Source organism: Notamacropus eugenii, chromosome 2, assembly GCF_028372415.1.
Source record: "Notamacropus eugenii isolate mMacEug1 chromosome 2, mMacEug1.pri_v2, whole genome shotgun sequence".
Classification (NCBI taxonomy): Eukaryota; Metazoa; Chordata; class Mammalia; order Diprotodontia; family Macropodidae; genus Notamacropus; species Notamacropus eugenii.
The window spans coordinates 295,529,184-295,661,773 of NC_092873.1; the positions used below are offsets into that span (position 1 = coordinate 295,529,184).

The window sequence follows — 132,590 nt, forward strand, 5'->3', positions numbered from 1 at the left end:
AGACACTAATAAAAAGATTTTTAAAATAATATAAACTAGGCAATTAGTTTGACTTATTGGGCTTACTTGTATTCTCCATCGGCTCCAGCTTCAAGCTCATTTGGGTGTTACTGTGCTTTTTTAGCTTAGGTGTTAAAGTGCTCTGTTCAACAGGAGTATATTGTATTTTTTTCAGGAAGTGCAGAGACTTTTAGCCAAAGGCTGTGGAAACCTCTTCAGTTCTGCTCCATTAAGACCTCATCTTTGAGACTTGCCACCTCACAGAAAAGGTGGGAGAGGTGTAGTTTTTCCTATTCAACGTTGTTATTTTTCTAGTTCAGAGCTGGATTTCCTCAATGAGTTTGGGAGCTGACTCTGGGAGGGATGTAGCCTTTCCTATTCAATAGTTCCTTCTAGTTCAGAGATGGATAATTCCCTATATTCCCTACGTTATTGTTGGGTTTTATGCAACTGAGTGTGTGTGTGTGTGTGTGTGTGTGTGTGTGTGTGTGTGTGTGTGTGTGTGTGTGTGTGTGTGGCGGGGGGAGGTGGTTTGTGCCTCCTGGGCAAATTCACAGTCTCTGCTGGTCTCTTCAGAAGCAACTGAGTTATCCAAAGTGTCAGAACCTCTTCAAAGGTGTAAAAATGCATCATTTACACCTGAAGGGGCCCCACTCTTGAGTTTTATCACTTATACTTTTGCCCCATATGACTTTCAACACAGGTTTTGCCATTCAACTGCTTGTCATAATCTAGGCAGTATACATTTTATCCACTTTTTAAAACCATGTGATTGTTAAAATGCTTTATTTTGAATGCCTCCGAATTTCTTTGAAGAGACAATATAATGTTCCAGGACTTGATGAAATCAGCATAATGCCATCTGCAAACAAAAGCATCTGGAGAACCTTACCATTGACACAAGAATCCTTTTTTACATTTGGAGTTGGTGCAAGACGTCATCTATGACAATAGTGAACATCTTTGGTGAGCATATGTCTCCCTATTTCATGCTTCGTTTGATATTGATAATCAGAGGATTATTGAACAAAATTATCTCTGTACTTATATTTATCAAGACATCTTGGATGATCTTACCATTTACAAGAAAGACATTTTACTGTATTTAGGTCTACTGAATAAAAAAAACTTATTACAATCAACAAATCTTGTGATCTCTACATATTTTGAATGTATTATTTCGACACAACAGGCATTTCCCAATGAATGCCCTCAGCAACTCTTCCTTTTCAAATAATATTCACCCCAAATAGTATAACAGGAATAATAGTTTAACAGTTAGCAAGAAAGAAGGCTATGCCTTCTAACTTTGATAGTATGATAGTAATGTTGACTATTGTATTTGACCAAAGTTTTATTGCCTCTAGGTGTTGACTTCCTTTACGTTTTCTTAATCAATGTTTATATTATTTTTTCACCTCTTCTTTCTCCATTTTACTTTACTTCCAAAAGTGTGAAGGTTCTGGTCTAAACCTAGGTAGGACCTACCGATTTCATTGACTTTATCTTCTTAACTTTCATTTTCCCTTCTCCCATAAGGCATTGTTCATGGGATCATAGGAACACAGATTTATTGTTAAAAATGGACCTGGAGGTCATTGAATCCAACCTCTTCATTTCACAGATGAAGAAACTGAGTCACTGAGTACTCCAGAGTTTAAGTTGAAACACAGTTGCTATGTTTCATCAGAGAAGCAATCTAGGAACCACTGTCTGCTATGTCCTTTCCTCCTCTCAGTTTCATCAATAAATGTTTTCACGATGACCTGGCTTAGCTGGGTCCTATGCCTAAACTTTCTACAAATGTATTCTCCTCCTCCTCTGCTTTTTACTATTTTGTGAGATGATATTCTTCACAAGCTTATCATTTTCCTCTATAATATTTTCCAAATGAATTTTTAGTCTATATAAATACTAACCTTGACTGCTCTGTCTTTAGTTTTTTGTGACTAAGACTGTTTCTGGGCTCTTGACTTTCTCATAATGATGAGTCCTTTACATCAATTAAATTTTTGTAAGAAATGATGATAATCTGTGACGATTAAAAAGTTCTGAGAGACCAAGTTTCTGGGTAAATTAAAATCAGTTTTATTGATTATAGCTAGAAAGCAACCAACAAAATAGGTTCATTGTCTCCTTGGTAGAAAAAAGAGTAGACCCCTTGAACCTTCAGTATTTGTAAAGTCTTTTGAAAAAGGTTTTCAGCGGAGGGTGAAAATCAGCTCTGATTCGTCAACATTATAATCAGATGTGGGCTATATATTAAAATAAGGGCCTTAGGGTACAGGACCTATATCACCCAAATCTTGATTAATAGGAATATCAATTTCCATATCACTTGTTAAGACAGAAAGAGTGAATCAACAAACGCTAAGAGCAAGCATGCACCCATTAGCCCAAACTTTAGAATTTCTTTTACTATCTGACTAGTTTTCTAAGAGAGATTTCCCACACTGGTTGATTTCTGGATGAGGAAGTGGGAAAGGGGGAAAATCTTGGTCTTAATACAATAATTAGTCATTAAATATCAGAGAGAAATATTTATTTCTCACAAATCAGAGTCAATGCCTTTGCTTTTATCCATGAGGTTGGAATTGTTATGAATGAATACCATATTATTTCATTTTTTCTTTTCTTCTCATTTCATACCTTTATTCTTTCCAGTTGATACTTTGATTGATTCTAAAAGGACTCTAACAATTATAAACAGTCATTTTGTGTCTAAGACACAGTCAGTTTACATCTTTTCTTAAATACTCAGTATTTTATGATTCTTTTTCTAGAAGAAATTATTCATTATATGCACGTTCTATACAGGTTTGAAGATTATAAAATTCAGAAGTGTTTGGATCCTTTCATTTCTCAAACTTGGACCATCTTTTCTAGTAATTTTTTCTCAGTCTTCCATTATTACTATCTTCATCATAATGTCACCCTTTAAGGCATGTTTTGACTTGGTTTAGAGGATCATATCCAATTCTTTGTAAAATTTCTCTACAATAATTGTGTTTATCATATATTTTTGCTATATATACTCCCCATGAGTACTGTTGGGCTAGATAACCATATATCTCATGAAATGATGTTTCTTGTTGCCTTTGGGAATATGATGCTTGCAAGTCTACCACCTCCTTCATTTGTTTTTCCAAGGAGAAACTGTGAGCTATCTTTCCATTTAGTTGCAACTTATTTATGTCCTCTAGTTTTATTTACAGAGAGTCAATATGAACATGGGTCAGGTCCTCTTAAACTTTGTCAGTTGGATGTTGGATGGTCTGAAACCTACCTTAGTCTTAGAGTTGTCTGCTTCCTTTCCCACTATTTTATTGTCTGTGGGGGAGGAAGGAGCAGAGTGACTCAGATGAAAGACCAATGAATTTGAAGACAGAAGATCTGAATTCAAATCCTGTTCTACCATGTGCCATCTGTGTGACTGTGGATGAGTCATTTATCTTCTCTATCACCTATAAAATGAAAGGGCTGTAAAACCAAATACAAGTCTGTTCTCAGTTCTTTTTAGAATTGTAAATGATTCTAATGTCATCATAACTATCACTTATTGGTGGAAGAAAGGTACATACTACTTGGGGCTATTTTGTAGCTTTATCAACTTCATGGCCAACAAATTAATCCTTTAATTGACCTCTCGGCCCCAGTTTAAATCAAAGAGTTTTATGATTCTTGCTTCATCATCCTCACCAAACCTACCACAACCATACATTGAAACAATTCTGGAGAGAAGTCTTGAGGACTTTCTTTGGTGGATAAGGGATAAGTGGAGTGAAGGGATGCAAGAGATATGAGGCAGAATCGACAAGCTTGGTAACTAAATACAAATGTAAGGGGGTGAAAGAGTAAGGAGTTGAGGATGATACCGATGTTTCAAACTCACCACAGCTACTTTTTCCACAAATGGGAGAAAAATCACTAGGAGAAGGAATTTGAAAAGAAAAAAATAGTTGGCTATATGCACATTACAAGCTGAAAATGACTCATCATTAGAAGCAGAGTCATTTAACAGCCAGACTATGAATACATCATTAACGATCTAGTCAGAAAATTATCATCCTCCATCATCATTTAAAATTAAAAAGTATCTCCTAAGGAATTGTTTACTGCTTTGTCTGCAAAAAGTACACCAAACAGTAAACCAGAGAGACAAAACATCCTTTTGTGGGTTGTTAGAGCACTTAGAAGGTGTAAATGGTAATTAGCCATATGCTAGGCTTGCATAGTCCAATAAGAAATAAGCTTGCAGCAGCACAAGAGCAGCAGTCCAATTTCTCAGGTCAGAAGCAGAATTATGGTACAAGCTGGAATAACTTGCTGAGAGAAACCCTGTGCCATACACACCATCATCAGGTTTCAAACAGAACCGAAAAGTGATCTTTCTTAGACTTGAGTTAATAATGGGCAATCATGTCCCCAAGTAATTATATACCTGATTAGTCCACCCTGGCATCTTGAGGAAACCATATGTGACCAAAAGGTGGAAAAAACAAACCCTATACCTCCAAACACTGTAGATCAGAAGATACATATGATCTGGTAGGACACTGAGGAATTAGATGTAATTAAGTTGTTAAAATAGTATTGACAGGCAGCATGGGTTCTTAGGGATTCTTAATTTGTGATCCATGATCTTAGGTTTTAAAAATATGTAAACAGAGAGAGATAGATATAGGGAGATTGATGGATAATTATATTCCAATATAATTGCCTTTCTTTGTAATCCCACATATTTCATGTTACACATTTCAAAACTATTCTAAAAAGAGTTATACTTTCAACAGACTGCTAATGGGGTACCTGACACAAAAAAGCTAAGAATCTCTGGTGCTAGGTTGTACATTGCAAATATTTTCAGACTTCTTCAATGTATTAATCATCATGTTGACTTTTTTCTTCCTTTCTTTACTCTTAAAAATACTATTTGTTATATGGGATAACTCTCTGGAAGGGAAAAAAATGAGGAAGAATACTGGGGGGAGTTATGGTGATTTTAAAAAGATATCAATAAAGTTTTTTTAAAAATAAAAAGTTTACCAAAGTTAAAAAAGTTAACAACCACCTTACATCATGGAATGAATAATGGATTTGAAGCAAAAGTTTCTGGGTTCAAATCCTATCATTTGACTACCAATGAAAATCACTAAACCTCTCTGTCTCAATTTTTCTGTTTTGTTTTATTTTGTTTTTTTGTTTTGTATTTTGTCAATTTTAGTTGTGTCTGACTCTTCATGACCCCATTTGGGGTTTTCTAGGGAAAGATACTGGAGTGTCTTGCCATTTCCTTCTCCAGTTCATTTTACAGATGAAGAAACTGAGGCAAACAGAATTAAATGACTTGCCCAGGGTCACACAGCATGAGAGCAGAGGCTTATTAGTGAACTTATTAGTGATTATTTATTAATGATTAAGAATCACTTATTAGTGATTACTTGAACACAGGAAGGTGAGTCTTGCTGAGTCCATGCCTGCCACTCTATCCACTACACCACCTAGGTAAGCCTCAGTTTGCTCCTCTGTAAAACAAGATGGTTTCTAAGGTCCTTTCCAGCTCTAAACTGATGAACCTATTATTTCTATGCTAAGTGGGAAAAGTGTTTCTGAGATGAAGGCCTGGAGTTGGTTCTTCTGAGTCTGAGGGTGATGATGACCCCTTCCAGGAATTTTAGAGTCCTAACTGATAGCATTAAGAGTGAGAGGTAAAACTGTAAGAGAAATTGAAGCTTTTTGAGAAACTGATTTCAGAAAGAAGCAGAGAACATAAGGAACCCCTACAATACGGGGGTTCCTTAAGAGACAGGAACAATCACACCAGTAACAAAGCAGTAAAAGAATAGCGACATGAGAGAAATAACAGGGGAGGAGCCAAGATAGCAGAGTAGAAAGATACACATATGCTTAGCTCTTACCCCACAGCCCATAAAATACCTGTAAAGAAGAACTCTCAACAAATTCTAGGGAAGCAGAAGCCACAGAACAACAGAGTGGAGGAGGTTTCTGTTCCAGAGAGACCTGAAAAACCAACAGGAAAGGTCTGTCATGCACCGGATGCAGAGCAGAGCCCAGCCCAGCCCTGCCTTGACCACGTGGCACTGAGGAGAGCAGATCCAAGCAGGCTTCAGAAACAGTGGCAGTGCAGATCCCTCAACCCACAGGTGCCAAAAGTCAGAGAGAGGGTCTTTTCCGCTGGCCGAGAGGGGAGCAGAGTGTCCCCATAACTCAGACCCCCTTAGGAGGCAGCAGCAGAGGTAGCAGCACACAAGGGCTCCCAAAGCAGACAGTGGCCCATGCCAATTATTGAAGGTCTCCTTTGAAACCCCCTGAGGGAACTGAACCCCATGTGGCAGCCCTGCCCCAACCTGAGCAGCTGAACTTAATCTCATACTGAATAGCAGCCCCACCCCCACCAAAAGCCCAGGAGGCTTGGGAACAGCATTTGAATCTCAGCCCCCAAGCACTGCCTGGGTAGAACTGGAGGTGAGGTGGTTGTGAAGAGGAAACTCAGAAGTCAAGTAACTGGCTGGGAAAATGCCCAGAAAAGGGAAAAAAAATAAGACATAGAAGATTACTTTCTTGGGGAACAGGTGTCTCCCCCCATCCTTTCAGATGAGGAAGAACAAGGCATACTACCAGAGGAAGTCAAGGCCTCTGCCCCCAAAGGGAACTTAAATTGGGCTCAGGCAATAGAAGATCTTAAAAAACAAGTTAGCAGCTTACTAAAGGATAACCAAAAAAATGCTGAGTAAAATAACAGCTTTAAAAAGAGGCTAACTCAATTGGAAAAAGAGGTCCAAAAAGCCAATGAGGAGAAGGAGGCTTTAAAAAGCAGAATTAGCCAAATGGGGGAGAAGGTTCAAAAGCTCACTGAACAAAATAATTCGTTGAAAGAGAGAATTGAGTCCAGGGAAATGAATGACTATGAGTTAAACCAAGAAGTTAGTAAACAAAACCAAAAATTTGAAAAAATGGAAGGTAAGGTGAACCAACTCATTGGAAAAACAACTGACCTGGAAAATAGATCCAGGAGAAATAATTTTAAAATTACTGGACTACCTGAAAGCCATGATCAAAAAAAGAGCCTAGACATTATCTTCCATGAAATTATCAAGGAAAACTGCCCTGATGTTATAGAATCAGAGGACAAAATGGATATTGAAAGAATTCATCTATCACCTCCAGAAAGAGACCTGAACAGAGAAACTCCTAGGAATAGTGTGGCCAAATTTCAGAGTTCCCAGATCAAGGAGGAAATACTGCAAGCAGCTAGAAAGAAACAATTTGAGTACGGTGGAAATACAATCAGGATAACACAGGATTTGGCAGCTTCAACATTAAGGGATTGAAGGGCTTGGAGTGGGATGTTTCAGAAGTCAAAGGAATTGGGACTGAAACCAAGAATCACCTACCCAGCAAATCCTAATATAATACTTCAAGGGAAAAAATAGTCATTCATTGATATAGTTGAATTTCAAGATTTCATGTTGAGGAAAAGACCAGATCTGTATTTAAAAATTTGACTTCCCAAGACAAGAATCAAGAGAAGTATGAAAAGGTAAACAGAAAAGAAAAATCATAAAAGACTTTCCAAAGCTGAACTGTTTACATTACTTCATGGAAAGAAAATATTTTTAACTCTTGAATCTTTCCTCCATATTTGGGTAGTTGGAAAGATTGTACATACACACACACACACATACACATAGATAGAGAGTACAGGGTGTGTTATATCAGAAGAGATGATACACACACACACACACACACACACATAAAATAATAAAATAAAATAAAAATTAAGGGGTAAAGGAGGAAAATTCCAGGAAGAGAAAGGGAGTAATGGAATGGGGCAGGCTATAACTCATAAAAGAAATAAGAAAAATCTTATTCAATGGAGGAGCTAAGGGAGAGGGAGAAAAATAAAGCTACTCTCCCCATGTGTGGCTGAAGGAGGGAATAACATGCTCACTAAATTTGATATGAAAATTTACATACACCACAGAAAAGTAGGAGAGGAGGTGACAAGTGGAGCAAGGGGAATGTTAGAAGGGAGGGCAAATGGGAGAAGGGAGTCACTAGAAATAAACACTTTCGAGAAGGGACAAGGTCAATTATAGGGGGAAAAATAAGAGGGGATAGGGTAGGTCAGAGGGCAATATAATTAGTATTATACAACATGATTACTATGGAAGTCTTTTGCCAAACAACACATATTTGGTCTGTATTGAATTGCTACCCTTCTCAGTAGGGCTGGGGAGGGAGGGAGGAGGGAGAGAAGTTGGAATTCAAAGTATTAGAAATGAATGTTGAGAATTTTCATTGCATATAATCGGGAAATAAGAACTACAGGGATAGGGGTATGGAAATTTATCTTGCCCTGCAAGAAATGAGAGAAGACAGGGATAGGAGAGGGGTGGGGTGTGATGGAGGGGAGGGTACATTGAGGGAAGGAAGGTATTCGGAAGTGGGGGGAGGGGAGTGATGGGGAGAAAAATTGGACATGTTACAAAATGAGGTAAAAGCAATTAGTAATAAAACAATAGACTGAATTAATTATTGAGAATAAATCAATAACATCTTTAGTTTGGAGAAAAGAATTTCAGACTAAATTTCCTAGAGGAAGGTAACCTCAGGTAAAATGTGGCATTGATGGAAAAGTCAAGGTTTTAATGGTAAATTTGATTTTATGATTGCTATTTAATCAGGAACTAGAACATGTATAGAAAGATATGTAAGCCACTTAAGACTTGCCTCAAAAGATGTTCCTTAACCAAAGTGAAACTATAATCATATTTGAAACCTGGTTATTAAAACTTGCCATTTTTAGATGCTATGGGACTATTAAGTGACTGTTCTTCTGAGTTTAACTCCAGATATGGGTGGTAAGAGAGGCGATCTGAGCCTCCAATACATGATGCCAGTAAGCTGATGAGATGCTGGTATGAACTGCCTAGGTGATCTCAAGGGAAGGGTGAGAGAGTGACTGTTCAGCATGGGCTGAGGTGGGATTCTCCTCACTCAATTTCCCCACTGACACCTCGCAGACTTTAAGCCTGAATGAATGCAAGTGGATAATCTAATCCTGCCTGGAATTGACATGAAGTTGGGGAGATATTGTATCCCTGCAACGTCCTTACTATTGGTGGCAATTTCCTATAGTCAAAAGGTTTGTAAATTTAATACCAGATCTATTCAATTATAGATTATGGGTAGGGGAACATCCAAGGTTGTCTAAAATTAAGCTATTAGGCATAGGACTTTAGACCAATAACAATAAGTTAGGGTCTTTTAATTCTTAGTAATACTGTGGAGACAATTAGGTCAAGAGCTTGTGAAGTTAGCAACATAAATATTATTTGTGTCTCAGTTGGTTAATGTTTAAAAAAAATATTTCTTTTGTGGTCCATATTGTAAATGCTTTAAAAAGAAGTCTCACCTGACCAAAAGTTGGAATTGCTTTATCTGTTATAAACTGTGTTAAAAATAAATAAGAGAGAGAGAGAGAGAGAGAGAGAGAGAGAGAGAGAGAGAGAGAGAGAGAGAGAGAGAAAGAGAGAGAGAGAGAGAGAGCGCAAAACTCAGAGTGAGAGATCCCAGGACTACAGACTTCATGGACATGGGCAGTCCAGCCCAGGTGATGTGAGGTAGCTAATGGGCAATCACTTTAGAGCATCTCTATAGACTATGAAATTCCACAGGCAAAACCAATCAATCACCAAAGAATTTACTAATAACCTCCCTTAGACTGGGTATTATGTGAGGCAATGAGGATACAAAGACCAAAAGGAAAGAGTCTCTGTTTTCAAAGAGCTCTTCTTTCTTGGGAGAGTTGATGGGCACATGTAAATAGATACAATGCAAACACAAGGAATTTTGATGGGGAAGAAGTTACTAGAGGCATCTTAGGTGATGTGAATTTGGAGTCAGGAAGATCCAAATACAAATCTAGGCTCAGACACTTGTTAGCTGTGTGACTCTGAGCAAGTCACTTGACTTCTGTTTACCTTACTCAACTGTAAAATGGGAATAATAATAGTGCCTACTTCACAGGGTTGATATGAGGATCAGGTGAGATAATATTTATAAAGTGCCTCCCCCCACCCTTTTTTCTCCTCCTATCTGTCTGAATGATTCCTTCAGTCTGTCTTGTTGAATCATCATTCATGTTTTCCCCTCTTCACTGAATATATACCAGGAATGTTCCAGAGCCTTCTTTTCTTCTATCTCTATACTCTCTCTTGTTGATCTCATCAGCTTCCATAGGTTTACTTATGATCTCTCTCTGCATAATATTCCCATGCTTATCTGTCCTCTGAGGACCAAGTCAACATTACCAATTGTCAGCTAGGTGACTATAGGCAATTCAATTTCAGTACATCCAAAATGGAAATCATTATCTTCACTCCAAAATCCATGTCTTCCTAGCATTCCTATTTCTGATGAGAATCCCCCACTATCCACCAAATTCACAATCTCAAAGTCATCCTTCTCTATCATCCCATCAATTTCCAAATCTTGTCAATTCTATCTACACAAATATTTCTTACATCTGTCCTTTTTCACTCACATAGCAACCACTCTACTTCAAGCTACTACCACCTCTTGCCTGGATTACTGACAGCATCCTAATTAATTAGCACTCTCCCCTCATTTCCCTCCTCTAGTCTCCTCTTCTGATTGATGAATTAGCCCCAAACCTCCATTTGAGGAACCATCTATGACTATCATGCTTGCTGAAAACCAGTCCACCACTCACTGGACCCCTCCACTTCCCTTCTATTTGCTATCTTCGCGGGTTAGAATGTAATCTCTTTGAGAGCAGGGAGTGTCTCCCATTGTATTCTCAGCTCTTTGCACAGTTCCAGGAACATTGTCACTGCTTAATAAATGCTCTATCTGTCTATCTATCAAGGTGGAACTAGTCAACACTGTCACATGCTGTAGAGAAGATGAATAGAATGAGGATTAGAAAAAAATAGTCATTGGATCTGGCAATAAGTGAGTGATTAGTGACTTTGAAAGAAAGTCTCAATCAGTGGTGAGAAGAGAAGCCAGACAACAGAGATTTGAGCAGGGTATGGATGGGAAGAACATGAAGAAAGCAAGAATGCGCTACTTTTTTCTAACAATTGGAATGAAGAGAAGAACAATAGGACAATAGATTAAAGAGAGAGCAAATCACAGGAAAATATTCTATTATTTTAAACCCGAGCATGTTTGTAGGCAGTGAGTTAACGATCAGGTGAAAGAAATGCATGTCTTTGTAGAGGAGATAATTGAAGATGCAAAATTAAAAAAGAGATGAAATGGCATAAGAACAAGGGCATAGCTTGGCAAAGAGCGAGTCCCTCTTCGGAAACAGAAGAGATGGAGGGGACAGTATGGGAAGACACAAAGCCTTGGAAGTGGGCAGCAAGAGATATGAAGGAATTCCTGTCCAGTCACCTGTATCTTGTCAGTAACACCAGAGGCAAAGGTTGCTGTGGTTTCTGAAGTGTGTGGTTGTGGGGGGGAGGGAGAGTGGTGTCAATAAAATATCAATTAAAAAATTGCTGTGTCATGGGGAGGGTCCAATTGAGGTTAGGTAACATGAATCTGTGACGGGCTCAGTCAGTAATTTTTTTTTTTATTTCCACCTTAAACACTTACCAGCTGAGTAATCCTGGACAAGTCATTTGACCTCTGATTGCTTAATTTTCTCAACTGATTATAGTAGCACCCATTTTATCAAGCTGTTATGAAAATTAAATGGAATAATTTTTTAAAGTGGTTAGCACAGTACCTGGCACATAGTAGGCACTATATAATGGCTTATTCTCTTCCCTTCTCTTAATTTCTTCTTTTATAACTTGGAATAGTACAGAGAAGACAATACATTTCACATAAAACTCAAGAAATCCTAAAATAAAAAAGTCACATGATTGAATTTTTTTTATTTGGGACTGACCCCTGTGATCAAGGAATCATGCCTATAGTTCTCCAATCATATGATTAGAGAGAGGAGTGAGGCCACTCATAGTCAACAGTCTCTTTTTCATCCCATTATCATCCCACCTCCCCTTACCCAGGGAAGCTAAGTAAAAGAACAAAGAGTACAAGCTGCCCCCTCACTCTTAATTGCCGACATCTTAGTAACAATTATATCTCTGTTCATAAGTGATTTGTTCCAAGCAGAGTCCAGACAGAGACTAGGAGATAATGGCAGAGCAGAAGGCTTTGGTGATAGAGGGGGTGGAGGTGGTGGTGGCTAACAGAGCTTCCTCAGGTTGGGGGCAGCAGCTGGGTGATTCTGTGATCCAGCCAGACGCAGGTGTTCTTCCAAAGGCACATATGGAAAGTGCTCAGAATGAGGCTCTTCTTTCTTCTACACAAAAAGGTACGCACAAAAAGAGGAAAAACAAGCTTAGTGAATGTTGATTAATGATAAAGTACAGCCCTATTATTAAACCAAGCAAGCCAAATCATGTCTGCATTTCCACCTTAAACTGAACATGTCCAAAACAACCCTTTATCATTTCTCCTAAATCCTCCCCACCTGCTACCTTCCCTGTTACTGTAGAGGGTAATATCATCCTCCCAGTCACTCAGGCTCAAGACCTAGGTGTCATCCTCAGCGCCTTACTGGTGCTTCCCTGCTTCTATCCAATCTCTTGCCAAGGCCTGCCAAATTTCCCCTTTACAGTATCTCTCAGATTTGCCCCCTTCAATCCTTTAACACTGCCAACACCCAGGTGCAGGTGCTCATCACCTCCCCAGAACTACTGAAATGGCCTGCTAATTGGCCTGCCTGCCACAAGTCTCTCCTCATTCCAGTCCACCCTCCAGTTAGCAGCCAAAGTGATTTTTCTAAAGCAAACATCTGACCATACCACCTCCCCCACTCAGTAAACTCCAGTGGCTCCCTATCTCCTCCAAGGTCGAACACAAATCCTCTATTTGACATTCAAAGCCCCTTTTAAGCATCCCTGCCCCATTTTTCCAGTCTTCTTACACCTCAGACTCACTATCATGTATTCTGTGATCCAGCAGCACTGCCTTTTTGCTATTTCTCGAGCAAGACACTCCATCTCTGCATTTCCTGCATTTTCTCAGTCTATCCCCATGCCTGGAATGCTCTCCTTCCTCATATTTCCCTCCTGACGACATCCCATCTTCTAAAGGGAGTCTTTCCCAATCCCCCTTAACTCTAGTGCCTTCCCTATGGTGATCATTTCCAATGTATCATAAATTTAGCTTTATACCTAGTAGTTTGCAAGTTGTCTCTCCCATTAGACTTTTTGAGGACAGGGATGGTTTTTTGCTTTTCTTTGTATCCCAGCACTTAGCACAGTGTCTGGCACATAATAATATGTGTAACATATTTAATAAATATTCATCAAATTGATTTGAATGTAGTCTTCGACAGAGCCAGAAATTTGAAGGCAGAACTTTTCCCAAGTGGACCTCACAGTTCTTGAATGTGTATAGCAAGTAACACTTATGCCTCTTGAGCTGGTATGGAATGAATGTCCTATCTCCTCCGTGTCTGATATACAGAGTGACAGAAACTTACTCTTCCCTACTGAATTGTAAGCTCCTTGAAGGCAGAATCAGCCTTATTCCTATTTACTTCCTACATGATACCTAGCATGTTTCCTTGCACACGGTAGATCCTTAATGAATATTCATTTAATTAGTCTAAATGAACTGGATGACACTTGATCTTTGCAATCTGTTCAGACTTCCCGTTCACCCTGTGAGCAATTCAAACCATTGCTTTTAATCCACATAGCCCAGCTTGGTTCTGGATACTATCATTATAGACATTATTACCTCCCCTTGTGCAGTAAGAAAACAATCAAAGTCATGCAGACTAGTTTAATCAAAGGTATTGAGATTTTTGTCTGGGGGACAAAGATTTTTCTTGGAGACGTTTGCTACTGGATGGGGGAATTTTTTCCTTGAAATTTCTTTCCCCATCCTGGCCAATTTGTTGACCTTTTGACTATACCGCATTCATCTTGACAACCTGTATTCCCTAGTTAGTTCAACTATCAAATGAGATGATATTTGTAAAGTGCTTGGTTCAGTACCTGGACCATAATGACGTTATATAAATGCTTATTCCTCCCCCTGTCCATTTTTTAAAAGACAGAAATAAAATAAAATCAAGAACAGACATCTGAGGGACTATCAAATACTCAATAAATGCTTGCTAGATTAATTGGATCATGATTTGCATATTGAAACAGTGCCCAGTGATTCCAAGGCCAATGCATGCCATGGAAACATAGCAAATACAGCTAAATCCTGCCCATCTAAACCCTGTCACGGCTACTCTGCTCATTCTGTCATCTCCTTATCTTCTCACACGACAGATTTCTACCTCATCCTCCTCCCCACTCCCCATCTTGTCCCAACTCAGCCTTCCCCTGCGCACTAGTTAAACTATGGATGTTACTCATTTTGATGTATACTCCAACTTAGAACAATGTGACCTCAGGTCCTCGTCTGTACAAACTCCCAAACTTTGTATTTTTTTTTTTTAACATTCAGGCACTATATATCATACACTATTCCCTGTTTTCTGAATTGACATCCCTCCCTACTAAGAGCAGATTGCACAAATAGGGAGGAGGGATGTCTTTAAGCAATGAACAGAAGTAAAACCTCAGAGGATACAGCTAAAAGGTAATAAAATGTCTAGGGAGCAAGATTTAAGCATCTGAGGAGGAGGTTAAAGAAACAGCTTATTCCTTCCTGTGAAAATTAAAACCCTTTCAGAGCAAGCTGCTCACCAGAAGCCTCTGTAACAATAACAACCGTTTTGAGAGGGTGGGGGTGGAAAAAGACACACATCCATCTCACTGCTAATTGCCATCTTCCGGGTTGCTCCTGCTTCTGTTTTTATCACCTACATTCCTGATAAATCTGCCTACTTTTCCCCTTAAAGACAACTAGGTGGCACAGAGGCTAAATCACTGGTAATCAGTAAGATTGGAATTCAAATTCAGTCTTAGACATTTACTATTTTGTGTCTCTGAGTCACTTAATCCTTGTCAACCTCAGTTTCCTCAACCATAAAATGGGGATAATAATAGCACCTACCTCCCAGTGTTGTCGTAAGGAAATAAAATAATATTTGTAAAGTGCTTAGAACAGTGATCAATAAATGCCTCTTTCCTTTTCTTCCTTCCTTCCCTCCTTTTTCCTTCTTCCTTTATTCTTTCCTTCCTTCTATCCATTCTTCCTTCTTTGTATCCTTTCTTCCTTCCTTCTTTCTTTCCTTTCTCCTTTCCTTCTATCCTTCCATACATTCTTCCTTCTTTATTTCCTTCCTTGCTTCCTCTTTTCCTTTCTTCCTTTCTCCTTTCCTTCCATTCTTCTTTCTATCCTTCCTTCTTTCCTTCCTACCTACCTTCCATCCTTCCTTCTATCATACCAACAGTATGATGAGAGCTGATTTCAGGAGCCAGGAAGACCTGGGTTCAAGTCCTGCCTCAGGGACCTCAATCAATCAAGTATTTATTAAATTCCTACATGGAGGCCACATCCAGTCATCCTGATCTATATCTCACCACTAGACCCAGATGGCTCTAGAGCAGAAAGTGAGGCTGGTGTTTTGCCCAGTCCTCACTCTCTTAAATCCAATTCACTTGCGAGTCATAGCATCACCTCCCTGATGTCATGGTCCACTTCAATATTGAAGGATAAACACCAACAAATGTCTACTACTTTTTGAGCACTGCTTCTAGGTGCTAAGAATACAAGTACAAAAGAACAAGAAGGAGAAGAAGAACAAGAAGAAGAAGAAATAGGAGGAGGAGGAGAAGAGAAGGAGCAGAAGAAGGAGAAGAAGAAGAAGAAAGAAAAATGACTCCTAATTACAATAAATTTATATTCTAATGGTGGAGACAAGTACATATAAAAATGTAGACAGCATAAATGTGTGTTTGTATATACAAAATCAATAGTTAAGTACATTAATTTGAGAGGAAGAGCACTAGTAGTTGATCAGGATGATCAGAAAAACATTCATTCAGAAGATGGGGCCTGAACTGCTTCTTAAAGAAAGAGAGGCACCCTATGAAGTGAAGGTAAGAAGGGAGTGTTCTCCAGTACAAAAGCTCAGAGATGGGAGATACAGCACCTTGAGAAAAGAACAGAGAGAAGGCCAGTTTGACTGGATCATAGGGTGCAGGTGGGGAAAGAGTATTCAGTGAGTCTGGAAGGAGCAGTTGGAGCCCTATTATTTAAGGATTCAAAAGCTAAACCGAGTTTATATTTTATTCTAGATATCACAGGAAGCCACTAGAAGTTGAGAGGGGATTTGAATGGTCGTATCTGCACTTAAAGATGATTACCTTAACAGAAGTGTGCATAATGGAGGTGAGAGACTTGAAATTGGGAGGATATTACAATAATTTAGGAGAAATGTCATGAGAGTTTGAACTAGGGTGGTAACCTTGGAAGTAGAGAAAAGGAGTCAGATGTGAGCAGTAGTATGCTGGAACCAGATGAAACCTGCCCTAGAGAAAGTCTATTGTTTCATTTTCAGTGTGAGGAATTACAAATTGGAAATCAGCAAATATTACAAATAAGAACCTGATTTGTTCTTTTGTTGATTATCAAGACTTAAGAAAGAGATGGTTTAGAATTCTTTGCATGTTGAATGGGATAGGAAATCAACTAGGGAGGAATAAACAGGTTTCCTTGCTTCAGTAAGGGCCTACTTGAGGTTATATAACATAAATTCATCCAGACAGCAAGGCTGTGGGATTTCCTCCAGCCTCATTTAGTTGCTATTAAGTAGGCATGGAGTAGGTAGCTGGCAGGAATAATCCAGGGCAGAGATTTGTCAAGAGAAGGACAGGGGTAGAGGAGAAGCAATTCCAGAGATCAGAGGGTAATATAGAGTTGAAATGGCTAACCACTGGGTTGAGGTTGGAGAGAGGGGTGGTGAATAAAATTAGAGGAGGGGTAGCAGCCTGAGAAACGAATAAATTGTAGAGAGAATGGAAGCCTCAATGAAGAATGAAGGACAGGCATAGAAAGAATGAAAGATAGGGAGAAATGAAACAATAAAAAGTTATGATCAGATAAGGCAAATGCGTCAGTTTCTAAGTGGGGAAGTGAACTACTTGTGGGTCACGGTAAGATCACCTGTGTGACCATCCCCATATATAGCTTAAGGTGAGTAAGGAAATGGGAGGTTAGGTAATTTGAAGGAACATCTGCATGAATATTCAAGTCCCCTAATGTAAAGGCAGGAGTTGGGGAGAGCAGGAAAATGGTGAGCTAGGTGCCGAACTACTTGAGAAAGGAGGGAGACTGACCTGATTGTGTGACCCTAAGTAAGTCAATTAACCTCTCAGGGTCCTAGGCAACTCTCTAAGACCCCTTGTTGGAGAGAAAGTTCAAATACGCATTGACAAAAGTAATTCTTCACTTGGAGTTCCTTTTATCAATGAAATTACAGGTCCAATTCCAATCCCTATCCAACAACCTCTCTACTAAATACACTCACCCTCCTGTCATCTCAGTCCATTATATATTTCACACACACACAACCATACACAACCACACACAATCGTCTCTTATGCCCACTACTCATTTGTATTACAGATAAATAAATCATTGAAATAAAACTTCTTAAAGTTGATATAAGTACCTTAGAGATTATTATCAACCTGTCTAAAACAGAACTCATTACCTTTCCTCCTAAACTCATTTCTCCTCCTAACCTGCCAGTGTCCATGAGGGAATCTCCATTATTCCAACTACTGAGTTTCTCAATCTAAGAGTCATCCATGCTGTTTCATTCTCATTCCGCATACACCCACCCCCATACACCCACTTAGTCACCACACATGATTGATTCCACCTTCACAACTCTCATTTTTGTTCCCTTGTCTTCACTCATACTGCAACCACTCTAATTTGGACTTTTATTACTTTTATACTGGACTATTGTAATAACTTTCTAACTGGGTACACCTGAACCCAGCCTCTTCTCTCTCTAATCCATCCTCCACCCAGCAGCCAAACTGATATTCCTGAAGCAGGTCTTATGATGCTGCTTTCCTATCCAATAAGTCTCAGGGGTTGGTTTCCCTTTGCTTTTAGAATAAATACAAATTCCTTTGATTGGTACTTAGTGCCCCTTCCAATTTGGCCACTGTCCATCTTTCCAGGATGATTACATATCATTCCTCTTGACACACTCTATGCTTCAGGCAAACTAGCCTTTTTGTTGCTCTGTACACTTGATAGTCCCTCTCCTATCTCCACTCCTTTGTACAAGTTGTCATCCATGCACAGAACACCCTCCCTCTTCACTCTTGCTTTTTGGAACACCTCACTCTTGTTCAGGTCAAGAGCCATGTCTTTCGAAAAACTTTTGCTGATTCCCCCAATTGTTAATACCCCTTTTCCCATCACCTTGTACTTATTATGTGTAGACTATATCAACATATCTGTGAACATTTCTCCACTACCCCACCTACCCACCCAATAGAATTTAAACTACTGAAAGAAGGAACTTTTTTGGTTTGTTTGCGTATAACCCCATTGCTTAACCTGGTGCCAGGCACAAAGTAGTCATTTCATAAATAGTTTTTGATTGATTATTGTATACATGTGATCTTCTACAACATGAAAGAATTCACCCTCCATCCTTTAGTCTGAATATATCCAGTGATAAGAAACACACTATGTACCAAGGCAGTCCATTTCGTTCTTGTACTTTTCTAATTGGTAAATTTCCCACTTGAATATGATCCCAAATGTCAACTTAATGATAGTGCATGACAGTATTCTGTATTTCCTTAATAACCTGTTAAGGAGCTCTCATCTATCATCTTTCTAAGCCCTTCTTGAAACAAGATCTCTTCTTATCCTTTACATGTTTACTTCCTGTGATATGTGGACACTTATCATGATATATGTAGCTTAATTTTATGATGAAAAAGAACTTCACAGACAGTTATTGCACTATTATCTAAAAACTGAAACAAACTAAAGGGATTACTATTCAACTCATGTCATTTGAGAAACAGATGACCCTTCTTTTGTCTATCCAATCACCAAGTTCACGCTCTACAAAAATTCTACTCTGAACACGCTTCCCACTTTTGACCCACTGCTTCTGAGAGAAAGGATACACACCCATCCTATGTAAAAAAGGAAGTTAAGTGTCCTTTATAACTACTGTGGAAAATCAGAGGGAGAAGATGAGAAAAGGGGTCAGATCGAAAGAACACTATATTTAAACGAAACTTTTCTAAGAACAGCTACAAATGTGATACTTTGAATCATAGCAGTACTACAGTGAATGCCTCAGGCCTTGGATTCATGCTAAAGGGTTCTTTGAGCAAACTATACATTGAGAGATGAAGCTAGCTCAGCGACCGTAGAGGTTAAGATGAAAGGCAAAAGATCTTCAAGATGCAAATGCCAGCAGCAGAGGACAGTTGAGGCCATTATCACCAAACAACTGCCTTTTGGGTCGTTCAATTCTACAAATATTTACTTAGCATTTACTGGCACTCTACTAGGCAAGTATGGGAGAGAGAAAATTTAACTTTGTATCTTCTGGCTGAGTCAGTGGCCTGGCATAAAGCAAATACTTTAAATTTGTCAATTTATTAATTGATAAGACACAGTTCTATCCACACAAGAATAACCCAGTCATCCTGATCTCTATCTTGCCACTGGACCCAGATGGCTCTGGAGGAGAAAGTGAGGCTGGTGATTTTGCCCAGCTCTCCCTCACTTAAATCCAAATCTATTTACAAGTTATGGTATGACCTTCCTGATGCTATGGCCTCCTTCCAGAATAAAGAACAAATAACAACAACAAGGTTTATAACGGGCTTTAAAATATTATCTCATTTGATCCTCACAACATCCCTGGGAGGTAAGTGCTCTTAGATAAGGAAACTGAGGCAAACATAAGTTAAATAACATGCTCAAGGTCACACAGCTAGTAAGTATATGAGAGCAGGGTTTAAATAAGATCTTCCAGACTCCAAGTCCAAAGCTCTCTCCAATGTACCACCTCACTTCACGGAATTTGTAGTCTAGTAAGAACATAAGGTAGCTAGGAGGCACAGTGGATAAAAACACTGGGCCTGGGGTCAGGAAGACTTGAGTTCAAATCCAGCCTTAGGTACTTACTAGCTGTGTGACCCTGAGCAAGTCCCTTAAACACTTTCTACCTCAGTTTCCTCATCTGTAAAATGGGAATGATAAAGACACCTACCTCCCAGGGCTGCTGTCAGGAACAAATGAGATAATAATTATTAAGTGCTTAATACAATGCCTGGCACACAGTAAGTGCTATATAAATGTTAGCTATTATTCTAACTCTGGGTAGATTTCAGAGGCTCTATGAATTTAGAGCGGAAAAAAAAAAACGTATCTTTATTTTCAATAAACTTCAAAATATCCTTTGATTCTGAATCTAGGTAACAAATGTGATTCTGGGGAGTCTGCAGTCATCATCAGACTCCCAAAGGAATTCATGACACAAAAAAGGTCAAGAATCACTGACCTAGAAGTAGGATGTGGTAAAAGGTAACACATTTTAAAGAAAAGTCAGTAAAGAGAGAAAAATGGAAAACCTACCATTTAACTAAGTGATTAGAAGGTCATAGATTACAGAGTCTCAGAAGTAGAAGGAAACCCAGAGGGCAAATGGTCCAATCTGCAACTGAACAACAATCCATCTTCAAGATCTCCTAAAGGAAAAAGCACCCACATGTACAAAAATATTTATAGCGACTCTTTTTGTGGTGGTCAGGAATTGGAAATTGAGAGGATGTCCATCATTTGGGGAATGGCTGAATAAGTTGTGGTATATGATTGTGATGGAATATCACAATATTGTGCTATAAGAAATGATGAGCGGGCAGATTTCAGAAAAACCTGGAAAGACTTACATGAACTGATGCTGACTGAAGTGAGCAGAACCAGGAGAACACTGTATACAGCAACAGCAACTATGAGAGATTTAACTCTTCTCAGCAATACAAGGATCCAAGACAGTTCCAAAAGACTTATGACGGAAAATGCTAAGCATATCCAGAGAAAGAACTATGAAGTCTGAATGCAGACTGAAGCATACATTTTCACTTATTTTTTACTTTCTCGTGGTGTTTCCCTTTTGTTCTGATTCTTCTTTCACAACATGACTAATGCGGAAGTATGCTTAACATAATTATACATGTATAACTCTACATCAGATTGTTTGCTGTCTTGGGGTAGATGGAGGGGAGGGAGGGGAAAAAAGTTTGGAACTCAAAGTTTTAGAAAAAATGAATGCTGAAAACTATCTTTACATTGTAGGAAAAAATAAAATGCTACTAAGGAAAAAAAGAAATTTAAAAAAAAAAAAGATCAACAAATATTCAGCCCCCCTCCTCCACTTGAAGATGTTCAAAAATGGTGAACTCCCTGTTTCTGGAAGTAGCCCATTCTATTTTCAAGCAGCTCTGTTAGGAAGTTTTTTGTTTTGTTTTGTTTTTTCTCAATATCAAGTTACAGTGCCTCTGTAATGCTCCGCCCTTTTGGGACCAAGAAAAGCAAGTACAATACCTCTTCCACTTTGAGCTTTTCAAATAGGCAGTTCTCTTAGGAAGAGAACAATTTCCTCTTCTCCAGTATAAACATCCCCAGTTTCTTTAACTGATCCCTTTATGCACACTTAATATATACTTAATAAATACTTATTGTCTTTGTACGATTTGGTTTTGAAGACCTCGCCCTTCTGATTATCTTTCTCTGGATGCCTTCCAGTTTATAAATATCCTTCCTAAAATGTGGTGCTCAGAAATGGGAAGGATCGGAGAACCATAGGTACAGAGATGGAAACGTCCTCAGAGACCATGAAGTCCAACCTTCTCATTTTACAGATAAGAGCGAGGCACAGGGAGGTTCAGTTACTTGCCCATGGTCACATAGTTTCTGAGGAAGAATCTGAACCCAGGTCTTCCTGACTCCAAGTCACCTATATGCTATATCACGATACCTCATTGATGGAGAACACTTGGGATCCTGGGATCAAGAGCCCCAGAAACAGCAGCAGCAGCACCTCCCCAAACTTAGACCACCAACTACTTCCAAATCAGCTTACCTGCAGTCATCATTAGGGACAACTCTCAGGGATTGGAAAAGGGTCCTTCCATCCCTGTCAGCACTCACATAACTGCCAACCAGTTGCTACTGATAAGGGCAAGCAAATCAGCCTTGCTGAAACAACCAAGGCACCCTGAAGGACAAATAGGGGGCAGTATATGTCTGGTAGGTCAAACCAGCAACACCACGGGCCCTCACACCTCAGGGGAGAAAACCCAGAATGCTTTGCTTAGAATCTCAGGCACTCCCAGACCACAAACCCTGCTTCCAACACTACTGATGGCATGTTCCAAGGGAATGATAGGATGAAGCCTATGGGAATATGACCTGGCAACTGAGTATACAGGTGTTACTATATTAGCAGCCACAGCTACTAAAAACACAGAAAACAATATTTTTGACAACCAAAGTCTTTAGTACTGTCAAATAATTTAATCTCAGAAATGGATGTGACTTTTTATCAATGAAAATGATGCTAAAGAAGATACATCAGTACTGTTTCCTTTGCTGCTGTACCACTGAGCCTTTCCATCTGACTTGCAGCCAAAAACTCCTAAATTCCTATAGTTGTCATCTGAACCTTTAGAATATAAGCTCCTTAAAAGCAGGGATTCCTTGTTTTTCCATTTTTATACCCAGTTCAGTTGTTTTCACAGTTCCCAACACTTAAATGCTTGTTGACTACCTGAAGAAGAGTGACTTTTTAGTGAATAATTCTAGTTTACTTAATCACAGTTTTCTAGGTATTTGGTAGACATTATAATTTTGCAACTTTTAGCTACACGTTGCACAGTTTTAATCACTTCCATGCAGAATTTGCTTGGATTAATAAAACCAGGTTTCTTAAGGATGAACTTTCTGTAGTTTTTAGTTGGAATGATTTGCTCCAGTATCACTATCCTTCCCCCCCGCAAAATTTCAAAATCCACATTTATTTGAGACTTTTTTGGTTGACATATTGTTAATTGAGTTCACGTGGAACATCTACTTCCCTTCTTGCATCTTAGCTGTTTTATAGGCTCCATCCAGTGGCAAACTGCTATCATGAATATTTGATAGGCCCAATGATGTCTGTCTCTTTAGAAAGCATTTCTGCAAATTATTATTTTTATTACCGCTAGTAGCAGTAACTGTTATCTTCCCGAAGTTGGAGAATGGTCAGAAAGTAGGCTGAAGAGATTTCTTTGATCTCTTTGGCAACAACAGTTGCCAAAGATACTGGAGTGGTTTGCCATTTCCTTCTATAGTTCATTTGACAGATGAGGAACTGAGGTTAACAGGGTTAACTGACTACCCACCTAAGTAGTGTCTGAGGTTGGATTTGAATTCAGGTCCTCCTGACCCCAACCCACAACCCAGTACTCTAATCACTTAGCCACTCAAATGTCGGGAGAGATCTCTATTTGTGTCAAATAGCTGTTGCCTAATTTCTTTCTGCCTCCCTCATTTTCATGCATTACTGAAGGCAATATACTATGCTTGGAATATTTATCAGCCTCATCTTTTCTTTGGTGAAGTCCCTTCCTTCCTTCAAAGCTCAGCTCAGGTGCCAACCTTTCATGAAGCTTTCCTTATATCCAGGCTGAAAGCACATCTCTCTCCCTTCTCAAATTGGCCTGGAGCAATTTCTCTGGAACTCTCCTTTGCCCCCATTATATTCTACCTTGTAGCACATTTACTTGTGAAGGAGGCTGTCAAGTTCCATAACAGTAAGGGCTGGATTCATAAGATCATGTGGAAGGTACCTTAGAAATAATCGAGTTCAACCCTCTTTTTACAGAGGGGGAAACTGAGGTTGTGAGAGATTAAGATCTTGGCCATTTTTGTTTCCCCATTACCTAGGGATAATGTGTTCTGCATATGTGTGTGTACGTTATATATGTATATGTTTATATACACACATATACATACACACACGTGTGTGTATATATCCCGAATATAGCAAGTAATGCTTGTTGGATTGTTGCATTCCCTAAAAATATGGAAAAAGTCTCCCTCACTGCTAGTACCTTCTCTCTGAGTCTGCCTTCCACTTACACTGTTTATATTTTGTGTGCAGTTACTTTTGTCGTTTCTCCCATTAGGATGTGAGCCTCTCGATGTCACGGACCGTGCTGAGCTCCTGCGCTGAGCTCGGAGCCCCGCGCTTAGTAAGCCCTTGCCGTTGGCGGTCGTACTTCCTAGTCCAGACTGTCACTGCCCATCCACCCTGCAGCCTTACTTGCCTTCTGATTTGACCCTACAAAGCTTCTCCAGATACCCACAGCAAGGAGGGTTGGATGGAAGAAAGCAGAAAGCCATTCACTTAGTCGCAAGAGCCTTGAAACTATTAAGCCCAGGATAAGCCTTCCCTAAGCACAAAACATCCGACATTTTTCGCGAGCCGAAAGGGAGTATCCCAGTGCCCTCCTCGCTCTCACTCTAAGTGCTGCAGGAAACGCCCTCGCCCCAGGCACTCGCGGGCCACACCCTTTGTGCCGGGCCCACCTCCTTCGTGCCCAGCCCACCCCCGGCCTCTCTGCCAGGCTCCCTCGGGTCCTCCCACCGACTCTGGCCCCGCCCCTGCGCACACTCCTTGCTCCGCTTTCCTCCAATGATGGTCAGCAGGCGGAACGCCGTCTGCAGCCGGGGCCCAGGTCTACGCTATCCCTCGGTCCCGGGTTCTCCGCCCCGCATAACGCAGACGCGGTGCGCCCCAGCTCTGCTGAGCCCCTTCCCGCCTCTCCCGCGTCCGCCTCTGAATGAGGGGAGCGCCGCGCTGGGGGTCGCGGGCCCGGGGACACTGGTACCACGGCCCGGGGGGCATCGCGGGCAAAGTTGTGTGTCCTTGAAGGCTGGGGTGCGGCCTGGGTCTGTGCCTCCAGGCCCCTGCTGGGGCCCGGGCTGAGCGCGCGGGAAGCTGGACCATGGAAGTGGAGGAAGCGTTCCAGGTTGTGGGGGAGATGGGCATCTACCAGATGTACCTGTGCTTCCTGCTGGCCGTGCTGCTGCAGGTGAGTGCCAGCTGCATCTCCTGACCTTCCTCTGCTGGGATGCAACTGGTTAGGGGCCAGGGGCTGGAGCTGCAGCCCGCGCGATCATCCTAACTATGTGTTTCCAGGAGGAGGGAAGCTGGGGTCCCTGAAGCCCCGGAGGTGGTTCGTCCCTCCCTCTTCTCCAGACAGGGTACGGTGCCGAAGGCTTAGACTCAGGCCTGATGCTAAGGTTCTGATGGCCCACAGCCTGGCAGCCCCACATCCATACATCGGTCTCACTGTTTGCCCTTGTCTTGCTTTCTACCAGTTACTCACACCCCTTCTCATTCATCGGAAGGGCAAGATGTGCCTGGCACTGGTGTCTGGGTGCAAGGGATGTTTTCTAGAAGCTGTACAGATAATATTTAACTCATCCATCCTAGCCTGAACCCAGGTTGGTTTGTCTGATCTAGGCTGGCCCTCCATGCATCAGAGCATACTTTGGGAGAATTTAAGGGTAGTTTTCTTTTTGATATTTCACTGCATTTTTGGAATGACTTATGTTCAGACTTAGAAAAGAAAAACCAAAACTCCAGTTAGCACCGAGAGGTAGAATAGACAGAAAGATACATCGGAGACCTCATTTTACCGCTGAGTCCGTTAAGTAACTATTGCTATTTATGCACGTAGTAAATGGGAGAACTAGAATTCAGAACCAGATATTCATCTTCTAGATCTAGTGTTCTTTCATCACGCTACATAAAGGGAAACTGAGGCCCAGAGACAGGCTGTGACCTGTCAGAGGTTGCACAACTTGTTGGCTGCTGTATTTGAACTGGAATCCTGCTAATTTAGGTGTTCTTTTCACGGGCTTTTTGAATTATCCTGCTTTGAGGAGCATCTTTTAGATTCTAACTTTTCCTACCATGACCTTTAAAATCTTATCAAAAATTAACTTTAAAGGTCTATTTATTGTGACCATAAACTGCCATGGTATTAAAATGTAGTCATTAATTTTCTTTTAAAGCTCAGAGAACTCTGGGAAATGAATGAATTTGGAAACAGGAACCTGAGAAACATGAGCTTCAAACTGTGTTGTAAAGGCCAACACTAATTCACTTTACTAGGTGGAAGGGAGTAGGAAGGAAGGCCCTTCTAACTTTAAAAATTATGTGATACAGTGGAAAAACAGTCATTCTCTTGCCTACTGATTTGGAAATAATTAGCAAAAATTTCAAGTCTGACCAAAGAAGAGATTAACGAATGTGTTGTAGACCTATGGGCATTCTTCAGCTTTCTAAAGTCCTATCCAATCCAATAGGCATTGTGGTATAACCACAAGATTGTTAGACTTGCATAAGAGAATGAGGCAGCAGGAAAGTTGGAAAAAGTAGGAGCTAGCCTCAATGATTCTCTTTTCTTTTCATGTGTTGTTTGATGTGTAGACTGTTCTAAGTATCCATCAGTAGAAAGGAAATTTGGTAAATTCCATTTTCTTTTCCCATATGTAAAATTCTCAATTTACTAATGAACTGGAATGAACTGCATTCCAGAAGTTAACCTGTAAATTGTTTGTTTGGATACTTTGTGCACACATCTTGCTCATTAACTAAATATTCATTACTGTATGGAAAAGCACTGTGTCCCAAGGCGCTGTACTTGGGAAGGAGGGGAGAAAGGATTGCAAGGAGGTTTTGCCTAAGATTGCCCTGTAAAAGCTTATAATGCATTCGGAAAATATCTTTTCATAATCTATGAAAACTGGTTCAGATACAGGTGCCCTCTTCATAAAAACAAGCAAAAAAAATCTATGAAAACTTATGCTACAAAAAGAGGAGAATGTGTTGTCTAGCAAAGTGTACTGAGTCTGGAGAAAGAGGACATTGGTTCAGATTCAGCTGCTTGTGTGACCCTGGGAAAGTCACTTCTTCCCTGAGACTCAGTTTCCTTATTGGTAAAATGGTATCATATTTTCATCACTTCATTATGGCATCAATATTTTGCCTAGTAAGTTAATTCCCAGAATATCAAAGTGCCACAAAACACATGCCACAGCCAGCTACCTTTCACTCCTGAATTTGGTGCCTTCATCAGGTCTAACTACCTAGTCGGAAGACTTTCCAATTTCTTATTGGTCAAATGACTTTTCTCTATATTTTAACATCACTATCACCTTCTTGTACATAAGTAAGCATAGCACCTGGTATTTATATAAACCATTAAGGTTAGCAAAGCACTTTAAATAGATTGTCTTGGGGTGGAGCCAAGAAGGCAGAGTAGAAAGATTCACCTACTCTAGCTCTTCCCCCACAGCCCATAAAATACCTGTAAAAACTGACTTTAAACAAATTCTAGAGTAACAGAAGCCACAAAACAACAGAGTGAAAGAGATTTCCAGCCTAAGGTAGCCTGGGAGGACTACAAGAAAGGTCTATCACATGGAGCATGAAGCAGAGCACAGCCCATGGAGCCCAGCCCAACCTTGGCAGCCCAGGACTGGCAGAAACAGGACCAGAACAGGCCTCGGGGGCAGAATCCCTGGAAGCAGCTACAGTTCTCAGATCCCTCAACCCACAAACGCCAAAGACAGCTTCAAAGGTCAGTGAGAAAGCTTTTTCACTTGGGTGAGAAGGGAGCAGGGCCCTTCCCTAGCCCTGGCCCCAGGCAGCAGCAGCAGCAGCCTCCATTTTTGGAGCCCTCAGTCTAAAGACCTTGGGGGAATTGAGCCATTGATCTGGGTCTCAGTCCTGAGTGGTGGCCCTGGAGTGAGAAAGAGTGCTGGCTGGCATGGTGGAGCTGGTGGAGGCTCTAGAAAGGGAATTCTACTTGCAGATCCTGGGCAGAAAAGCTCCCAGATGAGAACACAGTCCAGGAGAGGAGTAAACTCCTCTCCCTTGATTGTGCTACCTTGGAGGAACTGAGAACTTATAGGTTCCCAGAATATACCCTCCGCTTGACAAAGGACTCAAAAGTCAAGTAACTGTCTTGGAAAATGCCCAAAAAAGGGGAAAAATTAAGACTATAGAAGGTTACTTTCTTGATGAACAGATATTTTGTTCCATCCTTTCGGATGAGGAAGAACAATGCTTGCCATCAGAGGAAGACCTAAAAGTCAAGGCTTCTGCATCCAAAACCTGCAAAATAAATATGCAGTGGTCTCAGGCCATGGAAAAGCTCAAAATGGATTTTGAAAATCAAGTAAGAGAGGTCGAGGAAAAAATGGAAAGAGAAATAAGAGCTATGCAAGAAAATCACGAAAAGCAAGTCAACAACTTGCTGAGGAAGACCCCAAAAAATGCTGAAGAAAATAACACCTTTAAAAATAGGCTAACTCAATTGGCAAAAAGATCTAAAAAATCATGGAGGAGAAGAATACTTTAAAAGCAAAATTAGCCAAATGGAAAAATGAGATTCAAAAGCTCACTGAAGAAAATAGTTTTTAAAAATTAGAATGGAGCAGATGGAAGCTAATAACTTTATGAAAAACCAAAAAAATACAAAACAGAACCAAAAGAATGAAAAAATAGAAGATAATGTGAATATCTCATGGGAAAAACAAGTGACTTGGAAAATAGATCCAGGAGAGACAATTTAAAAATTATGGGACTACCTGAAATTCGTGATCAAAAAATAGCCTAGACATCATCTTTCATGAAATTATCAAGGAAAGCTGCCCTGATATTCTAGAACCAGAGGGCAAAATAAATATTGAAAGAATCCACCAATCACCTCCTGAAAGAGATCCAAAAAGAGAAACTCCTAGGAATATTGTAGCCAAATTCCAGAGTTCTCAGGTCAAGGAGAAAATATTGCAAGCAGCTAGAAAGAAACAATTCAAGTATTGTGGAAATACAATCAGCATAACACAAGACCTAGCAGCTTCTACGTTAAGGGATTGAAGAGCTTGGAATATGATATTCCAGAAGTCAAAGGAACTAGGATTAAAACCAAGAATCACCTCCTCAGCAAAACTGAGTATATAATACTATAGGGGGGAAAATGGTCATTCAATGAAATAGAGGACTTCCAAGCATTCTTGGTGAAAAGACCAGAGCTGAATAGAAAATTTGACTTTCAAATTCAAGAATCAAGAGAAGCATGAAAAAGTAAATAGGAAAGAGAAATAATAAGAGACTTACTAAAGTTGAACTGTTTACATTCCTACCTGGAAAGATACTATTTGTAACTCTTGAAACTTTCTCAGCATTTGGGTAGTTGGAGGGATTATACACACACACACACACACACACACACACGTGTATGTATGTGTGTGTGTATATATATATATATATATATATATATATATATATATATATATATATATATATATATATATATACATATAGACAGAGAGTACAGGATGAGTTGAATAGGAAGGGATGATATCTAAAAACATAAAATTAAGGGCTGAAAGAGGAATATTTGGGGGGAGAAAAGGAGAAATGGAATTGGGCAAATTATCTCTCATAAAAGAGGCAAGAAAAAACTTTTTTTAATGGGGGGAATGAGGGAGAGGTGAGAGGGAAAAAGTGAAGCTTACTCATATTTCACTTAAGGAAGGAATAACATGCACACTCAATTTGGTATGAAAATGTATCTTACACTACAAGAAAGTAAGGGAGAAGGGGATAAGTGGGGTGGGAAGGATGATGGAAGGAAGGGCAAATGGGAGGAGGGAACAATTAGAAGTAAACACTTTTGGGGAGAGACAAGGTCAAAAGAGAGAATAGAATAAATGGGGGGCAGGATAGGATGGAGGAAAATATAGCTAGTCTTACACAACATGACTATTATAGAAATCTTTTGCAAAACTACACATATATAACCTATATTGAATTGCTTGCCTTCTCAGTGGGGAGGGAAGAAAGGAGAGAAGTTGACACTCAAAGTTTTAGAAACAAATGTTGAGAATTGTTTTTGCATACAACTGGGAAATAAGAAATACAGGTAATGGGGTATAGAAATTTATCTTGCCCTACAAGAAAAGAGAGAAGATGGGGATAAGGGAAGAGAGGGGAGTGATAGAAGGGAGGGCAGATTGGGGGAAGGGGTAATCAGAATGCATGGCATTTTGGGGGAGGTGGAGGGGAGAGATGGGGAGAAAATTTGGAACTCAAAATTTTATGGAAATGAATGTTGAGAACTAAAAATAAATAAATAGACATTAAAAATGAAATTAAATTAAATAAATTGTCTCATTTTGGGGACCATAACCCTGAGACATAGGTACTGTTATTATTGCTCTTAAAGAAAACAGGCTCAGATTAGTTAAATGACTTGACAAGGGTCACATAATACATTTCTTAAGCACCTACCATGTGCTCAGTATTGTGCTAACTGCTGGCAATGCCAAGAAAGACAAAAGAGAGTGCCTACCCTTAGCTGTTTGTGACTTCAGGTTTAACCCTTCATCCATTTAGATCAAGCTGCCTTCTTTACCCACCCTTCCCCCCCCCCCCCACACACACACATGCATCGTGGTGGGTGCAGGTACATTGTTAAGAGTTTTGTTGTTCAGTCATATCTAACTTTTGGTGACCTCATGGACCATAGCACACAGGCTCTTCGATCCTCCACCCTCTCCAAGTCTGTTCATGTTCGTTGTTTCAGTTACACTAGCCATCTCATCCTCTGTCATCCCCTTTTCCTTTTGCCTTCAATTTTTCCCGACATCAGGGTCTTTTGCAATGAGTCCTATCTTCTCATTATGTGGCTAACATATTTAAGCTTCAGCTTCAGTATTTGACCTTCTAGTGAATAACCTGAATTAATTTCTTTAAATATTGGCTGAAGGGACACTCAAAACTTTTCTCCAGCACCATCATTCAAAAGTGTAGATTCTGCACATATCAGTCTTTCATAGAAGTCCAGCTCTCACAGCCATACATTGCTTCTGGAAAAACCATAGCTTTGACCATATGGACCTTAGCCAACAAGATGATGTCTCTGCTTTTTAGTGTGTTGTCCAGTTTTGCCATGACTTTCCTTTCAAGGAATGTGTCTTTTAATTTCATGGCTACAGTCACTGTCTGCAGTGATCTTTGAGCCAAAAATGTAAAATCTGATGCTGCTAATAACATCATATACTTTTAAAGAGTGTAAGCTACCACTTTGGACAGTACTGTATTTTTACATACAAATTGTTACTTTAAGAACTACATAGACCATGGTGTCAAATTGAGATAGAAAGCAGGATCAGTAAAGTATACTCAAAGATCTCTGCAGAGGAAGGGGACATAGCAGAGCATATTGACGTAAGACAAACCACATATTAATATTATTTATGTTCTATTGTATTTTATTTTTCTAGTTAAATATTTCTCAATTACATTTTAATCCATTTCCTGTGGTACTTCCGGTATGTTAGGGCTGGTAATGGTAGGTTTGACACCTCTAGTTGAGAGAATTTACCTTGATTTGACTAGAACTAACTTCTCTAGCCTCAGTTCTGTCATCTGTAATTGGTTGTACTTCTGAGGTCCATCCCTTCTAACTCTACATACATGATTCTATGACCTTTTCTAGCTCTCAGTCTATGATCTTATTCACATGCAAGTGGTCCCTTTTCTCTTTATATTCAATATTATATAGATATTGAATTTAAACAAAAACAAGCCATATGCCCAAAATGAAACTGTCTCAGTTTTGTTTATAGACAAAACTAATATTTGATTCAATTCAGGATACTTTTATTAGAGCTCTTTTGTATACAGAGCTTAGTGCTGAGTTTAGATGACAGAACCCCTTCACCCATGGATCTTACTAGGGAATATGACTGACATGCAAGAGATAAGATGGAAACAATACTATGGACTCAATGTATCATACAGGTACAAAGTGCTATGTAACATTTGTGGGGGAAAGTTATTAACTAGAGCAGAGATATTGGATTTGTTTGGCTGGATGGAGCAAAGGTTCAGAACTTCTCAGTGTGGCCTGACACAGATTAAAATGTAATTGGGAAATGTTGAACAAAGTAAATAAAAGTGTAACACAACACAGATGATGTTTATTTGTGATTTTTCAAGTCAGTATGGGGCTCACTGGGATCTACTTCTATTTAGATTTGACATCACTGAGGAATCAAGAAAGGTTTCTCAGAAAAGGTGACATGTACATTGGACTTTGAAGGCAGGAATTCAAGTAGAAAAAGGGGGTGAGAGGAGAGACATTCCAGGCATAGGAAACAGCATGAGGATATATGTGTGTACTTGTGTGTGGGTATACATATAGATATATGTGTGTGTATGTATACATGTATATGTATACACACAAATATACCCGCATATATGTATATACATATATATTTATGCATGTGTGTATATATGCTATACACGCACATCTACATGTGTGTAGTTATATATATGTATGTATGTTTATAGCAAGTTACAGGGCATGTTTGAGGACCAGAGTATAATGGAGTAAGGCTGCCTTTGGAGATAATGCCCAAGATAGGCATAGGGTACTTCTCTGAATGTCCTTAAAAAAAAAAAAAACCAGACAAACTTAACCATCTTATAATTATTGAACCAGATAAGAGATGATTACAATGTTTAACATATGAGTCATTGTACTCATTTTTGCCTCTATTTCCTGGTTGGGCGTGTGAGTTGGAATGCTAGTCAGTCAAATAGCATTTAATTAAGTGCCAACTGTGTGCCATGCACTGTTCACACACAAAGAGGCTGGAAAATATAAAGTAGTCTAGTTGAACTATCTACAACTTCTGTATTGTGAATGTGAAAGAAAATGGAAGGCAGTATACACTTCTTTATTTTAAATTCTATTAGGTAATGGAATATTACTGTGCCCTAAGAAATGACTGACTGTGAAGAATACAGACACATGAAAAGACTTATCTGAACTGATGCCAGATGTAGTCAGGCATAAGTAACATCAACAAACCGTGTTGAGTCATAGCCTTTTCATATGAAGAAGAGAGTGTTGGCAAAGGGTATGTGTGTGTGCTTTACAAACTTTTTCTGTCTCTGGGTTCCTCTGGCAGATTCACAGAACTCAGCAAACCACTTATCAGATACAATTTTACTGGCCTCTACAAAACCTCCACAATTAATGAGAAGAAACCCTGTTCTAGAAGAAAAACCAGCCGGGTCTAGAACTGAAATGGATGACTGATTCCCCAGGAGGTTAAATGACTTACATCAAACTTCCCTCCACACTGCTAGCTCATTCTCTAAACTTTCTTGCTTTTCTCCCACTTTGAGTCACTTAAATGCTTGTCAAATTGAAGTTAAGGAATAATACAAGGAAGTATGTGGTTAGCTGTTTGTGTGACACTGGCTTGTCATTCTTGGTATCTAATGTCTCGCAGGTAGTAAGTGTCAGGGATGGATTTGAACCCAGCTCCTCTGACTCAAGAGACATTGCTTCTGCTGTATCATCCTTCAACGATATCTGAGTTTTTATTTATTATATTTGTTTTCTTATGACTACCATCTAGGAAGAGAAGGCCCCATCATCAATGGCAAGTTGTTTTCTTTCTTTTGATGGGTTCTAAAGGAAGGGCAGACTATTATCAATCTGAAGAATACTGGACTTGAAGTGAGAACACCCAACGTCTGATTTTAGCTCTGCCACTTACTATTTTTGTGACTTTCACAGGTCACTTAACTTTCCTTGGACTCGGTTTGCCCAATTGTAAAATGAAAGGAGGGAGATTGGACTAGATGATCTTGAAAGTCCTAAATATGTGACACTATGGTAATCTTCTTCTAGAAGATCTATTTGTATGTGCCCAGCTGGTGGGGACAAAAGAGAGGAAGGCTTGAGGTTGAGATTTTGTGAAATTTTCACATCCAAAATCAGGAGCAAGGCTCCACCACCCCCTCCAGATTGGGAGTGGAGTCATAGTAACATTATGGTAATAGACATTGATAGGATTCAGAATTGAAAGGGATCTTAGAGATGATTATCTCCAATCTCATTTTACAGCTGAGAAAACTAACCTGTTAAGGTAGAACCATTTGCCCCTGCACACTCAGGTAGTAAGGCATTCAAATCACATTTCTATAGTGCTCAAGAGTTTACAAAATACTTTCCTCCTAACAAACCTGTGAGGCAGGTGAGATAGGTCTTATTTTCACTATTTTGTGAATAAAGGAAGTGGTACCCAGCCAGGGAAAATGCTTATTAACTGATTGAAATGACTTACTCATGTGGCTACTGAGTGTGTTGGAGGGGACCTTTTTCTCTTTTCACTCACAGCCCTATTACTCAACCCCAGAGATGGGGAGATGATGTAACCATCTCTTAACTCATGTAACCGTTCTTCCAGATCTCTGTAAATGTGGACCAAATTGAAGATAGAGACTATGGTTGAGTACTCATGCAGTGAATTCACCTTGCCCTAGCTAGGCCATTGTTTAAGCAAGATTCTTTAAAATGTTGGCCCTGCCGATTAATTTTGGGTCATGCTGTACTTGGTACCCTTCTTGAGTAATTTAGAAAATGTCATTAGCTGTTTTGGTAAAGAAAGTAAAAACTGATCGATAATGTACTCTACCAAGTTTGGAAAAAGAGAATAGCCATGTACATTAACATTGCCTTCTCCTTGCCTGTTGTATCCTATTACTTTTTATTTAATTTTCATGATCTTTAGGTGTGTCTGAAGACTGAGGATATAATCAGCAATAGTGGGTATTCCTTAACTAGGTATAAGTGGCAGTAATGAGTAAATATATTTTTAAAAAATAATTGTTAGTTATGTCTTTTGTTTTTATATTGCTAGAATTTCTCCCTACATCCCTTTCCCTCTTATATCCCAGATAATTGAACAAATGATTAATATGCTAAAGAAAATGTGACAATTTATGTAACATTTCACATCCACAGGAACCCCTCCCCCCCCCCACATATACATACACACCTCTGCAAAAGAATTGGGGGAAAGTGTCTTAGTTTTCTTCTTGTTTTTTTGTAATTTTGCAACATTAATTTTCAAGCCAGCAAGCATTTATTAAGCTTTCCAATGTTTTAGGGTAGTTATTCTATTTACATTATTATAATCATGTGCTTTCTTGATTCTATTTCCTTACTTTACATCAGTTCATCAGTAAATTTTTCCATGCTTCTCCAAATCCATCATATTTTTTGTTTCTTACAGCATGTTACAATTTCTTTCCAATCATTGAGGATCTGTTTGTTTCCACTTTTTTGCAGCCACAAAAATGGGTGCTATAAATATTTCTGTATGTATAGAACCATTCTTTTTATCAATGAACACCTGGGGAGATGCCTAGGCATCTTTGAAAGGGCATGAAAATTTTGGTAATTTTATTTATATAATTACAAAATTTCCAGAATGGTATACTAATTCACATCTCCTTGGGGTCATTTTGATTTGAATTCCTCCTATAATTTAGAGGATTATTTCATATATTTGTCAATAGTTTGCAGTTCTTCTCTTCAGAACCGCATATTCATATCCTTTGCACATTTATCTACTATGGACACTGGCTTTTGTATTATATATTGCTTAGCTCTCTCTATATCTTAGATATCTAACCTTTATCTGAGAAAGTTAATATGAAATTTTTCCCACATATAATTTTTAATGCATCTGTAAAACTAACATAGAAGATATCCTGGTAGCAGCAACATGCTGTATTTCCTCTTTTTTCTTGAACCAGCCAGATTTGTAATTACATTTGCATGGGGCAGAAATTCCCTTTGGCCATATGGATCATCACCTGTTCTGTGCCAATACAAATATGTATTTGCTTTTTAAAAAAATATTTATTTTCAGTTTTCAACATTCACTTCTGCAAAGTTTTGAATTTCAAATTTTCTCCCCATCTCCTCCCTCCTTCCTACCCCAGGACAGCATGTATTCTGATGACCCTTTCCTCCAATCCACTCTCCCTTCTATCACTCTCCCCACTCTTATCCCCTTCCCTTCTGTTTTCCTGTAGGGAAAGATAGATTTCTATACCCCATTGCCTATATATCTTATTTCCTAGTAGCATATAAAAACAATTTTTAACATTAATTATTAAAGCTTTTGAGTTCTACATTCTCTCTCTTCCCTCTCCCCATATACCATCACTGAGAAGGCAAGCAATTTGATATGTTATACATGTGTAGTCATGCAATGCACTTCCATAACACTCACATTGTGAAAGACTATATTTCCCTCGATCCTGTCCCACCCTCCATTTATTCTATTCTTTCCTTTGACCTGTCCCTCTACCAATGTGTTTGCTTCTGATTACCCCTTTCCCCAATTTTCCATCCCTTCTATTATCCCCTGTCTCTTATCCCCTTCCCCCCTACTTTCCTGTAGGGTAAGATAAACTTCCATACCCAATTACATATGTATGTTATTCCCTCCTGAAGCCAAATCCTTTGAAAGTAAGCCTCACTTATTCCCTCTCATCTTCCTCTTCTTCCCCTCCACTGTAAAAGCTCTTTCTTGCTTCTTTTATGTGAGATGATTTACTATATTATACCTCTCCCTTTCTCTTTCTCCTAGTACATTCCTCTCAACACTTGTCTATTTTAGATATCATCCCTTCATATTCAGTTCATCCTGTGCTCTCTGCTTCTCTCTCTCTCTCTCTCTCTCTCTCTCCATATATATATATGTATGTATATATGTGTGTATACATATATACACATATACATGCATATACAAACACACATATATACATATATACATACGTATATATATATATATATGGGAGGAGAGAGTAATACACTCAGTCTGTTATTTTGTGACTTCTGCTGCTTTAGAATTTGTTTTGGAATCATTTTTACAGGTTTTTTGAGGGCTTTGGGGGGAGAACTCTAGCAGGTCCCTGCTTCTACTCCATCATCTTGGCTCTGCCCTCCCCCACTCCCAATATACTCTTTTTAAAAAATTTTATTTATTTATTTTTAGTTTTCAATATTCATTTCCACAAGATTTTGAGTTCCAAATTTTCTGCCCATCTCTCCACTCCTTGCACCCCAAGACACCATGCATTCTGATTACTCCTTCCCCCAATCTGCCCTCTTCTATCACACCACTCCCTTCCCTTATCTGCATCTTGTCTCTTTTCTTGTAGGGCAAGATAGATTTCTAAACCTCATTACTGGCATTTCTTATTACCCAGTTGCATGCAAAAACAATTCTCAACATTCATTCCTAAAACTTTAAGTTCCAAGTTCTCTCCCTTCCTCCATCCTATTCCCACTGAGAAGGCAAGCAATTCAATATAGGCCATACATGTGTAGTCATGCAAAAGACTTCCATAATAGTCATGTTGTGAAAGACTAACTATATTTCCCTTCATCCTATCCTGCTGCCATTTACTCTATTCTCTCTTTTAACTTTGTCCCTCCCCAAAAGTGTTTACTTCTAATTACTCTTTCCTCCCATTTGTTTTCCCTTCTGTAATCCCCTCCACACCCCACTTGTCTTCTTCTCCCCTACTTTCCTGTAATGTAAGTTACATTTTCATACCAAATTGAGTGTGCATGTTATTTCCTCCTTAAACCAAATGTGATGAGAGTAAGCTTCACTTTTCCCTCTCACCTTGCCCCCTTTTCCCCTCCACTGAAAAAGCTGTTTCTTGCCTCTTTCATGAGATAATTTGCCCGATTCTATTTCTCCCTTTCTCTTCCCAATATATTCTTCTCTCACCCCTTAATTTTATTGTTTTAGCTATCATCCCTTCCTGTTCAACTTACTCTGTGCCCTCTGTGTGTGTGTGTATATATATATATATATATATATATATATATATATATATATGGATATGGATATATGTATGGATGTGGATATGGATATATATGTATGTATATATGTATATAATCCCTCCAACCACCCAAATACTGAGAAAAGTTTCAATAGCTACAAATATTATCTTTGCAAGTAGGAATGTAAACAGTTCAACTTTAGTAAGTCCCTTATGATTTCTCTTTCCTGTTTACCTTTTCATACTTCTCTTGATGCTTGTGCTTGAAAGTCAGATTTTCTATTCAGCTCTGATCTTTTCATCAAGAATGCTTGAAAGTCCTTTATTTCATTGAATGACCATTTTTTCCCCCTGAAGTATTATGCTCAGTTTTTCTGGGTAGGTGATTCTTGGTTTTAATCCTTTGACTTCTGGGATATCATATTCCAAGCCCTTCAATTCCTTAATGTAGAAGCTGCTAGATCTTGTGTTATCCTGATTGTTTTTCCATAGTACTTGAATTGTTTCTTTCTAGCTGCTTGGAATATTTTCTTCTTGACCTGAGAACTCTGGAATTTGGCTACAATCTTCCTAGGATTTTTCCTTTTGGGACCTCTTTCAGAAGGTTATCAGTGGATTCTTTCAATATTCATTTTACCATCTGGTACTAGAATATCAAGGCAGTTTTCCTTGATAATTTCATGAAAGATAATGTCTAGGCTCTTTTCTTTGATTATGGCTTTCAGATAGTCTCATAATTTTTAAATTGTCTCTCCTGAATCTATTTTACAGGTCAGTTGTTTTTCCAATGAGATATTTCACATTGTCTTCTATTTTTTTCATTCTTTTGTAATTTCTTGGTTTCTCGTAAAGTCATTAGCTTCCATCTGCTCCATTCTAATTTTTAAAAACTATTTTCTTCAGTGAGCATTTGAATCTCCTTTTCCATTTGGATAATTCTGCTTCTTAACGAATTCTTCTTTCTCACTGACTTTTTGGACCTCTTTTGCCATTTGGATTAGTCTATTTTTAAAGGTATTATTTTCTTCAGCATTTTTTTGGGTCTTTTTAGCAAGCTGTTGAATCACTTTCCATGACTTTTCTTGTATTGCTCTCATTTCTCTTCTTAATTTTTTTCCTCCACCTCCCTTACTTGATTTTCAAAATTCTTTTTGAGCTCTCCCTGGCTTAGACCATTGTATATTTATTTTGCAGGTTTTGGATGCAGATACCTTGACTTTTAGGTCTTCCTCTGATAGTGTGCATTGTTCTTCCTCATCCTAAAGGATGGAGGAAAATATCTGTTCACCAAGAAAGTAACCTCCTATAGTCTTATTTTTTCTCCCTTTTTGGGCATTTTCCCAGCCAGTTACTTGACTTTTGAGTCCTTGGTCAAGTGGAGGGTATACTCTAGGGACCTGTAAGTTCTTAGTTCCTCCAAGGTGGCACAATCAAGGGAGAGGTGTTTACTCTTCTCCTGGCCTGTGCTCTGGTCTGGGAGCTACAAAAGCTTTTCTGCCCAGGATTTGCAAGTAGAATTCCCTTTCCAGAGCCTCCACCAGTTCCACCATGCCAGCCAGCACTCTTTCTCACTCCAGGGCCACCTCTCAGGACTGAGACCCAGACCAGTGGCTCAATTCCCCCAAGGTCTTTAGACTGAGGGCTCCAAAAATGGAGGCTGCTGCTGCTGCTGCTGCCTGGGACCAGGGCTAGGGAAGGACCCTGCTCCCTCCTCACCCAGGTGAAAACTCTTTCTCACTGACTTTTGAAGCTGTCTTTGGCATTTGTGGGCTGAGAAATCCGGGAACCACAGTTGCTGCCTGTGATTCTGCCCTGATGCCTGCTCCAGTCCTTCCAGGCTGCCTTGGGCTAGACATCTCTTTCACTCTGTCATTTTGTGACTTCTGTTGTTCTGGAATTTGTTTAGAGTCATTTTTTTTACAGGTATTTTATGGGCTATGGGAATAGAGCTAGAGCAGGTCCATCCTTCTCCTCCACCATCTTGGCTCTGCCCTGCCCCCCCCCCCCAATATACTCTTAGTAGTGTTGCCTGGCGTACTGAAACATTAAGGGATTTGCCCAAGGTCACATAGCCATCATTGTCAGAGGCAAGACCTGAAGGTAGTAACTCCTGATTCTAAATTTTGCTCTCTAACCACTTCCCAATGTTGCTTTAATTTCTTAAAGAAGTTTTTTTTAAATTAATAAATAGGTTTAAATGATATATCATTTCGGTAACCTCATGAATAGAAATACCTGTTAGTACATAATATATGGATGATGTTCTTTTTTCCTTTTTATGTTTGAATTTGTTTTATGATGATTCACATACAATTATATAATTTTTTGTAATTCAGAAGAGAGGAGATGTCATTGAATCTAGCATCTTCATTTTCCAGGTTATTAAACTGAAGCCCAAAGAGATGAAGTGGCTTGATGAGAATCCCATAGCTCTTGAGGCAGAGCCTGGAACCAAGAACCAAACCTTCTAACCTCCAGTCTAGTATTTTCTTTATAATATTAGGCTGCCTCCTCTAGCAACTCTCTGTTATCCACAGCAAGTTTTTAATATGAGGCAATCTCCCCATCTCATATCTCTTACCTATTCAGTATATTTTGTCCAGGCTGCCATTTTGTCAGCACTGGGAAAGAGTCTAATATGTTTCATATTATCTTAAAACATAATTAGGAGATGCTATAGCAAAAAAAAAAAAAACAACAACAACAACACTATACAGTATTTTTTAGAGCCTGAGATTGGCCAAATTACTTACTATTTTTTGATTATCTGTTCTATTTCTTTTCCTTTCTCCATTACTTTTGATAATGAGTGAGTTGACTATGAAATGACATTTTAAATAGGGAGGAGGGATGGGGAACTTAGCTCTGTTTGTTATTTAGTCTTTGTTGATTTACCTTCTCCTGTGGTTGGCTGTCTAATGAAAATCAGAAGGGTCACATGTGGCCAAAATTCTGGTGCCAATGGGTACTTTGGCAGCCTTTGTGTGGCCTGACCTGTACCAATACCCCTCACTGTTATTGGTTTGATTTTAGGGCAGGGTTCAGGAACCTACTAAAGCCCATTGATACTAATTACTTCACTGCAGATGTCATAACTCTAGAATAATCATTCATTACTGGAATGACATCTCTCAAGTCTTTTGGGCTTATTCTTTGGGCTCTAGGTTCATCATATATAAAATGAGGAAATTGGGCTAGATGGCCCCTAAAGTCCCTTCATTCACTTTAAGTTCACTTTAAGCCACTTTAATTCTGGAGAAGATCATTGAAGTCTTAATGGGTTCCCATAATATGCTCAGGTTTGGATCTTTTCTTCCTCTGTCTTCTAACCCCTCACTGTCCTAAGACCTCCCTTTACCAGTGTGGTTTGGAAATATCTGGAGACACCTAAGCTTCACTAAGATTTAGGAATATAAATTGAGATAGAGAACAGTCAATTAAGACTAGGTGTGAATATTGGACTTCAGGATATTCCTTTTCCTGTGTCAAAAGGACAAACAGCTTTTTTTCCTATATAGTTGACACTACAGAGAAAAAGGGTAATAACTAAGTCATTCATTTCCTGGGAATGTGAAATTAGACTCTAAGTTCCTTGAGAACAGAGACTGACTTTTCTCTTTCTTTCTATCTTCAGTGTTTGTAATATAGTACCTGGCACATAGTAGGCTCCTAATAAATGTTAGTTGACTGACTAAAATTGATCCCCCACAGCTGTGAGGGAGAGAAAGAGGGAACTACTTAATAAAATACTCTTTTCTGGGCACCAAACCTTGTTTTCTCCTTTCAAAAGAACATAGGATCACGAATTTATAGTTTAAAAGAACCTCAGAGTCCATATGGTCCAACCCTTTTGGTTAGGTTGTTGTCTTTCATTCTTGAAGGGGACCAAAATGACATCACCATGTTGGAGTCAAGGTACAGTGTGTCTGACTGTAGCTGATAGGACCAATAGGAGCTCTAAAGGCTCTACCACAGGTTGGGCACAAATAGTCCATATGAACATTTGGAGTGGAGATGTCTCTAAATTTGTACATCTCACATTTCTTTTGAGCTACTGTAATGCTACTTCACTTGTAGAGCACAGGACCTTCTTTGATGCGGGCACACCATGCTGGGTGGTCCTGTGCCAAAGTCCCTCTTACCTCACAATCAATTCCAAAGTTCTTCAGAGAAATTTTGAGAGTGCCCTTACGTTGCTTCTTCTGACCACGATGTGAGTGCTTGCCATATGTGAGTTTTCCATAAAAGTCCCAGAGGTCAAAGTTGCCTGTTCTAGTTTCCCCTGTTATACCTCCTGAGAAAACCCCTTTCCCCAGCATACTCCTCACCAGAACATACTTGTCCTTGAGCCCCTTCCTTCTACTTTTTATTCCTTCCCTCTCCTTGCCTTCTGTTGACTTTCAGCAGATTAAGTTAAAGTTGGCAAACATTTAGATGGCATCTCCGATGTATGAGATTATAGTTAAGATTTGAATATGCTAAACATGTAGAAACTGCTTTGTAATTGCAGCTCTCCCTCAAATTATCAGTGACCTCTTAATGGTCAAATCCTCTAACCTTTTCTCATACCTCATCTTTTCTGAGGACTGCAACATTTGACACTACTGGGACCTCCCTCTTTCCTGGTTCTTTTCATAGCTGTCTGACCACCAGTCACCTTTGTTTTGGATCATCATTCATCTCCCTCTAACTGTGGCATCCCTCCTTCCCCCCATTCCCCAGCCTCTGCTCTGGATCTCTCTCTCTCTCTCTCTCTCTCTCTCTCTCTCTCTCTCTCTCTCTCTCTCTCTCTCTCTCGTCTGTCTGTCTCTCTCTGTCTCTTTTTTTCTCTCCCTTCTCCCTTTCTCTGTTCCTTCCCCTCTCCCTCTTTCTTTTTCTCTCTCACATATACATCACCATATGCCTTTGGACATCTCAAAATAGATTTCCCGTAGACATCTCAAACTCAACATGTCCAAAACAGAGCTCATTATCTTTTCCCTTACAGTACCCGCTTCTGGACTTCGCAGTTTCTGTCAAAAGTACCGCTCTTTTTCCAGTCCCCCAGGTTCACGACCTCAAAGTCGTTCATTCTCCCTCACCTTCTGCTCATTCTCAGTCAGTCACTAAGTCCTGTCAGTTCTGTTTCTATACATACAATATTCTCTCAGATCTCCTTCTTTTTCTCCATTTATAGCCTGCTAAAGTCATTATTTTAATATATCTTGCCTGGACTATTGCACTCACCTTTTAATTGGTGTCACTGCCTCACATTCCCTCTGTAATCTACACGTAAATGCCGGAGTGATATTCTCCCATTCAGTAAATTCCAGTAGCTTCCTCTTACCAATAGGATCAAATATAAATTCAGTTGTTAGATGTTTCCAATCCAGTCCAATCCAATAAACATTTTTTAACTACCTACTATGCTCCAGGTACTGTGCTAAGTGCTGGCAATACAATTAATAAAAGAGACAGTCCTTGCACTCAAGGAGCTTAAAATCTAAAGCCCTTTACATTTAGAGCCCTTTACATTGAGTTCCAACCTAGATTTTCAGTCTTATTAACATTGGTCTCTCCCCTTCATACACCCTTGGGCTCAGCCAAACTAGCTTTGCTCTTTGCTACAATATACAATATACAATATGCAATACCTCCTGTCTCCTTAACGTTTGCAACCACATATGTTTCCCCTTGCCTAGAATGCATTACTGCCTCATCTTGTCTTTCTAAAATCCGTGGTTTCCTTCAAAGCTTACCTCATGCCACCTCCTCCATAAGGTCTTTCCTGATTCCTCCAGCTAGTAATATTCTCCTGCCAAAAAATTACATTGCATTCACTTTGTATATGCTGATTTTGTCTACCTCTGTGTGTACGTATTTCCAGTGATAGGATGCAAGCTGCTCAAGAAGGCATTGTTTAATTTTTGTCTTTGAATCTTCAGTGCCTGACACATAGTAGTTATTTTATATTTATTGAGTCATTAATATATGTGATCTTGCTGTACTTGTAATTCCCGATTTTTGTACATTTCAGTGAAATGGCTCTTTCTGGTGTTGTAGTTTCTTATAAGTTCCTGCGTCAGGATGGAGGGAAGCCATTTTATTTTTCTTTTGTAATTAATTATCACCATAGAGTGACTTATATCAGTTTTTCATTCCTCTAGATTTCCTACTAATGTGAAAATACTACTTACCGTGGTTTACATTAGCCTTATGTTATTCTACTTATTATGTCATGACTTTTTCTCCTTTTCTCTCCAGGGCAGTTTCATTCTCTTAATATGACAAACAACTCTTCCTTTGCCATTAAAAAAAATCTTCTGCACTTAACAGTTGGATCATTGCCATGTAAAATAGACTTTTTATCCTTTAGATAGCAGAACACATGGTAAATTTCAGGCACAACCAGATTTTATCAAGTGGACCATCTGATCAGAAAATCATATTGTACAAGCTACATGAATTTCCATTTCATTAGCTTCATGAAAAAGAATGTCTTTTCTTAGAGCCAAATGAAGTCAAACATTATCCAGAGTTTGGCATTACTAGCCATGCATGCTGGATAAGCTTTAAAAAAAATGACTAAAAATAGCTGATATACCTGGTTTTTTGGAACGTGTTTAGAGCAATAGTCCTGAAGCCCATTTTTAAATCCTGGCCTTGCTGCTGGTATCACTTTTCTGTATCTCTCTTTTCAACAGTAAAATTGGGATACTATTTACTGTGCAGAAATTCCATTCTAATTCTTTATAAAGCAAGAATTCTTACTCTCGATAAGATTTCAGGGAGTGTGTGACCTTGGATGGGAAAAAAATCCCATCTTTATTTTCACTAAAAAACATTTCCTTCAATTATTAAAAAAAATATTCTGAAAAGGGGTCCTTAGTTTCATGAATCAATAAACTTTAATTAAGCACTTACTATGTGCCAGGCATACAAAAAATGGCAAAAACAAAACAAAACCCAACAACACCCTCACCTCAACAAGTTTACAGTCTACTGAGGGGAGACAATATGCAAACAAACACATACAAAACAAGCTAGATCCAGGATAAATAGGAAATATTAAAAGAGGGAAGATACTCAAATTAAGAGGGTTTGGGAAAGGCTCCCCGTGGAAAGTGGTATTTTACTAGGACTTAAAGGAAGCTAAGTAGATTGGTAGTTAGAACAAAGAAAGGCAGAGGGGACAGCCAGAGAAAAATGCCTGGAGCTGAGAATGGAGTGTTAAATTGACATCCAAAGGAGTCCATGATTCAATAAAAATCTTAACAACCTGCCACTGGTTTAAAACTTCCATAGGATCACAAAGACCTAAAAGATCACATAATCTAGCCCCTTCATTTTAAATATTAGAAAAATGAGGACCAGAGAGAACGTGACTTGGTTATGGTCACACATTACAATATGTAGCAGAGATACCATATTCTTTGACTCCAAATTAATTCTCTTCCACACTGTACTCCTAACTTTCCCTCTTTTCTCTGCCATATCCCAGAAACTTCTTCACCCTGCAAGTTCTCTCCACCTCTGGAATTCTCACACTGGAAGTACCTTCCCCTCCTGCAGTGTCTTCCTCAAGTGAGGTGATATTTGTAAAGCACTTAGCAAGTGCCTGATGTACAGTAGGTGCTTAATCAATACCTTTTCTTTCTCTCTTTCTCATCCTCTGATTGGCAAGTTCTATTCCATTTTAAGGAGGATGCCCAGTTCAGCCATGTCTTCATTCCTCTCTAGGTTTTACCTCCGGCTCTCCTTATTTTCTATACCATGTCCCTCTGAGTTTTCATCATCTTTTTATTTTTTGTCTTCCACCAATAGAATGTAGGCCCTTGAGGGCAGGACTGTCTTTCTGCTTGTATATGTATTTCCAAGGCTGCTCAGGGCCTGGCCTGTATAATAAATGGTTATTAACTTGTTACATCTCCTTTGTCTCGCAATGTCCAAATATGCTGTTGAAAAATGTTTGAAAGGGATAGGTTCTGTGAGCAGGGATGTGGCTCTATCCAAACAGGGAAGGCTCTTTGCAGCCTCAGCCTATGTGTGCTGAGAGTCCATGGATAAAACCATCGATGGCAGGAATACAATTAGATGTACACAAAGACTTGTGGATTGCTGCTCTGTATTTTCCTTCTCTGCGTCCCACAGGGAAGAGTATCAGTCAACAAGCATTTATTAAGTGCCTATGGTGTGCCGGGTACTTGGTGAGGGAAGCTAGGTGGCACAGAAAACAGAGTGCTGGGCCAGGAGTCAGGAAGACTTGAGTTCTAATCCTAAAACACCAGCTGTGTGACCTGGGTATGTCATTTAATCTCTGTCTATCTTAGTTTCCTCATCTGTAAAATGGGAATAATAATAGCACCAATAGCACCTACCTCTCAGGGTCATTGTGAGGATCAAATAGGATGGCAATGGTAAAGCACTTAGCCCAGTGCCTGGCACATGAGAAGTCCTAAATGAATGCCAGCTGTTACGGTGGTTGTTATTATCGTTAAGTGTCAGGGATACAAAGACAAGACCAATTCAATCTCTTCCTTAGGGAAATTCCTTGTAAACAGGGAGATAACTATACATGTGTAGGTGAACACACAATAGATACAGGCCAGTTTTTGGAGGGGGATATACTAACATGTGGAAGGATGAGCAAAATCTTCATATAGAAGATAGCATTGTAGTTGAGTGTTAAAAGAAGGGAAAGGAAAGGGAATAAGCAATTTTAGAGCACTTACTTTGTGCCTACTGAATGCTTTACAATTATTTTCTCATTTGATCCTTACAACAGCTCTGCAAATGTAGTTGCTGTTATTAACCCCATTTTACAGGTGAGGAAACTGAGGCAAACAGATTAATTGACTTGCCCAGAGTCACATAGCTAGTAAACGTCTGAGGTTGTATTTACATTCAGGTCTTTCTGACCGTCCACTGCTAGTTTATTGGTATAATAAACTCTTGGAATAGGAAACTCCTTCCACCGATTGAAAGTTGTCTAGGATGCTAAGACATCAAGTGACTTACCCAGGGTCAGTACAGGGCAGAGAGGCGGTATTTGAACCCACTTTTTCCTGCCTCAGAAGCCAGCCCTTTGTTGATTATGCCATCCTGTTTGTTTTAAAGGAAACTAGAGATCTGAAGATATGGTGGTGAGGTCAGAGTGTACCCCATGCATGAGGGGCATCCAAAGTAAAACTGTGAAGCTGGGAGATGCAGAGGAATCTTAAGATACAGTTAGAAGGCCCATGCCGTTGGACCATGGAGTTTGTGATGGGGAATGATGTGTAAAAAGGCAAGGAAGGTAAATTGGGGCCAGATTGTCAAGAGCAGATGGAGAGCTGAAAATGAGAAGGTCATACAAGATTTACTCCCCTAATAAAGAGGAAATAGGTTCCTTCTGCTATAATGAAGATGGAATTGGCAGCAGAAAAAAGGTAGGGGTGGAATTTGGCAAAGCTGACATAGGGTTGTAAGCTCTAGCAAGTCTGAGAGAATTCAGAAAAGATCTAAAAAGAAAAAAAAAGCAAAGCAAAGATCTAAGGTAAATTAAATCATCCTAAACCATGAGGGAAACAAGGAATAGATTAAGCAGTAATTGATAACAAACAGTTAAAGGTTAATGATCCAAGAACCTAGATTTACTTAGATATTTGAAGTTCTTTAAATCTTATTCTAAATATTGTATAGCATATTTTAATATAATAATGAATAAATCTAGTAAATGTTATGCTTAGCTGTATTTTACAAAGTTATAGGGTTTTTATTTTTTAAAATGAATAGAAAAGTGTTCTATTCTCTGGGACTTAAGTTAGCCGTTCATATGAGAAACATAACTGTTTGAACCTTGAGACGATAGCCCAGCTAAGAGTGGCCACCTAGTGGCATTGTATCTGAATTTGGGGCATCTTACTTTGAGGGCTTAGTATCTAAAAAGAAACAGCCTTGGAAGGGACAGCCTTGGAAGTTCAAACTTCTAAAGTGATGGCCAGTATTATACCCATCCTCCTCACCTTTCCAGCCCTCCATGAAGTTTAAATAAGACAATATTTCCAGGAATCTCTTTGAAAAAAACTATGAAATGAGAGACCCACGAGTTAGTGATGGTGTTGTATTATGCAGGATCACTCACTGCACTGGCCAGGAAGAAAAACATCCAAAGGAGGACTGTAAATTCATGAGAGTAAGATTTTTAAGGTGGATGGCAGATTTCTGTGGGATGTTTTAATTTTATGCCTTTATATTGCTAGCTTTATGTTGCCACGGAGGCAATCCTCATTGCACTGGTTGGAGCAACTCCTTCTTACCACTGGGACCTGGCAGAACTTTTGCCTAATCAAAGCCATAGCAACCAGTCAAGGACAGAAGACCAAGCCTTTGGGGAATGGTTCCTGACAGCCAATGGAAGCGAGATGCACAAGCATGTCCATTTCAGTGGCAGCTTCACCTCCATTGCCTCTGAGGTAAATGATTAGAAAATAAAGAAGAAACAAAGTAGATGGTGTCAACCTGAAAGAGTTTGTTCTAAGACAAACAAAATTAGGGTGTAGGTCAACTGCTTTGACTTCATTTTGTTTGACTGTAATTTGCTATTGTTTTTAGCTTTGATTAGGTCACTTAAAAACTGGCTTTTTTGTCCATAGTCACCTGCTCTTTGAATTTTACCTGTCTGAGTTTTAGGTCTGAGTCAAAGAACCATCCTAACCATCATCAAGAATAGTCATAATAATGAAACTGTGCTGTTACTCTCTGGAGAGTGGGGATAGGGACTGAGAGTGTATGTGTGATGTTCCTGGGGTTGAAAATCAGCCCCTTCTCAGACAGGAGGTGCTTAGAGTGCTGAGAAATTCAGTGATTTGCCCTGTCTCAGATAGAGACCTGTTCACTGGGTCTTCCTGTCTTCAAGACCAGCTCAGGAAACACCGGTAACAACCTTGCCTTCTTCAAACTTATCTGTTTCATTACAAGAATGGAAAAATGCTATGGAAAAATGTGTTCTTTTCTCTTTTCTCTTGAAAGAGAGGGGCAGAAATCCTATAAAAGAAGTTGACATGAGGGAACACAGAAGTTGCCATACAACCTGACAAATTTTTTTGGTTTTTTGTCTCGAATATACTTTTCATGTATAACAATTTACCCCATACATTACTATGATAACTATATTTCTTGGATATATTCATCATAATGGTAGCATTTATATGCCACTTTGAGATTTGCAAGTTGGTTTATAAATATATTTCATTTGATCCCCCCAAGAACCCAGGGAAACAGGCGCTATTATTATCCTCATTTTACAGATGAGAAAACTGAGGCTGAGAGAAGCTAAGGTCAGGCAGTGAATAGATGTCTGAGCCTGGATTTGAATTTGTCTTCCTCATTCCACTGGGTCCGGTGCTCTATTCACTGTGCCCCTAGCTGCCACTATTGGATTATATTAATATCTAAGTACATGGCACATGAGATTCGTGAGACAAACTGGAGCTAGGCTTAGACAACATGTAGAATGTGCCAGGTGCCACAGGGTGAGGGCTGGAAGTCTCACTTTCAAAAGTCCTTTTGTTGGAGGAGGTAAACATTCAGGCCAAGGCAGTAATCCTCTCTCCTCGCTGAGAGCAAGCACTGTTCAAAGGGGGATCACTTTATCCAAATCCCTTTGTTGTTGAGTCATTTCAGTCATGTTCGACTCTTCATGACCCTATTTGGGGTTTTCTTGGCAAAAAAAAAATACTGGAGTGGCTTGCCATTTTCTTCTCCAGCTCATTTATTGATGAAGAAATTGAGGCAAACAGGGTTAAATGACTTGCCCAGAGTTACATAGCTAGTAAGTGTCTGAAGTGAGATTTGAACTCAGGTTTTCTAGAATCTAAGCCTGGCACTCTATCCACTGTGCTACCTAGCAGCCCCTTACCAGGGAAGTCTCAAGACTACAGGTGACTTTCTGTGTCTTCAAATGCAACCCTTTGACTGAATCCAAACTTCAAGGACCTAGAGGGCCACCTGTGCCCTTGAGGTTACAGGCTCCCCACCCCTGCATCCTTAACCATCTCCTTAAGCTGTTGAAACAGAGGAGGCAAAAAGATCAAGACAGGGAAGAGAGTAGAAGTAACTTGTTCAACAAACTTTTATTGAGTGCCTACGTTTGATTTTGTGGAGGGCTACAAAGAAGTCTCTTGTGTCCCAGGAGTTTATAATCTGATAGGGGAATAACAAAAGGGAGGGGAGATCTAGAAAATGACTTTCATCAAACGGGGAGCAGTGGAAGGGATATTGTCTACAGCATCCCCATTGGTCACCAGTTCCTCTTGACCAGTTGCATGTTAGGAAGTTTTTCACTTGATTTTAATGCCAATTTGTTTCTTTGCACCTTGAGCCCACTTCTGCTTTACCCTCTGGGGCCAAATGGAGCATCCCTACCCCCTCTCCATTGGAAAAACAGCTATCATATTCCACCTCATCCAACACCTGTCTTCTTGCTTTGTGTTTCATTTTAACCTGTCTCTAATGAGAAACTGAGCCCATTTTTTTTAGCCTTGATTCTCTATCAGCTGTGTCTGCGGTCCCACAGAACTGCTCAGCTTAATCCTCTAACAGATACATTGCATTGAGGGGTATGAGCCTTCCAGTGTGATGGGTAATTGGGGAGGAAGATTTAACAAAGTTTATTGGTGATGTGAAACATTTGCCACATAGGCAGTGTTTGTGGACTTAGAAATGACTCTGTTGTCTCAGTAGGAGTGAAAAGTACAGGAAAGTACAGAGGACTGGTAGCTAAGCTACCATGAATCCCGAGGGTATGGGTATCAGTGTAGACTCTTTAGAAGGTTTCTGGATTTGAATGAGTTTTACTCAAGAAAGTAGAAACTAGGCAACACCATGGCGTATAGAGTGCTGGGCCTAGAGTCAAGAAGTCTCCTCTTGCTGAGTTCAAAACTGGTCTCAGACACTTACTAGCTATGTGATATTGGGCAAGTCACTTAACCCTGCTTGCCTCAGTTTCCTCATCTGTAAAATGAGCTGGAGAAGGAAATGGCAAACCACTCCAGGATCTTTGCCAAGAAAACCTCCAGTGGGGTCATGGAGAGTCAGACATGATTGAACAACTCATGAAAATAATGAAAAGTAGTTATCTGAAATGAAAATCACCCTTCCTCACCTCATGTTCATGTCAGAACTTGAAGACTTAAAGAGTGCTTTAGGAAGGGGCAAAGGAAAAAGGGATGCAGATGTGATTAACTTGATACTGTATGCTGGAGAGACTATAAGCTGGCAGGCTTGACTATTCTGAAATGAGCTTCTAATAGCCATTGGGGTGAATTTATGTAGCAAATTGCTGTCTGCTGTATTCAAATTATTCCCTGAGCTATGACTCATTCAGAAAGTACCAAGCATCACCGAGACACACAATTATCATGCTTAATTAATGTTTGCAACCAAAAAAGAGTAAGGTTGGATTCTTTAATATCATTGTGGATAATGTGGAACTGAAATGGACTGATTATTATCTTGAGATTAATATATTTTCCCTAAGCCATACCCCAGGGTCAAAAGAGAGAATATAAAAACTATTTGAAAAATCCACTGCAATAATTGCTTTGGAAGCTCGGTTTTTTTAATGCCTTGCTTCCTTATGCCTGTGTTACTGATTGTAATAGCCTGCACACTTCACCCATTAAGTGGTAATTCAGAATGACAACTACACAGAGCTGGAGCAAGTTAGTTAATCACCATGAAACTGTTTCCGAAATACCCTGTCCAAGGACTCCCTCCTCGCAGAAGGCCCCCGATTGCCCAATTTTCTCCTTTAGCAAGATCCTCCCATAGCGAGTGAGTTTCTGATATCTTTGCAGGAAGTACAGTATAGGGTGAAGGGACCAGAATTCAGCCAAGATTTCCTGAATTTTTCTCTCTCTGTGTAGCAAAGCCAATTTCCAGTACACTAGTCGGCAGGGAATAGCCCAGTTGTGTTTATGAGAAGATATTAGTCACTGCAGCCTAACATCCTAAAAAATCAAGCTCTGAGACTGAGTAGGTTGTGTTGTTGTTGAATGTAGTACCAATTTGGATTTCATCAGTTATTTCAAAAGCAGTACTTTCAAGGCCATTGTCTTCTAGTTTGAGAAGGCAGGAGGTTGAAAGGTTGAATGGGTAAAGACAACAGCCATGTGTCTTTCCTGACCTTTACAATCATGCTGTATACATATAGCCACCTCTAAGGAATTCTGTCATCTTGCCACCCTTAAGATGGCTGAATTGTATCAAGTAAGCTAAATATCAGTGAAGTTGAGATTGTCCAAGCCATGTGAATGAAGAGATTATATACCTACTTTCTGATGAGCCTAAAATTTCACTGCCATTATTCCACAAATTCTTCTAATATTTTGAGGATCCCTGACATCAGCCCCTCCATAATCTAGTTGGTGGTTCAATGAGTTTGATTCAGTGAGTCCAAAACCCAGTCCTATTCATCACCTTGAGACCAAACCTCTCCGAAGTTACCAAGGCTAATCCTTTGCCAACATACCTACCTACATCACCAGAATGAGTTGTATGCCATTCTGTCTTGACAGGGACTTCTAGAAATGCCACAGCCTAGGACCCACAGCCATCTCCCCACCAGGTAGTGCATCCAAATTACATTTCTCTGTAGATGTCTTCACTTCACTGTCAAATGATATCAGGCAGCCAGCTGGCACAGTGGGTAAAGGGCTAGATTTGGAGACAGGAAGGTTTGATTTTTTTTTTTTTTATTTCAAATCCTGCTTACACACTTACTAGCTATGTGACACTGGGCAAGTCACCCTCTCAGTCTTAGTTTCTTCATCTATAAAATGGGGATAATAATTCACAAGGTTGTTGTGAATGTCAAATAAGATTATTTATGTAAAGCCCTTAGCAAACCTTTAAGTGCCATATCAGGTACAGGGAATTATCCCTGAACTTAAAAGACCTGTTTAGAATCCTAGCTCCACTACTTACTAGCCAAATATCTTGGCCTGTTTTCCCCTGTTTCAGATTGAGGGGAATGGTGAAGGTTATCCCTAGTCTATTCCAGTTCTAATCCCCTATGAATCTTTGCCTTTTCTACTTTCTAACTCACTCCCATGCTTTGACATACTTCAATTCAACAAACATGCATAAATTTTGTTGTTGTTCAGTTGCTTCAGTTGTGTCCAACTCTTTGTGATCCCATTTGAGATTTTCTTGGCAAAGATCCTGGAGAGGTTTGCCATTTCCTTCTCTGCCTCATTTTACAGATGAGGAAACTGAGGCAAGCAGGGCTAAGTGACTTGCCCAGGGTCACCCAGTTAGTAAATGTATGAGGCCAGATTTGAACTCAGGGACAGAAGTCTTCTTGATTCCAGGCCCAGCTCCCTATCCACTATGCTATCTAACTTCCATTGTTTATTAAATATCTACAAGAATATGTGCAAAGCATGTCACTGGGCACAGAGGCAAAAATGAAAACTTGGACTCAATCCAAGAAAGAAGGGCTGCAGTTCCACTTTTAATGAATATATTTTGGTATACTGGGTTTATATCAGATTGTTTATAAATGATTTTTTGAAATTCCCCACTTAGAATATCAGTTTAGGAGGATTCAGTTGAATTGTATTTTCAAGTGCATCTTTGATTTACATAACGTTAAGGCATATTTCATTTCTAGAAGTTACACTGTATATTTTAAAGATTTGACTGATGGCTTCCCTACAAGAGACTCCCATAGAAGAATGACTATCATGTCCCTAATGTGCTTTATAACTGTGAATTGCTCTATGTGTAAAGTCTTACTGTTGTTATGCCCGCTTTTACTTGCTTTCCTCACCTCTTAATTATTGAAAGATTTTGGATGACTCTTATGACCTATAACAATGAGTGCTATCCAGCAATGGATTAGGCTGCCCTTTCCTGATGATCTTCAAGAGGAGGCTGGATGGTTCCTTGTGAAGGCAAGGGATTCATAGAAAGGGATTCATTCTGCAGGTGTGGTTGGACAATCTCTCAGGTCCCCTGGTCTCAGTGATTTGGGATAGTCCTCCAGCAATGTAAATCACATTGCATCCATGCCAGTCCCTTCTGAGTGATTCTTGTCCATATCCTCCCCAAAATTTGCCTTATTGGATCTATCTAGTGGAAGGAATAGTAGGTCGCTTACCTCCGCCCCTGCAATTTCTTTTTCCGTCAGCAATAAAATGTGGTTTCAATTAAGAGAATTTGTGAAAGCTGTTTCAAGAATGCAGGACTTTTCTGATTGGAGATTGCCAGAAGTCTGACTTCTAAAAGTCTGATCTCTAGTAAAGTATCACATTACCTAAAATCTTGTGGACCACTTTTCTTAATTATGAAAGCATAAAGTTCAGAGAAAAGCCAGGGCCACACAAATGATCATAGCAACCTAATTGTCCATCTCTCTTGAAGGAAGTAAGCACCTATTAAGTGCCTATTTTGTGCTAAGTACAATACTATAAGCCACAGAAGACACAGGAAGAGAAAGAATGCTTGCTGAGTTTGAGCCAGATGGACAGAACTCAACTGCGAAAATAGAAGCTATCTAAGGGTCAACTTTCTTGACCAATTTGGCTGCCTTCAGGAAGGGTGATGGGAGGAATTCAATTCTCTACTTACCCCAAGACTGTGTTTCCCCAGTTCTTTAGGAAGTATAGACTTAGATAATGATGGCTTTCTGAGAATAGAAATATCTCTCTTCCCTTTTATTGATTATGGTCCAAAAGTAGATGGAAGACATAAAAGCCATTAGCTTACTGGAGAAATGGGCCAACCACTTTATATGGGAGTGAATGACTATGGAATTGTTATAATAGTATTATAAAAAGAACTTTTCAGTATTTTGTTGAATAAACCTTGAACAGCATCTGAGTTGGACTCATTAAACTGCAGTCTGGATAATAGTACACCATATATGGGGAGAAGTAGTATATAAGCTGTCATTGTACATGCAACCTTTTAATGACTGATTCAATGCAACCATCTTTTCCCTTGGCCTAAAGGCCTCTTTTTTCCCCTTCTTTTAGTGGTTCTTAATTGCGAACAAGTCATACAAAGTGAGTGTAGCCAGCTCATTTTTCTTCAGTGGTGTGTTTGTGGGAGTGATATCATTTGGCCAACTTTCGGATCGTTTGGGGAGGAAAAAGGTCTATCTGACAGGTAAGTTACTGCAATCCTGATAAAGCCTAAATTTCATGGAAAACCTTATGTTGCTTTTTTCACTGTTCTTTGGGAATAACTTTTTAGAAAGTGTCAAGTTTTGTGTTGGTTGTGTCTGACAAGCAAACTACAGTTAGACCTGATTTTTTCCATGTATTCATAGCTTGACTTGCCAAGACCAAATATCTTAATTTTCACCATTATCTTTGCTCTCCTCTAAATTCTAGTCTAAGGATCTCATAGAATCTCAGAGTTGCATCGTGCCTTTTATTTGACAGATAAGGAAACTGAGGTTCAAGAAAGGTGAAATGACTTTCCCAAATTAGTTTTATATGGGGCCAGTGGAATAATGAGATGTTCTGCATTCATCCTTCAGCTGGATTTTCCTTCTTGTGGTTTGCCTCTCTTCAAATAGACTACGAAGAACTCTACCAAGTTCTTTTGCTATCGGGAGTGGGATTGTGCCTAGGAACCAAGGGAATAAACTGTTCAGTTTTAAATTATGCTGAACAGAATTCTAAGATTATAGAATTTAAAACTGGAAAGTCCCTTGGAGATCCAAATACCTCCAAACACCTCATTTTATAGAGAGGGAAACTGAGACCCAAAAGGAGTGAAGGGACTCTCCTGAGACATGCAGGTAATCAGCAAAAGGAAGGTTTTGAACCTGGGTCTCCAGTTTCCAAATGGGGACTCTCTCCATTGTATCACACTAATTCTAGTCTGGTATAGATAATTCAGAATTCACTGCTACCAGTCTTTGCTACCTAATAGTGAAAATTTCCATTTTTTTCTTCCTGAGAGCATTTACTTAGTAACTGTATGAAAAGGATATAATTTAAAAGACTGTAGCTTAAGAACATTCATATTTTCAAGGACTCTCTTTATAAAGAGGCAGATTAAATAAATTATTATCATCAAATATCATTTTGTTGTACTTTTTAGTGACTGAATGTTATTCCTTGCTTTTTTTAGGTTTTGCCCTTGACATCCTGTTTGCCATTGCAAATGGATTTTCCCCCTCATATGAGTTCTTTGCCATATCTCGATTCCTAGTGGGAGTGATGAATGGAGGGATGTCGCTGGTGTCTTTTGTTTTATTGAATGAATGTCTCGGCACTGCCTACTGGGCACTAGCAGGTAAACTTTTAGATTCATTTATAAACAAGATAGATCTGTGTAGACGCTGTTAAGACACCATGAGAACTGGCTTAACTCCAAAGTCTTGGAAAGACAAGTTCAATTATGAGCACTGTGTAGTGAAAACAACACTAACCTAGAGAATGGAATACCTAACTTTGAATCCTGGCTCTCTCTCATTATGTTAATAGACATGTCACTTCACTTCTCTGAGGTTCAGTTTGCTCATCTTTAAAATGAGGGGGTTGAATTGGATAATCTCAGAAGACCCTTATAGCTCTAGTGGTCTGGGAATCTGAGTGTTGTCTAATAGTCTCCATCTACTAAGTTTAGTTCCATTGTTTTTAATGTGACCTTGAACAGGTAACTTATGAACATGTCCTAGAATCACAAAAGACCAGATATGGAAAGGACCTTAGAAGTCACCGAATCAAGCCCATGAATTTGTTATTGTTTTTCAAGAAACTTTATTGATACCTCTTCTCTTTGCAGTCTGTTTCCACTTTGGGTCCCTCCACGTTGAACCTCTTCTCAGGACAAACAAGTATTAAGCACTGGTTCTGTGCCAAGTGCTGTGCTAGCCGCTAAGGACAAGAAAGCAGAAATAAACCAGACCCTGCTCCCAAGGGACAAGTTTTATCAAAGAAAAAAAATCACACAAAATAGATGAGACAGTGGAGGTTTCTGACAATATAGACAATATTCTTTGCTAATAGCCCTCCACCTCTCTACCACGGGGAAGGGGAACGTTTTGTCAATTATCCTCTGGATCTTCATTGACTTTTCAGCTACTAAGAGTTCAGTTTCCTCTAGTGGTGCTTTTCCTTAAATCATAGAAGCCATTGTGTGCATTGGCTATAGGTGATACAGGGACCTGGAGTCCAGAGGACTTGAGTTTAAAACTGGGCTCGTATATTTATTAACTATATGACCTTAGGAAAGTCAGTTAACCTCTATTTGCCTCAGTTTCTTCATTTTTGAAATGAGGATAATAATAGCATCTATCTCTCTTTTTTTTTTTTTACTATGCATATCTTTTTATTTTTTTCCCCAGTAACATGAAAATAGCATCCATCTCTAATGATTCTTGTGAGGATCAAATGAGATAATATTTGTAAAATATACTGCCTGGCACATAATTGGCACTATATAAATACTGTTTTTATAATTATTTTTCTATTTTTCTCCTATTTCTGTGGATTCACTTTGTATCAGTTCATACAAACCTTCCCATGTTTCTCTAAATTCCTCATATTCATTATTTTTAGTGCACAGTAATACTCCATTACATTCATACAGTTTTTTCAACCTTTTCTCAATTAATGGGTATCCACTTTGTTTCCATTTCTTCTCTACTCCCAAATAGTGCTTCTATTAATGTTATGCTATATGGTGGACCTTTGTTTCTGTCTTTGACTTCCTTGAGGCATGTGCTCAGCAGTAGGATTGCTGGATAAAAGGATATGGACAGTTTAATCATTTTTCCCCCGTAACTCCAAATTGATAGGAACTCTGCATTTCCATTAACAGTGCATTAGTCTGCCTCTGTCGTTAGTTCCCCTCCAATGCTGATTGTTCCCATATTTTGTCATCTTTCCCAGTATGCATGGTGGTAGGTGAAATCTCTGAATTGTTTTACTTTACTGTTAATGATTTGGAACATATGATCACTTAGAGTTTTCAGTGCTTCTTTTGAATTTTGTTGACATATTCTCTGGCCTATCGGGGAATGGTTCTTGGTCTTCTTTGTGTCAATTGCCTTTATATTTTGGATTTCAGACTTTTATAACTGATATTAGTTGTAAATATTTTTCCCACTTCGCCATTTCTATCGCTTATTCTACCCTTTTGATTTTATTCATACAAAAGTTGTAGAATTTTATGCAATTATAATTATCTTTTATGATCTCCCTCTCATGTTAAGAATCCCTCACATACACACCCCCAGGCATAATTTTAAAAAGTATTTTATCTTGATTCCTTGCAATTTTTTATGGTATGTGGCATTTTATATTTAAATTACATGCCCATTTTGAGACTCTTGTGTTATATAGTGTAAGTGTAAGTTGTTATAGTGCTCTAAACTTAATTTCTGCCAAAATGTTTTTCCGTTTTCCCTGTAATTTTTGTGGGGGAAAATGCCTCCTTCCCTTGTTGACTGATGTTTTTTGTGTTTGTTAAAAGCTGAGCTCCTGTTTTCATTTCTTTCTTCTCTTATTTATCTCGTCATTTTTCACTGATCATCCATTTGTGGGCCTAGGGGGAAGACAGAGGGTCAAGATCTGTGATTTCACTGGGTAGGTCAGTAACCAGTGAGGAAATTCCCTGTATCAATGCAGATATGCAAGTGCTCTGAAATTCAGTCTTAACAAATTACCTAGGAAGAGGGAGGTTAAGTAGCTTGTTCAGAATGATACACCAGATAGGTAGGACTTGAACTCAGGTCTTCCTGACTCCAAAGTCAGCCCTCTATCCACTATGACTTGCTGCCTTCATTTCTGTTCTTATTTTTTGCTTTTTAAAAAATACTGTACCAAATAGTTCTGATGACCACTACTTATTATAATATTGTTTGAGGTTTGATAATGCTATGCCCCCTTCATTCATACCTTTTATAATTATTGCCCTTAATTTTAGACTTTTATTCTTCCAAACAATTTATTCTAAAAAGTATCACCTCAGTGATTTGATTGATATATCCCTAAATTTGTAAATTAATTTATGTGATATCCAGGATTTTTTTTATATTAACACAGCCTAACCATAGACAGTGGACATCTCTATTTAAATCTCCTTTTACTTTCTATAAAGTGTGTTTTTAAGGTTGCATCTATACAACTTTTACATATTATTAGGTTAACACTAAGATATTTTATGTACTTTGTAGTTATTTTGAGTGGAATTTATCTTTCCTTTTCCTTTTTTGTAGGAGCTACATACATGTGCTGATTGTTTTTATAATTTCATTTTTTTATCTTGCCACTTTACTGAAATTACTAGTCACTTCACTTTCCTCATGGGTTTGCTTCGGTTTTCTAAATGTACTATATCACTATTTAGTGATAAATTTGTCTTCTTGTTGCCAAAATTTATACCTTTAATTTTGTTCTCTTTCTTTATTGCTGTAGTTAGTATTTCCATTACTGTGTAAATTCAGAGCGAAAAGAAAGGGCATCCTTGCTTTAACCTTATCAGGGAAACTCCTGATGTTTTTCTGTCACAAACAATGCTAGCACTTGGTTTAAAGTATATTATTTTGACAAACATTCATTTTACAGATGAGGACTAAGGCCCAGGAAAATGAAGTAACTGACCCCAGTTACACAACAAATTAATGACATAACCAAGGCTCTTTTTTGCCAACACTTAAGACTCCCGGATCCAAACTAAAGACAGAAAGAACCACAGAGATCATCTGTTCTTACCCTCTCATTTATAGATGAAGATAGAGGAACTCAGAGAAGTTATGAAACCAAATTTCTAAAATCTTTATTTTTTACTATATTGGCATAAGATGTTGCCCTAGGAGAAGGCCTTTACAAAGCTCTTTATCTATCCAGGCCTCACCCCCAGCTTCTAGAATTTCAAAAATGAGGATTTTTCTATTGTAGAATGTGGCCCAGGGAATTTGCGATCCACCTAATTCCAGTGAACCCAAGACTATATATAAAGGATGAATGAAGTTGTAACATACTGATTTACTCCAATATGTACTATAATGCTTATCATTTTACTCCCATGTGTACTATAGTGCTTATCATTCCCCATTTTACAAATGAGGAAACTGAAGCCCAGAGAGAAGTTAAGTGACTTGCTATAGTCACATAGAAAGAATCAGAAGTTGGATGTGAACACTGATCTTCTCGATTCCATGCCCAGAACTTTGTCTACCCTACCACCCTAAGGAGTTGAATGGGAAAGGAGGGGATTTGACAGAAACTGATCCCTGTCCCTACTGTGGTCCAGCTAAATCAGCTCTTAGAGTGTAGGGGAGAAATAAATTGAGGCCATGTATCAGCAAGCACCCTAACATACACGGGGGGGGGCCTGCTATCACAGGTTCTTAAATCTGCTTTTCTAAAAGGAAAGCAACTTTCGAGGGCTCAACAATCACTTTAATCAAGCACTTGTATCATTCACTTAGTTCAGGGGAAAAGTCAGCACCTTGAATTTCAGAGAAAATACAGAGAAGTACAGATCAACAGACATGGCTTCCAACTGAATGACATAAGCAATATATACATCATAAATCAATAGACAGATCCAACTGTCTGACCATTATATACATCCATAGTTACCAAAGAGAGAAGCACTGACATCTTGGTTTACAAAGTTGGGAGGCTCCTTAGTGGCTTCCTAGAGTCTCATCTGGCCATACACTTCCAAAGAGTAAGCCCCAAAGTAAAACCTCACCCTCTGAGTATTTATACATTTTTTAGAGTCAGAGGACGTCACAACCCTTGAGAATCAGTGCCTCATGAGAAGCTTAACAAAAGGTGTGGGCCTTCCTACAAATCTTCCCAGGCCCATTAATGGGTGGGGAAGATCTTCTTTAATCACATTATTCAATCAAATCAATATGTACAGTTATTAGAGAAGAGCTGTTGAGCAACGTGGAAATCAGCTGACTTCCCTGGCCTGCCTCCTAGTCTTTTCTGCCTTCATAAAGAAATTAATTTTAGATGAGCTAAAGGATTGAGGGACCATCTAAACTCTGCTGCTTGGGTTGCTTTACCCATTTCAAATCATGAGTTAGAACTGGCAAGAGAAATGTAGTTTAATCTTCCACTTTGAAACACACAAAAAATACCCTAAAACTTTTTTTTTCTCAAAAAGCAGTCAATCAGACCATTTTCAGCTGGAATTCTCAAACTAGTTTTCTCCTTCATGAGGGGAACTCTAGGCCTACAGATTGTGGGGGGATCGAGCAGGTGACTGTGTACCCCTGACCCCCATCAAAAGCAGAGAACTACCTTGACAATGAGCTCAAAAGTCAAGTAAATGGCTGGGGAAATAAGCAAAAAACTGGAAAAAGAATCAGACTGTAGAATCTTACTCTGGTGACAAGGAATACCAAAATATACAAACAGAAGAAGATAACAATGTCCAAAACCTCCAAGAAAAATATGAATTTGTCTCAGGCCATGGAAAAGTTCAAAAAGCATTTTGAAAATCAAGAAAAGTAGAGCAAAACAATTGGGAAGAGAAATGAGTGATGCAAGAAAATCATGAAAAACAAGTCAACTGCTTGCTAAAGGGGACCCAAAAAATGCTGAAGACAATAACCCCTTTAAAATTTGACTAACCCAAATGGCAAAAGAGATCCAAAAAGCCAGTGGGGAGAAGAATGTCTTAAAAAGTAGAATGGGCCAAATGGAAACATAGGTCCAAAAGCTCACTGAAGAAAATAATTCCTTAAAAATTAAAATGAAGCAAATGGAAGCTAACGACTCTATGAGAAATCAAGAAATTATAAAACAAAACCAAAGGAATGAAAAAATAGCAGACAACGTGAACTATGTCTTTGGAAAAATTACTGACCTGGAAAATAGATCCAGGGGAGACAATTTTAAAAATTATTGGACTACCTGAAAGCCATGATCAAAAAAAAAAGAGCCTACACATCATTTTCCAAGAAATTATCAAGGAAAACTTCTCAGATATTCTAGAACCATAGGGTAATATAGATATTGAAAGAATCCACCAATCACCTCCTGAAAGATATCCTCAAAGTAAAATTCCTAGGAATATTATAACCAAATTCCAGAGCTCCCAGGTAAAGGAAAAAATATTACAAGTAGACAGAAAGAAACAATTTGAGTATTGTGCAAACACAGTCAAGATAATACAAGATCTAGCAGTTTCTACATTAAGGGATTGAAGGGCTTGGAATATGATATTCCAGAAGTCAAAGGAACTAGGATTAAAACCAAGAATCACCTACCCAGCAAAACTGAATATAATACTTCAGGGAATAAAATGGTCTTTCAATGAAATAGAAGACTTTCAAGTATTCTTGATGAAAAGACCAGAGCTGAATAGAAAATTTGACTTTCAAACACAAGAATTAAGAGAAATATGAAGAGGTAAACAGCAAAGAGAAATTATAAGAGACTTACTAACATTGAACTGTTTACATTGCTACATGGAAAGATAATATTTGTAACTCTTGAGACATTTCTCAGTATTAGGGAAGTTGGAGAGATTATATACATATAGACAGAGGGCACAGGATGAGTTGAATATGAAAGGATGATATCTAAAAAAATGAATTAAGGGGTGAGAGAAATATTTTGGGACAAGGAGAAAGGAAGAAATAGAATGGGATAAAATATCTCTCATAAAAGAGGCAAGAAAAATCTTTTTCAATGGAGGAGAAGAGGGGGAAGGTGAAAGGGAAAGAGTGATCCTTACTCTAATCAGATTTGGCTTAAGGAGGGAATAACATACACACTCAATTTGGTATGAAAATCTATCTTAGACTACAGGAAAGTAGGGGGAAGTGGCTGGGGTGGGTATGGGAAATGATAGAAGAGAGGACAAATGGGAGGAGGGGATAATCAGAAGTAAACACTTTTGAGAAGGGACAGAGTCAAAAGAGAGAATAGAATCAATGAAGGGCAGGATAGGAGGGAGAGAAATATAGTTAGTCTTTCACAACATGACTACTATGAAAGTGTTTTTCATGACTACACATGTATAGCCTATGTCAAATTGCTTGCCTTTTCAGTGAGGATGGGTGGGGAGCGAAGAAGGGAGAGAAGTTGTAACTCAAAGTTTTAAAAACAAATGTTAAAATTGTTTTTACATGCAACTGGGAAATAAGACATACAGGCAATGGGGTATAGAAATCTGTCTTGCCCTACAAGAAAATGGAGGGGAAGGGGATGAGAGAAGGGAGAGGTGTGATAGAAGGGAGGTCAGATTGGGGGAAGGGGTAATTGGAATGCACAGTGTCTTGGGGTAGGTGGAGAGAGGAGATGGGGAGAAAATCTGCGACTCAAAATCTTCTGTAAGTGAATGTTGAAAACTAAAAATTAATTAATAAAAAAGAAAGAAATATTACATGTAAAAGGGAAACTAGGTGGTACACTGGATAGAGCACTGACCTTGGGATCAGGGGGACCTGAGTTCAAATGTGACCTCAGATATTTGACACTTAGCTGTGTGACCCTGGGCAAGTCATTTAACCCTGATTGTTTCACACACACATTTCACACACACATGGAAAGAAAAATTTTAACATTCATTTTATTTTTTGAGTTCCAAATTTGATATAGGCTATATATATGTACAGTCATGTGAAACATATTTCCATATTAGTAATGTTGTGAAAGAAGAGATAGACTGAAAGAAAAATACATAGAAAAAATTGAAAATAATGTGCTTTGATCTGCATTCAGGCTTTATAAATTCTTTCTCTGAATGTGGATATCATTTTTCATCATGAGTCCTTTAGAATTGTCTTTCATCATTGTATTGCTGAGAATAACTGTCATTCATATTTGATCATCATACAGTGTTGCTATTACTTTGTATAATGTTTTCCTGGTTCTGGTGACTCTACTTTGTATCCAAGTTTCATTTCTTATAGCAGAGTAGTATTCCATTATATTCATACTCCACAACTAGTTCAGTCCTTCCCCAATTAATGGGCATCCCCTCCATTTTTGCTGGATCAAAAGGTATACACAGTTTGATTGCCCTCTGGGCATAGTTCCAAATTGCTCTCCAGAATGATTGGATCAGTTCACTGCTCCACCATCAGTGTCTACTCCACTGTTTCACCAATAGTGGAGGAGGAAAATTGTATAATTTTCCTGCATCTCCTCCAACAGGTATCATTTTCCTTTTCTGTCATATTAGCCAATCTGATATGTATGAAGTGGTAGCTCAGAATTGTTTTAATTAGTATTTCTCTAATCAATAGTAATTTAAAGCATGTTTTCATATGACTATGGGTAGCTTTGATTTCTTCATCTGAAAACTGACCTTTTATCAATCAGATAATGACTTATATTATGTATTTGACTCAGTTTTCTATTATGTATTTGAGAAATGAGACCTTTCTCAGAAACACTTCCTGTAAAAATTGTTTCCCAGCTTTCTTATTTCCTTCTAATCTTGGTTGTGTTGATTTTGTTTGTATAAAACCTTTTTAATTTAATATAATCAAAGTTATCTGTTTTACATCTCATAGTGCTATCTTTTGTTTAGTCATAAATTCTTCCCTTCTCCATAGATCTGACAAGTAAACTATTCCATAGTCAAATACGTGCATTGTGTTTGGTACTCTGCTAAGCACTTTTCCCCTTCTTTTCAGAAACAGGGGGCTATGGGTATAAAACATTGAATATTTCTGTACTGAATTATTCGGTAGTTTTGTTGAATTGTTCTTTTTTTCTGTCTTGTTATTCTTTGTTCCAAGGGTAGATCTCATGGTAGAGGAGAGGGGATGGATATATTAGAAAATTAAGAATGTGTAAAAATAAATTAATGATTTAAAAAGAAAAACAGTATAGTGACCATTTAAAATGCATATTCCACTTACACTAGTATAGTCTGGCTTTAATTTACAAAGAAATTAGCAACAGTCTTACTTCTACTATTAAATTTAACTAAAGAAGACCTTCTAGGTGAGTTTTAAACCACCACTAAAATCTTAACCATCAAAAATTCAGTTATGAATCTTCTATATTTTTCATGAGCTTGTCACTTTCCTACAAAAATTCCAGTTTTCCATATTGATTTATAAATGGACTTAATTTGTTTTTGTTTACTTAATCTTTCGCAAAAGGTTAGTGAGAAATAACTCATTCCCACTCAATTTGTGGTGGCCTGTTCCTATCAAATTTGCCTCACTTGGTCAATGAACAAGGTCTCCTGATTTCTATCCTTCTGTCCTTCAACTAGAAATAAAAAGACATAAAATAATCCCATATTTAAGCAGTAGGACCCCTCCCTCTTCTCTGCCCCTTCCCCCATTCATCTTTCAACCTATTTCTATCAGATGGTGACAAGTTTCGTAGTTGTGAGGCCAGTACGGCTGCTAAAATAGGAGGTGAAAATAGAAGTTATAGGATGTCTTTCAGAGAGGAATGAAAAAAAACTGTGGTGATTCTGCCACTGCACACATGATCTAGAGGAAAGATGACTGCCTGTGGAGTCAAAGGAGCTGGGTCCAAATCCTGACTCTGACACTTACTACTTGTGTGACCACAGCTAAGACACTTACCCTCACTGGGCCTAATTTTCCTCATCTTTTAAATAAATGTGATAGATCAGATGACACCTGAGTCCCCTTCCAGCTCTGGAGCCATAATCCTAGAATTGACTAGTTTAGTGATTGTCCAGGACCAGACAGGTGCTAGGAGGAAGTGAGCCTGAAGATACTCTTTCTTTGTGCTGTAAGTGTATTAATTCAGCAGTCATTCCATATGCCTTGGGGTGTGCCAAAGAGAATGCCAGGGATAACCATTCTGTCATCAGTTCAATTTTTTCACTTATTATAAATAGGTAAATAGATAGATAATGAATATAGAGATAAATAGGTATGAATATAGATAGATATGAGTGTAGATAGATATGGATATAGAGATAGATATAGACATGGATATAGATAGAAATAGGTGTAGATAAGTAGACATGGATATAAAGAGAGATATAGTTAGGTAGACATAGAGATAGGTGGTGGATAGATATGGATGTAGCAATAGATATGGATATGGATAGAGACAGAGATAGATGTAGATATAGATAGATAGATAGATAGGTAGATAGATAGATAGATAGATAGATAGATAGATAGATAGATAGATAGATAGATAGATAGATAGATATTACTTTATTTTTTGCTTTGGACCTCTGATTCATTAGCACGGGGAATTCCCAGTCTAAATATTTCCTCCACATATGCAAATTGACAACTTACCTTAGAGAATTGACTGGGGCACTGAGAGATTAAGTAATTATTCCATGAACACATGCTTGTTTTATTCAGAGGCAAGACTTGAACATGGAGTCCTCCTCCTGACTCCAAAGTTCATAGGTCATAAGCCTAGAGCTGGAAAGACCCTCAGAGGCCATTTGTCCAACCCCTATCGTTGTACAGAGGAGGCCATTGAAAACCGAGGAGGCTAAATGAGTGACTTGTCCAGTGTTACATAGGTGGTAAACATCAGAAGAGGAATTTGAATTTGAGGCATCTGACTTGATTCTAGAGTCAGCATTGTTTCCACAATATCAGCTCTCTCTCACTATTTAAATAAAAATAAGAATTCTTTTCTGGTTGACCGAGAATATCCTTCTCTTGGCTCATGAAAATTCCACAAACCTTCTATTTTAGGTTTTATTTTGTCTCTTCTTTGACATTTCAAAATATGAACTTTGTCTCCATTTTAGCTTTTGTTTCCTCTTCTTTAATGCTTCAAGGTATTCACTTTCTTTGGTATTCTCTTCATTGATACAGATCATAACACTTTTTTGCATAAGTTGCTGTAAAATAAAAAATCACAATGGCGATTGACACAAGGTAAAGGGAGAGGCATGCATTTTTGGATATGATCACCATGTAAATTAATTTTATTGGACTGTAGTTATTGCAAGTTTTTTCTTTTTTTCTCTCAGTTTTAAATTGGGGGAAGGGAGGTGGGGAAGTGTACAAGATCAGCAATAGTGATAAAACAGAACCATTATAACATTTTAGAAGTATACAGAAGAGAGAAGGAAGTTCAGATGGATATACAAATAAACAGGACAGTTGTGAAAATAATATAGAATTTATCATATGCTTTTTTAGAAGTAGGTGGTATAAAATATGGATTTTCTGTTTTATGTAATACACTACTGTTGCTCTCTCTTAGTATTTAGGTTCAGAATTTTTTTTTCCAAAAAGGAACCCATTTTGGTTGCTGCTGAAGGAGCAAATTTCAGTGATTACATAACCAGACTGAAAACCCCAGCATCAGCTTTCCGGTCTTTTACCCCCAAAATTTACTTCATTTCAAATATTTCCTATCCTATGCCTGTCGTTCGTCTTATCTCTTCTTTCTCTTTCCTTGCCATTGCTTCTAAAATAAAATATTAGTTCTTTATCCTGGAGTTTAAGGCCAGTTGCAATTTTTCCCTATTATACCTTTCCAGTCTTAATGAACACTTTTCCTTTTCAATTAGTAAATCAAAGCATTTATTAAGCATTTACTGTGTTCCAGTCGCTATGCTAAATTCTGGGGATTCAAAAAAAAAAAGGTGAAAACAAGCCTTTTTTCTCAAGGAATTCACATGTAAATAACTAGTTAGATATAAGATACATTGTGTTCATCCTTCATTTTCGAAGACCGTGCCATCAGAGAAATGATGACATGACTTGCACTTGGCTTTGTTTTGACTCAGAGAGGGCTGTGCAAAGTCACCAGCCTCACTTTCTCCTCCTGAGCCATCTGGATCCAGTGACCAGATATTCATCAGGATAACTGGAGACAGCCCATGATGCATATAAGTTATATGGAGCATACATGGAAGGTAATTGCAGAAAAAAGGCATTAGCAGGTGTTGGGGGGAAGGAGATGGGGGCAAGGAGGGACTAGAAAAGGCCTTTTGCAGTTGGTTGGATTTGAGCTGAGTCTTGAAGTAAGCTAGGGAATGTAGGAGTGGGAAGAGAGGGGACAGCCAGTGAACATTCAGTTGGGAGATATAGTGTCCTGTAGTAGAAATAGCAAGTAGACTGGTATAGCTACACATATGGAGAAAAGTAATGTCTAAGAAGACTTGGAAGTGGGAAGGAACCAGGTTATGCAGAGCTTCGAATGCCAAATGGATGATTTTATATTTAATTATAGAGCTAATAGGGAGTAATTGGTATTTATTGAACAGTAGGGTGACATTGTCAGGCCTGTGCTTTAAGAAGATCGCTGGCAACTGAGTGGAGGATGTATTGGAATGGGGAGAGGCTTGAGGCTATTATAATGGTATAGGCAAAATATAATTATTAAATAAACCTAAAAATATAATTGCTCATATTTCTCTGCATTAAATTCCTTAATCTCCTACGGAGAATTATTTATTAAAATTATTGAATATGTATTTTATTAATAAGTGAAATAAATAATAAAGCAGATTATTTATAATATTTTGACTATGAGAAAGACTATATCTAAATTCATCTCAAACCCTCAGTATAAGGCAGATGTCTTTTCTTCACTTCCAGAAACACAGTTTTTCCATTCCATCCATGACAGAGGCTAATTAAAGTCTCTCAAGAATTTTCTCCATATTTCTCAAGATAAGAATTAAATTCAGTTACTCGAAAAATAAATTATTTTATTCCTTTTGCTTCACCCTTTCTTCAAGCATTGTAAGAAACCCTTTCCAGAATAACAGTAGACTGCCACTTTTTTAATAACTCCTGATAGAATTCTTTTTAAATTATTTTCCACAATATATCAATTAAGATAGTTTCAGAAAGAAAGGCCTTTCTTCCTTCTTTTTCCCTGTATTCTCCACAGGTTATCTCATAATTCCTCACAGGTAAAAGATAAAACACATCTCCTCTGATTTCGTTAGAAGAAGTACATTATAGATAGACTTACAGTAGGAACTGCCAACTACCTTTTCTGCTCAATATTCCATTTGGCTTTTAAAGATACTACAACCACAGCTATAGTCTGGATGGGAAAGTTTTAGTTAACAGATGTTATACTATGTTCAGGAAATACCAAGCATTCCAGTTTGCCTAGAATATAGGGTGCATGAAAGGCAATAATGGGAAGTAATATTGGAAAGATAGGATGAGGTCTCATTGTGAAGAGTTTTAAATTCTAGGCTGAAGAGTTTATCTTTTAGATACATGAAGTTCTATTATTTGGGGATATACGTTGAAACCTAGGGGTCAGTTAAATGACTTAGTGAATAGAGCACCAGGTATGGAGTCAGGAAGACTCATCTCCTTGAGTTCAAATCTGGCCTCAGACACTCACTAGCTGTGTGACCCTGGGCATTTAACCCTGTTTGCCTCAGTTTCCTCATCTGTAAAATGAGCTGCAGAAGGAAATGACAAACCACTTCAATATCTTTGCTAAGAAAACCCCAAATGGGGTCATGAAGAGTTGGACCCAACAACAATGAAACCTAGAAAGAGCTTTGTTATGTAGAATACATCTTGTGAAAATACTTGTAATGGGGGGGAAAGAGTAATGTATAAGATGTATGTTTTGTGTATTGGAAAGATAATTTAATTCTGTACCCCTCCTCTTGCTTCCAAAGTGTTTAGAATCTGGTTTGTGGCTGATATTTCTGTGCCTTGGCCTAATCTTTCAAAGGAGTTATATGGTATCCTAGTTGTTTCCACCTAACATAGGTCAAATCTAATATGATAGGAAAAATAAATTAAACAAAAGCTTCCAAACTTCCACTTAACTGATTTCTTTTCTTTTTTTGTGTGGAGGCAATCGAGATTAAGTGACTTGCCCAGGGGCATACAACTAATAAGTGTCTGAGACCAGATTTGAACTCAGGTCTTCCTGACTCCAGGGCAGATGCTCTATCTACTGTGCCACCTAGCTGCCCCTTAACTGATTTCTAAGCTCCAGCCATTGACCTACTTATTTTAATCATTTTTCAATACAACAAAATTCTAGTATAACAAAATAATTTGAGGGCTTTCTTAAAAGCCATTGTGACAGTACTTGTACTCTCATGGTTCACATGTTCACTTCTTCTGTCCCACTGATTTGTCCACTTCCCAGTCTTCAGGTTATAGCTCTCATTGCTTGATATTTGCATGTCATTCCATTTTTATATTGTCCTTTAATTGTCAGTTTCATTGACAATCTTACAACAGGAAAGGAATTCTCATACTATTTGTGATCAGAAATGATCTTGTGGAATGTTCTTTCTCTAGTAACAGTTGTCTTCTCTGTGAACTAGGATCCATCGGTGGGCTGTTTTTTGCGGTGGGAATTGCCCAGTATGCTCTGCTAGGATACTTCATTCGCTCCTGGAGGACACTTGCAGTTGTGGTTAACCTCCAGGGAACAGTGGTCTTTCTCTTGTCATTGTAAGTTCATTTTCTTTAATTTTAACTTAATCTGTTACAGTAGTATCTTAGGAAGATGAACGCTATTGCCCGGTGGGAGCTTGCCTTGCTTGATGAAGAAGTAATTCTTTATCAGTTCTCTAATACTTTGCAGCTTTTGGAAAGATGATTAATGTATGCATTGTATGGATGCTTATTTAAAATGAACTCTTGATATAAAGATAGAGAGACAGAGAAGGGCAGAGAGAAATAGAGAATGATAGAAAGCTAGAGAAATAGATGCATAGATAGATAGAAGGCTAGAGAAAGATGCATAGATTGAAGGAGAAAAGGGGAGAGAGAGAGAGTAGAGAGGACAGAGAAATGCATAGATACATAGAAGGATGGTAACATGCATAAACATAAATAGAAGGATAGATATAAAGCTCTTGATATGAAATTTATATTACAGGATTGTGAAAATAGAGAACTGATTTTTTTTATATAACTTGAAGGCAGCATGTTGTAAGGGGTAGGGGCATAGCTTTGGAGTCAGGAAAACCTGGGTTCAAGGACTACTTTGGGAGCACACTAGATAGGTCATTTCACCTCTCGATGTCCTAGGCAATTCTCCATTCCTATGGGCTATGGAGGTGCTGATCTGCATCTGTGGAGGGAGTCTCCACAGTGGGAGTTCCCTTCAGGTCTGAACACCAACTCCATCCCCCCAAAAAGAAATAAAAAATATAACGCACCTGAAAACAATGATTTTTTATTTTAATTTATAGGCATCTTGTAGTACCTACTGATAAAATGTGAATTTTAGATGTATTATTTAGGCCAAAAGCAATTGTAGTTGTTAAATTTGGAAATGTATAAGCCATAGGATCTGCAAGCATGGGAGAAATTCATGTGATCTGAGGGAGGGAGAACAGCAATGGGCAGCTAAGAGATGCAGGGGATAGAGGACCCAGCCTAAAGTCAAGAAAACTCCTCTTCCTGAGTCCAAATCTGGTCTCAGACACTTACTAGCTGTGTGACTCTGGGTAAGTCATTTAACCCTATTTGCTTCATTTTCCTCATCAGTAAAATGAGCTGGAGAAGGAAATTGCAAAACCACTTCAGCATCTTTGCCAAGCAAACCTCAAATGGGGTCGCAAAGAGTCAGACTTGACTGAAAGAAGTGACCAACAAAGAGAGATCAGCAGTAGAAGGGAGATTGTGGAGTCAGCAAAGTACTGTGAGGTACTATTCCCACGGCCATAGCTCAAAAGATACACCATGTTATAAACCTGGCAATCTTAAACCCATTTGCATCAGAGTGTTTTGCTACTCTGTGAGCCCAGAACTTGAATTTTTTATAATGAAAGTCAGCATCAAAAAATAGCCAACTTTGCTGGAGTGTGTTTTATGTGTAATGATGATCTATGTATATAAAATGCCTTAAGGCTTGAGTAACACTTTACATACATTAACTCATTTGATAAAATGACTAATCTTTCTATAGAGGTTTATTTAAACTTCATTCATTCAGAATCTCGACCTGTTTCGACTGAGCTGGACCAAAGTTTAATATTCTGTAGTCTGTGCGGGGAGGAGGAAGAAGTACATAAGTACCAAAATAATAGGTAAAGAGTGAAAGGGAAACATTTTAACCTATAAGAGAATATTTCTCAAACATCTGAGAAACATTCCTTTGAATGCAATGAATGTGCTAATGAAGATGATCCTTACTTACTCGGGCCTGGCAATATTTTGTGAATCATAAATTTGCATTGTGTATTGGAAAGGTATGTTTGAAGCTTCCGTTCTTAACTGCCATCTCTCCTCCTTCCTCCCTCTTCCCCCTTCCCTCCTCCCTGTTCTCTCTTCTTTCTTCCTTTTTCTTTTAATGGCCCCATCCCATGGGATTTCCAAATTTTTACCTACACATGACTCTAAAACTTTAGTCCTAACCACCTGCAACTTAACTCTACCAGTGTGTCCTCCTAGCCCTTCAAATAATACATCTAAACTTGAATTAATCTTTTTTTCTGCTCTTTATCCTTTCCCAAAAAATACACCAAACTCTTGCTCTTCTCACTTATTTCTCCATTTCTGGTTCTAGCGCCATCTTCCAAGTTACTCTGGCTTTTTTTTTAACCGATATGCTGTCTCTGACTTTTCTTTCCTTTCACTCACACTCTAAATTCTGTAGATTCTACCTTAGCAATCTTGCTTCTTCGCTTGCCCCTAGCTGTCTACTCACACTGTAGCTGCCCTGGCCTCCTTGCCTAGGGTTAGAATAACCTAACTCACTTGGGAAAGTCAATAACCTAATTCATTTGAGGTAGTCTCCTAGCCAATTTTCCTTATTCCAGTCTCTTTTCTCCAATCTGCCCCTTCACACTAGTCATTTTCCTAATGCATACATTGATCACATCACTTATCCACCCAGAAACCTTCGGTGATTGCCCTTTGCCTTATAAATAAAGCAAAAACTTCTGCTTTTAGCATGGCAAACCCCTATGCAATTTGGCTCAAATTTACCTTCCCAGTCTTAACTCAAAATGGTCCACTGCACATACTCATAAGTTTCAGCTGAACTAGTTGTCTCTTCATTTGCATTTCTTGATCTACTCGCCCCTTGATCTACGCTGTGCTCATATCATTCTCCCATGATGGGAATGAACCTCATTCTTTCCTTCCATCAAGGCCCAACTTGGGCACCATGTCCTAATAATACTGCCTTCCCTGACACCCCTTTCCCCTTTTCACCTTCCCTTTCATCTCACCTAGGTGCAAGTGGTCTTTTCCCCCAACAGTTTCTCATAGCCCTTTCTTTGCCTTTTCATCCCTGCAGCTATCACACAGTTTGTGTTTCTATTTGTGTGTTTGTCTTTACACTGTAAACTACTTGAGACAGGATTTATGGGATATTTCTCTTTGCATCCTATCATCCATCACAGTACTTTATATGGTCAGGCTTGTTGGATTTAGTTGACTCTAGCACAGTGCTTGTCTATAAGGAACTTTCACTAACTGAAACTGACCTTCCCTTTTATGTCTCCTCATCCCCAGCAGTTAATTCTAAATCTGTGATCATGTGGTCTTATAATAAAGGATTTCCTTTAATCCATTGCTTTTTAAAATTTAGAGCACAGAGGATGAGTTAAGGAAATATGAGATTACCTTCAATATAAGTTTTGGATACTTCATTTCAATGATGTGGGGAATCCCAGATGATGAAACTCTTTCTACCAGTGTAGGTCCACACCTTCTCTGCAATGACTAGGATCAGAGACCTGTCTAGATAGAGCATGAGAAATTAAGTGACTTGTCCGAGAATATACTGCCACTGTATGTCAGAAGCATGGATTGATGTCAGTTGCTCCTGGTTCCAATGCTAGCTCTCTGCAGACTGGACCATAACAGCCTCTTTGAACCATCTAATAGGTTGTGTTTTTTTAATAGCCTCAATAAATTTCTTTTTATTTTTAGGTGATTTTTTTTAAAAGGAAATATAAAAGACCTAAACTATTCTGAAATTTCCAAGATTTTTGTGTAGTTTTTTCTTAACCCAATTGTGATCACATTTGATCTTTTTAAGAGTTCTTAGCATAAGGAAACTATGTTTTATTGTTTTGACCATAATATCTCTAAAGGCCTACCTAGCACAGAAGGGCTCATCTCTGTTAGGTTGACCACTAAATGATGAATCTTTGGCTATTACAATCCATGAAGCAAAAATGGCCCTGGCCCTGTGCTTTCAAGTTGTAGAAGAAGTTCCAAGAATCACACATAATTTTCATAATCATTACATTAACTATAACCAATCTTTCTGAAACCTTTGTCAACTGACCAAAAAATGGACACTTTTTTTGAGGAACTGAATCTTATCAGTGTCAGCAGTTCCATGACAGACATCATCAGAAGACAAAGGAAGTTGCAGGTAAATGGAAGGATGGCTCTTTAACAATTTTTGGATAGGCAAACAAGAGAACTGAAGAATTTGTGTTTTATCACCCACCCTCCTATGCAATATGAAGCATAATTTAATGGAATACTTGGATATCTTGTATTGTTTATGAGAAGCAGAAATAAAAATAATAGTTAATGTTTATATAGCACTTTTAGCCCAATATTTCCTCTGGTCCTCATCACCCGTGAGGTAGGCACTGTAATTACTATTATCATTTGCATTTTACAAGTATAGAAACTGAGTCTCAGAGAGTTTAAATGATTTGCAGATGATCTCATAGTTAGTAGTTGTCCCAAGTGGAATTGTCTGGTGCCTTTTCCACTATTCCACACTAATTTGATGCTTCTCAAAGGTAATTGGAGCTGCTGATCTCTTGCAAAGGATAAGATATTAGAGAAATTCTATGAAGAATGAGACAGTATTCTTTAAACTAGGGATTATTAACCTGGGGTCATGAACTTTTTAAAAAAATGTTTCTCAAGATTGGTTTCCCTTGTAATCCCATGTATTTTATATGATGCATTTTTGGAAGTACTCTGAGAAGGGGTGCATAGGCTTGTTTCCCCAGATTGCCAAAGGATTCCATGACACCAAAAAAGGTCCTAAACCAAGTCAGCTACACTTTGATATTCTAAGACATCCATGCAAAGGTCAGCACAGAAGAGGAAAATGAAAAATATAGTGGAAAATAAGGCTCAGGTTTGAGAAATGAAAAAGTTCAGAGCCTTAGAAACTGTACAGAAGCTTCATACCTTGAGATTCTGAATACTTTCTTCCAGAAGGCAGACAAAAGGAACGGGACATGATGAACACAAAACATCACAAAAAGGGAAATGTACTCTTTACCATTTTGTTACCATCTGCTGGCTATTCGCTAGATTATTGTTGTCTTTCCTTAGATGTGGCACTGAGTTAAGATTAGATGGTCCTGGAGATCTCCAGTCTGGATTCTCCATCTTTGTCATTTCCTGATCCAAGTGGTTCAATAACAGGTTCAATAACCTGTCAAAATCTTTATAAGTTTCCATTCTGGGATCCATTATGTTAACTGCCCCTCTCCACTTTGTGTCATCTGCAAATTGAGAAGTGGCCCATCTATGCCAGCATCCATGACATTGATAAAAATATTAAGTGTCATAAAGCAAACACAGATCTACATAATACTGAACTAGACGGCTTGCAAGCTGACGTAAAATCATTGTACAGCTAGTCTTTGGTTCTAGCCAGTCAACTAATTTTAAGTCCACCATCATCTAACCCTTATCTCTCCATCTTTTGCACAAGAATCATATGAGAGACTTTGCTAATTGCTTTCCTAAAATCTAGGTAAAGTCAAATCAATAAGAATTTATTAGTCATCAGCTGTATGCTGGACATTGTGCCAAATTCTGGGGATACAAAGAAAGAAAAAATAATTGTTATTCTCAAGGAACTCACAGTTTAACAGGAGAGATAATATGCAAACAGCTGTGTACAAATAAGCTATATATGGAATAAATTGAAGATAATCTTCAGATAAAAGTCATAACATTAAGGGGGATCCAGAAAGGCTTCTGGGGCAGCCAGGTGGCGCCATAGTACATAGAGTGCCTTGCCTGAAATCAGAAAGACTCATTATCATGAGTTCAAATCTGGCCTCAGACACTTCCTAACTGTGTGACCCTGGGCAACTCACTGAACCCTATTTGCCTCAATTTTCTCATCTGTAAAATGAGCTGCAAAAGGAAATGGAAAGCCACTTCAGTATCTTTGTCAAGAAAATCCCAAATGGGGCCATGAAGAGTCAGACATGACGGAAATGATGGAATAACAGAGAGGCATCTTGCAGAAGGTAGAATTTTATCTGGGACTTAAAGGCAAGCACGAAGGTTGAGATAAAGAATGGAAGAATTCCATACTTGGGGGACAATCCATAAAAGTGCCTGAAGATGGGCAATGGAGTACCTTGTGCCAGGAACAATAAGGAGCCCGGTGTCACTGGGTTCCAAAGTATGTGGTAGGAGTAAAGTGAAGGAAGATTTGGAAGTTAAGAGGGACCAGGTTATCAAGGGCTTTGAATGCCAAGACAGGCTTTTCTATTTGATCCTCAAAGCAATGGGGACTAATGAACTTTTTTGAACAGAGGGATGATCTGGTCAGACCTATGCTTTTAGGAGATCCTTTGACAGCTGTGGAAAATGGACTGGAATAGAGAGAGACTTGAGGAAGGGAGACCAATCAGCAGACTTATGTGTTAGGTGATAAGGACTTGCAGTAGGATGGTGGCAGGAAGCAAGTGTATATAAGAAATACTATGAAGGTAGGATGGTAGAACTTGACAATAGACTGGATATAGGAGGTGACAAGTGAGGAGTCAAGGATGGCTGTACTAGCGCCTCGATTACATTGTTTTTTATTGATCTAAATTGGTCGATGAGATCCTTGTGCATCTGCATTAGGTTATAGACAACTCTCCCTTTTCTTACTCCTCAAATTTGTTTGCTTCCAGAATTTCATTCTTTAGCATTTTCTGTCCCTCCTGGCCTGACCTTTCCTGTAGAGTTTTAGGCCATGGGATTCTATCTTTCCTTTCTATGAAAACTTTGAAATCTCTTCATCTAAGACTTAGGGCATATGTCAGACTTGACCGTTCCTTTTCTAATACAAAGTCTCTGATGGGGTATTTACTACCTACCTAGGTTCTGATTGTTTTCACCCCAGCAACTAATTCTTCATGTTGATTCTTTCGCCTTTCTAAGGATGAAATAATCAGCAAAGCAAGTCAGGAAATTATTAGCTGCCCTGCTTGTACCAACAACTAGCATTTATATGATGCTTTACAAGTTACAAACCAATTTGAGTATGTATCTCATACGATTCTGACAACAACAGTCAGAGGCTGTCAGGTGCAGTTCAGTGATGGACATCAGCGAAGATACAGAGAGAAATATATCTGTATCTGTGGAGGGAGTCTCCACACTGGGAGTTCCCTATAGGTCTGAACACTTCTCCTTCCACCCCACAACAAACGATTAATAAGATACTAAGTATCACAAACTAAGACTTTTTTAGACTAGGTTATATTTCACTTTCCTGATGAAATTTAATCATTTTTAAACAAAGGTACCAGAATACTTATGCTGAAATCCTGGCCATTAAAACAGTCTCTTGGGAAAGATAATACACTTATTTAATGAATGTGGCCCATTGCTTGATGTATTTCTTTGGAATTTCCTCTTTTTGAAATTTCCTGCAGAGGCAATTTATAAACCCAGTAGTTTCCCAACTTTTTTAGCCGGCCCTTGTGCTTTGCCAAGCTCTGAGGTGGCTCAGCTGACCCCCAACTTATCCAGCAGACTAGATTCTTTTTTTCTTAAATAACTGAAGGTTATTCAGAACCTGTGCTGGTGAATAAGGTATATGGTACTATTTGGGGTACAAAATGATTTCTGAGTAAATTACTAAGACTGTCTCATAAACAAGGTGTGAAAGCAGTTCCAAAGTAAGAGCTCTAAAAAAAATATTATAACTAGGGGCAGCATTTTTAGAATAAAATATCTTCTCCACAAATCACTGAAACTGTACTTAGTTTTTTTTATTATTGTTTTTGTCATTTTAATTTTGATACTGGGTCTCCCCATCTTGCCCAGGTTGGAAGTGCAGCAGACCTTCATAGACCCAATCCCACTGTGGATCATCTTGAGAACACTGACCCGCTCTCTGTCTCTGACCTGGGCCTGTTTGCCCTTCCTTAGGCATCATGCTGGCCCTCTGCTTCTGGTGTCCCTATGGGTCTAGACTTAGTGCAGACACCTAATTGGCTTATTAGCCTAATGCTGCTCAGAACTCCAGAGCTCAAGAAATTCCCCAGCCTCTGCCTCCCTGGTAGCAGGGATTATAGGATGTGTCACCATGACAGCCACTGACATGTACTTTGAAAGGGAAAATACACATTTGTTTATGTTCTGGCTTGTTTACTTTAAAAAGTATTCAATTACATTTTAGTCACACCCCATATGTGTATATATGTATGCATATGTGTATACATACACATACATGTACATAAGTGCATGTGTATACATGTATATCTGTATATAATACATACATGTGTGTATGTGTGTACATGTGTATCTAAGTGTGTACATACAGATATACACAGGCAAATGTTATAGTCCATTCAACAAATACTTATTAAGCCCATGCTTAGTACAGAACGTTGTCCTAGGTATTGCCCAAGATGAAGTCTTACAAAGGCATAATCTCTGTCTTAGTGGAGCAGGAAGGGACCACATAAACCTAGATGTTCACTGACAAGGACCACATGTATCTATAGAGGGCAAAGACATTTACACAGATAATTGTAATGCCCCCCTACTTCAAGAATCTGCAATTCATGAGCATGAGCATTCCTTTCACAATTCAATCAACAAACATTTATTAAGTATTTCTTACTAAGTACAGTCTTTCCCCTTAAGGATCGCCCATCCAAATGGGAAATATATACATATAAAATATACACAAATTGGTCCATTCAAGATAAAAACAGAGTAAACAGAAAGTAACAGTACAGGTCACCAGTCCTCGATGGTTAGAAGATGTAGCGGACAGCCTGCATCCCTACATGGCTCGGTGATGTGGTGAAGAAGAAAGACGCGGGAGGCAGGAGAAGAAAGACCAACTCCGTTTATTGAGCTGAGGGTCAGGGTATATATGGACAGAAACTTCAAGTCTATGTGACATTCTGCTCCTGTCCTTTTGATTAGATCAGTCTTATTGTCTTAAAGACTGTTAGCCTACAGGGCATCTATTTTACGTATCTCTTGTTTTCTGAAATTCTCTAGTTTGTCTCATGGAGACAACAACCTCCAGAGGGCGTGGAGAGCCATTCCTGATGATAATGAGCACCGTCTCAAAGAACTGTGTCCACAAAGGTCTATCCTGATCTTGTCAACTGCACTCCACCCTGGCCCTCAACAAGAAGATAATCTTAGAGAGTTGTTTTTCATCCTATTTTACCTGGAAATGAATTTCTCCAAATGTAGCGAGGTCAAACCTTAAAGAGACATACAGTTGATTCTGGGTCCATACTTAGAGCTTTGCCTTGTTTGGAAGGACCTATTGAAGCTTATGCTCCACTGGCACAGCCTTTGAGGCCCGAAGGTCATCTCCAGGCCAGGATGAGACATTATAACAAGGCTTTAGTGGAAGTACACATGACATTGTAGTATTGAATGCATTTGAGCATTTCTAAAATGAAGTTCTATAAGATGCAAGGTGGAAGGTCATTACCAACAGAGAGGAATCCTTTAAGACCTCAAAGAGGACGTTGATTTGAGGTGGACTTGAAAGGCCTTTGCCTTTAAAGATGGGACAGGAAGGTCATTTCTGGCATAGAGTACCCCACAAGTTCAGAGTATGTTCAGAGACAAATAATAGTTTTATTTGGCTGGAGTATATTACATATGGCTCTAGATAATATGACAGTGGGCTAGAAAAGTAGAAAAGCCCTAGATCATAAAAGCCTTTAATGCCAGAATAAGGAATTTTCATTTCAATCAATGGACACTGAGGAGCCCTTAAAGATTTTTCAGCAGAGTAGCATGACTAGATCTAAGCAGATAGGTTGTCCTAGCAATAGGTATGAAGGATGGATTGGAGGAGGGAGAGGAGAGGCAGCTGGGCCAGTTAGGAACTATTGCAGTCTTCCAGATGGCGGTAATCAAGGTGGATTTGAAACCAGGCCATTTGCAGATAGCACAGTTGAGCTTTGTCCGGATGTGGGAAAACATTGAGGGTTGTGTGAGTCATTTCAAATCATCAAACATTTGTAAAATACCTACCATAGATAAGGCACTATACTAAAAGCTAAGGATACAAGTACCTCTGCCTCATTTTCCTCAATTATAAAATGGGGCATAGTAATAGCACCAACCTTTCAGGTTTGTTGTGAGGATCAAATGAGGTAATACTTGTATTTAACACAGTGCCTGTTACATAGTAGGTGCTTCACAAATGCTTGTTTCCTTCTCTTCTCCCTAAAATGACTAGGGATAATAAACAGAAGCTTCCTTTTATTGATCTTTTTGATTTGATTGATCTTGACTAGAACATAAGAACCACATAAATGTTAGTTGTCATTATTATCATTATTACAAATTATTCCCCACTTTTTTCTCTACCCTGCTTTCACTGATGTTTATTAAGGACTTGTTGTTTTGTTCTTTTTTCTTTTAACCCTTTCAGAGCTAGGGAGGAAAAGTAATAAAGCTGCAAAAGTCTTAAAAATGAACCCTCTTCTCTTTTGCTAAGTGCATGCAAATGGAACAAAAGCTAGATCTGGGTATGTCTGATTTTCTGCTCATGACTTCCACCCCATCCTCCAGTCCATTGACCTGATCCCCTCTTTTCTTCTGAGTCAGCTGGCCCTAAACCATTGGTGCGGGGTGTTAATCTAGGCTCTTTCTCAGTGCTTCAATTAATCTGATTTGGCAAAGCTGCTAGACTTCTCAGCTCTTCTGGAACTCATCTACTTTCTATGGAGCCCCTAAAAATTCTTTCCTTGGGTGTTACATTATCCTATGAGGCAGCTAGTCCCTTTGCACCCAATGGCACCAAATCCCCTTGGAAGTTCTATCTTCATCCTGTATTATCTGCCCTCCGAGCTTGTTATAATAGAAAGTCTTGGCTCTGGACTAAGAGGCCTGGGTTCAGATGCTTACTGCCTGGCTCACCAAAGGCCAGTCACTTACCCTCCAGCCTCAATTTTTCATCTGTAAAAATGATGTCTAAGTCATAGACTTAGACAGTCTATGACATTTCTTCTAACTCCAGATCTCTATGACACTAGATTTTAGGACTTCTCCACTGATTTGTGCTTTTCTGGAGGTTTAGATGAAATATTTTCATGGAATTCTTCTAGTTTTCACCACTTGCCCTTGACCCAGAGCCAGATTTTGCTCAGCTGGCCTTCAGCAGATTTATCGCACAGTTGACAGGCCCACTCTGCCAGTTTGGCTTCTTCGTCTCTTTTTCCGACCTAACGGTAGCTGACATTTGTATTGAGCTTTATGGTTATAAAGCATTTTGTATACACTGGCTCATCTGATTTGCCAAAATAACTCTGCGAGATAGGTAGTGCAAGTATTTGCCTTGTTTCACAGACTGCCCAAGTGCAGGCAGCAATGAATCCTAGATTTAGTAAGGCTAAATGATTTGCCTTGTGAAGTAATTTAGTGAGGTCAGGGAGACGGAAAAAGTCTGTGGGCCAGGCCTAGGTCATTACATTCCAAATTTAGAGTTTTTTCTACCACACTATGGAGCATCAGCAATATCAAGCAGTGTTTGAGCTTCGTTTTCCCTGCCCTAGAGTCTGCATACCTTAAGAAAATCTGCTGCCATTTCCCCTTTTTAACCTCCTTTCTCCATGAGCATTCTCTGCTTCTGATCTCAGCACCCTTTGTAGCTCCTTTACAACATCAAGATGGCTTCTCTGGGTAGTTCAATGAATGTTGATGGTTTTTCTGCATTTAGCTACCAATCCTCCCCACAAACTCTCTTAGATGACTCACTACTCTGATCAAGGCTTGGCTTCCCGAGTGGTTGGTTTTCCAGAATCCCATAATTTCTTTTTATGATAACAAAATTACTTAGTCATGGCTCAGAGTGACCTTAGGGGAAATCTAGTCTAACCTGCCCATTTTACAAATGAGGAAATAAGGCCCAGAGAGGTTTGATGACTCGCCCCAGTCGCACTTTTAACATATGTAATTATTTAGAGACAGTTCCTAAACTAATATAGAAAACAATCATTTATTTCCTCCAGGCCATTGGAACTGTTGCCCCTGAGATCAGGGAAGCAGGTGAAAAATGTTCCTGCACAAGTGAAAGTGCTTTCTACCATCTCAACAGACTGATTTTCTCACTTGGATTCCCTCATAAATGTTCTTCATGTTTCATTGTTTTGCTTACTCCTTTGTGAGAAGTGAGTGTAATTTTACTTCATGGAAGACTGGTCATTTTGGTTGGTCTTGAATAACCTTTCATGTGTTTTGCATATTTGGGGCAGGGATGCTTGACCTAATTAAAGACAGGTGGCTCCATCTACAAAACACATCAGTTTAGTCATAGGGGTCTTTTTGGCATGCCTATGGGGGTGGGGGGTTGCCTTGAGTAGCAATTATAATCAATGGTACTCATGAAGCAATTGAAGTAGGAACTAAGGGATAAGTAGGGTGTTTTTGAAGTTTCCAATCTTAATCCATAATTCATATTATGGGTTTATTAAACCTTTAAATTAAAACCTTTAGATTCATTTTAAAATCATCATCCAATTGATTTTTTAATTTTTAAAATGTTTTTCTTCCCATTTTAGAAACATGGTCCTAATTTCAAAAATTCACATGATTTTGGGTTCACCCACCACATAATACTTGTCTGTAGAAAGGACTCTGATTTTTTTCATATACATTTATATGCACATTATTATATTATATATGCATATTTCATTATATATCTTATATGGACCTCTGACATAGGATCAGAATATAATAGGTTTATAACCGAAAGGGACCTTTGAGGTCATAGGTTTTTTTCCCCTTTATTTTTACCAGGTAAAAAACTAAGGACCAGATAGGTGAAGTGATTTGTCTGGGGACTCAGAGCTAGTAAGCTTTGAGAGACAGTCAATCGACAAGCTTTTATTCAGTGCCAGACACTGTGTTACATGCCAGAAATAGAGCAACAAAAGCAAAACTGTCCCTGCCTTCAGAGAGTTTATGTTCTAATGGGGGAAATAACGTGTGTATATACCTACATACACATGCGTATATGTGTGTGTATGTATGTATGTATGTAAAAACTGTATACCAGGTACATTCAAGGTCACCTTAGGGGAAAGGCACTAGTATCTAGAGCATTAGGAAGGGTTTCTTGCAGAAGGTGGTGCTCTAGCTGAAACTTGAGGGAAATCAGGGATGTCATTGATAGAGTGGAAGCAAAAGTACATTCCAGGCATGGGGAATGGTCAGCATAAAGGTTACAGAACTGGGAGATGAAGTGAAAATATGAGGAACATCTAGAAAGCCATTTTAGTTCTACTATACTGGAGAAGATTAATGCAGACAAAAGCGGAAAGGGGCCAGATTTGAAGATCTCCAAATACCAAATAAAGAAATTGCTAGTTGTTCTTAGAAATAATAGGGAGCTACAGTACTTGACTGAATGGAGGAGTGACTGAATTTTAGGAAATCACTTTGGTGATTTTGTGGGAAATAGAAGGCAGAGAGACTTCAGGTAGGTAGGGAGATCACTATGGAGGCTACTGTAGTAGTCCAGGTCAGAAGCAAGGAGAAGCTGAACTGCCTGGTGGCTTTGTGAGTATTAGCTCAACTTATAGGATAGCCTATTGAAATCTAAGCTATCTGAAGGGAAGGGGGGCAGCTAGGTAGTGCAGTGGATAGAACACCAGTGCAGGAGTCAGGAGGACCTGAGCTCAAAACTCACCTCAGACACTTGACACTCACTAGCTGTGTGACCTTGGGCAAGTCACTTAACCCCAATTGCCTCATCCTGGGTCATCCCCAGTCATCCTGGATTCAGATGGCTCTGGAGGAGAAGTGAGGCTGGTGACCTGCACAGCCTTCCCTCACTCAAAACAAAGTCAAGTGCAAGTCACGTCATCATATCTCCGATGGCATAGTCTTCTTCAGCATCAAAGGATGAACATACATTTGAAGGGAAGGATAGTTTGAAAGCATCATAGACTTAGAGCTAGAAAAGACCTTACAAGGCTATTCCAGCTCCATCCTTTTTATAGTTAACCAAGCTGGGGTCCAGAGAAGTTAACAAGGTCACATAGCAAATAAGTTTTAGACTCTGACAACACTACCACCACCATTCCACCACTGTCATTGCTTTCTTTATATCCCCATCATCTAGCATGGTACTTGAAAAATAGTAGGTGCTTGATGAATAAATGAAAAAAAAAACATTTAATGTGCATTTACTGTATGACATGTACTTTGCCAAGTTGTGGGGTACAAATATAGTCCCTGCCCTCAGGGAGCTTATGTTCTCATGGGAGAGACAACACATATGGGGGAAGCGGTAGCCAGACAAAGGAATTTTCCTTTGAAAATTTATAGGGATAGTGAGCAAGCTCTACTTTCTAGGAGCAGTATTAGTATTGATTTGATTATGGTTCCAGAACTGGAAAATGGCAGAGGTGGGGAGGGGGAGAGAAAGGCAGTTAGAAAGAAGATGGTCTGCGATTGGCATGAGAGAGACCCACCTAATGATCTATAATAATCTGTAATTTATATTTCTCATTGAATTTGTAATCTAGTTCTAGTTTGTATGTTTATATGTGTGCTTACATATCGTATATGTATATATAATATAATTATAATAGATATTTTTAAAGATTAATATATTTTATTTTCAATATTTATATATTTTTATTTATTTTATTTTACCCAGGGACTATATAAACAAAATTATAAAAAAAAAACCTTTTTATACAAATGAAATAAGATTTGAATAATTGGGGAAATATTGGTTGTTCATGGGTAGGCAGGGCCTGTATAATAAAAATGACAATTTTACCCAAACTAATTTATATGTCCAATGCCATCCCAATTAAATTACTTAAATATTATTTTACTGAATTAGAAAAAATAATTAAAAAATTGAAAGGAGAAAAAGTCAAGACTATCAAAGGAAATAGCAAAAAAAAAAAAATGTAAAGGAAGGAGGTTTAGCAATACCAGAACTTAAACTATATTATAAGGCAGTAATTGTAAAAACTATCTGGTACTAGGTAAGAAATAGAAAGTTAGATCAATGGAACAGAGTGGACACAATTTATAGCAGCAAATAAACATACTAACCTTGTATTTGAGAAGTATAATGAATCAATATTTTGGGATAAGAATTCATTATTTGTTTTAAGAAAACTGTTGAGAAAACTGGAAAGCGGTGTGGCAGAAACTGAGCAAAGTCCAGTATCTTACACCATTTATTAAGATAAGGTTAAAATGAATACATGACCTAGATATAGAGATATTACAAGAAAATTAGAAGAATATGGAACATATTACTTATCAAATTTATGGATAGGTAAACAACTTATGAATAAAGAAGAGATAGAGAGCAGAATTAGGTGTAAAATGGATAATTTCAATTACATTAAATTTTAAAAGTTCTCTACCGATATATTTAATTATAATATTTTGTATTGTATTATTTTATATATTATTTGTAATACATATATTACATACATATCTCTCAAATCTCTTCCAGATTCATTCCCGAGTCCCCCCGATGGTTATATTCTCAGGGCCGACTCCAGGAAGCAGAAGATGCCCTCTACCTCATTGCCAAGAGGAATCGGAAGCTGAAGTGTACTTTCTCACTGATGCCCCCAGCAGAGGGGATCTCCAAAGAGACTGGCAGTTTCCTGGACCTCTTCCGCTACAGGATCCTCTTGGGGCACACTCTCATCATGATGTTCATCTGGTACTTATATGTTTGGGGTATTGCCTTTAAAAAGCTGTTGATGCTGAACAACTCCAGTTGCTAGAACTCTGTTGAAAAGCTGTCCCGTCTGAATCATTTCTGAAAACATTTACCTCATTCATTCATCTTCACGGGAATGTTTGCATGAGAAACAAGCCTTGTCCCTTAGTTTCTGTTGCTCTGTCCCCTTCTTTTGGCATCACCTCTCGCCACAATTGATGTTAAATGCAGAGGCCTTCTTATCTTGACTGGGTAAACGATAGTAGGAGAGACAAATCTTTCCTAATAAGGTATTTCTGTGTGAATCTTCCTAACAATTATAAGTGAAGAGGAATGAATACCATTATCTGAGGCTTAAATTAAATAGGACTTAAGTGGGGGTGGGGGATGGGGGGGCGCCTCTCTCTCTCTCTCTCTCTCTCTCTCTCTCTCTCTCTCTCTCTCTCTCTCTCTCTCTGTCTCTCTCATATTTTTTCCTGAGTCAATCAGGGTTAAGTGATTTGCCCAGGGTCACACAAGTAGGGAGTATCTGAAGCCACATTTGACTCCAGGGCTGGTGCTGTATCCACTGCACCACCTTGCTGCCCCTAAAGCCTGTACTCTCAAGGAATCTTAGAGAGGTTCAGAATTGCCTAGTACTTCATAAAAAATTTGACCCATCTTTTCCTTCCCACATATGATAGGTTAAATTTTATGTACTTTACAAATTAGGGTCCCAAGAGTTTGAAGCATATGCCCAAAACAAGTTAGGGATTTAAGCAAAAATTAGAACCTTCAGCCCCTATTTTCTTGGCTCTCCCTTAGAGCATGAGCCTCATTGTCCCTGGTGGAGATCACGGTATTTTTGAAAGTACCTTGGCAAGGTTCCAGTTTGTACTGGGTTGTGTTTGAATTAGTGGGAGGCGGGCAGCTCATGTAATGCATTATGGGTACACATCTCTGCCAGTGGTAGCTCAGGACACACAGTAAAATAGAGATTTGCAAAGCCTTTCCCTTGTGTTGAATTGCAGTAAACCTGACATGAACGTGCCATTGCTAACTGTCTCATTTGGATTATTACACTGGACTGAGTGTGGTTCAAATGTGGCTCCCATGGATGGCTCCATGGGGCCTCCATGCTTGATGTTGGAATGAGGATGGCGATTTTATGTGGACATCATCTTATAAATAATGCTAGACAGAAGAGAGGATAATACATGTCAAGATCACCAGACAGTGCTTTGCACATGACAACAGATCTTTAATAAAGCACCATTAGTTATTTCAATATAGCAAAACAAATCCAGTCCTCTGAGCCCAAATCCAGTGCTCTACCCCAGAATAAAGATGACATCTTCCTCCTTTTCTTCTCTTTTTGCAACACCATATGCTGTCCAAAGAATCCCTGTGTCATAGACACTGGGAACTGGAGGGAAGGAAGACCTTGGAGACAACTCCAGGGGTGGGGAACTTGTAGCCTCAAGGCCACATGTGGCCCTCTAGGTCCGCAAGTGCAGCCCTATGACTGAATCCAAACTTCACGGAACAAATCCCCTTAATAAAAGGATTTGTTCCATAAAACTTGGACTCAGTCAAAGAACCACATTTGAGGACATAGAGGTCCACGTGTGGCCTTGAGGTCATAGGTTCCCCACCCCTAGTAGTCTACCTCCTAATTTTACAGATGAGAAACTGAGGTCTAGAAAGGTCACATGTCAAACAAATGTTTAGCAGGAAAGCCAAAATTCAAAGCAAGATAATAATCCTAAATCCAATGATATTTCAGCAAGAGCACCTTGAATGTGGCATTTAGGAATCATAGAATCATAAATAACTCATGAATTGAAAACTGGGATGGATGTCAGAAACAATGTAGCCCCCTCATCTTACAGATGAGGAAAGCGAGGCCTAGGGAGGTGAAAGGAATTAATTGCCCAAAGTCATACATGTAATAAATGTCAGAGATTCAAAATAGAGTCCTCTGACTCCAATATTCTTTAACCTGCATCACCCTTTGAGCCTTGACATAATTTTTTTTCTCTCAGGTAGAAATTTTTTAAATAATACAGATTTAAATAAATAAAATATTTTATCTTTTAAATATAGATGTAATATATATAATATAGATATAAATCTATAGATAGATAAATAAATAGATGGATGGATAGATAGATGGATTTAAGTAAGAAATTTTATCTCCTAAAGATCTCTTTTTTTTATAATAGTAGGGAAAAATTATTCCATGTATAGTTATTTTTTTAAAAAATGATTGAAAATCCTATTTGAATTTTAGCTTTTTGAGGTATTCTTCTGAGTGCTTAAGATCCATTAAATGTGACAGTGGGATGCAAAATTAAACCTGAATTTTTTATATCTGTTCATACAAAATCTCATGAGATTGTACCTTCAAACATAGAAGACATCTTAGTGGCCAACTAAACTCACCATCTCATTATACAGATAAGAAACTGTGACCCAGAGGTTAAGTGACTTTCCCATTATCACAAACCTAACAAGCACCAGATAGGGTGACTTTTTATGGGTCCACGGTAGCCTGAGAACATACTGCTAAAGGTTACATGAAGCTCCCCAGTCATATCCAGAACTCAGTGAGAATTAGACTGATTGTTATATGTAGATTTATGGCTTCCAAGCAACTTCAAGAAAACTTACTCCATGATATCTTGGGGGTTTTGTTGCCTCATCTTCTCTGCCATATCTATTTCTACCATTTTCCCTGACTGTCTTCACTGAACCTCCAACTTGGTTCCCATGCTACTTTGAAATTCATCTCTATAATCTTGACCCAGCTCACTAGACCTGGATGTTTCCTAGGGCTGGAATCAAAATAATTTCCACATGCGTGTTTCCTTACATGGTTTTCACATTTAATAGTCTTCAGCACACAGGAAGCAGAATTGAGCCAAAAGATGGAATTGCACAAAAGTTAAAACAAATGAACATGTTTCTGTGTTGAGAATTCTGGAGACATTAAGGGTTTCACTTGCAGTGGTGTATCACACCTGATAGTGTCTGCAAGACTTTTCTCCCTGATTGTCCATTGAAGAGAATGTGAGAACATTCTGAGAGTAGGAAAAGATCTAAATAACCCATTCCAAATCTTCCTCAAAACAAGGATTCCCTCTATAATTTTAGTTGTTTGTCCTTAGCTCTTGAAGTGGACCATGACATCAGGGAAGTGTTGCCATGATTTGCAAGTGAATTGCATTTAAGTGAGGCATGGCTGTGCAAAGTTACCAGCCTCACTTTATCCTCCTAAGCCATGTAGGTCCGGTGGTGAGATATAGATCAGGATGACTGGAGATGCCCCTCCCCCATAGCAATTACTTCTTGAATGGTCAGTCATCCAACCTCAGTTTGAGAACCTCCAAGAAGGGGGCATGTACTATTTCCTGAGAAAGCCTGTTCTATTTGTTTCCTCCACCTTTTATTGAGTCCAGATCTTCCTCTCTGAAACGTCCACCTGGGGTATCTGATTCACCTTTATTCAAAAGTATATTTTTTCTCCATCTGTAATTTGCTTCAAAACTGTTTTCTAAGCAAACATGATTTCCCACAGTGATTATTTATATTCTAAGCCCAAGCATACACCAGAGTCTAAGACTAAACTTTCTTCCCCATACAATAGCCTTAGATACTAAGGCTGTCCTATGGGGAGCAGAGTTAATCTCCAGTATCAAGTTCATGACTGAGGTGTGAATATATTTAGTTGATAGTCTGATATAACATCACGAAATGGCTACTTACAGGTTTTTCCCAGTTGTACTTTCTTTCCTCATACCTTCATTTGTTCCCGTTTACAGGTTTGTGTGCAGCTTGGTTTATTATGGCCTAACCCTCAGTGCGGGAGATCTGGGTGGAAATATTTATGCCAACCTGGCCCTGTCGGGGCTGGTAGAGATTCCCTCATATCCTGTCTGCATCTATTTGATTAACCACAAATGGTGAGTATAAAAGAATGTGAGATAGGTCCAACTTGTGTATTTGTGTGTGTGTGTGTGTATGTGTGTGTGTGTGTGTGTGTGTACTGTAGTCCTCACATTTACATAGGATTTGCCAATTTGTCCTTGGTGACGGAGTAACCTCCAGTCTCTTTTATGGGAAAGTCTGATTTCATTTCTTAATGGAATTTTTTTTCTTTGTTGACATGTTTGAATTTTGCATATATCCAGTCCAATAATGAAAGTCATTATCTGACGACTTTTGAGTAAACATGGTGCAGTAGATTGAAGAGTTCTGGAAGATGGACCTGGTATTCCTATCAATAAATACAGCTACCATTCCCAACTAAGAGTATTTGAAAGTCCTTACCAAAAAGGCACCAGATTAGAGGAATCAGAGACCTTTCCAAACTCCCAAAAAGGACTTGAGAGGACCAGATTTCTCATTTAATTGCAACAATTAGCTTTTCGTTTTTCTGTCACCTTTATTTCTAAATCTATCCCATCTCTCTTCCTTACCCATTGAACCATCCCTTATAAAAAAGAATAAGAAAGTGGGGGACCAATTAACCATATCTAATCAAAAGATCAGCTGTGTGTCAGTATATACATTGTTCCACATCCATGGTCTACCTCCTCTGCAAAGCAGAAAAAGTTCATTTTTTTATCTCAAAAAGATGGTTGCCCCTACCTATGCCCAGTGGATATTGTATAGGCCCATCAGAATATCATTTGAATTTCTACAACACCTTAAATAGTAATTCACATTTAAGTAGCACTTAGAGGTTACAAAGGGCTTTTCTCACAATTCTGTGATTGTATGGATTTTATGTATTATTCCCATTTTACATAGGAGGAAACTGAGACCAACAGAGATCAAGTGAATTTGCCTGTGGTTACAAAGTCAGTAAGTGGCAGAACCTATACTCAAACTCAATTCTAATCATTTAAGGCCCCAAATTTGTCTGCACATCATGCTTCTTTCCCCCTCTCTGCTCCCTCCATCCCCCTACCCAAGAAGTTCATAAAGGGATTCATATATTCTGCCATTTAACTTTTTATCAGGAGCAGCCCCAGAATGTAAATTTTATAGAGGATTTTGACTTGCACCTCTAAGTTAGTTCATCAGAAAAACCAAATTAAATAGAATATCTTATTTCCCAACTGTTCTGGCTAATTATTATTATTATTATTATTATTATTATATGATTATAATAATAATAATTATTATTATTAGCTCTAACACTTGGGAAATAGATTCTATAATAAATTTATTTGTATTATTATTATTGGCATCCATCTGGCATTTTATGGCTTACTTTCCTCACAAGAATCCTAGAAATTGGCATGCATTGCTTAATAAATCAATATACAATATGAAATCAGTCATTTCATCTTTTCCCCACCATATAAGCTAGACAGTACAAGTATTATCTGAACTCTCTTGTGTAAAATGGAAGGGTTAGACTCGATGGTTTCTAAGGCCCCTTCCAGTTTAAGATAGATGATCTTCTCATTTCCATTTTGCAGAGGAAGAAACTGAAGTTCACAAACAGTAACTGCCTTGTCTAAGGCCCCAGAGTTAATAACTGGTGGAGCTGAGGCTTCAGTTTTTTGCAGTCTTCTTATTTGGGTGCCAGTGCTTTTTCCCACCTTTTCCATGGAATGGATTCTTAACCACAAGCCCACTGTGTGGCCATGGATCTTTCAGGCCAGAAACCATTTCACAACCAGATACTCAGCCAAGCTTGAGCAGTGGCAGCAATAGCTTGGCAGAATATGGGGCTTAGTTGACCTCTGAGCCCTGGTATTTTGCCAAAAAGAGTTTAGTCTAAAGTAGTAGTGGAGGAGGGAGTCAGGATGCAAATTCCCCAAGGAGAAGAGACAAAAATTGGTCCCCCAAAGTGCCAGAAAATACAGAAGAATTAGAGGAGGAGCAGAATGGGATCTCAGCAGGGCTGGCCATGGGTATGGGATTATTTGTTCATTCTCTAGCTGCCAGATGTCTGTTTTGAGGCAGGGCTATGTTCTTTCATGAGTTGGGGAATGGCAGTTAGCCAGATCTTGAGCACAGCAAAATAACCCCACAAACCACTTAACCCACCTCCCATACTTGCTTCCCATAGTCTCCGCAAACCAGCAAAATCCTCACTTGAATTATTGAGAAGAGTTGAGTTACATTGGATCATTACCCAGTGAGGCATGAGCTTCAATGAGGCTCTTAAATCCCCTGGCTATTGAATCCTGAAATTTAATTCAATTTAACAAATGTTCTTTAAGCCCCTACTATGTACAGAATATTTGCCTAGAAGGTACCAAGTGTAGATAAAACACAAGTTGGGACTTCATGGAGTTTGCCGTCCTGGAAGGCACCCTAAGGATGGGCTTCCTGTTGCCTCTATCAGTGGGCTTTCCGCCAGATTTTATGCTGTTGTATGCCCACAGTCACCTTTAGTCAGTCCATATCTGATGTTACAGGCATTTATTCGCTGGAATCCCTAGGTTTAGAGTCAGAAAACTGGGAAATCATTTCCAGAATTTTACTTGATAATTACTTGACTTGAAGCAACTCATCTAGTTAATAAGCATTTAGTAAAGTACTTACTATGCACCAGGAGCTGTGTTAAGTGTTGGGGATACAGAGAAAGGCAAAAATCAGCTCTCACCCTCAAGGAATATAACTTCTAAAAAGGGAATATTTACAAGATATATCCAGAATGGTGCAGGTGATCCGAAAGGGAAGGTATGGGTAGCTCTGGGAGACTGAGAAAGGCTTCTAGCAGAAGGTGAGATTTGAGCCAACTCTTGAAGGAAGCCAAGAAGCCATGGTGAGTGGTATGACGGAGACTCAGATGGAGGTATTTGAGAAATTGTAAGTAAGCTTGTGTAGCTGGATCATGACACTGGATCATCAAGAAAAGGGAATAAAGTATGGAAAGCCTGGAAAAGTAGGTCACTCAGTCCTTTGAGCCTCATTTGCCTTATCTGTGAAATTGAGATAATAATAATACTTGTACTGTTTTGCAAACCTTGAAACTATCCATCAATGCCAAATACTGTTATTACCTCTTGAGTACTAGGCTTCAAATTTAGATTGTAAAATTTAAAGCTGAAAGAGACCTTGGTCCAACCTCTTCATCTCACAAGCATAAGGAATGAGATCAGAGAAACTCAATGGTTTTCTCCAAGCCATACAGGTAGTTCATAACAGATCTGGGATAAAAAACCACATTTTCTGACTTGAAGTCCAATACTTTCACCTGAGATTTAACTCAAGGATGTGTACTATACGGTTTCATACTTTCAGAAATTTAGGTAGCTAGGTCAGTAAAAATATACATGACTTGAGTGGTAGAAAAGAGACAGGATGAGTGGATAGGCAAACAAGAAAAGTAAAGAGAAAGGGTTAGTAGGTGAATTATACTGAGCACGAATAGGGAGGGCAGAAGGCAGATATGAATGGAAGTGACCATAGAATTCTATAAAATACAAAGCTGTTATTTGGGGTGGCTCTCTTGGAGGGGGAGGGAGGCAGGGGGAAATTTAGGTGATATAAAAACAAAAGATATCACTAAATATGTATTTAAAAAAGAAAATGTGCAGCTGCTTTCAATTCTTTACACCCTTCTTCAGTCTTTTGTGCATGAGTGATTTTAACCATATGGACACTTTCTCCACTAGCCCTGCCCTGCCTTGCTATCTGGTTTATTGAGTTGCTATTACTCCCCAAGTCCCTCCCAAAATTCCTATTCAGTGACTAACTCCCTGTTAGTGAATTGCCCCAACCTTGTCTCTGGGTGACAGATCTTGGGACAATCCTTGGGCATGTACATGAAATCTTTCCAACTTGGGAGGACTTGATGTTGCCCCCACCCTCCTGGCATAACCTCCCATTCTCCCCTTCCCACAAAAATGAGGCATCAGATTAGGCTTTTAGTGGAGGTCAGAAGTCATCATACACCATACAACCAGTGCTAGTGGTGACGGTTAGTGGTGATGGTGATCCACTTCTATTTCCCCAATGAATCCGCTTTTAAGAACTCACACGGACACCTTACTTATCTGACATCTTTGAGAAAAAGAGCAATTCCCATAAAGACAGATGTTCCTAATGACTGAAGCTTTGCTCTTTAAGAGGCAAACCTTGTTTTGTTTTGATGATTTTTATGAAATTGCAAATACATCTCCACTAAAATGTAGCACACAGTTCCTGCCTTTTTACTTGGAGCTGACTCAGGTATGGCTTTAGGAGCATCAGTTGTATTGGACTGTTGAGATGTATACACCTGCTTACCCCTGCACCAAATGACCCCAGATTGCTCAGGTATTGAGGGTGGGGTACTCTGTTGTCCTTATCTCTCTTTCCTTACTGTCTAAGGTCACATCTTGCTTGCTTCCTTTTTGCATGATTTAAATAGTCCCAGCTTCTATTTTTTTGTCGTTGTTGTTTTTTGTTGACTCATATTTACCATGGGCTTGGAAAGCAGATTATTAGGCTTGTTACCATTGTGGGGAAAGTAAAGCATCAATAGGCTCTAAATGAGGGTTTTTACAAATAATATGTCGGCATGAGAATTATTACAGACGTGTTTACTCCACAAATGTCTGCATGAGCGTAATTACAGACGTGTTTACTCTGCAAGATCTTTTTTTCTTCTGAGTTCTGTATTTTGGGGAAAGTTAAAATTAAAGATAAGTAAATTGTATAACATTTGGGCCAAAATTATATAGAATGTTTTCCTTCTTTACTGAAGGAACATAGCTACATGAAGAGGGGAGTAGAGTCTTCTCTGAGTATGCTTCTGTGTCAAGTGAAACCCTAACTTAGGAATATTCCACTTGTATATGAAGAACTTGTTTCTAGGATAACTGTTTTACATAATAACTTTGATAGGAATAGTAATTGGGTTTTATAGTTTTGTAAAATTCTTTACATACATTTTCTCATTTGAATGTCACAATGACAACCCTATGAGGTAGGTATTCCTGAGATTATTACCTCCATATTAGGGATATGAAAACCATGGCTTATGGGGTCTTTTTCATGTTTTTAACTTCATTAGACTTAACATGTTATATCCTTAGAATATTTCTGATTAATGCAGAGGTTCGTAACTTTTTTTTATCTCATGGAACTCTTTGGTAGTCTGATGGAAACTATGGATAGATGCCTTCTCAGATCATACTTTCAAAGTAATTTTTAAAAATGCTAACTTATGTATATATGTGAAATATATATGTATATTGTACATATATATATGTATAAACATGTATGTGTATATATTTTCCCATCCAAGTCCACTGACCTCTGGAAATCTATCTATGAATACCCTGTGGAGTCCATAGATCCCAGGTTAAGAACTCTTGACTCAGCAGCACTATTGGCCCACTATCTTACAAAGTTTGCAAACGGCAAATCATCCTGTGTTTGGGCAGAATTGGCTGATCACACCATCAGTAGGGTAGACCAGTCATGTTCTTTCTGACATGTTTAAGAGTTTGTTCTGAAAACCTGGTGCCTCTTCAGTTGAATGGCACACCCATGGGAAACTGGTGATTGACCATCTTAGCAGTATCAGCAATGTGAAGCCTATTGCCAGAATCAATAGCAGTTAAGACAGCATGTGAACCAGCGACATCTTCTGCTGGCTTGTTAATGTCTTGGCATCATTTGTGCCTGTCATCCAGTAAATGTTCCTTGATTTTATTCTTTTTAAATTGAGTCTCAGTCACCTTTAGTTATCATTATATTGAATAATAAGAAAGGCACAGACATCTGTGTACGTGTATGTGTATATGTACACATACGGTGAAACCAGAGGAAGTCAAAGAAAAGGCCAGGTAGGGAGAACAAATGGGTTTAGGAGATAATTAATAGGAATGTCTCATTTATTTTGATTCCTTTAGGTTTGGTCGCAAGCGGACCTTAGCAGTTTTTCTGTGCCTTGGAGGACTGGCCTGTCTTATTGTCATGTTTCTTCCTGAAAAAAAAGGTGCATTGTTTTCATTTTTCTTGCCAGGTTTTTTGTTAACACTTTGATAATGGTAGATCTTAGCCTGGAAGAGTCTACCATATGCCACGCTTCATTTCTATGACAGTGTATTCTTTAGAAATTGTGTAGGACATAATGGGCCAGATCCTGCCTGGTGAGTCAGCTGTTCTCTGAGTGAATAATGAACTTTGAACAGTGCATTACTAATTCTTTCAGGCTATTAAGCTACCATCTGGGTGGCTAGAATATCATACTAGTGAGGCCAGATTTGCTAATTGGATCATGATAAGGACCTGTTAGCTTCCCACAGAGAAAATCTCTATTTTGTGGATATAGGATCATACCCCTAACCTGAAGCAGCCAACTCTGAGTGTATAGTATTGGCTAGGAGGATGCCTAGGCAAGATCTATCGATCAATAAGCATTCGTGGCACAGTGGAGCGAGTGTTGCACCTGGAGTCAAGAAGATCCCACCTTAAACATTAGCTCCGTGAGCCTGGTAAAGTCACTCAATCTCTCTAGGGCTGTTTCTTTATCTTTAAAAATGCATGGGTTGGACTTATGGACCTCTCCAATCCTCTAATATCATTCTATGTGCCAGACACCATGTTAGGTGCTAGGCATCTGATTTAGAACAAAGCTGTAGCCACAATGGAAAAACAATGTAAATGGAAGCTCTAATGTTGGTGCTTTCCTCATGGATGAAATCACAACCACAGTAATAGTAATATCTAACATTTCTGTAGTGTTTACTATATGTCAGGCACTGTAGTAAGTGCTTTTAACAAGTACCTCCTTTATCCTCACAACAATCCAGGGAGGTGGGTGATATTATTATCCCCATTCTGTAAATGAGGAAACTAAGGCAAATAGAGGTTAAATGAGTTGCTCAGGGTCACACAACTAGTGTCTCAGGCTGCATTTGAACTCATATCTTTCTGACTCCTGGGCCATTGTTAGCTACAAAACAAAAAAACTGAAAGATGAAAGATGGAAGATTCATTAGATACCCTTTTGGGGAAATGACTATTGCCGCAGGTACAGTGGGGTCTCTGGGTCTGAACAGTAAACTCCTTGAGGTCAGAGGCCATGTATCCTTCTTCCTTCGCTGTCATTGGGTGCTCACCAAAATGAAAGTGATTCTAAGACCTCTGAATAGCTTACACTTTAGAACAGATTCATCACAGTTTCATTGTGGTTAAATACTTTATTTTTTTTTAATTTAATTTTTAAAAAACATAATGGGATCGGAAGTCAACTCTAAAATTCATCTGATCAGATGCTTTTCACACTTCCAATTCTTTGGTAGATTTTAAAATTATAAAATGAAGGTATAAAAGAGGCATTCCTCACCTCCTTGAGCTTTTATTTCTATTTTCAGCACCCAGGAACTGTTAGAAAAAAAGGAGAATATAATATCAGAAGATGGCCCTGGTACCTTCCCCATTCACACTGCCCCTGACTATTGGAGATTTAGACTCACTTGGATTAATAGGAGACCTCCCTGGACAAATGCAGAAAAAACCAGAATGCCTTGATCAGATTTCACCCCAGTGTCCCAGTACCAAGTACACAATAGGCACTTATACATTTGTTCAATTAAATCAAATACATAATGAAAATGCCCACATAATCCTCCCAGTCTGACCTTAAGTCAGGTCAACAAATGTTTATTAAACACATCACCTGACTGTCTAAATTTTCCTGAACTTCCCAGGACCTTCCTGTCCAGACCCCACAATTTTAAGCCTCTTTGTCCCTTCTTTCCCCTTGTTCATTTATGTTCCCTTACTCTCTTATTAGCTACTGTTTGCCTTATTAAATCTTTGTGTTGAAAAATTCTTTGCCACACTGGTGTATCTTTTTTCCTAAGGTATACAATTGGGCTGATTCAAACCACCTGGGGCTTTGTACAATAGCCCTTTCTGAACTTATGCATGTTATGCCCCAAAAAGCAAGATCAAGCACTGATTCCAATTCCTGTCCCCAAATCTAGACCTATAATCACCTCCCTTATCATTTTCTATTTATTTTAGGAGTTTGTCCTGACCCTTTTTTTTCTTGTCACACAAAAAATGGGAAATAAACAAAAGAAATTACATTACCCCTGATTATAATAATTTTATAAAAATGTAACTGCTGTAAATCAGTTGCCACAATAAGAACCAAAGAACTCAGAATATTCTTTATTCAGCAGGTGTTTGACTTTTTTTCTTTGCCAAGTGGAGAAAGGTGCTGACCAAAAGTAACACCTTTAGTAAATGAATGCATTTGTAAAATTGTATGAAGAAGGATTAGAAGGTATTATGAACAGTGTTGTCTCATACAACAGTGGGTAGCAGTGGAGAGTAAAACCAGTTTTTTAAAATGTTGAAAAGAGACACCATTAAACAGTGTCATACCCAGAGTACTTAAGAATAAAAGTGGAAAATATACACATGTAGATAACATGGTGCAGGCTACATAAAGCCATGAAGCATCATAGAACGTCCTCAAAACCAAAACAAAAAACTATAACCTGACCATCCATACGGGAAAACCCAAGCAAATGAAGAATGTCTATTTCCCAGATTATGAATGAACACCCTGCCCATCAGGATAGCTAATTAGATCTGTTTCTGGGACAGATAGTACAAATATAAAGTGAATTGGAGTCATGATTAACAAGGACAAGGAGTGTAAACTAGATTGCTTTCAAGAAATTACAAAGCTCTTTACTGACCCCCAAGATTCTTATGGAAACAAAGGTCCATATTTTTAATACCAACATTCTGCCAATGTTGAGGCATGATTGGAAGATGTAGACTATGGCACTGTCTGAAGAATGTAAAAATGGATATCACGTGAAGATCAGTGGAGATGTGAATAGTGGATATGTTCAGACTGTAACATCTCAGTAACAAGGAAGTTCAAAGAAAATGAGTAAAGGTTTTTATCAGGGAAACATATGATAGGAAGAAAAGATGAACTGGTCATAGGTTCCAAATGAAAGAGATTATAGATTCCCTTGAGTATCATTACATGGTTCTACCTTATCCCATCCAACTATGTGTGATGATTCTGTCCAGTAGATCTTTTCATACCACACTAGTGTACCTCGGTGAGTAGAATGGTACCAGATCAGCTCCAGAGAAGTGTACATCTGGCCAAGAGGTGAAGATTTCCAGGGAAACAAAGAATTGTATGAGTCCCTATGATGGATTATTTATGTTTCAAAACTGTTAATGCTAAAAGATTTATGCACTGATGGACCAGCTTAAAAGCTTGCCCATATAACTGAACATCATAGATTTGGACAAAATGCATTGTTTATCCACTTGCTTTCTTTCCCTGTGTAAATTGTTATGCAAAATTCTTTGGAGTGATTGTGAATTTCATTTAGAAATCTGTACAATGTCCTGGGGCTTGATTTTGTCAGCACGTTGTTATTTGAACCAGGTGGCTCTCACCATGTTTCTTCCATGTGCACTCAGAACTGGATTTACCAGACAGTGGTAGTTACATCTGGCAAGCATACATCTCCCTGTTTTATGACTTGCTTCAATATTAACAATCAGGATTGTCAAAGTTCTTTATTGCCTCATCTTTTAAGGAATAATATCTGATCTTAATATGTGCATGTTAATATACTTAACATCTGATATATTAATATAATTAAATAGTTATATATAATTATTTATATATTTCTATTTATAATTTATTTATATTTATGTATAATTTTATATTTATTTCATTTATTCATAAATATATAATTTATAAATATAAAATGTACTTATATTTATATATAATTAGTATATGATATTAATATATTAATATAATTTAAAATAATATCTGATCTTCCCTAGTCAGCCTTTTTTTCTGAAGCCTAGTTTCTCCCTGATTGCCTCCTATTGGTGGCAGATCCAACAAGGTAATTCATTTCACACTGTCCATTATCCTTTCATGGACCAGTCTGGTTCCAACATTACCACTCCTAAGGGTTTTCTGCCTTTTTATTCCATCCTCATTTGCAGCCACAGAAGGTTTGAGCCACTGTAAAACATTCATTTTTGCCTTCCCTGGCTTAAAAGTACATGAATCTTGTCTTTGAAATGAATTTCACCTGACCTATGTCCAACCTTACCATTAAGAGCTTACTATTCCAAATTTTACCACCTATAGCTACCACTTAAAAACCAAAAACTGGTTCCTCAGCTAGAAAATAGCTCTATCATCATCCCAGACCTTTTCCTACTCACCTGCTCTGCTGGGTCCTAACCTCTCCTGGTCATGTCAGACCTCACATCAGCATGTGAGGAGTGACCATAAAAGAATGAGACTGAATTTTTAACATTCTAGCGTTTGCTTGGTCATCCAGGCATTGCTACCTTCAAAATAATTCCTCTAAGAGCTTAAACACTTAATCCAGTGATTATAACCCATTTTTGGAATTGCCTTCAGAGCCTCCAATGCATTTTGCTTTTGAATGTTCTCATTGGTAACAAACCAACGTGCTTTTTTGAGGATGCGTTTTATGTGTGTGTATAAACAATCAGTAACTATTTGATATTGTCTAGGGAATAAGGTAAGGAATCAACTTGGTGAGGCAGTTATAGTAAAAATTGAAAGTGAAAAACAGTGAACTTTATTTTAGTTCTTGCATTGTAAATTAACTCTGCTGGCACCTCCCAGAGAGACATTCTGAACATGCAAAGCCTTCCAGAGTGACAACATAGAAGGTGCAATAATTTCTGGTAAAGACAAATTCTAAATCACTATCTTATAGCCACAAGTTACACACCCAGTACGAGTTGCTGATGTTAAGGACTTCATTTGCAGGTGAGGAATGAAGCCAAGGAATTAAAAGCAGCAAGTCTACAGGTAATGTGCAAAGCACTCCTAGACTATGCATTGTATTACCACAGACTGTGGTACCACAAGCCCAGACTGTGGGCATAGATGGCAGAGGGAGAGCCACCTTAGATAACATTCATTCAAGAGTGCTGGAGATTTCCTTTCCTCTGTAAAATGAGGGGAATAGATTTGATGGCCTCTGAGGTCCTTCCCTGCTGTAAATCTCTGTGATCATAATTCTAGGGGTCTGCTGCTGTCCCAAATGTTACAATGGATGGACCTTTTCCAGACTTAGCTATCATTATGTGGGTTCTATAGGAGATGTTTTGATGCTATTTTTTTCAGTAAGGATTTTGCTTAAGAATCTAAACTATGGGGTGGTAGTCCCATAACATGCTGCCAAAGAGGTAAAGAACCTCCATGTTGGTGCAGTCTAGAAGACTTTATAGTACATCATTTCCAAAAATTGTTTCCAGCATCCTACAGGTGCTCTCTCCAGGCTACCCTGCTGTCCCAACTCATTATACTGACTCATTGGGTTTTTTGGGGTGGAAATAATGGTTAAAGTTGGTCTGTTCTAGTTTTAGCACAGAAAAAAACTGTTTCAAGCCCAACCAAATACCCTAGAGAACAAAGGCCAAAGGACACGAGTCATTGCTTGCTCGGTGAATTCCCCATAGTGGGTTGTGTGGGTTGTTGTTCTTTTTCACAAGGCATGTAAAGCAAAGGCTGGGATTCTTTTCCAAGTACCCTGGCAAGAAGGGAAGACATGGCCCCAGTTGGCAGAACTTGACATATCTGAGTAAATGAAGATTGATTTCAGAACTAAGCAGGGAAGGTGGTGCCTGAAGAGATGCCATGATGATTCTGTGATTACTAGAGCAGGCCTTTCTTTGTAGGTCTTGTCTTCCTTTCTAGTGAAGAAATCAGGAATCACTGGAGCTGTGGTTTCTTTCACTAAGAAGACCCTCATCAGGCATCCATCCCACCATTCATTTGGTGAATATTGATGGTGAACATGTTCTGCACACCAAGTATTGTGGAAGATACAGAAAAGTATAAGGGATCAGATCCTGTCATTATTGTGTCCAGTAGGACATAATTTCCTTGAGATCAGGGACTATTTTTGTCATTTTATCCTCATATAATTAATAAATAGTTGCTGAGGACCTCCTCCATGTGGCACCTTCTATGAGTGATCTTGAGAGATCTTTAAAAAACAAAAGACATAGCTCATCCCTCAAAGCATGGAATCTAAATTAAGAACCAAATTAAAATCTCATGTAAGCAATTACAAAACAGAATACCAAAAAGGGGGGTTTGCTGTAGTGCAAATTGTTATATATGAGCTTATGGGATGATAAGTGTATAGAAGTTATCACAGTGGGCAGAAAGACTCAAAGAGGAAGCATTAATAATAACTACGTCAGCATGGTGGCTCCCTAGTGCTGGGCCTGGAAGAGGGAAGACTCATCTTCACGAGTTCAAATTTGACCTCAGACACTTACTAGCTTTGTGACCCTGGGCAAATCATTTAATCTTGTTTGCCTCAGTTTTCTCATCTGTAAAATGAGCTGGAGAAGGAAATGGCAAACCATTCCAGTATCTTTGCCAAGTCACAAATGTGATCATGAGGAATGAAATATGACTGAAAAGCATGAAACAACAACAGCATCTATATAATGCCCACAATATGCCAGGCACTGTGTTAAGTGATGGGGTCTGAGATAGAAAAAAATAAGACAGTCTCTACTCTCAAGGAGTTCACATTTGACTACACGAAGGCCATTTATATAGGAAACCTTAGCTACAGAGAAAATGGAAAGGTCCATTGATCCTTAAGGTACCAAGGCAAGACATATCTTCTTAAGTGGCATTTCCACTGAGAAAACTCTGTTTCTGACATTGAACCATCTGATACTGCCAAGGACTTTGGCACTGAAAACTTCCTGGCTACTGAGTGCAGTAAAATAAAATAGGCTCTTTTGGGCGGTAGTAAGTCCCCCACACCTCTCTTCCAAGTGGAGGTCTTCCTCTAAAGGAAAAGTTGCATGATCACTGGATGGGGACGATGTAGGGGAGATTTTTCTTCAGCAGGTAGAGATTGTACTAGTCAGTGCCTGAGGCAGCTAGTGGTGTAGTAGATAGGGCACTGGGCCTGGAGTCAGGAAAAACTGTGTTCAAATCGTTATCTTCATAACCCTGGGCAAGTCACTTAATCTTTGTCTGCTTCAGTTTCCTCAACTGTAAAACAGAGGTACCTGCCTCCCAAGACTGTTGTGAAGATCAAATTTGTTAAAAGTTCTTATCACAGGGCTTGGCACATACTAAGTAAATGGCAGCTCTCACAATTATTAACATCTTCTCCTAAGCTTTATAGGCACTATATGGGTAAGTAGGTGGTATAGTGGATAAAACTCTGGGCCTGGAGTCAGGGAGACTTGAGCTCAGATTTGGCCTCAGACACTGGGCAAGTCACTTCACCCTGTTTGCTTCTGTTTCCTCATCTGTAAAATGAGCTGGAGAACAAAATGACTAACCACTTCAGTACCTTTGCCAAAAAAAACCCAACGAAACCTAAATAGGGTCACGGGGAGTCAGACATGACTGAAACAACTCACCAAGGCACTATACGTAGGTCCAGCCATGAGACTGCAATTCTCTTACTGTTCTTAAGTATACAACGAGCTATAAAGGAGGTGCAGGTTAGTTCCTTGTCAAATCAAATACTTTCGACTTTCGCTAACTTAACTGACTACATATATGGAGGTTGCAGGTGTCTTGCTATAGGAACTAGAGACTGGGCACGTTCAGTAACTCTCTTGCTCTGAGTAAGCTGTGATTCATATAACTGGAAGACTGGCAAATTTCCATGTCTCGATTTCTGAGTCTTCTCCCTAAATTAGAGACTACAGCCATCCTGCCCTTTGGGATTGCCTTTAAAGCTTCCCATTCTTTTCCTAAATAACTATGTAATTTTAAAAGTATTTTCATCTACACTAATGATCTCCTCCATTGGGTTGCCTTTTCTTTTCCAGACACAGGAGTTTTTGCAGTGGTGAATAGCCATTCTTTGTCTTTACTAGGGAAACTGACCATCAGTGCTGCTTTTAACATTGTTTACATCTACACATCGGAACTTTATCCAACGGTCATCAGGTGAGCGACCGTCAAAGAGCCCTTATCTGGGCAGTTTGTATTTGTTCCAGTCTTCTTTCAAGATCCTTAGGCTTCAAGCAAATACCTACCTGTCTTATAGCTGACACTTCAGCACTTTTAAACCTGTAAAACTGGCTTTAAAAGGTTGTCACTAGAGTGGGGAAAACAGTTTTTGTTTGGATCTTGTGGACATGTTGTGGACTAAGTGTACTGATATAAATGGGGAAAAGGGAATAGTTGTGTTTTCATTTTGGTATATTTTTTTTGCTTTGTATTATCTGGCCTTACCTATTAGATTCAGTTCAGCAAACTTTATTAAGTACCTACTGTGTGCAAAATACATAGTCTTAGGTTCTAGGAATACAGTGATGAAAAGCAAACAGTCCCTGTGTTCAAGGGTCTTACGTCCAATCAAGGCAAAAAAAAATGTAGACTTATAATTATGCGCAAAATATATCGAAAGTAACATGAGTTTGTGGGTGGGGGCAGAACTAGCAAATGGGGGATTCAAAAAAGGATTCATGCAGGAAGTGATGCTTGAGCTGAGCCTTGAGGGAAGCTAGGAATTGGAAGAGGCAGAGGTGAGCGGGGAGCACATTCCAAGTTTAGTTATGTCTTCCTCTGGCATCTCTATGTCCTTCCTAAAGTCTACAAAATGAGGTTCTAACCAGCACTGGAAGAAGAAGAGAAGGCAGGTAGGTAGTTCAGTAGATATAGTACCAGGTCTAGAGTCAAAAAGATCTGAGTTCAAATCTAGCCTCATATACCTAACTGGCTGTGTGACCCTGGACAAGTCACTTAATCTCTGTTTACTTAAATTTTCCCATCTGTAAAATGAATCAATACATGGAGGTTGCAAGTGTCTCCCAGGGCTGTTGGAAAGATTAAAATGAGACAATATTTGTAAAATGTGTTTAACCCAATGCCTGGCATGTAGTAGGTTCTGGATAAATGTTTGCTATTATTAATTTTTTCAGTAACTACTAATTTTAATAAACCCAATTATGTTATTCACATTTAAAAAATCATTACTCTTATGTATTCACTTTATAGTCCACAGTTCTTTTCAACATATGATAGCGTATGTCTACGTTGCCTCTGGGCAGCTAGGTTGTATAGTATGCAGAGTGCCAGGTCTTGAGTCAAGAAAACTTCTCTCTCTGAATTCTAATTCAGCCTCAGACTTTTACTAGCTGTGTGACCTTGGGCAAGTCACTAAACCCTATTTGCCTCAGTTTCCTCATCGGTGAAATGAACTGGAGAAGGAAATGGCAAACCACTCCAATGTCTTAGCCAAGAAAACCCCAAATGAGATCACAAAGAGACAAATACAGCTGAAAAACAGCTGAACACAGCAACAAGCTGCCACTGAATTCTTGATTTTTTTTTAAATCAAGTCAATTATTCTAGCCATTGAAGGCAAACGGACTGGTCTATATTCTTCAGGGTTAGCCTCTTAAAATTATAATGTGTGTTCCAAATGTGAATGATACATTGCCCTACCTCTCTCAATCTTCAGGCCTATCTTTTGTCCCTTCATGTGGTCTGATAAATAATACCAGATACTTCTACTTTCCACAAAAGTCCCTGCTGGAGTGATGTTGCCTCTAAAGTTTTAATAAGAGAAACAGCATGATGGAAGGGAAATAGAACTGGACCAGAAATTGGGAGATCCCTGATCAAACTCAACTTTTAACCTTTACTTGCTGTGTGGCTATGGGAAAATTATTGAATCTGTTCTGTGCCTCAGTTATCCCATTTTAAAAATAAGGAAAATAATTTTCACATTACCTATCTCACAGAACTTTTATGGGGATCAAATGAGTAAAAGTATATAAGTTGCTTTGCCAACCTTAAAGCCCTGCTATTATCATCATTGTGGAAAATCTTGGGTACAGGCTCAGTGACCCTGTGTCAGTGTTCAAGGACCCTTATTAGCTCATAAATGGTTCTTGGATTTGTGTGTGTGTGTGTGTGTGTGTGTATGTGTTTGAAAAGATCATAGGAAAAAATGCTCTAAATCACTATTGATTAGTAGAATGCAAATTCACACCTACCAGTTTGGCTAATGTGACAGGAAAAGATAATGACAAATGTTGAAGGGGATATGGGAAAATTGGGACACTAATACACTGTTGATAGAGTTGTGAACTGATCCAACCATTTTGAAAAGTAATTTGGAACTATGCCCAAAGGGCTATAAAACTGTGCATATGCTTTGACCCAGCAATATCACTACTAGGTCTATATCTCAAAAAGATTAAAGAAAAAAGAAAAGGAAATATCTGTACAAAAATATTTATAGCAGCTTTTTTGTGAATTTTTGAGTTTTTTCTTTTTGAAATTGATATGATGCCCATCAACTGGGAAATGGCTGAATAAGTTACAGTATATGATTGTGATAGAATACTGTTGTGCAATAAGAAATGAAGAGCAGGATGTTTTTCAGAAAAACCTGGGAGACTTACATGAACTGATGCAAAGTGAAGTAAACAGAACTGAGATCGTTATACACAGTAACAGCAATTTTGTATGATGATCAGCTATAAGTGACTTAGCTATTCCCAGCAATATAATAATTCAAGAAAATTCAAAAGTACTTAGGATGCTATCTACCTTCAGAGAAAGAACTGATGGAGTCTGAATGCAGATTGATATACTTTTTTACTTTATTTTTCTTAGTTTTTTGTGTTTTGCTTTGTTTTGGTCTATGTTTTCTTTTGCACAAGGCTAATATAAAAATATGCTTTGCATGAATTGCACATTTGTAATCTACATCAAATTGTTTGCCTTTTCAAGGAGGGGAGAGGAGAAGTAGGGAAAGAATTTGGAACTCAAAATTTTAAATAAAACAAATGCTTAAAATTGTTTTTACATGTAATTGAGAAAAATAACATTTTAAAAAAAGGATATAGGAATAACCTTGTGTAACTTTCTTTTTTTATACCATTTTACAAATGAAGAAACTGAGACCTACAGGATTTATTTGAATGACTTAACAAAGTCACACAGTTAGTGACAGAATAGAGATTCAAATGCAATGCTTTGGACTGTAGATCTACTGCTCTTTTCTCAGAGGTTTTCAAAGATAACTCCCTTCCAAGGTAGTCCATTACATTGGAAGACTGTTCTAGTTTTTAGGATTTCCAAGAGAAAGCTGCTGATGGAGAGGATGCTTCCATTTGTGGTGAAAGAACATAGCAAGTGAACATAGGATTAGGACTAGAATAACAAAAATAAACTCTTCACTTGATCTTTGATAGGGAGGTACTGGGACAACATTTAGAGAGCGCTGAGATAGCAAGAATACATATGTAATGTGGTTTATTTGTCTAGACCAAGAGAAATTATGTAGAAATAACAGTTTTCCAGTTGGTTTACTTCATCTTTTTCTTTGTTCCTTGAATCACTGAAAGTCATACCATCTTCTAGTTCATTTGTTAAAATTCTGTTCAGGACTTTTATCTGCCAATTTTTCTGATTGCCTTATGTGTCTTGACTATGGGAAATATTTCCAAGACGTTGTAGATGACAGTAGCTATAAAGTTGCAGGATTTGGGAACACCATAGTTAATGTAATTTCCAAGGGATTTTGTCTTTGTTTTAGATGTTTCTATGTACTTGTATTGCTTTTTAAAAAACAAACTATAAATCTTCCTTGAAAGTGTCGTTGATCCTTTGTCTTTCATTTCAGGAATGTTGGACTAGGTATGTGCTCCATGTTTTCCCGAGTTGGTGGGATTATCGCTCCCTTCATTCCCTCACTGGTTGGTTTGTACCTTTTGGCTTTCTCTTTCCTGAATTTATTTTTGCTTTAGAAGTAGTTTTCTTTGTGCCTTGAGTCTGAAGAAGTAATTAAGAGATACTTTTAGTAAATCTACATAAATAAGCTGTCGTGTGTCTCCCTGAGCCTGTTTTATATTTTTCCTTTTGGGTTTTGATCGTGTAATTATTTTAAATCTCAATTCTAGTTTTGTGACAGGGACTAGTGAGCTGTGTGCTAAGGAGACCTTGGCCAGCCCCTCTCCTCAAGGGTTCCATCTCTGTTCTGTTACATGGCATCCAAAAGGACCCCTGTTTCCTGCCAGCCTTCTCTCTTCAGAGGGGAGGTGCAATAATATTCTTGAAAAGAGTACTTGATTTAGAGTCAAAGGCTATTGGTTTAAATCCTGACTCTGTTGTTTTCTACTTTATGAACTTGAAAAATTCACTTCACATTTTTAGACCTCAAAAAAGAGGGGGTTGGACTAGGTGATCTCCAAGGCCTCCCCAGCTCTGTAGCCTATGATCCAGAGAGAATATTAGTGAATCAATGAAGAAAAAACAATTCAAACATACGTGTCCTGCCAACGATGGCTTGATAGTATTTTCTTTAAATCATAGGTATTCTTCCCTTAGGCTGCCATTTTGTATTTGGTTTTGGATTTACCATTGAGACCACATCTATTTCAGATCAATCACTTCCTCCTGTGACCCCAGCATTGTCTGTTTCTTTGTTGTTTGTTTAGCTATAGTAAATTGTTAGCAGATATCTTCAGCTCATTGGATAAATTATTCTGCTAAATTAATAAATACTTTAGAAAATGAGGAGTTTTATCTTATGTGACCAGGATTGCTTTAAAGATGCTGAACTCTTCCTGTCTTTTACTCACCCTAGCCTCCTTATTCCCCTACCTATTAACTCTACAAGAATAAGGAACTGCCTATTATGGTGGAAAGAGATCTAAATTGAGAATCAGGAAACCGAGATTTCATTCCACTTTCCACCACTTACTAGCTGCTCAACATAAAGCAAGTCTCTGGGTTTCATTTCTAAAAAATGGAGATTGGGTGTAGAACTTTTCTTTTCCAGTTCCAAATTCTATTTACAGATTGAATTTGATAGAGAAACATCCTTGGGGACTTGGCTGAAATAGACCAAAAGACTTTCTGTTCTTGTGGACCTACATGTCAATTCAGCTAGGCCAAGTAGAAGTGAGTTCACAGCATTGCCCTTAGGTCTCTAAATTTCTATGTCATAATGAGGAAGTTAGACAAGAACTTTCAGATCCCTTCCAACTCTCAAAAGATAATGACTTCATATCTGAGCCTGTTTTCTTCTTACCTACCTGTGATTTTTTTCTTACCAAGGGATTTATGGCAGGAAGTTGAGTCACTTTGCTTCAGTATTTTTCCTAGTGGTACTAACTGAACTCTGTTGATTATTTGAATCCAGTTAATTCTAAACAACCTCTTTGAACTGCTCCCTTGCTTGGGCATGTCAATAAAATGGTACAGCACCTTTTAGCTATTAAAGTTTTATTGTGTGATCTTTTCTTGAGTACATATAATCTATGATTTAGAACTGGAAAGAATCTTAAAGTGCAGTGAGACTAAACTTCCTCATTTTACAAATGAAAAACTGAGGCTCAGAAGTGTTGTGACTCATTCAGGGTCACACAACTAGTAAGTATTTGAGGCACAATTTGAACCCAGGTCTTCCAGATTCCAAGCACCAGGCTGTCTCTCCAAGATGCAACCCAAACCCCAGGGAGCTCTCTGATACATGAGGCTCTCTTCACCCCAGGGATAAGCCAGGCCTGACTCCAAAAAGACCAATAAGCTTTCTCCTTCTCTCTCTAGATTTCCATTCCTAACACAAAGTAAAACTCCACCGAAAATCTCTGTAATAGAACTTTGGTATGCCTCATGTCCCCAACAGGAATTCACAGGGTGCCTTTTAGAAAATGTACTCAGTGTGCAATATGGACATGAGGGATAAGGCAGCTGTTAATTTCTTCTGCCACAAAAAAATGCTTGGAAAACCATGACTCGAAGAGGGCATTAACAAATACAGAAAAACATAAAACAACTCATTCCATTCATTATATTTTTCTCCATTATGGATTTCTCCATGTTTTGTCCCACCCTATAAAGGAATCATATATGATTCAATTCATTTCAGAAAGGCATTTGTTGATGTGTCTCATTGGAGTGAGAGAATACCTCATGTACACAAATACGTATATACAAAATTAACATGAAATATCACGTCCTGTTCGTCAAGCTGGACCAGACACTAGCTGCTTACTGTTTAGTGATATCTTCTCTTTGGATGGATATCCTAGAATATTTTAATATCTGTCCATGCATTTCTATTTATTCTTTTTGATTTTATGAGAAAGAAAATATTGTAACACCTTTCTCTTGATCTGACCAAATAAGGTTCACACTGATCTTGTGACACAAAGGACTTAGAGTATATGTATGGAAGTGTGTGTGCTGGGCAGGGGTGGAGGGAGGTTTTAAGGTTTGGTTTTTTTGGAAGGAGTAATCCTTCAAATTGGAAAATATCAGAAAAAGTCATCAAAATGGATGTCCTGAATTAATAATGGCTAGATCTATGGGGAGGCTTAAATTTAAGAGGAAGACAGAATCAACAAAGTCTTAAAGCACCATGTAAGGTAAGGTTAGTCTGTTTACCAGAAATGAATCAGTTAGCCTCTGATACTTTTTAACCTTTGAACCATTTCTTTGTTGAGGGATGATGGTGGTGATTTTCCCCTCCAGTGAATAGTTTAAGACCTGAAATACTCACTTGCATGCTCATCAAGTTCAGGTTGTTTCCAGTCCCTTATAACTAACTTCATCTATTTTTTAATCTCACACTTTACTTCCTGTGTCCTGCCTTGGCTCAGTGCTGAGATGACACTCTGCCCAGCCAATATGGTACTGTCAAGGGTTGAGTGTTGGGGGTGGGGCTGTGGCAGGATGTGATTAAGGTGTATCCTTAGGTGGAGTCTGTTGCTTTATCCCAGCAGCCAGAAGTTAATAATTACTCAAGTAACCACCTTCTACCCAACACAAGTGAGTAGAAAACACTTGTAAGGGCTTTCTGCTACTGAGATCATGACTAAATTTCTGCAGTGGTAACCAAAGTGTCAGGAAAAGACTGAGGCATTCATTCCTTCCACAGACTCAGAAACCCCTCCCCCAAGCTGCACTCAGATGTGTCAGAACTTCACTGAACAACCTCCTACTTCTGACTGACTGCACTCCCATCATCTTTCTAATTAAATAATAACTGGATACGTGAGAAAAACTCACGTAATTTACCCACAATAGATGCTTCCCAGAAAGACCAAAAGGGTCCCACAAGCTTGGTCATGGTGGGGAAGAATGAAATAAATGGTAATTAATTCTAATGCTCAGTAATAACTTAAAAAGGAAATTCACACTGGGATTCTTCTTCTTTCCTGTTACAGAAATATGTGCAGTGGTCTTTACCTTTCATTGTATTTGGTGTGGCTGGCCTGTCGTCTGGACTTCTCAGTTTATTTTTACCAGAAACCCTAAATAGACCTTTGCTGGAAACACTGTCTGATCTCCAGATGTATTCATATCGGAGGCTGGGAGATGAAGCATTATCTTTGCAAGTACTGGATCATGAACAGGTATATTAATATTTTCTTAATAATTTCGTTCCACCTCTTAAATGCAATTGTAGACTTTGAAAAAGAAGGATTTTATAACCCTATTACATTTAACTTAGTTGGATTATCTAGAAATACTATTCAGGCCCTCATAGCTACATATTTTCAAGGAAATAAAGATGACGGATGATTTGGTAGCTTTCTCCAGGCCAATTCCTGGGATAGTGAATGTTACTCTCCTTTTTCCCCCCTATTTTATTTAGTCTGAAGACAAAGAGAGCCCATTTGAAAGTGAAAGTAATGAAGACGAGTTCTATGATGCTGATGAAGAGACTCAGATGATCAGATGAGACCTGAGGTCCTCTCCATAGTCCTCCAATCATGTTTCATGCCTCTGGCTTCAGACATATTCTCTATGAACCTGGAAAGCAGCGGTCAATAGCCATGGAATGAAGGTAGACAGTGCTCCTCTGCTCTGAAATCTTCTTTGGGGCAGGAAGAGAATATGAGAGACGTTCCCACAGCAAAGAAGATTTCAGTATTCTCATTAGAGGAGCATCTGAAACTTTTCTTGAACTTGAGATTAGCTCAGAACTGTGACCACCACTCCACCTCGCCCCCTCCCTAGTCAGAGAGCCTCAATCTATTTTCCCAAATGACAGAGGACATTTCTGGAAGTTGAGTGTAGGGGTGCCTGGAAGTAGATTTTATTTGTAGCCTGAATATGACCCAAAGGCAGAAGTATGAATTAGTCTAAACATTTGGATGGAGGAACAGGTACATCCTTATTGTAATTTAATAATGAACAGTATTTCATGTTTTTTCTTGCTGCCACTCCGTCCTTGTGAGGCAGATAAATGTTTCCATTTCCACTGGATGTCAGAGACAGAGTGCCAGGAAGTAAATTATTTGCCTGAAGGCTCATAATTTTTTATCAGAAAAGCTCAAATTTTGAACTTCCAGTTGATTTCCAAACCTCTAGATCAGGGGTTCTTAATTTGGGATCCATGGACTCCCCAAAGTGTCCTTGGATAGATTTCAGGGGACCTGTGAACCTGCATGGAAAACAAGTTGCATCTTATTTTCACTAACCTCTAAATGAAATTTAGTTTTTCCTTCCATTATGAATGTAGACAAGAAAACATGATTCTGAGAAAGGTTCCACAGGCTTTACCAGACAGCCAAAGGGGTCCATGACCCAAAAAAGATTAAGGATAGATTTACCTTAGCTACATGTGCCTTTATTCTGAGAGATATGAGTTTAATAAAAATTAACCCACCCAAAGAAGATTTCTAAAGTTTTAGAGGCTTGGCTCCCTCTGATGATAGAATTGTGCACCTTTTTTCACGTTTGCTATATTACCTTAAACAAGTCATTTGACATTTCTGGGCTTCAGTTTTTTGATTTATCAAATGGAAAGACTGAACCTGTAGAGTAGTGTCCAACTCAAATTGGAAGGAGGACCACTAAATCATACATAAGGATGCCTAGGGGCCTCATATTGACTTAGAAAACCACATATTAACATTACCTATATAATGCAGCTGAGTGGCACAGTGGATAAAGGGCTGGGCCTCTAATCAGGAGACTAATCTTCATGAGTTCAAATCTGTCCTCAGACACTTCCTAGCTGTGTGACCCTGGGCAAGTCACTTAACCCTGTTTGCCTCAGTTTCCCCATCTGTGAAATGAGCTGGAGAAAAAAATGGCAAACTACTCCAGAGTCTGCCAAGAAAACCCCAAATGAAGTCATAACGTATCAAACAGGACTGAACAACAATGAATGTTCTATTATGTTTAAATTTAATTTGTTAAATATTTCCTACCCTCAGGAGTGTTAGTGGGTAGTGTGTAGTCCCTAAGCCATTTGCTTGACACATCTACTCTTAAGTATTTCCAGTGTCTTTTTTCAGCACTCCCAAATCTTTCTGATTCTATGGAATGATATTTCTATTCTGAGTCTGTGGTATTAGCAACAGCCAGAGAATCTTCTTTGGACTGTAGGCCCCCAAAAAGTGTGTATAAAAGGAGATAGGGATTAGACCCGATACCCCCATTAAGGAGAGCACCCAGCACTGCTGAGGATGAGCTTCTAACAAGGGTGAATGCTGCTAGCACATGGGTACAGAGGGTGTGGGATCTCTCTCTGGAGGTTTGTTGTCAGTTTGCTTTGATCTCATATTGTGTGGCTCATGGGTGGACTCAGACCTTACCTCCCTGACTTCTGCCTTCCATAGTTCCTGGCTATGTTGCCAGATGCCATTAGAAGCTCATAGAAAACTGAAATTCATGGAAGAACATAGGTGCTACTGCTGTACTAAGGTCCAACCTGAATGGTGCTGAGTTTCCAGAATGTTTTCTTTCGCTTTGAAAATATCAAAGTTGACCTGCACAGATCACTTTCTCCAGCACATCTGGAGAGACACTGTGTGTTGACTCTTCCTACTTTAAAGTCTACATGCACACAGTTGAGTTAGATGGTTTTCCTGAAGGAGAAGATGTCATTGTTTTCTATGAAAACCATGACACTGCTAGGACATTTCATAGGAATAAGGACAGGAATTCCCTGCAACCATGCTTTCCTCTGAGCCCTGGGGAAATCTTAGAATAGGGGTTATTAACTCAGGAAGAGTTCAGGGGGGTTCAATGAACTTAAATGACAGGTAAATTAATTCTGTCTTCATTTCAGTATACTTGATATCTTCTGTTATGTATTATATTTTATTTTGTGCATTTCAGAACATGAGAAAGGACCTATAGACTTCACCTATAGGTGAAAGCCCATGACCCAGAAAAGGCCAAAAATCCCTGTTCCCAAAATCCAAGGTCTCTGGACTTCAGACCCACTCTACCTACCACACTACCCACCCCTTGCCTTGGGCCACCAACATGCCTATGCTTCGTCTGCACAAAATTAAGTTATACTTCTTTCCATATTTTTCTCAAACCCTTTTAAACCTGATAATTATATTTTAAGCTATTTAGGACCATTTCTCTTCCCTCTGTGCCTGAAACCACTATAGCTGTGATGGCGGTGAAACCAAGAACATTGAGATCCTGAGGGTTCCCTCCCAACCTCTATCTCCAGTTCCTAAAAGAAGAAACTATGATGATCCTCAGAGTCACGTTCATTTTCTTAGCCCCAGCTACTGCAGGTGCCTTGGCTGATCCTAGCTCAGGTCCCTGAGTTATGGAGTCTCAAGGGGTTTTGTTGGGGCTTAAGGAATCTAACTAAGGTCTTTCTGCCATTGGAAGGAGAGCCTTCAAGAATGAGCCTGCCCTCCTCTGGAGTGGTAACATGGCCTGATGTCAATGGGAAGTATTTTATGGGAGGGCCTATCAGTCCTATACTTGAGTCTCCACTATCCATAAAGGATTGTATTTTCCCATGAACTTCAGTGACTGGGGGTACAATTACATATCACTCACTTTCCAGGAGATGCTGAGGAGTAAAAAAGTCCTTTACCCCAAGGCGTGCTGCTATTTCTTTCATCCATCTCCTTCTCAAAAACCTTCATTTGAGTATCTGTTCCATTAATGGTAACTAACTTTTGAGAAATATTGATTGTAAGGAAATTTTGGTGTGTGATTCTGTATGCATAAGTGCCCACAAGTATACTTGGCTGATTTCAGGGTAAGCTAAACTTTTGTTCAGTCAGTGCCATGCCTACTTGCAGTCATTCCTATGAAGCATTTTTTTCTGTGTGTCTAAAATAAGTTCTCATCTCTCCAGAAAATCAGCAATAAAAACATTCGAGGTATTCCATATTCTGTGAGTAAAAGGCTCATGAACAAGTTGCCCAGAGCCTTCTGATTGTAAAGGTCTGTTGAAGGGAGACTTCCCATTTGGGAAGATAGTGGTTTGTCCATGGGATAGTCTCTGCTCTTGCAGCCTCCAACATGTTGGAGCATTTCTGTTCCATTCAGTGCAGCAAATATTCCTTGAGCAGCAGCTATGTATTAACCACTATGCCAGATGAGTTGAAAAATGATGGCTCATGTACGCACCTAGGTACAATGGGACGGGCAAAGGAACTGTCCAAAATTTGAAGAGGGAGAGATCGCTTTCATTTGCAAAGCCTCATTTGATCACTCCTAAGTAAATCAGGCATTCTTTAGTATTAAGTGATAGACTGGGCCACAGTTGGTATGCATAGGTATCACCTGATCATGAGGCCTTGTGCCAGTGTAATTGATGGAGATCTTTTTTGTGGATTTCTATTCTTGCTGGTCACATAATTGGTATTTTTGTTGCTACGTCAAGATCATTTTCAACATTATTCTAATTTCTCATCCCTCCACAGGAGTTCCTCATTTAATCACCATATATAAAATTGGGAGAGTATAAAGCACTGAGGAAGGTTTAACAGATGAATTAAGTGGTGTTATTTCTTGATCCTTCAATCAAGGATCACAAAATGCTGAACTATTTTGTCCTTATACAATGTCAGGATGGTGTATTGGTGCCTTTAGGGATGTGGGAATTGTCAGAGTTTGGTCAGAGTTGGCGTATGGAGCAAGAAAAGATAGTACCAAAAGTTTTGTCTTCACCACTCCCAGAGAAAAATAAAAATCATTTAAAAAAATAATTGTCTGTGTTCTTTCATATTAACAAAAGCTCACATTGATATGGTGCTAAAGGAGCCTAATGGGGTTTCAAATCCTGGTCTTTTTAACTCCAAATTAGGTGGAGAAAAAATAAAACCCAGGACTAGAAACCTTATGAGGTATGGTTAGGACTAGAACTAAGGTATTCTAACCCCCAGAATTTAATGCTTTTTTCATGACATTATGACATGACATTTTACAAAAGTACTGGGTTAGAGCATCGAACCTCAAGTCAGTAAGTCAAATCTAGCCTCACACACTTACTAGTTGTGTAAACCTGGGCAAGTGATTTAACCTCTGCCTCAGTTTCCTCTGCTATAAAGTGAGTATAATAATGGCACCTACCTCATCAGATCAAATGAGATAATAATTGTAAAACATTTAGCGCTGTATCTGGCAGATAGTAGGCATTTATTGAATACTTTTCCCCTTCCGCTGCCCTTCCCAATTAACTTATTATTATATGCTCAGGACTGGACCAAAAGACAGAAAAATGGTTGAGAGCCAGTGGGAAGGCTCCATGGAAAAGTTTAAGTAGGTTGGAAAAGTTGAAATTATTTTAAACATCATATAGATTTTTTAAAATGGAAATGTAGGTCATGGTAGGTATGGTCCAGAGGTATGGTCCCTGGACCAAAGTGTAAACAACAGACTTAGGTTCTTTCTCTCTTAAACATTGTCTATTGGTTCTTTGGAAGTGTTTCAACAACCCCAATATTACCAGAATCATAAAAATTGTCTGTGGACAAAAGTTATTCCAATATATATTTTTATGATAATGCCTTATTTCAATATTTTAGAACTCCATGGTTTTATCAATGCTGTTTGTTCTCTCTCCATTGACACTGATCAAAATCTTTCTGCCTGAGCCTATACCAGACTTTGTGAGTTGCTGTGGCCAAAAAATTCACCACCCTGTAGTGGTCCTAATGATGAGTCTCACTGGACTTGGGCCCTGGGAATGAAAAGAAGAGAAGCAAAACTTTCCACCATTGAGAAACTTACTTGTATTTAGGGAAAATAACATAGACATTTATTATGCACAAAATCTTTGAGGGGTAGGTACTTGCTGGGAGGGAGATAAGGGAAAGGCTAGAAGAACTTGAGCTGAATTTACAGTAGTCTAGCTGGGAGGTGATTAAGACTTGAAATAGAAGGAAGACAATGCATATGGAAGAGATGGAATTCACAAGATTCTCTATGTGATGAAGGAGAATGAGTTGCCTTCCACAGAAATGAGGAAGTTCACAACTCAGTTAAGTGTGGGGGTGGGGAAGACACATCATGAGTTTTCTTTTGCACTAATTGAGTTTGAAACATCTAGTAGGCAGTTGCTGATGTGGGAGTGAAACTCAAGATAGATACTAGATCTGGATATATGTATCTGAGAATCATCTTTGTAGCAATAATTGAACTTATGGAATCTGATGAGATCACCGAGAGACAGTAGAGAGAAAGAAAAGAAGAGGGTCTTGGAAAGAGCCTTGGATGATCTGGTAAATATTTAACATTGGCTCCCCAAGGAAAACAATGTGCATGTGACACTTGTTTAATTTTTGTGAGTAACACTTTCTCCATCACTTAAATCTAGATAATCCATAAGATGACAAGCCTAGCTCTGATTTGTAGCATTTGCTGATTTCCCAGGTGCAAAGGCTCACACTGAAAAATTTAACAGTCATCTCTTGAGCGATCCAGAATGAACCAGCTCCACAAATCATTTGATGTGGCTGATGATCCGTCAAAGGAGAGGGAGAAAGAGTGGTCCAGCAAGCTGGTAGGAGGAGAAACAAGAGAGGGGTAGGGTGAAAATCCAAAGAGGAGAGAGTAATCATGAGAAAAGAGTGGTCAATAGCGTCAGATACTACAGAGTGATAAAGAAAGATGTGGATTACAAAAGGGTCAATTGGATTGGGCATGTAAGTGACATATTTTTGGAGAGAGTAGTTATGGTTGAGCAATGAAGTGAGAAGTGAGATTGTAAGGGATTGAAAAGTGAGTAAAAGAGGGGAAAAAGTGGAGGTAAGGAGTGTAGGCAGGTCACTTTTTTCTAGGACACTGGCTATGAAAAGAAGGAGAGATATAAGATGATAGCTTGGGAAGAGAGTTGTGTCTTCTGTGATTCCTCCAGCTACTAGTACTTCTCCCTGAAATTACCTTGTAGTTTATTTTGTATATACTTGCAGTATCGATATATATATATGTATGTATGTATATGTATGTTGTTCTGTTCATCCTTCATTTCTGAAGAAGACCATGCCATCAGAGAAATGATGACATGACTTGCACTTGCCTTTGTTTTGAGTGAGGGAGGGCTGTGCAGGTCACCAGCCTCACTTCTCCTCCAGAGCCATCTGAATCCAGTGAGCAGATATTCATCAGGATGACTGGAGATGGCCCAGGATGCAATGGGAGACCTTGGCCTTTTTAGGCTAAGCCTTTTGACATACTTTGACATACCCATGAAGTGAATAGGCCTCTTTAAGAAGTAATCAGGGAATAACCCTTTTAATGAGCAAAAGAAAAAAAATAACAAAGTGGGAGGGAAAGGGAAACTGTTAGTATTGATAATCACTCTAAGCCAGCCATTTGTCCAACCTATGGGCTTCAGAGAGGAAGGAAGGAAGGAAGGAGGGAAGGAAGGAGGGAAGGAAGAAAGGACATCTAACCAGTAAACCCCAAAGGAAGGGGAGAGGGGGACAGAAGGGAGAGGATGAGCTAAGTTACTAGCTGGGTCCTCACTCAGGCACCTTGTTCTACTCACAGGTTGTGAAATGATGACATGACTTGCACTTGACTTTGTTTTGAGTGAGGGAGGGCTGTACAAGGTCACCAACCTCACTTTCTTCTCCTGAGCTATCTGGATCCAGTGACCAGATACTCATCAGGATGACTGGAGAGGGTGGCTAGGTGGCACAGGGGATAGAACATTAGACCTGGAGTCAGGAAGACCTGGGTTCAAATCCGGTCTCAGAAACTTACTAGTTGTGTGACCATGGGCAAGACACTTAACCCTGTTTGCCTCAGTTTCCTCATCTGTAAAATGAGCTAGAGAAGGAAAGGGTGAGCCACTCTAGTACCTTTGCCAAGAAAACCCAAAAGGGATCATGAAGAGTCAGACATGAATAAAAATAACTGAACATACTCCATAACTATAATAATCTTAGGTCTGGAAGACCTAAGGCAAAATTGTATGTGTGTGTATGTATATATACATACACACATATATGTATTATACATATATACACACACATATTGTCTCTCCCCTAATAGAATGTAAGGTCTTTGAGGAATGGTTTTATTTTTGTGTGTTCCCAGAACCTATTAATTTGTGCTTTGGAAGAAAAAATGTGTTCAAAACATCTCTTGGCTGAGAAGTAAGCCTTTTTAAGAGCAGGCTTGAGGCAGGCAAACCCTACCAACCGGCTATTGCAATAATCCAGGTGTGATGTCTAAAGGTACTTCTTTGTAGGCTCTGCTCAGAGAGGAGTGGTTTGGAATATAGTCATATGATGCCCTGGTTCACTGCCAAGAACTTCATCAAGGGAATAAAGGTACCCAGGAAGGAAGGAAATCTTGGTGTCCAGGGAAAACACAAGAGAGTCAAATAACAGAGCACCACCCCATCTCAAGGTGAGTGCAAGGTCAATAAATCCATCGCAATCAGCTATTGCCGATAGAACATCTTGATCATTAAAATGAGAAAAGCAAAAGAAAATTGAATGAGCAGGCTCCATGAGAATGAGAATGGACTATCAAGAACCAGGCAATAGTTCATTTGAAGAAGATCCAGGTAACAATTTAGATGGAGAAGAAATGTGGTTTATCTCCTCTGGAGTGTCATGGAGGTCAAGTGATATAGCTGCTACTCAAAGAGGATCTCAGGCAAGACAGATGAAAGGAGGGTGAGGTTAAATCTGGACAACTGCTTTTTGACCTGATTTTACAGTAAGGAAGTGGGAATGTCCAAGGAAATGGAAGTCACATATACAGCTTGATTGGCCAGAAACAGCAATACTCAGGCCGGGCTAGATATAGGTTCAAGATACAGATTTCAGACCAGCTGACCCCAAGGATGCTGAGAGTCAGCCTGAACCAAACAAAAATTTAGGATAGTAATAGTAAACCAGTGGATCTGACAATAGGACAGAAGCTGACCGAAGGCCACTAGAAGCACAGTGAGCATGCAGGCTTACAATGCTTCCCCTAAATGAAGGAGGATGTTGCACAGTCAGATGATGCCCACTGACCCTGGGCATGCAATGCGTATTTTGTATATAATTTTATCATATGGGAAAGAGAATAGAATAGATATATAGCACTTCCTATGTGCCAGACATTCTGTGCTAAGCACTTTAGAAACATCTCAATGGATCTTCACAATGACCAGGTAAAGAAGGTGCTCATATTATCCCCATCTTACAGATGAGGAAACTAAACAAACAGACTGAATGATGTGCCCAGGGTCACATCACAACTGGTAAGTAAATAAGCATCCTTACTTGAACTCAACCTATGGGCTGACTCCACTGATCCACTTGGCTGTCTAATATAGTTGGAAATGATTTATGTCTTTGGTCTACTGAGGCAAAGATGAGCTTGTGTTGGCATTATTATATGTGCGATGCTATGACTGTCTCCATTTTACAGCTGAGGAAACAGGCAGATATAGGTTAAGTGACTTGCCTAGGATCACACTGTTAGTAAGCTGGATTTAACCTTTGGTCCTGCTGACTCCAGGCCCAGTTCTCTATCCATTGCACTACCTTTGTATTTGTATTTCACCTGTTTGATCTTTAGTGTGCTTTTGTGACCTGTGCTATGCTATTTTTCTACATGATACCTCTCCTATACATGTGGCTCTATGGCCAAATTTAATATGAGTGATATATACTATAATCTTGCATGTGTATTGGGTATTTGGGATTATTACCTGGGTCTGTGTCTTTACTGATTAATTACTTTTATGATGGGGGCAGCTAGGTGGTGCAGTGGATAGAGCACTGTGCAAGAGTCAGGAGGACCTGAGTTCAAATCTCATCTCAGACACTTGACACTCACTAGCTGTGTAACCTTGGACAAGTCACTTAACCCTAATTGCCTCATCCTGGGTCATCTCCAATCATCCTGATGAATATCTGGTCACTGGATTCAAATGCTTCTCTGGAGCAGAAGTGAGGCTGGTGACTTGTACAGCCCTCCCTCCCTCAAAACAAAGTCAAGTGCAAGTCATGTCATCATTTCTCTGATGGCATGGTCTTCTTCAGCAATGAAGGACAAACACACATTTTTATGATGAGCACCTATGAACGTACCTATGGATTGAGTGCAATGTGTTAGCAGAACAATTTTTTTTTTTAATTGAGGGGGATAGTATTGGGAAAGCGGCAACTTTGTTATTGGCAGGAAAATATGACAAAATATCAGCTTTACCGAATCCCTCACGGTTTTGTTTACCTGGTAAAATTTGCATGGACCACAGATAACATGATGGGAGTGCAAAAGAACTGAGCAGAATTTTCTAACCCCATGTGAGTGAGATAAGGTTAGAGAACAGTAGGTAAGACAGAGAGTAGGTTGCAAAGACATCGTTAAATGCTCAACAGTTTATCTCCCTAGCTAGCTCGCTGAGTATGGCTGGCTGGGTTAGATAACTCATGTAACAGCTGAGACAGAGTGAACAGGCGCTTTTTCCTGTGGGCTAAGAATCACTGTAGCATTCAGAATCCAACTTCTGTTGGAAGCGTAGCAGCGACAAGAAAGATGCCCTGGAGAGGGCAGCTCCCTGAAGCCACCAGCAGAGGGCAACAAGGGCAACTGACCAACTCAACCAAGAGAGCAGCCAATCTGAAGACCTTACCAAAAGATTTGTGAGGATTTTCTGGGAAATAAGCAGTAGGATGGAAAGTGTGAGTTAAGAGTGATGATAGCTGGCATTTCTATAGCACTTTAAGGTTTGCAAAGCTTTACAAATGTCTCATTTGATTCTCATAATGACCCCAGCAGGTAGGTGCTGTTTATCATCCCCATTTTATAGATGAGAAAACTAAGGTTGAGAGAAGTTAAGTGACTTGCCCAGGTTCACACAGTCAGTAAGCATCTGAGGCAGGATTTGAACTTGAGACTTTCTGACTCCAAGTCTCTCTACTGCATCATGGGGGTTACCAGGTTACATGTTCCTTGTGCGTACCTTCTCTCTCACAGGTATATGGTAAGATGTGGGAGCATCTACACCTGTTGTATACTGTGGGGAAGAGGAATCTTTTTAGTCATTCATTTCACTGCGTTACCTAAGTATTTTGCTTTACGCTACTTTGTTCTCCATTTTGCGGGAATTGGGGGGAATCACCAAGAAACTGCAGAACTCTGACTACAACTCTAGGCTTGGAAGAGCTTTTAGGGGACCCATCTGCAAAATGAGTCAGAGACAGAACTGCTCCAACCACTGGAAGCAGAGTTGACTTTGGGTATTTTCAGGGTGGTCACATGGAAGATGGAATATTTTTATTGTACTTTTTGGCTCTGGAGAACTAAACAAAGGGCAAGAATGAAGGTTACCTGTGTCAGATTTAGCCTAAGAAAGAACTTCCTTACAACAGCTATTCCAAGGGGAAGTGAACGGAGTTTCAAGGTAAACCCCAGGCTTTCCCCTTCACCGAGGGGAAGCAAAAGCTAATAGCTACTTAGATCATCGTTTTCTCATTCAAGGGTTGGATCAGATAGTCTCAAAGTTCCTTCCAGTCTGACCTTGTGTCATTCCATTCTTCCCATAACAGAATGGAGAAGTAAGTAGGGAATTCCCTCACTCATTTACTTCCCCCTTCTCTTAGAATTTGCAAACAGAAGTTGGATGGATTGTTTACTAAGGTTACTGCAGAGGGGATTTCCTCATCAGGTGGTAGGTTAGACTAGCTTATTGAGGGGAAATAGAATCGTGTAGTGGGAGGAGCACAGAACGGGGAGCAAAGCCATGGGATGGATCTATCTGGGTCTGAATCACGTCTTTTATACTTTTGAGCTGAGAGTTCTGATTTACTTAAGAGTCACTTCCCTCCTCTGGGGCAGCAATTTGCTCATGTATAACACAATGGGACAGCGGGCTGGTGCAGTGGATAGAATGGGGGGCCTAGAATTAGGAAGACCAGAGTTTAAAACCTGCCTCAAACACATACTAGTTGTGTGACTCTGGGCAAGTCACTCAAGCTCTCTCCGCCTCTGTTTTCTCTTTTGTAAAATGGAGATAATAGTAAAAATAATGAGTTGTTGTGAGGATCAAATGATATAATATTTATAAACTGCTTAGGTCAGAACCTGCCATATGGTAGGCACTGAACAAATGTCGATTCTCCCCTCCCTCCCTGGGTTAAACAAACTCTCTAGTTCCATCTCAATTTAAATACCTGATCCCTACAGACCTCTAAAGTTACTTCTAATTTCAAGATTTTCAGATGGTTCGATTCAATAAATATTAAGCAGCTACTATGATTGTTAACATTTACTTACTTGGTGACTCCCATCATGTCCAAGTGACATTGCCCATGAAGTGGCAGGATGGGTTCTGGGCAGCCCTGCTAGGGGAAGAGGTCAGGGAGGAAGATGCTCATCAGTACTGGAGAGTTTTCCTGCCCCTTGTACTCCCTTCCTTCTCCCATAATGATGGATATGTTGGACTAAACAAACAGTTAAACCTATTGTATTTCCCCTAGTAGAATGGAAGCGTCTTGAGGGCAGAAACTTTTTCTTCCATTTTATCTTTTTATCTCTAGTACCACACAGAGTGTCTTACACATAGCAGATGTTCATTAAATAAATTGGATTGGAAATGAGCATATATAAAATCAGAAATAATGTAACAGAATAAGAGTAACTAGAAATAATCTTGTCCTTATTAAATCGAAGAAATCTTCCTAGTCCCAGACCTGCGTTTAAACCCTCGGTCTTCTACTTACTAGTTTAGGACCTTGGGCTTCTCTGAGACTCAGTTTGCTCATTGGAAAAATTGGCACCAATATTTGCTTGCACAACCTACGATCCAGAGTTGTTGTAAAGAAAGCACTTTGTAAACTGCTTTAAAGATGATGTTGTTCGATCATGTCTGACTTCTCCTGACCCAATCTGAGATTTCCTTGGCAAAAATACTGGAGTAGTTTGTCATTTCCTTCTCTAGCTCATTTAATAGAGGAGGAACTGAGGCCAACTGAGGTTAAGTGACTGGTCCAAGATCACACAACTAGTAAGCGTGTGAGGCTGGATTTGAACTATGGTTTTCTTGACTCCAGGCCCAGTGCTCTATCCACCTAGCTGACCTGCTTTAAAAGTATATATATATAATTGTATTAATACAATATATATATATCAACATGAGTTGTTTTATAATACTCTTTTGATTTTCTCTGCCTATGGAATTGAATCCTTTACTTAGAGTATCTTTTAAGTACATTAAAAAGTCTGTCCTTGAAATTATGTAACTACAAGATATTTGCATACCTTGAAATTATTTCCCTCCCTTTGCCTCTCAGCTCATTATGTGATCTGTATTTTATCTTCCTCTGTGTAATATATATGTGTGTGTGTTTAAGGCTGTATATATGTATATTTATATCTACATATATGTATATGTATATATACACAATTTTATGTACATATATGTATACATATATATGAATGTACACAAACACAAACTTTTTTTTTCAATGAAGAAAATCTCCCGGTGAGTCTTACAAACATGATACCGTTCAATGGTCTGTCATTAGGTTGTTTTTTCCTGACCTAATTGATTTCTTACAGCAAGCGTTTCTATTGATTTTCAGAGGATGCTGAAGAGTTCTGTGGGAAATGTTTCCAGTCAGGAACTAGATACAAAGAAAATTAGGCCCTGTTAGAATAACCAGTTCCACTCAGAACCTTCAGAAACCCTCAGTATCCTGAGCACCCATGATTCAATGCAGCCCCCTGAGCTCTTTATGGAGAGACAACCTGTTTACTTCTCCCACTGATTACTAATTCTGAAAGATGACGCCTTTCAAGGTGCTCAGATAATTGTCGTGGCTAGGATGGACAGAAGGAAGGAAGGAAGGAAGGAAGGAAGGAAGGAAGGAAGGAAGGAAGGAAGGAAGGAAGGAAGGAAGGAAGGAAGGAAGGAAGGAAGGAAGGAAGGAAGGAAAGAAAGGAGGGAGGGAGGGAATGGGGGAAGAGGAAAGAGAATTTCAAAAAGAAGAAAAGAAAGAAGGAAGAGAGAAAAAGGGAAGAGGGAAGGGGAGAAAGGAGGAAAGAAGATGAAAAGAAGGAAGGAAGAAGAAGGAAGAAAAGAAAATTCTTCCCAGAGGGTGATGGGATGTTTCTTGTGTATTCTAGGTATTGTACCGGCAAGCACACTCATCTACATGACCTTGTGCAGCAGACAAAGAGCCGATAAAGATAAAGATGTTTATTTGTGCACAAATAAACATCAAGATCTTCATTATTATTTAGCTCTTTCCAAATCCATCCACCTACAAGGAAAACTAGCTCCCAGCCCCACCCCCAATCCTCAGCCCTTCTCCAATTCCTTTTAACCTTATCTCTTGCCCTCTAGCTCACTGTCAGAACAGTTCTATTTGGACACACATTTCCAAGCTCCAGTCTAGAGTGAGGCCAGTTGTAGCCCTTGAAGACAAGACTGAGGGATACAAGGGCCTAATTCACATCTAGCCATGGTTAGACCTATCCAAGCAACGTGAGAGATGGAAGCAAAAATGGGAGACCTCAACAGAACAGTAGGTGGTCTGGAGTTTAACTAGGGGCTACTCAAAGACCCTAACAGATGGGGGAGTCATTTATTCCAAAAATATTTATGTATCAGTGAGGTTCATTGGAATGAAGCCTGGACAGGGAGTCAAGAAACCAAGGCTGGCAGCCCAGCTTTACCATTACTCTCTGCATCATTATTCTAGGTCTCTATATGATGACTGTCAAATCCCTTCCTTAATTTCTTCAGCTGTAAAATGAGCTACTGAGGGAATCCTAATAAAGCTGCTCCCAGCCCCAATATTCTAACTTCCTTATAGGCTCCACTGAATAGCAGGTCCACTGCCCCTATCTAGTCCCTGCCCCCCCCCATCCCCAACTCAGTATCCTAACTTCCTCATATATGCCTCACTGCCTCACCAGAATAACAGGTGTGTCCACAAACTCATATTTCTCACAGAACAGCAGGCATGTCCCTGTGATGGGATCCCAGCCACTACCCCCAGACCCATTCCTCGTATTTCCCACAGAAGCAGCAGGTGTGTCCATGCACTCAACCAGAACCACATCCATCTAAGCCTTAGACAGGACCACAATACTCCACCAATCAGAAAGCAGTACCACCAGGATGCCCAAGCAGGATATGGACCCCAAACAATAGAAGGGACTTTTCTTAAGTAGGCACCTGCAAAGTACCAGTATGACCTAGAGTGAATTTATGACAGAGAGAGGCTTATTATACTATTATCATACATACATATCCCCCAAATGGATTTTCCTATATACATTGTTGGTAATCACATGCACAGTTCTATTGTTACTGAGACCCCTCCCTTATTACCTATTCCCTTAACAAACCCCTCCTGCCTTTTTAATGTTCATAATTTCTGTTATATGACTGCATCTTTATTCCATAAAAATCCATCTTGCTTTCTCTAAAGTTGTTGGTTCCTATTGGAACTTAGCCCATTTCATGAGAGGTGTCAATCTCGATAAATGCCTATACTTTAATTAGAAGTGGTTGGACCGAATTCTCTGAGACAGTTCTACCACAACATATCATGAGATCACAACAGTACCACTATCCTCTCCATTTCCCATGCTCACAACCCAGGTGTCACCTATGACTCCCTACTATCTTCACTTCCCCCTACCCAAAATGTCGATTTTACCTTTGCAACACCTCTCCAACATAGCCCCTTTTCTCCTCCAACACTGCTGTCACACTGGGGCAGACTTTTCTCACCTCAATCCTAGGCTGTGGCAATAACCTCTTAGTGGGTTTGCCTTCCTTATTTGATCTATCCTCCCATTCAGCTGCCAAAATCATTTTTCCTAAAGCTCAGGTCTGACTATGTTGCTCATGTTAGTCAGGTGGTGTCATAGATAGAATAAACACTGAACCTGGAGTCAGGAAGACCTGAGTTCAAATCTGATCTCAGACACTTAACTAGCTGTGTGATCCTCAGCAAGTTCATTAGCCTCTGTTTCTTCATCTTCTTGTTTTGGTTTGTCTTTCCTTTTCAAAGAGGATCATGACATCAGAGAATGGTGACATGACTTGCGACTGACTTTGTTCTGAGTGAGGGAGGGCTGTGAAAAGTCACCAGCCTCACCTTCTCCTCCACAGTCATCTAGGTGCAGTGGCCAGATATAAATCAGGAAGACTGGAGATGGCCCAGGATGCAGTGGGAGACTTTACTTACTTTTCACAATAAATTCCAGACTCCCTGTCACCTCCAGGATCAAATACAATATCTTGTTTTGCATTCTAAACCCTTCATAACTTACCTTCACACATACCTTTCCAGTTTTCTTACAGCTTATACACCCTAATCCTCCACCACCCCAGCCACACACACACACACACACACACACACACACACACACACACACACACACACACACACACACATTTTCTGACCCAGTGACATTGGCCTCCTTTGCTCTCCCACTAACAATATACTTCATCTCTCCATTCCTGGCATTTTCTCTTTCTGTTTCCCATGCCTGGAATATTTTCCTCCTTCATCTCTGTCTATTGGCTTGTCTAACTTCTTTTAAGTACCAACTAAGATCCCACCTTCTACGGGAAGCGTTTCCCAATCCTTCTTAATTCTAGTGCCCTCCTTCTATACAGTTCCCCCTGTTTATCCATATATAGCTCTTTCGTACATATTTGTTTGCTCAGGGACAGTCTTTTCCCTCTCCACATATGCCCAGTGCTTAGCAAAGTATCTAGTGCATAGGTGCTTAATAAATACTTTTTGATTAACTGACAGAAGACAGACATTATGATTGGTAGGCACTGAGGAAGATGCAATTTAAAAAGTTGAGTCCCTGTCCTCATAAAGCTTACAATACAGTATCATGAGACATAAAGCATAGATGGCTACATAGTGCAACATTGCATAATATTACATTCATTAGAGGGAAACAAGAACAAGCATTTATGAAGTTCCTACTATGTGCCAAACATTGAAGCACTTTACGAACATCTCATCTGATCCTTACAACAACCCTGTTATCATCCCTGTTTTATGCTTGAGGAAATTGAGGCAGACAGAAGTGACTTGCCTAAGTTTACACGGTAAATATCTGATGCTAGATTTGAACTCAGGTCTTAGACTTCAGGTCCAGTATTTTATCTACTGTACTACTTAGCTGCCTTTATGGCCAAAAGCTAGAGTTACTCTACTAGGAGGCCAAGGGAGATTTCATGGAGGAGATAATGTTTTTAAAGAGTGATTTCACAAACTTTTCAGGGAATGTCCTCTGTGGGTTTAAGTGCTGAGTGGGAAGTATTGGTCGTGGCTAGATAAAATGTATTATAATTGTATATAGAGGAGAGTGCTATGAAATCAGTCAGGAAAGAGTTTGGCGCCAAGTTGTAGAGGCCTTAGAAAGTAGAATGCCAGACCAACGAGTTTGAATTTTACTCTGGTGGCAATAAGGAGTCCTTTGGGTCCTTGAACACAGAAATGATCGATACCATCAAATATTTGTGCAACAAAGAATATTTTGGAAGCAGAATGAAGGATGGTTTAGAAAGGGACGAGAGGAGAGGGGTGAAGATATACTGGAAAACTACACAGTCAGTGTGAAGGACTCACAGGCATTCCCCAAGTGTTGTCTTCCCCCAAGAGAACATAAATTCCTTGACGGCAGGAGCTATCTTTGATTTTTGCTTATATTTGTATCCTTAGCTCTTAGTGCAGTGTCTAGCACATAGTAAGCCTTTAATAAATGCTCCTTCCTTCCTTCTTCCCTTCCTTCCTTTCCTTTCCTTCCTTCCTTTTTTACTTCATTCTTTCCTTTCTTCTTTCCTTCCTTCTTTCCCCAAAGAGATGGATCAGCCAATGATACAAAAATGGTGGCATGCCTTAAATGAGTGCAGTTTATGTTTTTTTATTTTATTTTTTCATTTTTAACACAATTTATAACAGATAAAGACTTTTGGTCAGGTGATACATCTTTTTAAAGCATTTACAATATGGATGACAAAAGAATTTTTTTTTTAAAACATTAACCAACTGAGACATAGATAATATTTATGTTACTTACTTTACAAGCTCTTGACCTAATTGTCTCCACACTATTACTAAGAATTAAAGGACCCTAACTTAATGTTGTTGGTCTAAAGTCCTATGCCTAACAGTTTAATTTTAGACAACCTCTGATGTTCCCTTATCCATAACCTATAATTGAATAGATCTGGTATTAAGCTTATAAACCTTCTGACTATAGGAAACTGCCACCAATAGTAAGGACATTGCAAGGATACAATATCTCCCCAACTTCATGTCAGTTCCAGGCAGGATTAGATTATCCACTTGCATTCAGTCAGGCTTAAAGTCTATCAGGTGTCAGTGGGGAAACTGAGTCAGGAGAATCCCACCTCAGCCCATGCTGAACAGCCACTCTCCCACCTTTCCCTTGAGATCACCTATGCAGTTCATACCAGCATCTCATCAGCTTATTGACATCATGTATTGGAGGCTCAGATCGCCTCTCTTGCGACCCATACCTGGAGTTAGACTCAGAAGAACATTCACTTAATAGTCCCATAGCATCTAAAAATGGCAAGTTCCAATAACCAGGTTTCGAATATGATTATAGTTTCACTTTGGCTAAGGAACATCTTTTGAGGCAAGTCTTAAGTGGCTTACATGCCTTTCTGTACATGTTCTATCTAGTTCCTGATTAAATGGCAATCATAAAATCAAATTTACCATTAAAACCTTGACTTTTCCATCAATGCCAAATTTTACCTGAGGTTACCTTCCTCTAGGAAATTTAGTCTGAAATTCTTTTCTCCAAACTAAAGATGTCACTGATTTATTATCAGTAATTAATTCAGTCTATTGTTTTAATACTAATTGCTTTTACCTCACTATGTAACTTGTCCAATTTTTCTCCCCATCACTCTCCTCCCCCCATTTCCTAATACCTTGCATTCTGATTACTCCTTCCTTCAATGTACCCTCCCCTCCATCACACCCCACCCCTCTCCTATTCCCATCTTCTCTCTTTTCTTGCAGGGCAAGATAAATTTCCATACCCCTATCCCTGTAGTTCTTATTTCCTGATTATATGCAATAAAAATTCTCAACATTCATTTCTAATACTTTGAATTCCAACTTCTCTCCCTCCCCCCTCCCTCCCCAGCCCTACTGAGAAGGGAAGCAATTCAATACAGACCAAATATGTGTTGTTTGGCAAAAGACTTCCATAGTAATCATGTTGTATAATACTAATTATATTGCCCTCTGACCTACCCTATCCCCCCTTAATTTTCCCCCCTACAATTGGCCTTGTCCCTTCTCGAAAGTGTTTATTTCTAGTGACTCCCTTCTCCCATTTGTCCTCCCTTCTAACATTCCCCTTGCTCCACTTGTCACCTCTTCTCCTACTTTCCTGTGGTGTATATAAATTTTCTTATCAAATTTAATGAGTATGTTATTCCCTCCTTCAGTCACACGTGGGGAGAGTAGCTTTATTTCCGCCCCCCTCCCCTTCTCCCTTATCTCCTCCATTGAATAAGATTTTTCTTATCTCTTTGATGGGTTATAGCCTACTCCATTCCATTATTCCCTTTCTCTTCCTGGAATTTTCCTCCTTCACCCCTTCATTATTATTTTATTTTATTTGTGTGTGTGTGTGTGTGTGTGTGTGTGGATATCATCTCTTCTGATATAACACACCCTATACTCTCTATCTATCTATGTGTATGTGTGTGTGTGTATGTACAATCTCTCCAACTACCCAAATACTGAGAAAAGATTCAAGAGTTAAAAATATTTTCTTTCCATGTGGTAATGTAAACTATTCAGCTTTAGAGAGGCTTTATGATTTTTCTTTTCTTTTTACCTTTTCATGCTTTTCTTGATTCTTGTCTTGGGAAGTCAAATTCTTAAATACAGATCTGATCTTTTCCTCAACATGAAATCTTAAAACTTGTCTATATCATTGAATGACCATTTTTTCTCTTGAAGTATTATATTCAGATTTGCTGGGTAGGTGATTCTTGGTTTCAGTCCCAGTTCCTTTGACTTCTGAAACATCCCACTCCAAGCCCTTCAATCCCTTAATGTTGAAGCAGCCAGATCCTGTGTTATCCTGATTGTATTTCCACAGTACTCAAATTGTTTCTTTCTGGATGCTTGCAGTATTTTCTCCTTGATCTGGGAACTCTGAAATTTGGCCACAATATTCCTAGGAGTTTCTCTGTTCAGGTCTCTTTCTGGAGGTGATAGATGAATTCTTTTAATATCCATTTTGCCCTCTGATTCTATAACATCAGGGCAGTTTTCCTTGATAATTTCATGGAAGATAATGTCTAGGCTCTTTTTTTGATCATGGCTTTCAGGTAGTCCAATAATTTTTAAATTATTTCTCCTGGATCTATTTTCCAGGTCAGTTGTTTTTGCAATGAGTTGTTTTACTTTATCTTCTATTTTTTCAAATTTTTGGTTTTGTTTACTAACTTCTTGGTTTAACTCATAGTCATTCATTTCCCTGGACTCAATTCTCTCTTTCAATGAATTATTTTGTTCAGTGAGCTTTTGAACCTTCTCCTCCATTTGGCTAATTCTGCTTTTTAAAACCTCCTTCTCCTCGTTGGCTTTTTGGACCTCTTTTTCCAATTGAGTTAGTCCCTTTTTAAAGCTGCTATTTTCCTCAGCATTTTCTGGTTCTCCTTTAGTAAGCTGCTAACTTGTTTCTTAAGGTCTTCTGTTGCCTGAGCCAAGTTTAAGCCCCCTTTGGAGGGAGGGCCCTTGACTTCCTCTGACAGTATGCCTTGTTCTTCCTTATCTGAAAAGATGGAGGGAGACACCTGTTCCCCAAGAAAGTAACCTTCTATGGTCTTATTTTTTTTTCCCTTTTCTGAGCATTTTCCCAGCCAGTTACTTGACTTCTGAGTTTCCTCTCCACAACCACCTCACCTCCAGTTCCACCCAGCCAGTGCTTGGGGGCTGAGATTCAAATGCTGCTCCCAAGCCTCCTGGGCTTTTGGCAGGGGTGGGGCTGCTATTCAGTGTGAGATTAAGTTCAGGTGCTCGGGTGGGGGCAGGGCTGCCATATGGGGTTCAGTTCCCTCAGGGGGTTTCAAAGGAGACCTTCAATAATGGGTGAGGGCCACTGCCTGCTTTGGGAGCCCGTCTGCTGCTGCCTGTGCTGCTGCCTCTGCTGCTGCCTCCTGAGGGGGCCTGAGTTATGGGGACACCCTGCTCCCCTCTCAGCCAGTCGAAAAGACCCTCTCACTGACCTTTGGTGCCTATGGGTTGAAGGATCTGGGCTGCCACTGGAGATTCTGCCCTTGAAACCTGCTCAGATCTGCTCCTCTCGGTGCCTCATGGTCAAGGCAGGCCTGGGCTCTGCTCTGCATCTGGTGCACGACAGACCTTTCCCGTTGGTTTTTCAGGTCTCTCTGGAACAGAAATCTCCTCTGCTCCATTGTTCTGTGGCTTCTGCTGCTCTAGAATTTGTTGAGAGTTCTTCTTTGCAGGTATTTTATGGGCTGTGGGGTAAGAGCTAAGCATCTGTGTATCTTTCTACTCTGCCATCTTGGCTCCTCCCAAATGAGTGCATTTTAACTCACATAACAACAGAAACCTTGACACATGGGAGGATAGAGTCAAGAACAGTAAGGTAAAGTTACAACCACAGTGCTCCTAATCCTTGAGTACCAGAGTCTTTAGGCCATAGTAGAAGGGGGAAAGGAGTGTTTTAGTAATCCTAGATAGTCACTTCTCATAATCTGTGGGAAAGACAACTTGTCTCCCATCTCTTCTACCAGGTCAGGAGCTAACTCTTCAACCTAGGGCTATAGTTATCAACTTTCAAACAGAGCAGCAGCCGACACTGTCAAGACTGGGGCAGCACACTGTCTCTTTTCCCTAGCCTA

The 132,590-nt window shown here is 39.0% G+C and overlaps 1 protein-coding gene and 1 long non-coding RNA gene across 3 annotated transcripts; one reads left to right on the top strand and one right to left on the bottom strand.

Moving 5' to 3' along the window:
• Window positions 1–11,908: 11,908 nt before the first annotated feature.
• LOC140527490 (uncharacterized) lies at window positions 11,909–13,099 on the bottom strand. The gene is made up of 2 exons (XR_011974812.1): window positions 13,008–13,099; window positions 11,909–12,367 (listed from the first exon to the last, which is right to left on the bottom strand). It is a non-coding gene; the product is annotated as an uncharacterized lncRNA (long non-coding RNA).
• Window positions 13,100–24,713: 11,614 nt separating this feature from the next.
• On the top strand, window positions 24,714–112,230 carry SLC22A15 (solute carrier family 22 member 15). 2 transcript variants are annotated; one of them, XR_011974813.1, is made up of 12 exons: window positions 24,714–25,112; window positions 47,992–48,204; window positions 54,772–54,904; window positions 55,880–56,044; window positions 69,968–70,097; window positions 85,294–85,509; window positions 89,313–89,453; window positions 95,358–95,443; window positions 103,315–103,435; window positions 107,130–107,206; window positions 110,680–110,868; window positions 111,111–112,230. XR_011974813.1 is itself a non-coding variant. In XM_072644454.1 (12 exons), exons 1-12 carry the CDS (start codon window positions 25,026–25,028, stop codon window positions 111,195–111,197), a joined length of 1,641 nt encoding a protein of 546 aa, XP_072500555.1. In that variant the 5' UTR covers window positions 24,714–25,025; the 3' UTR covers window positions 111,198–112,230. The 2 variants fall into 2 exon arrangements, 1 of the variants encoding a protein (XP_072500555.1); XM_072644454.1 differs by having other exon boundaries at window positions 107,130–107,202.
• Window positions 112,231–132,590: the final 20,360 nt, after the last annotated feature.

Bases quoted from the DNA above. Each gene is read 5' to 3' on its own strand.
- SLC22A15 (XM_072644454.1), top strand. From the start codon at position 25,026: ATGGAAGTGGAGGAAGCGTTCCAGGTTGTGGGGGAGATGGGCATCTAC. The intron at 56,045-69,967 runs GTAAACTTTTAG...TCTGTGAACTAG, and splicing joins TGCCTACTGGGCACTAGCAG to GATCCATCGGTGGGCTGTTT. The intron at 89,454-95,357 runs GTGAGTATAAAA...TGATTCCTTTAG, and splicing joins TATTTGATTAACCACAAATG to GTTTGGTCGCAAGCGGACCT.